Below are 144,179 nucleotides of genomic sequence, written 5' to 3'. Positions count from 1 at the left end.
GTTTGATAGGAACAAAATTAGCTTTTATGTTTTCGCTTGCTGCACTGCATTCCAGTGTTTGTGGACTTTGTCCTGGTCAGGAACATGAAACTTGCTCCAAGGAATGAATTTGCCTCTTCTAATTTCGTAGCCGGATCTCCATAGTCTCACACCTTCCTCGCCATACTGAACGTTGTTGACAAAGCTCACAACATCCCATTTCATGATCACTCATCGCCAGAAATCAAGGACATTTCGAGCCCGCTAACAATTATCAGCGATATATCGTATTACACTCCGGAACAATAGAATATCAAGAGAATTCAATATGCCGGCGATCACGGCTCGATCTGAAAAGAAGAGTGTTTCGTACTACGACTCATACAATTTGAGCACCGCAGATCTTCTATTTGATGAAAAGAAAAAGAAAAGAAGACCTGCAAGTAAATCTTTGGGACTTTTCGAGGCTAATATGAGGCGGAATTTAAGCTGTTTTAATTTCTAGAATTCCTAAAGTATAGTAATTTTTATTTGACTGTTAAAATATTTTAAATCAGCGCTCGATTAAGCGCAATTTTTAGTTCAAAAACGGCGATTTTTTGAAGGTTTGAAAAAAGACTTAGAAAAAATTCAACTTCTTGAAAACAAAGCGAATAGTCCCAAAGGTAATCTATTGTTTGCGCTATTGTTTTCTTTTAACAAAGGACTGAATGCATAATGAAGTATGGGGCTGTGCGGAAACTTTGCCAAGAACTGTATGGCGACCTAGGTCAATAATCAATGACAAAAGAACTGGCTCGGGAAGTAAGTGGTTTTTATTTATCGAGTCCCTGTGAGGTTTGATGAATAGCAGAATCAGTACTGAATATGTCTCGATCGAGAGCAGACGGGACCATGAGCTCCTGATTATTATATTTTAGAAATTTTACAAATTTCCATACAGTTTCTTATATCATTTGGACGCCATTATGGACGAAATGCGCAAGCGCGGCCGCCATCTTGTCCAATATTTCTGCCGATGCTGGCTTTTTGATGGAAAACAAAGGAGGCCTGCACAACACTGCTTTTACTCCAGGGACACCTCCTAATGATTCTATTACCTCCTGCATTTGAGATACCGATTTTATATCGTGGCCTGAATTCAAATGGATGGCCATATGGGATTTGATCGTTGTAGCTTTCCGATCGCAATATCCCTTCACTCCTCGAGGATCTGAAAATCTATTCTGCGTAGGAAGAGATTGTTTAGCTCTGCTACTTTGCTGGCTGTAACCAGGGTTAAAGCGCAGTGGTAATACCCGGCGTTGTCTTGTCCAAGATAAATGGATTGCAAATGAGGCATGACATCCTTCAGTCGACGAAAGACGTCGTTAAGTATGGCAAGAACTGCAGAACTGTCCTGGTTACACGTCTCAAATAAGTGTTCAAATGTCATCATCTCAATCTTGCCATCATTCCCTTTCTCGTCGCAACCGTGATATGCCATGGCAGATCTCTTTTACCAAACCAATCTGTTTGGCTCTCCCTAAATTTCTTTGGTAGATATTTCATTGCCTGGTCTAAGACCAGTAAGGCAGAAGTTTCATCCAGCCCATCGATGACTTCTAGTCTGGCCTCGTCCTGGTTTGTTGAACGTAGTAAATGCGATTTCCAGGAATTTATGCATTGTTTGGACTGTAAAGTCACAAAGGCCAAATCTTCTTTCGTATCGGTTGTGCCTCCCACTTCCTGTACAGCTCTCTCGATTTCGAAAGAGATCAGGGCGGACATCCCTACAATCATCTGGAATTCTGTAGGTATTCTGGCTCCTTCGCCAAGCTCAGAACGGTGGAATGGACAAATTGTTAAGGCGTTTATATCCTTTGCACTCATGTAAAAAATACCTGCTCGGGCAAGGTTAAGTTCACGCTCGTTCTTAACTCCGGCAAAACATCAAGCACTTTTATGACCCTGTACATCCTTATTGCACGACACCAAGGGTACCACCTCAAATAATTTACTCCTGTCTTGTCGGTCGTACGAGCAAGCACCTCCAACTATAAACTTCAATGAGCAAGAAGCTTCCATTTCATTTACAAGCGAGACTTCCGATTCAAAGGGGGCGGGAAATAATTCTTTTTCTTAGCTTCACGTAAGAAAAATCGAATGGAGGATTGTTTATTAAGTTTTGTTAATTTAATTAATTGTCTCGCTTTTAAGTAGAAAATTCAACAAACATCATAGTTTTACACACGCAGAAAGAAAATAACACGAGTACAAATTTAGGAAAACTCAGAGCTAAATGGATATCTAGACACGAGATTTCTATTCCTCGTATTTGTGCCTCTTCAAATGACGTCGACCGACCCCACTCGTAAGTCCAAATTATTCTGTCACACGAGCACGAAGACTCGTACCGCAATTATGCAAATAAGGTCATACAAGCCCTCACTTAACTCCTGCAAGGGCCTCTGTAAGGTAACATTTTTTGGATTTTCATTTGCCATAGGCTAGTTAAAAGGTACGGGTTAGCAAGTCAAATAAGAGGCAGAAACTTAAGATTCGTATCCGAGAGAACAGGAAAGTTTTTTAATCGTATACCGTTGCTAGCACTGGTGCATAATCGTACTAGACAGAACGATGGCAGAATATCTCTGCAGAAACAAACTTCAAATGATAAAAGACAAAATAATTTAACAAAGCTGGATATCAATTTGTTATTTGTTTCTGAAAACGTTCTCCTGTACGATTTTGAGTAATTTCAAATGCAGGAATGCTCCTTCGCTCTTTGGTCACGCAACAACATATGGCGTGATTTTATGTCTTCCGTGTGCTACTTTGAAGAGTTTCATGCGTCGCGAGAAAACATTTGCCCAAAGAAAACTTTACGTCATCTTGAAGATCATTCCTTCGGAAATTTACATAGTACGTAATTTTGTGGAATTCTGAATAATGGCACATGATGAAAAAAGAGGTTTTCTTCACCGACATTTTTTTGTAACGGAAGAGAGCACATTGTTTTTTTGCATGGCTAAAAGCTTCTAAGCAACCAATTCCTACATAACTTACATTTTACAGAAGACAAAGAGTCTGTTAAAGAGAACACGTTGATAATATTTCCCTAGAAGTAATATCTTTGAAATGCGAAGCGAGCGAAAGTGTTCAATTTTCGACCTGTTATGACCCGATCCATCGATTCTAGAGGGTGAAAGCGAAAAGTTCGTTTTTCTCGAAAATAAAAACATATTTAAAAATACACAGCCTTTCTTGTCTTACTAATGTCTACTTGTGTGCAAAAATTGAGAAAATTTGAATTTTTGACCCTTGGCATAAAAATTTAACTTCTGTTTGATTTTTGCACGGATGTCCTCTTAACTAATTTTCAGTTTCGAATGAGTCTGAAAATTTATGGTCATTCTCTGGGTTACGTAAGTCTGATTTTATTGTAATTGCAATCTAATCAATAATTAACTTCTGCTATCAATTAATCTTAAGTAACCTATACCTGTGAGGAAAAGTGACTTTGACCTCAAGTTTTACACTATGTCTTACTTATTTTGTGTTTTAAATTTTACTTTTTAGGAAAGTCCTGGGTTTCAATGATGAATTTTTTTTCCTGAGAAGCCCATTTTATACAATTTAAAATGACATATTGTAGGTGTTATTCCTGTAAAAGTTTGTTGAGATATGAATTAAAAACAATGTGGACAAATTTTTGCGTTTTTGTAACTGATGTTGTTGGGTTAATCAAACGACCTCGCAAACGAACCTTGACTCTTAGTTGAGAATTAAGCTAAGTTGAAGAATGCCCTCCAGCTACATCTGTGTGAAAGCAGCCGTCAAAATATAGATATTTCCTTTTCTGCTAAAAGTAGCTGAGAATAATGAGTCAAATGAGTTTCAGTGATTTTCCTTTGCAGTATAACAACATTTACCAGTTGTGAGCAAAAAATGCGCATTGGGATGAACTGGGTATACCTTTTGACTTTAATTTGTATATCAATCGCTCTTCGGCATAATTTATGTGTCTTTGATATTAAGTCAGAGATTAAGGATATGTCGCCCACGATACCAAACTCTCGAGGCAAAAGTTCAGATAATATCGAAAGTCCAAAGCACTATCGAAAGTTTCCACATTCATGCGCATTTATGTCCAATTTTTAGGAATTACATCATACACATTAGAGAGATCAATTAGAACTGGAAAGTAATGGGGAAATATCAATGTTGAAATTGAAGTAGAAAGTCAGTTGAAGCCTTCCTGTTGTATCTCAACGTTCGTTGTAAAAGTAAATCATTCCAAAATGAGTAGCAGTACATTGATAGAGGTTTTTGGTCACATCGTGTTTAGTTTCACGCGAGGCGTCACAGAGCATTACAATCCTGAAGCACTTGAATTTACAGCGGAATCCTTTGGCTACGATCCATTGGAAAGCACCGATCGAGAATGGTATTATCATCCTGTAGACGAGTTTATATTTCAAGAATACAGCGATAGAAGGGACACAACTCTTTCTTATCTTCCTTCGTCAAGTCTCAATGTGAGATGTACAGACGCGTGCGCACCAGAGGAAAATGAGGAGACGTTAGGTGGCCAACAGGATGAAGATCAATCAATGGCTTGGAAGCGGCTCAGACCATCTATTTTATTCACAGTGGGGAAAGCAATGTATATTGGAGCACTTATTTCACTGTTAACGTCTACTGGCATAGGCTCATTATTCATGTCGGTCATTTATCTGTCGTATAAAACTGAACTCAGCTGTCAGTTTCACTCTAAAGAGTCTATTCCAGTACAAGTTCAATGGATCATTTCAATATCTGGTATCCTCTCCTGTGCTTTTCTATACATGTGGTTCTTCGTAAGCATTGTTTTGTTATTTCGCCCATTTCAGCTGATCGGGGTGAAGAAAAAGCTTGTCCTAGCAACGTTTCTATTGTATGGCTTGGACACACTTTTTCGTGTTGTTCTTCAAGCGTTACAAATAAATCAGTCAAAGGCTTTCACAAAGCAAAAGATCCCTCTCCATCTTTTGTTTCTTATGAACATATGCGTGCAAGTTTATCTTTTAATGAAGCATTTTTTGAGTGGACACTCGAGAAGACAACGGGTAACATTTTTCTTTCAAATGATTCTTCCGACCTGTTTTAGCGACATTCTTGGTTTCGTCGCAGCTTTTTCTTTATATCCAGCGTACGTCAAACAAAACAAGGAAGGTAAACTTCTGATCGCTATTTTCGCTCCGCTTGTTGGAGTTGTTCTGAAAGTAATTTCAAGGATTTCCGTTCAGCGGTTGTGGAAATTTACACATCCGGGATATTCCTATGTGTTACTGACGCCGGTGTATTTTGGCTCAGCTGTTATGTTTCGAGTATTGCAAGCCGACCTAGACAGTTTACAATCCATGGCTACTCTTGGAATAATTCACGGCGTTGCAGAAGTATTGGAAAGAAGCATCATGGTTATCATTGATCACTTCTGCCACGTGGTTTGGAAAAGAAAATCAGCTCCTTGGGGAAGTTTTCGCACTCCTCGCCGTGAGAGACTAATGGCTGATATTGCCATTATGAGCATGTTGTACGAGTCAATTGGTATCGTGTCTGTTAATGGCGTTTTCTTCTTGTATCAACTTGTTTACGTGGAAAACGAATCCTTTGCAAATTTGTTTAAATCGTTTGCCATCCAAACATCCATTTTACTGGTGATTGAGTGGTTTTTCACCAGCGTATCTCTTGCGTTAGAAACTCATTATCAGAACATGGCTGTCATGGCTGTTTGGCGGAAAAGATGGAAAAGACATATACTTGTAGCAATTGTTAATGCAGTTCCCTTAGCATTGTGGTCCAGCGGGTATATCATAGAGATTTTACACGGACGGTTCAGTGAAACTAACCATCCTTGCAAAATGCCGTTTTCTTGATAGTGCGCAATAGTTGTGGAATGTAGACTAAATCAGAGTTCCCTTCGTCTTTAAGTAATATTTGTGTCAATTTGATAACTACGAGCTCAAATTGGGTGTAAAATGGAAAGGTTCACGCAATTTATCTCGAGACATGTCTATGTTATTCTTTCAAAGAATTATATAAGTGTTTGTTATTTCCTAGAACAAAATGACTGAGGTACCACACACATAACGTTTAATCAGAATCATAACTTCTATTGCATCGATTGATCAATAGCTATTAAATAAAAGTATGAACCGCACTCTCTAGGGGTATAGAGGCTTGATAACTTACTATAAAGGCTAATGAAACACGCAAATAGTTTTCAAATCACTTTTGTTCCGTTTACCAAACATCGAGTACCGATTAATCTGTCCAGCTGTTTTAGTAGAATCCATTCATGCCAAAATTCAGGACGCCAATTCTAAGCTTTTTAAAAATTTGCACCAAATTGAGGCCCAAAAACTCGACCAACTTATCGGCCCTCAAATTACTAGCGACTCATCGCCTGAAAACCTCAAAACTGTAGTTACCATTCCATAAAATTTACTACTTTCCGATTCAGAAAAATCAGTTCTCAGCAAGGGCTTAAATTTTGTTCCCATATCCAAAAAAACCGACAAATTTTCAGTTAAGCAAGACGTTGAAAAATTCCTTCGCTGCGTTCAATTGAAAGCCTCTTTTCATGACAAAGCGGATGATTCTAACACTTCGAACAAAGATACTTTTGAAACACTCCAGATTCGAAAGTTTAAATGGACTCCCCACGAGGGCCAGCTCTCATCTTTAGATTTTTTCATCAAAAAATGTCGCCACGACATCAACAAACTTAAATTCAATCGTGACACCAAATTTTCCATTCTTTCTTCGGAAGAGTGGTCGGGTCTAAAAAGTCTAAAAAAACGCAAAGAAATGGTCATTAAGGCGGCCGAGAAAGGCGGCGCAGTTGTTGTTTGACGGGCCGACCTCTGCCAAAAAAGAAGCGCAGCGGCAACTTTCTGACATCTCCTTTTATGCTAAGGTCGACAAAGATCTCACTTTAATTAACCAAACCATTGTCAAAAATACCATTAACGCTCTTACAGCTAAACAAGAATTGCCGGCCACTGCTAAAAATCTCATCATTACCACTCCTAGAACTTCCTGTATTTACTTTTTACCTAAAATCCACAAACCTAACGACCCGGGTCGACCCATCGTTTCTGCCTGCAGTTGTCCCACCGAACTTATTTCCAGCTATAGTTTGATGCTACACTGGTTTGCAGATTTAATGAATGTAACCGAAGAAGTTACAATTCATAGACCCAACGTTTCGACACTCCTGTCTAGTGCCTTCATCAGGGGTGATCTAAACGCTGTAACAAGAAGTCCTTTATATGATCACTAATTAGCGACCTTTTTTCTGACGAGGTGTAAATAGGCATCAGGAAGCAAACCGCCATCGTCACGAGTTAAAGGAGCGTGGGCGGAGTTAACATGCCAAGCCTCCAAACAAAGGCGCTGGTGGTAACGCCGATTAGTGGTGATAATTTTAGAATTATCCCACCCAATTGTATGGTTGGTTAGGCAAGTGTGCTCCGATAAAGCTTAATTTTCCTTTTTGCAAAGAAAAACCGCTTTTTGGTGCTCTTTTAACTGTGTACCAAACTGGCGTTTGGTCTGTCCGATGTATTCGTTGTCACAGTCATTGCAAGGAATAGAATAAACGGCGTCGGTTCGTTGTTCTTTCGTGACAGGATCCTTGGGTTTGGCGAAAATATACCCCAAAGTCTGAAAAGGTTTTTGAGCAACTTTAACGTTGTGGCTATTCAAAATTCTCTTGATGGGTTCAGTAACACCCTGTATGTAAGGAATAACAGCAAAACCAGTCGCTGGTTCCCTTTCATCAAGAGCGTTACTATTTGTAAAATAAAGTTTTTGTGTAGCCATTTGCCTTTAGGACATTGGAAACATATTTCCTCTCCTCAGCCTTCGAATCGAGTGAAGATGGTAGACAGTCAGCTCTCCTAAGTAAAGTTTTGGCTACAGACTTTTTATGGCAAATAGGGTGGTGAGAATCGAAAGCGAGGTATTTGTCGGTGTGGGTAAGTTTACGGAAGACACTTGTCTCTAAATTACCCTGAACCCCTCTGGACACATTTAAATCAAGAAAGGGAAAATGTCTATCCTTTTCACGCTCAAGGGTGAATTGGATCGACGGCTCTACTGAATTCAAATGCAACAAGAGGCGCTCCGCTTCATTTCCGGATACCGCAGAAATAACATCATCTACATATCGTTTCCAGAAAAAGGGTTTAACCGGTGAAGTGGCTAAGGCCCTTTGTTCCACGTCTTCCATTACCATGTTGGCAATGACAGCAGAGACAGGCGAACCCATCGCTGTACCAAAAACTTGTTGATAGTATGTGCCGTTATATGTAAATTGCGTGGTTTTGAGGCAAAAAGACAGCAGATGAATATTATCCTCCACAGGCAAAGAAGTTCTTTCTCCTAGGAAACCCTCTTCTCTGAGTCTTTCCTCCGCAACCTTAACGGCAAGATCAACTGGGATTTTGGTGAAGAGCGAAACAACGCCGAAAGATACTAATTCTTTACAAGCGTCAAGAGTTTTGTCTCTTATGAAATCCGCAAATTCGCAGGAATTTTTGACAGTGTAATCAGTATTCCCAACAACAGGCGACAAAATTCTCGTAAGATAGCCAGAAATTACATAAGTCGGAGAATTAACAAAAGAGACAATGGGTCTCAGAGGAATTCCCGGTTTATGAATTTTAGGTAAGCCATAAAAACGTGGACATAAGCCGTCACTACTGTATAACATTTTGTACGTAGAGTCACTAATTCTACCGGCTTTTTTCAAATCAAGCAACATTTTGTTTAACTTTCTTTGAGTTTTACTGGTAGGATCAGAGTTTAAGACAGCATACGTACTCTTGTCATTAAGCAGAGACAAAGCTTTGTCGTGATATTGGAATGTAGGTTGTGTCGCCCCATAGCCTTGTCGCCCCAGGTTATGTCGCCCCAACAACATACAGGTCCAACAACTCTCTTTGGGTTTGGTAATCCACGGGTACTTTAAGCACTCACACTGGCATAATGTTTTCCTCGGTGTAGGTTTTCAAGGACAGTCTAGTTTTGTGCAGGGGAAGCCTGATAAATTTCTGCTGGTAGAGGTCAAAATTTCTGCTGGTAGAGGTCAAACGAGATGATCAACACAGCCGAACCTGTGTCCAGTTCCATCTTGAGTGGTTTACCATCAACATCCAAATCAACCCAGATAATATCATTGCTCTGTTTCCTCACACTGTGTACCGCAAAGGCAGCTAAGATGTCTTCATAAGCATCAACATCAACTTCAACAGCATGTACCTCGGGGGTTTTGGTTGCTTTCTTAGGCTCGCATTGCTGTTTGGAACGACAAACCCGCTGAATATGGCCCTGTTTTCCATAGTGGTGGCAAATCTGGTCCTTGTAAAGGCAATTGTGTCATTTGTGTGTTCCCACCACAGCGGTAGCAATGGGTCGTGGTCGCCGGTTTCTTTAGTATCTGTTTGTTTATGTTCAGTCAACTTATCAACGCGAGGGACCGGGTTGGAGTTGCGCTCGCTTCTGAAGCATCGCGGATGGCAGTTTCCATTGCTACAATAATCTTCACAGCTTTGGAATACTTCATTTTGGCTTCTGACAGTAATCGCTTTTGGATCTGCATATTTCGGAGTCCACAGACCAGCCTATCTCGTAGCCCTTCGTTCAGATACCTGCCAAAATTAGTGTGTCGCAATCTTCCTTAGCTCGGCCACATAAGACAAAATGTTTTCTCTTTCATGTTGGTTTTTCTTGTAGAAACGAAATCTTTCCGCAATTTCCAAGGGCTTCGGGCTCAAATGCTTCAGGAGAGTGGTAACTATTGAAAGTTGAAAGGACTTTGACGCTGGCTTCTCAGGTGCAAGATTCCTCAGCAGAGGGTAAGTTTTCCTGGCCGATCAAGCTCAACAAAATTGGCACTTTATGGTCATTATCGATGTCATCCGCCAAGAAAAACTTTTCTACTCGCTCCACACAAGTTTCCTAGCCCTCTTTTGTGTCATCAAACTCTCTATCTTCCCAAACGCGGTCATAATTTCTTGAATTTTACCTCGTCACTACTTTCATCACTTATCTTCGTTCATCAAATCTTAACTGTGAGATTTATTGACGCGTGCGCATCAAAGGAAAATGAGGAGAAGCTAGGCGGCTTATCAGATGAAGATCGAGCAATGGCTTGGAAGCAGCTCAGACCATCCACTCTTTCTGCAATGTGGAAAGCTATGTGTACTGGTGCTTTGATTTCAGTGCTGACTGTTACTGTTATCGGCGTACTATATATAATGATAACCTACGTCTGCTATCAGACTATAGACAACTGCCAATTTCATGACACGGAGACAATTCCTGAGAAAGCACAATGGATCAGAACATTGTCTGATGTCACAGGCTGTGTTTTCCTGTACTTGTAGTTCTATGGAGGTGTGCTCTTACTTTTTCGACCATATCGGGTAATGGGGTTAAACGGGAAACTGTTCCTTGTAGCTTTTCTTCTGTTTTCTTTGGATGCAATTTATCGTGTGGCTCTTCAACTCCTTGGGATATCGCGTTCTAAACTTTCTCAGCGGAATATTTTGTAACACAGTGTGTTACAAAATATTCCGCTGAACGGTTTGTTCCTTCCCAGTATACGTTGGAAAAATCATCTCTCAGCAAATGCATTTCGTACTCTAACAAAAATGCGGTATTTGGTTCTAAAAATTATATCGCCGAGCTGTTTCTCTTTCATAATGGGCATCTTCGTACCATCTTACATTTACCTAAGTACGGCAAGCAAGATGCGAAAGGAAAGCTACTTATGGCAATCTTCTTGCCTCTCATTGGGGTCGTTCTTGAGGTGATCTCTCCATTGTGCGTCCAGCGGTTATGGTGCATAACTCATCCAGGATATTCGTTCGTCTTGTGAGCGCTGTTGTAATTTGGATCAGCGTTTATATTTCGAGCGTTGCAAGCAGACCTTGAGAACATCAAGTCTATTGCTATTCTTGGGATGGTCTATGGTGCTGCAGAAGTCATAAAGAGAAGCACTATGGTTTTCATCGATCACATTTTCCATGTAATTTTACGAAGAAAATCAGCCCCTTGGGGAATTTTTCTCACTCCTCGGCGGGAGAGACTAATGAATGATATCGCTATTTTAAGCATGCTTTATGAATCAACTGCTATCGTGTCTGTTAACGGCGTCCTGTACTTGTATCAAGTCACTTACTTACAAAATATTTCACTTTTAAAGCTGCTGCAGGAATTTGCAATTCATACCTCAGTCTCACTGGTTATTTAATGATTTATCACCGGCGTATCCTTAGTAATCGAGACATGATAAAAATATGGCAGTTATAGCCGTTTTGAGAAGAAAATGGAGAAAAGACACGTTTTGGTTACACGTTTTGGTGGCGATGACAAATCTGGTTCCATTGGCCTTCTCGACGACACCGCACCTCTTGGATATTGTACATGGAAGCTCCGATGAGTCTAAAGGTCACAGTGCAAAATGCGCCTCACTTAGAGACTTGCATTTGGAAATCAGGTGGCTGGCAACAATTAAGCCTTCTCAAGTCTTCCCATTGCAAAGTTGAATTAATTACAATTATCATGGGCCAGTTGAGTATGACGTGGACTGCACCTAACACCAGTATTGCGCTCATATGGGGCCGATTAGCACCTTTCAAGGTGCATATTCGCACGCATATTATTCGAAAGCAAGTTTCAGGAGTTCGATGGCGTTTCTTGGAAAGTCACTGAATAAGATTATTACGCACTCGTGTAAATGAGGGCACCGTTGCTTGGTGGCAGAGCTCTTCTATTACCTTATTTTCATAATGTCACTTTTCAAACTTACTAGAGAATAATTTCAATCATTTAAGTTGCATTCCTTTAAAAAAGACAAACAAAAACATAACATTTGGATATCATCAAGAACTTCAAGTTGTAAAAATCCTTAGCTTTAAAGGTCACGAAATTAAATAAAAAAGAACTAACACTTGACTTAAATTTGTTCTGTTAGTCTCCAACTCCATTTATCATGCGATCGTTTATCTCAAACTATAGTGATGCTGAGAAGTAAATCTGTCTTTTTAAATTTCTGTCAAATATGCCTCTCTCTGGGTATGGTTAATTATTTCAGTCACATAATTACGCGGATGTTCGAGACACTTTGGGGGCAATGAGAGTCAAATTATAGAGTCAAATACTTGTTCGGATCGAAATCGCTATGTAAATTTCAAGGTGCCTTTTTGCATATAGTCAATGAAGTAGTCCGAACAGTGTTGAAATAAAAAGCACCGTTGCTACTTCGGTGTAAATTCTGTAGTTTTCTTAAGTAGTAGTTATCGCATCTACGTTTTATCTATGGAGATTGAAAGGTACTTCTCAGTAGAGCGATCTCCGTCAACATGAAATGTTATTGACTGCTTTTTGGGAGCGCAAATTATCATTATATGGTAAATTATCAGGTTTTGTTCACGTGATTAAGCTAACAAATATTTCTGTCAGTTCAGTGAAACTAACCATCCTTGCAAAATGCCGTTTTCTTGAGAGTGCGCAATAAGTGAGGAAAGTGGAAAAAATCAGAGTTCCTTTGTCTCTGAGCAATATTTACCTGGATCTGATAGATAAGAGCTCAAACTGGGTGGGAAAGGGCCAGGTTCACGCAATTTATCTTGAGACATGACTTTGTTATTCTTTCAAAGAATTGTACAAGTGTTTGTCATTTCCTAGAATAAAATGATTGAGGTACCACTCACATAATGTTTAATAATAACTTCTATTGTATCGATTAACTGGGGGGCGAACTACGGCCACAGCCGTAGAAAATTACATCACCCTATTTTTGTTGCTATTTAAAGCAAGCCCGTGGGGAACTGAGGCTATTTATGCATTAAACCGCTGGATAACAAAATGAGGATCATTTTCAGCGAAAAGAGCTCTTCGAAACATCGAAATACGAATTTTCCGGAATTTTTTACTCCAGTTGTTGATTATATCGCGTCTGCCATTTAAATATGGCGTCGCCAAAACATTAGTAAGACATCTGTTTGCGAAAAAGATCGAAATGGCGGCTGCAGAATCGATGGGATTAACTTTTGTGGACGAAGATGACTTGCCTGTAGCATTTCTGCGAATCGCCCACGTGGATTCTGACCATGAAGCGCCTTCCGATGTCGATAGCAGCGATGAAGAGGAAAATAGCGATGAAGAGGAAGGGGAAAGTGATGGAGAAATTGAAAACAGCGATGACGAGGAGCAAAACTACTCCAATATGAGATGGACATCTACTATACAACCCCCAGAAGGCATAAATTTTCGCGAAGAGGTTGGTTTGAGGGTAGAAATGGACAATAACAGTAATTGTTTAGATTACTTCCAACTTCTGTTAACGGACGATGTTTATCAGCTGATTATTCGCGAGACCAAACGGTTTGAGCATCAAAAACGGCAGCTGGAGGACAATTCCCTGGGTGATCTCCACGATTTTACCCTTCCAGAGCTAAAGGCTTGGCTTGGGCTCACATTGGCAATGGGTCTTGTCAAAAAAAGCAATTTGAAAGCTTACTGGTCAACTGATTCGGTCACCAAAACTCCACTGTTTTCTAGCACCATGTCAAGAGACCGCTACCTTCACATTCTGAGATATCTCCACTTTGTAAATAATTGCAATGCCCCAGACCAGACAGATCCCAACAGGGATAAACTGTGGAAAATTAGACCATTTTTAGATGCTCTTGTGCCCAGATTTACAGCTGTATATGCACCTTCTCAGAATTTATCTCTTGATGAGACACTGATCAAATTCAAGGGCCGTGTTCACTTCAGACAATTTTTGCCTTTGAAGAGAAGCAGATTTGGGATCAAAGGTTTTGTTATAGCAGATTCAGCATCTGGCTATGTACTTGGTACTTCTATTTACACTGGAAAAGAGGGTCCAGCAGCAAGCAAGGATTTGGCTAAGCGAGTTGTTTTAAAGCTAACAGAGCCTTATTTCAATAAAGGTTACAAATTGTTTGTTGACAACTGGTATACCAGTGTACCTCTCTTTCTAGAACTGGAAAAAAAGGGAATTAGAGCCTGTGGAACAGTGAGGGGAAATAGAAAGTACCTACCTCAGGACATTGTTGACCAGCAATGCGAGCAGGTCAAAAGCCTTGTCAGGGGAGAATCGCTTTTCCGTCAAAGTGGCAACCTCATCTGTGTGACATGGAAGGACCGAAAGCTGGTACATTTACTCTCAACTCTCCCTGAGGGTTTGGGAATTGGACAGATAGAGAGAAGGGTGAAAACACGAGGACAATGGCAAAGGCAGAACATTGCACAGCCACAGTTGATTAACCTGTACAACTCCCATATGGGAGGAGTTGATTTGGGTGATCAACGCATAGCAACTTGCTGCAGGCTTATGAAAGGAAATATTTGGTATTACAAAATTTTCTTTCATATGCTTGAAGTTGCTGTGTTGAATGCCCACATCATGTATAGAAGAGCTGGCCATCCTAGAGTCACCCTTGTCAAATTCAAAGAGAATCTTGTGCGGGAACTGATAGGAGGAAATTCTTTTCGACGGAACAACTTTTCTGGAGGCAATGTAGCAGTACAGGATGTCCGCTTTGACCGCCAGCAGTTTCACCATCCTGTGGCAACTGATACTCACAGAAACTGTAAAATACATATTCAACGAGTGGAAACAGTCTACGAGTGCTCGGTTTGCCAAGTGCGTATGTGTCCAGCACCTTGCTTTGAGCGCTACCACACACTGCAGAGTTATCTTTTTGATTACCCCAGTAGAAATGGTCCCAAGAGACTCAAAGACAGTCATGGCAGACCAAGAAGTGGTCCAGGCAGACCACTTCAAAGGAGATCAAGATGATTTTATGTTTCCTTTGATCAAAACATTAATTTACTTATCGAGGTTTAAGGTTGATTCAAGTGAACACTAAAATGATTTTGAGACTACTGACTGACATCAAGTTTGCAACTAAATATGGTTAAAAGAAGAACAGTAGTAGTGTTTTATTTTGTGCTAGGAAAAGTGTTCTGTGTATATAGAACTTGATATTGTGTACAGTTATTGTGTTGACAAAGTTTTCACTTCAGTTCTGTTCTCTAATTTGAGGACGGTTGGGGAAAAAATCTGATTTATTACCTTTCTGGATTTTTCATATTTTTTCTGTAAGACACATGTATTAGTTCATTGCACCAAATGAAAGTGCAAAATCTCCTCTTTCTAAAAATGTTAGTTTTATTGTTTTCTGCCTTATTAAAAAAATTTGGTGGCCTAATTAGTAATGTCATGTCACTAATTGAGTCAAAAAACCCCCACCCCCTCAGTCCCCTAGGGGTTAACCAATAGTTATTAAATAAAGGTATGAACTGCACTTTATAAGGGTATAGAGGCTTGATAACTCAGTTTAAAGGCTATAATAATAAAAAAATTCGGATCAACGCGCGCTGTCATTGGTTGAAACAGCGTGCTCTATGAGAGTATAGAGCATAGAGCTGAGCTAAAGCTGTCACACCATCTGCCAAATTGTACTATGTTCGACCTTTTCCGGGACTTCTTTTTATCTAAGAAGAATCTTGGGTGGTCTGATTCAGCATCCGCCGTGAGATGAATTACCAAGCGAAGTATACAATAAATGATCTTTATTAGCTACTTTTCAGTTTCGAATGAGTCTGAAAACTTATGGTTATAACTTATGGGTTACGCAAGGCTGATTTTATCGTGATTGCAATCTTATCAAACGACCTCGCAAACGAACCTTGACTCTTAGTCGAGAATTAAGCTAAGTTGAAGAATGCCTTCCAGCTACATCTGTGTGAAAGCATCCGTCAAAATATAGATATTTCCTTTTCTGCTAAAAGTAGCTAAGAATAATGAGTCAAATGAGTTTCAGTGATTTTCCTTTGCAGTAAAACAACATTTACCAGTTGTGAGCAAAAAATGTACATTGGGATGAACTGGGTATACCTTTTGACTTTAATTTGTATATCAATCGCTCTTCGGCATAATTTATGTTCTTCGATATTAAGTCAGAGATTAAGGATATGTCGCCCACGATACCAAATATTTACTCCCGAGGCAAAAGTTCAGATAATATCGAAAGTCCAAAGCACTATCGAAACTTTCCACATTCATGCGCATTTATGTCCAATTTTTAGGAATTACATCATACACATTAGAGAGATCAATTAGAATTGGAAAGTAACGGGGAAATATCAATATTGAAATAGGAATAGAAAGTCAGTTGAAACCTTCCTTTTGTATCTCAACGTTCGTTGTAAAAGTAAATCATTCCAAAATGAGTAGCAGTACATTGATAGAGGTTTTTGGTCACATCGTGTTTAGTTTCACGCGAGGCGTCACAGAGCATTACAATCCTGAAGCACTTGAATTTACAGCGGAATCCTTTGGCTACGATCCATTGGAAAGCACCGGTCGAGAATGGTATTGTCATCCTGTAGACGAGTTTATATTTCAAGAATACAGCGATAGAAGGGACACAACTCTTTCTTATCTTCCTTCATCAAGTCTCAATGTGAGATGTACAGACGCGTGCGCACCAGAGGAAAATGAGGAGACGTTAGGCGGCCAACAGGATGAAGATCAATCAATGGCTTGGAAGCGGCTCAGACCATCTGCTTTATTCACAGTGGGGAAAGCAATGTATATTGGAGCACTTATTTCACTGTTAACGTCTACTGGCATAGGCTCATTATTCATGTTGGTCATTTATCTGTCGTATAAAACTGAACTCAACTGTCAGTTTCACTCTAAAGAGTCTATTCCAGTACAAGTTCAATGGATCACTTCAATATCTGGTATCCTCTCCTGTGCTTTTCTATACATGTGGTTCTTCGTAAGCATGGTTTTGTTATTTCGCCCATTTCAGCTGATCGGGGTGAAGAAAAAGCTTGTCCTAGCAACGTTTCTATTGTATGGCTTGGACACACTTATTCGTGTTGTTCTACAAGCGTTACAAATAAATCAATCAAAGGCTTTCACAAAGCAAAAGATCCCTCTCAATCGTTTGCTTCTTATGAACATATGCGTGCAAGTTTATCTTTTAATGAAGCATTTTTTGAGTGGGCACTCGAGAAGACAACGGGCAACATTTTACTTTCAAATGATTCTTCCGACCTGTTTTACCGACATTCTTGCTTTCGTCTCAGCTTTTTCTTTATACCCAGCGTACGTCAAGCAAAACAAGGAAGGTAAACTTCTGATCGCTATTTTCGCTCCGCTTGTTGGAGTTGTTCTGAAAGTAATTTCAAGGATTTCCGTTCAGCAGTTGTGGAAATTTACACATCCGGGATATTCCTATGTGTTACCGACGCCGGTGTATTTTGGCTCAGCTGTTATGTTTCGATTATTGCAAGCCGACCTAGACAGTTTACAATCCATGGCTACTCTTGGAATAATTCACGGCGTTGCAGAAGTATTGGAAAGAAGCATCATGGTTATCATTGATCACTTCTGCCACGTGGTTTGGAAAAGAAAATCAGCTCCTTGGGGAAGTTTTCGCACTCCTCGCCGTGAGAGACTAATGGCTGATATTGCCATTATGAGCATGTTGTACGAGTCAATTGGTATCGTGTCTGTTAATGGCGTTTTCTTCTTGTATCAACTTGTTTACGTGGGAAACGAATCCTTTGCAAATTTGTTTAAATCGTTTGCCATCCAAACATCCATTTTACTGGTGATTGAGTGGCTTTTCACCAGCGTATCTCTTGCGATAGAAACTCATTATCAGAACATGGCTGTCATGGCTGTTTGGCGGAAAAGATGGAAAAGACATATACTAGTAGCAATTGTTAATGCGGTTCCCTTAGCATTGTGGTCCAGCGGGTATATCATAGAGATTTTACACGGGCGGTTCAGTGAAACTAACCATCCTTGCAAAATGCCGTTTTCTTGAGAGTGCGCAATAGTTGCGGAATGTAGACTAAATCAGAGTTCCCTTCGTCTTTAAGTAATATTTGTGTCGATTTGATAACTACGAGCTCAAATTGGGTGTAAAATGGAAAGGTTCACGCAATTTATCTCGAGACATGTCTATGTTATTCTTTCAAAGAATTGTATAAGTGTTTGTTATTTCCTAGAACAAAATGACTGAGGTACCACACACATAACGTTTAATCAGAATCATAACTTCTATTGTATCGATTGATCAATAGCTATTAAATAAAAGTATGAACCGCACTCTCTAGGGGTATAGAGGCTTGATAACTTACTATAAAGGCTAATGAAACACGCAAATAGTTTTCAAATCACTTTTGTTCCGTTTACCAAACATCGAGTACCGATTAATCTGTCCAGCTGTTTTAGTAGAATCCATTCATGCCAAAATTCAGAACGCCAATTCTAAGCTTTTTAAAAATTTGCACCAAATTGAGGCCCAAAAACTCGACCAACTTATCGGCCCTCAAATTACTAGCGACTCATCGCCTGAAAACCTCAAAACTGTAGTTACCATTCCATAAAATTTACTACTTTCCGATTCAGAAAAATCAGTTCTCAGCAAGGGCTTAAATTTTGTTCCCATATCCAAAAAAACCGACAAATTTTCAGTTAAGCAAGACGTTGAAAAATTCCTTCCCTGCGTTCAATTGAAAGCCTCTTTTTATGACAAAGCGGATGATTCTAGCACTTCGAACGAAGATGCTTTCGAAACACTCCAGATTCGAAAGTTTAAATGGACTCCCCACGAGGGCCAGCTCTCATCTTTAGATTTTTTCATCAAAAAATGTCGCCACGATATCAACAAACTTAAATTCAATCGTGACACCAAATTTTCCATTCTTTCTTCGGAAGAGTGGTCGGGTCTAAAAAGTCTAAAAAAACGCAAAGAAATGGTCATTAAGGCGGCCGACAAAGGCGGTGCAGTTGTTGTTTGACGGGCCGACCTCTGCCAAAAAAGAAGCGCAGCGGCAACTTTCTGACATCTCCTTTTATGCTAAGGTCGACAAAGATCTCACTTTAATTAACCAAACCATTGTCAAAAATACCATTAACGCTCTTACAGCTAAACAAGAATTGCCGGCTACTGCTAAAAATCTCAGCATTACCACTCCTAGAACTTCGTGTATTTACTTTTTACCTAAAATCCACAAACCTAACGACCCGGGTCGACCCATCGTTTCTGCCTGCAGTTGTCCCACCGAACTTATTTCCAGCTATAGTTTGATGCTACACTGGTTTGCAGATTTAATGAATGTAACCGAAGAAGTTACAATTCATAGACCCAACGTTTCCACACTCCTGTCTAGTGCCTTCATCAGGGGTGATCTAAACGCTGTAACAAGAAGTCCTTTATATGATCACTAATTAGCGACCTTTTTGCTGACGAGGTGTAAATAGGCATCAGGAAGCAAACCGCCATCGTCACGAGTTAAAGGAGCGTGGGCGGAGTTAACATGCCAAGCCTCCAAACAAAGGCGCTGGTGGTAACGCCGATTAGTGGTGATAATTTTAGAATTATCCCACCCAATTGTATGGTTGGTTAGGCAAGTGTGCTCCGATAAAGCTTAATTTTCCTTTTTGCAAAGAAAAACCGCTTTTTGGTGCTCTTTTAACTGTGTACCAAACTGGCGTTTGGTCTGTCCGATGTATTCGTTGTCACAGTCATTGCAAGGAATAGAATAAACGGCGTCGGTTCGTTGTTCTTTCGTGACAGGATCCTTGGGTTTGGCGAAAATATGCCCCAAAGTCTGAAAAGGTTTTTGAGCAACTTTAACGTTGTGGCTATTCAAAATTCTCTTGATGGGTTCAGTAACACCCTGTATGTAAGGAATAACAGCAAAACCAGTCGCTGGTTCCCTTTCATCAAGAGCGTTACTATTTGTAAAATAAAGTTTTTGTGTAGCCATTTGCCTTTAGGACATTGGAAACATATTTCCTCTCCTCAGCCTTCGAATCGAGTGAAGATGGTAGACAGTCAGCCCTCCTAAGTAAAGTTTTGGCTACAGACTTTTTATGGCAAATAGGGTGGTGAGAATCGAAAGCGAGGTATTTGTCGGTGTGGGTAAGTTTACGGTAGACACTTGTCTCTAAATTACCCTGAACCCCTCTGGACACATTTAAATCAAGAAAGGGCAAATGTCTATCCTTTTCACGCTCAAGGGTGAATTGGATCGACGGCTCTACTGAATTCAAATGCAACAAGAGGCGCTCCGCTTCATTTCCGGATACCGCAGAAATAACATCATCGACATATCGTTTCCAGAAAAAGGGTTTAACCAATGAAGTGGCTAAGGCCCTTTGTTCCACGTCTTCCATTACCATGTTGGCAATGACAGCAGAGACAGGCGAACCCATCGCTGTACCAAAAACTTGTCGATAGTATGTGCCGTTATACGTAAATTGCGTGGTTTTGAGGCAAAAAGACAGCAGATGAATAATATCCTCCACAGGCAAAGAAGTTCTTTGTCCTAGGAAACCATCTTCTCTGAGTCTTTCCTCCGCAACCTTAACGGCAAGATCAACTGGGATTTTGGTGAAGAGCGAAACAACGCCGAAAGATACTAATTCTTTACAAGCGTCAAGAGTTTTGTCTCTTATGAAATCCGCAAATTCGCAGGAATTTTTGACAGTGTAATCAGTATTCCCAACAACAGGCGACAAAATTCTCGTAAGATAGCCAGAAATTACATAAGTCGGAGAATTAACAAAAGAGACAATGGGTCTCAGAGGAATTCCCGGTTTATGAATTTTAGGTAAGCCATAAAAACGTGGACATAAGCCGTCACTACTGTATAAAATTTTGTACATAGAGTCACTAATTCTACCGGCTTTTTTTAAATCAAACAACATTTTGTTTAACTTTCTTTGAGTTTTACTGGTAGGATCAGAGTTTAAGACAGCATACGTACTCTTGTCATTAAGCAGAGACAAAGCTTTGTCGTGATATTGGAATGTAGGTTGTGTCGCCCCATAGCCTTGTCGCCCCAGGTTATGTCGCCCCAACAACATACAGGTCCAACAACTCTCTTTGGGTTTGGTAATCCACGGGTACTTTAAGCACTCACACTGGCATAATGTTTTCCTCGGTGTAGGTTTTCAAGGACAGTCTAGTTTTGTGCAGGGGAAGCCTGATAAATTTCTGCTGGTAGAGGTCAAAATTTCTGCTGGTAGAGGTCAAACGAGATGATCAACACAGTCGAACCTGTGTCCAGTTCCATCTTGAGTGGTTTACCATCAACATCCAAATCAACCCAGATAATATCATTGCTCTGTTTCCTCACACTGTGTACCGCAAAGGCAGCTAAGATGTCTTCATAAGCATCAACATCAACTTCAACAGCATGTACCTCGGGGGTTTTGGTTGCTTTCTTAGGCTCGCATTGCTGTTTGGAACGACAAACCCGCTGAATATGGCCCTGTTTTCCATAGTGGTGGCAAATCTGGTCCTTGTAAAGGCAATTGTGTCATTTGTGTGTTCCCACCACAGCGGTAGCAATGGGTCGTGGTCGCCGGTTTCTTTAGTATCTGTTTGTTTATGTTCAGTCAACTTATCAACGCGAGGGACCGGGTTGGAGTTGCGCTCGCTTCTGAAGCATCGCGGATGGCAGTTTCCATTGCTACAATAATCTTCACAGCTTTGGAATACTTAATTTTGGCTTCTGACAGTTGAGGATGCGGCGAAAGATTTGAGACCTATTTCACTGACACCAACGTTGTCCAAAATTGCCGAGCACTACGTCGTCCATGAACATGTGAAACCAGCACTTCTGAAACGCCTGGAACCCGATCAATTTGGGTGTATTCCAGGATCCTCCACTGCGCATGCATTGATACATCTGATGCACAATTGGGCGCAAGCAACAGACGGAACGGGGAACACCGTGCGGATCTTTGCGTTGGACTATAGAAAAGCCTTCGATCTGATAGATCACAGCCTCTTGCTATCGAAACTCTCGACCTACAACATCAACCCTTACATCATCAATTGGATAATAGCCTTTCTTAAAGATAGGAAACAAAGGGTCAAACTTGCACATGATTGTCTCTCAGAGTGGGGATCGGTCCGAGCAGGAGTACCGCAGGGAACAAAATTGGGACCGTGGCTATTCTTGGTTATGATAAATGATTTGAAAGTACCATCAGCCAGTGATTGTATAAAATATGTAGATGACACGACAGTGTACGAAATCATAAGCAAGGGTGGTCCTAGCAATGCTCAGTCTATGATAAACGAAGTAGCTACCTGGTCAACACTTAACTCGTTTCAACTTCATCCGAAAAAATGTAATGAGCTAAGAGTTTCCTTCGGGCGCTCCCCTCCTTCCTACGATCTCATAGAAATTAATGGCTCTAAAGTCAGCGCCGTTAGTGTCGTGAAATTACTGGGTGTGTATTTTCAAGACAACCTCAAGTGGAACACTCACGTTACTGAGATGATTAAAAAGGCCGCTAAGCGCCTTTACTTTTTAACTCAGTTAAAGCGAGCTAAGGTACCATCACCAGAATTAGTGAATTTTTATGTTGCTTGCATTCAATCCGTCTTACTTTATGGATGTCAGGTCTACCATTATAGTCTCCCCGATTATTTGAGCTTAAGTTTAGAGCGTGTCCAAAAGAGAGCCTTGAAAATTATATACGGTTATGATAATCATTATAGAGAAGTGCTTCAGATGGCAGAGCTGAAAACCCTGAGGGATCGGAGGGAAGACCTCTGCTTAAAATTCTTTAACAACATCGTCTCCAATCCCTTGGATTGTTTGTACCACTTACTGCCTTTCGACAACCGAGATCAACTTAGGGAGTTACGACGACGCAGACCATTTAGAGTTTCCTTTAAAACAAATCGGTTCAGAGATACTTTCATTCCAGCAAGCGCAAGACATTTTAATTGACATCTATTACAATTGTATATGGGCCCATATGTAAATCAGTTCCCTTTTAGGTTTGATTTTATTGTATAGTTCTATTATATAATTTGTACACCTTTGTTATTCAGCTTCCAGCTGCTATTAAGGTATTATTAATAAACGTCTATCTATCTATCTATCTATCTATCTATCTATCTATCGTCACTACTGTCATGTCTTTGATTCGAACGGACACGTTTTAGAATAGTACATAACTGCGCATGTTCAAAGTGTATTGGTCGCTGGCTAAAAAACACCACACTTATCTTCGTTCATCAAATCTTAACTGTGAGATTTATTGACGCGTGCGCATCAAAGGAAAATGAGGAGAAGCTAGGCGGCTTATCAGATGAAGATCGAGCAATGGCTTGGAAGCAGCTCAGACCATCCACTCTTTCTGCAATGTGGAAAGCAATGTGTACTGGTGCTTTGATTTCAGTGCTGACTGTTACTGTTATCGGCGTACTATATATAATGATAACCTACGTCTGCTATCAGACTATAGACAACTGCCAATTTCATGACACGGAGACAATTCCTGAGAAAGCACAATGGATCAGAACATTGTCTGATGTCACAGGCTGTGTTTTCCTGCACTTGTAGTTCTATGGAGGTGTGCTCTTACTTTTTCGACCATATCGGGTAATGGGGTTAAACGGGAAACTGTTCCTTGTAGCTTTTCTTCTGTTTTCTTTGGATGCAATTTATCGTGTGGCTCTTCAACTCCTTGGGATATCGCGTTCTAAACTTTCTCAGCGGAATATTTTGTAACACAGTGTGTTACAAAATATTCCGCTGAACGGTTTGTTCCTTCCCAGTATACGTTGGAAAAATCATCTCTCAGCAAATGCATTTCGTACTCTAACAAAAATGCGGTATTTGGTTCTAAAAATTATATCGCCGAGCTGTTTCTCTTTCATAATGGGCATCTTCGTACCATCTTACATTTACCTAATGTACGGCAAGCAAGATGCGAAAGGAAAGCTACTTATGGCAATCTTCTTGCCTCTCATCGGGGTCGTTCTTGAGGTGATCTGTGATCTCTCCACTATGCGTCCAGCGGTTATGGTGCATAACTCATCCAGGATATTCGTTCGTCTTGTGAGCGCTGTTGTAATTTGGATCAGCGTTTATATTTCGAGCGTTGCAAGCAGACCTTGAGAACATCAAGTCTATTGCTATTCTTGGGATGGTCTATGGTGCTGCAGAAGTCATAAAGAGAAGCACTATGGTTTTCATCGATCACATTTTCCATGTAATTTTACGAAGAAAATCAGCCCCTTGGGGAATTTTTCTCACTCCTCGGCGGGAGAGACTAATGAATGATATCGCTATTTTAAGCATGCTTTATGAATCAACTGCTATCGTGTCTGTTAACGGCGTCCTGTACTTGTATCAGGTCACTTACTTACAAAATATTTCACTTTTAAAGCTGCTGCAGGAATTTGCAATTCATACCTCAGTCTCACTGGTTATTAAATAGTTTATCACCAGCGTATCCTTAGTAATCGAGACATTATAAGAATATGGCAGTTATAGCCGTTTTGAGAAGAAAATGGAGAAAAGACACGTTTTGGTGACACGTTTTGGTGGCGATGACAAATCTGGTTCCATTGACCTTCTCGACGACACCGCACCTCTTGGATATTGTACTTGGGCGCTCCCATGAGTCTAAAGGTCACAGTGCAAAATGCGCCTCACTTAGAGACTTGCATTTGGAAATCAGGTGGCTGGCAACAATTAAGCCTTCTCAAGTCTTCCCATTGCAAAGTTGAATTAATTACAATTATCATGGGCCAGTTGAGTATGACGTGGACTGCACCTAACACCAGTATTGCGCTCATATGGGGCCGATTAGTACCTTTCAAGGTGCATATTCGCACGCATATTATTCGAAAGCAAGTTTCAGGAGTTCGATGGCGTTTCTTGGAAAGTCACTGAATAAGATTAGTACGCACTCGTGTAAATGAGGGCACCGTTGCTTGCTGGCAGAGCTCTTCTATTACCTTATTTTCATGATGTCACTTTTCAAACTTACTAGAGAATAATTTCAATCATTTAAGTTGCATTCCTTTAAAAAAGACAAACAAAAACATAACATTTGGATATCATCAAGAACTTCAAGTTGTAAAAATCCTTAGCTTTACAGGGTATGGTTAATTATTTCAGTCACATAATTACGCGGATGTTCGAGACACTTTGGGGGCAATGAGAGTCAAATTATAGAGTCAAATACTTGTTCGGATCGAAATCGCTATGTAAATTTCAAGGTGCCTTTTTGCATATAGTCAATGAAGTAGTCCGAACAGTGTTGAAATAAAAAGCACCGTTGCTACTTCGGTGTAAATTCTGTAGTTTTCTTAAGTAGTAGTTATCGCATCTACGTTTTATCTATGGAGATTGAAAGGTACTTCTCAGTAGAGCGATCTCCGTCAACATGAAATGTTATTGACTGCTTTTTGGGAGCGCCAATTATCATTAAATGGTAAATTATCAGGTTTTGTTCACGTGATTAAGCTTACAAATATTTCTGTCAGTTCAGCGAAACTAACCATCCTTGGCGAAGGGGGGGTTCTCTCTCCCTTTCCGAGGTCGCGGTCGGACCGGGAAGGAATCGGCCGTGGATTGGCCCAGCTGTGACCCTCGGGTCAGATCGGGAGGCGACGAACGGCGAACTTAGAACTGGCAGTGACTAGGGGAATCCGACTGTTTAATTAAAACAAAGCATTGCGATGGCCGGAAACGGTGTTGACGCAATGTGATTTCTGCCCAGTGCTCTGAATGTCAAAGTGAAGAAATTCAACCAAGCGCGGGTAAACGGCGGGAGTAACTATGACTCTCTTAAGGTAGCCAAATGCCTCGTCATCTAATTAGTGACGCGCATGAATGGATGAACGAGATTCCCACTGTCCCTAAGCAGGTGTTAAAAGTGAAACTAATGCGCCGATGTACATTGATTGACAAACTATACAAAGAACGGATGGTCTGAATCGCTTCCAAGCCATGTCGTCATCTTCATTTTGCCGATCGTCTCCATCTTCATCTGGTGAGCTCGCGCCGATGACCCGATATCTAACTCGAGAATTACCAACTGACAAGAGATCATAATAGTCGTCCGATGGTGGTGAATATTCCTGACAAATGGGTTTATCAACGGGCTAACAATTCCACTCTCGACCCTCACCGCTCAAGCTATCGTTATATCCAAAGGTCTCCACTTCAGGCTCATCAGGGTCGTAATGCTCTGTCACGCGGGGGGTTAAGCTGAATAAAATACGAGCAAAAACTTCAATTGGCAGATTGTTATTCATTGTCCGCGCTACAGAGTCTTCGAGTGCACACTTGAGATCTTCGATAACGAATGAACATGTTTCGAATAAGCTCCAGGCTTTTTCATTTGATGTTTTAAAAGTGAAAGTGCTAACAAAGCAGAAACAATCTGCATGTTAGGGAAAGTGTTGACTACACTTATTCACTGAAAATTTGAGAAAAAGATGTTGACGATCAACATTATCAATTATATATGCTTCTATTGTTTGAATTTTAAAGAACTCCTCATAGGGAGGTAGTCAGAATGAATATTTCAGCTCGTTGACATGTAATGAACATGTTTCGAATAAGCTCCAGTGTTTTTTAGAGCGAAGGGTTAGTGAGAGTGCCAACAAATCAAAAGACATCAAGCCCTGTCAAGGGATCCAGTATAAAAGCCTCATTTACATTCTACGGAAACAGGCTAAGTGTTGACCTGAAGAATCCACCACTCCACTGTACTACGTGAAAATTCACGATGTGAGATGACAACGATTAGTCAGTAATAAATACTGATATTTTTGTGAGACGTAATTTCAGTAATGGACATTGTACTCGGTGTAGTATCAAGCGGGAAGTATTCTCTTGTTTTCACCACTCTCTTAATGCTGTGGATAATTCTGACAGCATTAAAAACACCTGTCTGGCTAATCGTGACAAACTTGATTTCCAATTTTTATTGACAAACTGATTTCCAACATTCATTTGAACATTCATATTTGAAAACTCATTGCAACACATTGTTGTCCTGCATTTTGTCCAAAAACTAACTCGTTACCTTGACAATATGGAGTTGCTATTGTTTTCATAGGGTCAACATATATTAGAGGACCAGGATCTTTTTCTATGTCTGTACTTAATGTATAGTTGCAATAATTTGCTATATGATCCTCACTCTTGCAAGAAAACAATGTGAAATATTGACTGGGACGATATTTATCTTTCCTATACTTTAACGAATTCTTTCACGACAGTTTAAATTGAACGTCATCTTATTTACTAGCTTTATAGCATTTACATAACAGTAAAATGTAGATGACATGGGTATACATGAAAGAATGCGTGCATAGACAAGTTCACTAACCCTTCTGAATGCCGTTTTCTTGAGAAAGCGCCATAGTTGAGGAATGTGGACTAAATCAGAGTTCCTTTCGTCTTTGAGCTATATTGAGTGGAAAATGGACAGGTGATAGGTGATAGTGAGTTGAAAATGGACAGGTTCACGCAATTTATCTCGAGAAATGATTTTGTTATTCTTTCAAACAATTGTACAAGTGTCTCCTTTGGCAGATTGTTTCAAAAAAATGTGTAATAAAACAATTACTTAACTAATTTTTCACATAATATTAAGGGCGGGAAAATGTTTGGCTCTCGGTCATGATCTCGAGTCAAATATTGTCCCGTCTGGCTCTTCCACTCAGTCATTAAGTAAATTGGAAGATGATACATTACAGTCAATATTGCATCCTCTTTTCTTAACTCTCACCCCACCCCTCAGGATGAAGTATGGTACTTTTCCGTTGCGCACCAGCAGTTGTACTTAAAGGGCAAACGTTTACTAACACTGCATCTAACTAAGTCTGGCGAATATTTTTAAAACTTTAGAATAGGTTGGGTAGATTTTTGAATTCTGAAGCAGGGGTTTGGTCCACTGCGTTGAATTCTAGCATGAGTGCATAAGAAATTATATTCAAGTGTGAAGTTCAGTATTTTAATTTTAAGAATCTCATGATATTTAAAAATACTCAGTGATACTATACACCAAAACGTCTAATAAGTTATTTATTATCCAGCTCCTTTCTGATAATTCTTTCTGCTCATGTCTTGTAAGGCTGGAAAAGCAAAGCGGATAGAGAAGCGTAACGCGCAATCGACTGGCTAAACAGGTTTATTCACAGCACAAAATAACCAACTGTCCAAATAACCCTGCAATATCGCGGGATATTTGTGCTCTATTCGCGCCTTACATGTACTCTACTTTGAGCAGTTGGGTGATAATATCCGGTAAGTGTAATCTGTCAACAATCTGTGACACCACCACAAGTCAATTAACACAAGGAAGGCTGAAAGACCGCCGGCATTCAGTTTTTAGAAGTTCTCTATGTAAAGGGCATTTTGCAAGGGTGACCTTCAGACTCATCAAAGCGCCCATGCACAATTTCCAAGAGATTTGCTGTCGTCCAAATAGCCAAGGGAACTAGGTTACTTATCGCAACCACAAAGTGTCTTTTCCATCTTTTGCGCCAAACAGCCATAACCGCGATATTCTGCAGGCGAGTCTCGATGGCCAAGGATACGCCGGTGAAAAACCATTCGATCACCAGCGGAACTGAGGTATGAATAAAAAATTTCTGAAGCAGATTCGACAATGATGTGTTTTGTAAGTAAATGAATTGGTATACGTACAACAGTCCATTAACACACACAATGGCAGTTGATTCACTCAACATGCTTAAAATGGCAATATCAGCCATTAGTCTCTCACGGCGAGGAGTGCGAAAACTTCCCCAAGGAGCTGATCTTCTTTTAAAGATTACATAACAAACATGATCAATGAAGACCATGGCACTTCGTTCTACAACTTCTACCGCTCCGTGGATTATTCCAAGAATAGCGATGAGTTTTAGGTTTTCAAGTTCTGCCTGCATTACTCGAAACATGATCGCTGATCCAAAATACAACGGCACTAACAAGATGTAGGAGTATCCCGGATGAGCAATTTTCTTCAAGCGTTGAGTGCAAAGTCGTAAGATTACTTTAAAGATAACTCCAAATAGAGGTGAGAAGAGTGCAATAAGGAGTTTTCCACGTTCAGTTTGCTTGTTGTACATTGGATAAATAAACGATACTGCAAAGATGCCAATAAAGAAAGTGAAACAATAGGATATTGTTAATTTTATAAATAAACTCGCTCTATTCGAAAGGTTCCGGAAGTGATTTGTTACAAGATAAACCTGGCAACCTATGCTAATTAAAAATGTAACGTAGAGAGGAATCTTCTGAGTCACTGAAAGCTTGGAATGAGATGTTCCCAAGACTTGAAGGACAACACGATACACTGTATCCACAGAGAACAGGACAAAAGCAACAAGAATGAGTTTTCTTTTTACGCCCTTTAACTGATACGATCGAAAAAGAAAAAGCATTCCTGCAAAGAACCACATGTAAAGAAAGGCGACACCAGTCACGTCAGACATTGTTCTGATCCACTGTATTTTGACTGGGATTGTCTCCTTCGGGTGAAATTGGCAGTTGCGCGTCGTTTCATAAGAGACGTAAGCGATCCCGACGTAAAAAAGGCCAAGGATGACAGGTGTTAAAAGTGAAATTAATGCGCCGATGAACATTGATTGACAAAATGTGCGAAGAACGGATGGTCTGAGTCGCTTCCAAGCCATTTCGTTATCTTCATCTTGCTGTTCGTCTTCATCTTCATCTGGTGAGCTCGCGTCAATGAGCCGATATCTCAGTCGAGAATTACCGAATGACAAGAGATCATAATCGTCGTCCGTTAGCGGTGAATATTCCTGATAAATAGGTTTATCAACGGGCTGACAATTCCACTCTCGACCCTCACTGCTTAAGCTATCGTTATATCCAAAGATCTCCACTTCAGGCTCATCAGGGTCGTAATGCTCTGTCACACCGCGTGTGAAGCTGAATAAAACACGGGCAAAAACTTCAATCACAAAACTGTTATTCATTGTCCGCGGCCGATAGTGGTCGAATGAATACTTCAGCTCGTTGAAATATAATGAACACGTTTGGAATATATTTCAGTTTCTAAGTGTGATGTTTTGAAAGTGAAAACCATACTCGTTCTTGACATTTCCGGCCTTGTCAAGGGATCTGGTATAAATACCTCATTTGCATTTCACGTAAACAGGCCAAGTGTCGACCAGAAGAATCCACTACTATGCTGTGCTGCGTGAAAATTCAAGAGACAAGATGAGAAAAATAAGTCAGTAATGAATACTAACGTTTTTCTAGAGATTGTCATATGTTATTTCAGCAATGGACACTGTTCTCGTTATTGTATCAGGCGGAACGTATTCTTTTGCTTTCTCTGATATTAGGCGCATTTTCTTAAATATCCATCACTGAATGTAGCTCTGAAAGTAAATTAGTACACCTCATTGAACAAATAGATTAATAATCACTTCTACGCCAATTTTAAGTTCAAAAATTTGTTCTTTAAGGCAAACATTTCACCAAAGATCCCTTCTGTAACAATCAGTCTCGAAAAATACTGATTTCTTTGGCAAAGAGATAATTGTCGTGTTCAGAGATAATTGTCGTGTTCACTTCCTCGTTGCACGGTGTTTACGTTGCAAATTGTTTTCCATTTCTTCACAATGATTGAAACGGCTCGACAGTATTTGCCAAATGAGCGCTTGATTCATTTGTGTGGGTGTTGGCGCAAACACCGTATCGAAAATAAGCTTTCGGTCAATAATCTGAAGAATACTAATGAAGAACATTGTTTGATTCGACAAAAAAATTGTCAGAGCTGAAAGGTTGAATAAAGTAAATAACAGACAGTTATGAGAATTCTTGCTGGAATCTTGGGGGCGGAGTGAAAAAGCTTCCATTGCATTTTAGGGTAACAAGAAACTGAAGTTTCTAGAATTCACTGAGTGCATTCAGTGATGTTCAGTGAACATTTACAAAGTAATTCAAAATAACAACGATCGGCCAACTTAAACTGAAGCTTCCCAATGTCCATTTATTATTTCTAGATAAGCTGCCATAAGTTTTTTTTCAATGATTGTCGCCCCCTTTCCTAATGTGTCGAATAAATTATTTATTCTTCCTGATTTCTGGCGCATTGTACATCGATATCCAATACTGATTGAGCGAGTATAGCAAACATTTTACAATGCATAGAGCCTATTAAGGCCCCCCTCCCCCATCATAATCTTTTTCAGTTTCGTTCAAAAAGTAACCACTTGATATGTAAAAATATCCTTTCGTGTGCTTTCGTAATGTACTTTTCTAATCTTCCACGGCAATTAAACAGTTCCATGTCTTTCAGTTAGCAAGCATTCAGTTCTTTTCAGTTCTTGCGCTTGGTCTGTATATAAATCCGAGCAGAAAAAAATTGATGCACAGCTTTAAGTACAAATAGGAATCTTTTTGAAGTACGTTTCGTGATGATGAAAGAACTCGAAGAAATATTTTCGAGACTGATTCTTAAGGAACGTATCCTTGAGCCATTGAAGAAGTGTCTGAGAGCAGAGCTCTCCTATTTCCGTATTTTTCACGATGTTTTTACGATGTAACTTTTTAAACTTACCTAAGAACTGGACGCATATTTCCGTTCTCTCAGGCTCTCTGTTGGAACGAAACTTTGTTTTTTGTGCCTGGGTTTGCCAAAGTTTTTTATAAAATTGTATTTCATTTGTGTCAGGGGGCGTAGATGGGAAATTATTGGTTTATCCTGTAACTCTTTTCTCTCTTGATATGCCAGAGATGCAGGTTTCTCACATATGTAAACAGAGAGCTGAAAAAAGCAATTTTTATGCGGTGTGAAGACCCTTTTCTGGCGTGGGGTGGGGGTAGGTAGTAGTGTTATTGGCTATTATTTCAATACTTATTACCAGCCACTTTTTCCACTTTTTTTAGCTTTTCTGGAGGACGAGGCAATATGGACACGTTTGATCACAATTCACCGGAACATTACATATAGCACCTTTAATTTTCCTCTGTTATTCTTTTGGCATGACAATTATGTTTTCAATGCGCTGGACTATTATTATTTGTCCTAGTTTTTGGAGATCTTCCAGCTCAGTTGGGATGTCGTCTACATATAAATTGTTAACTGACATTGAAAACTGCTTTGATTGACTTTAGAGTGACAAGTCTTACAGATAAACTCTTTCCCATCAAATGACAACAGTGTATTAAAAATATCCTGAGAAGGGTGACTAGTTTTATTGAGTTTTAAGACAGATTTCTTATAAAGCGTTTTGTTTAGAACACATGTACCTTGAGGCTTCCCTCTTCCATACAAATCTCTAGCGTGAGAAACAAATATTTTGAACCCCATGTTCAAAGATTAGTACAATAGATCGCAACAACAATACACCTTTCTGTTAATATGAAATTGGTGTAGTTTTCAGATATGAGCGACTCAAAGGCTCTTCGTAAAGAGGTTCAGCAGTTTCTTGGTGAACAGTACCAGAGTAGCTTTCACTGTATTCCAGTTGATAATCAGTATCAAACACATTTAATGCTGTGGATAATTCTGACTGCATTAAAAACACCTGTCTGGCTAATCGTGACAAACTTGATTTCCAATTTTCGTTGACAAACTGATTTCCAACATTCATTATTTGAAAACTCATTGCAACACATTGCTGTCCTGCATTTTGTCCAAAAACTAACTCGTTACCTTGACAATATGGAGCTGCTATTTTTTTGTTAGGGTCAACATATATTAGAGGACCAGGATCTTTTTCTATGTCTGTACTTAATTTATAGTTGCAATAATTTGCTATATGATCCTCACTCTTGCAAGAAAACAATGTCAATTATGGGCTGGCACGATATTTTATCTTTCTCATACTTTGACGAATGCTTTCACGACAGTTTAAATTGAACGTCATCTTATTTACTAGCTTTATAGCATTTACATAACAGTAAAATGTAGATGACATGGGTATACATGAAAGAATACGTGCATTGACAAGTTCTCTAACCTTTCTGCTCTTGTTCCTTAAAATTTTCAAACTTAGTATTGGTATTCAGCTTGGTTCACGATCACGTCTACATACATGATGAAATTTGCGTCCATGCTTCTTTCGATTGACATTAGACAGCTCAGTTGATAGAGCATGTTTCTTGATGAAAGGTTCACTCAAAAATGTTCGCTCATAAAGAGATCTCTCATAAGGTTCGCGGAGTTGTTCTGAAAGTTATTTCAAGGATTTCCGTTCAGCGGTTGTAAAAATTTACACATCCGGGATATTCATATCTGTTACTTGCACCGGTGTATTTTAGCTCAGCTGTTATGTTTCGAGTATTACAAGCCGACTTAGACAGTTCACAGTGCACTGTTTCTCTTCAATTCGTTGAAGAAGTACTAGAAAGAAGCATGATGGTTATCACTGATCACTTCTGCCACGTGGTTTGGGAGAGAAAATCAGCTCCTTGGGGAAGTTTTCGCACTCCTCACTGCGTGAGACAAATGGCTGATACTTCCATTGTAAGTATGTTGTATGAGTCAATCGTCTTCGTGTCTGCTAATGGCGTTTTCTTCTTCTATCAACTTATTTACGTGGAAAACGAATCCTTTGCAAATTTGTTTAAATCATTTGCCATCCAAACATCGATTTTACTGGTGATTGAGTGGTTTTTCACCAGTGTATCTCTTGCGATAGAAACTCACTATCAGAACATGGCCGTCATACCTGTTTGGCGGAAAAGATGGAAAAGACATGTACTTGTAGCAATTGTTAATGCAGTTCCCTTAGCATTGTAGTCCAGCGGGTCTATCATATAAATTTTACACGGGCGGTTTAGGGAAACTAACCATCCTTGCAAAATGCCGTTTTCTTGAGAGTGCGCAATAAATGAGGAATGTGGACTAAATCAGAGTTCCCTTCGTCTTTGAGCAATATTTACCTGGATCTGATAGATAAGAGCTCAAACTGAGTGGAAAATGGACAGGTTCACGCAATTTATCTCGAGGCATGACTTTGTTATTCTGTCAAAAAATGTACAAGTGTTTGTTATTTCCTAATGCGCCATAGTTGAGGGATGTGTTCCCTTCGTCTTTGAGCGATATTTACCTGGATTTGATAATTCAAAGAATTGTACAAGTGTTTCTTATTTCTTAGAATAAAATGACTAAGGTACCACACACATAATGTTTAATCATAACTTTTATTGTATCGATTGACCAACAGCTATTAAAAAAAGGTGTGAACTGCACTCTCTAGGGGGAGAGAGGCTTGATAACTCACTATTAAGGCTAATAAAACACGCAAAGAGTTTTCAAATCACTCAGCCTGTACTCGGGAGAAAAATGTTGTTCCGTTTACCAAGCATCGAGAACCGATCGAAATGTTATATCAATACTATATAAGCCTGGAGTACCGTTGAAACTTGAAATGAGAAGAATAAATCAGTTCTTAGTTGCTTTAATTTTGCTGAGTGTAAAATTCCGTAGTTACAGAACGAGTGTTTTCAAAGTAATTATTGATTTTGTGGACGTTCAAACGTTTATATCTCCAACGTAATTCTCTTTAATGTACCACAATCATTGCTTTCCTGACACTAACAAAGTAATAAGGAAGGTTATTATACATTAAAGCAACTATGAAAACTCTGATTTGTTTGAGAGAATTCAGTCAGTATACATAGGCGTGTGATCGAGGTTGACATGATAACCCAATATCTGCAGCAGATATTGGGTTATCATGTTGAGTTCAAAGTCTGCCTAGTTTCCAAGCTCCTCGCCCGTGAAGTGCTCTCAAACTTTTGCAAACTCAGTCAGAAGATTGATTGGCAGATTGTTTCAAAAAATGTGTCATAAAACAATTACTTAATTACGTTTTCACATAATATTAAGAACGGGAAAATGTTTGGCTCTCGGTCATGATCTCGAGTCAAATATTCTCCCATCTGGCTCTTCCACTCAGACATTAAGTAAATTGAAAGATGAGACATTACAGTCAATACTTCGACCTCTTTTCTTAGCCCTCTCCCCACCCCTCAAGATGAAGTATGGGACTTCTCAGTTGCGCACCAGCAGTTGTACTTAAAGGGCAAAAGTTTACCAACACTGCGTCTAATTAAGTTTGGCGAATAGTTTAAAACTTAAGAACAGATTGGTTTAAGTCTATTTTTAGAACTCTGAAGTAGGGGTTTGGTTCACTATACTTTGAGCGGTTGGATGATAATAACCGGTAAGTATAATATGTCAACAATCTCTGACACCAACACAAGTCAACTAACACAAGGAAGGCTGAAAAACTACCGGCATTTAATTTTTAGAAGTTCTCTACGTAAAGGGCATTTTGCAAGGCTGACCTTTAGACTCGTCAAAGCGTCCATGCACAACTTCCAAGAGATTTGCTGTCGTCCAAATAGCCATTGGAACCAGGTTAGCCGTGGCAACCAAAATGTGTCTTTTCCATCTTTTACGCCAAACAGCCATAACTGCTATATTCTGAAAGCGAGTCTCGATAGCCAAGGACACGCCGGTGAAAAACCATTCAATAACCAGCGGAACTGAGGTATAAATTGCAAATTCCTGAAGCAGCTTTAAAAGTGGAATGTTTTGTAAGTAAGTGAATTGGTATACGTACAACAATCCATTAACACACACAATAGCACTTGATTCATACAACATGCTTATGATGACGATATCAGCCATTAATCTCTCTCGGCGAGGAGTGCGAAAACTTCCCCAAGGAGCTGATTTTCTTTTCAAGATCACATGACAAATATGATCTATGAAGACCATGGCGCTTCGTTCTAGGACTTCTACCGCGCCGTGGATTATTCCAAGAAAAGCGATAAATTTGAGGTTGTCAAGTTCTGCCTGCATTACTCGAAACCCGACCGCTGATCCAAAATACAACGGCCCTAACAAGATGTAGGAGTATCCTGGGTGAACAATTTTATTCAAGCGTTGAGTGCAATGTCGTAAGATTACCTTAAAGATAACTCCAAAGAGAGGTGAGAAGAGTGCAATAAGGAGTTTTCCACGTTCAGTTTGTTTGTTGTAGATTGGATAAATAAATGATGCTCCAAAGATGCCAATAAAGAAAGTGAAGCAGTAGGGTGTCGTTAATTTTATAAATAAACTCGTTCTACTTGACAGGTTCCGGAAGTGATTTGTTAGAAGGTAAACTTGGCAACATGCTAATTAGGAATAAAGCATGGAGAGGAATCTTCCGAATCACAGAAAACTGGGAATTAGATATTCCAAAGACTTGAAAGACAATACGATACACTGTATCCACACAAAAAAAGACAAAAGCAACAAGAATGAGTTTTCTTTTCACGCCATTTAACTGATACGGTCGAAAAAGAAAAAGCATTCCTACAAAGAACCACATGTATAAAAAGGCCATACTTATCACGTCAGACAATGTTCTGATCTACTGTATTTTAAATGAGATTCTCTCATTCGGGTGAAATTGGCATTTGAGTGCTGTTTCATAAGAGACGTAACAGATCATGACGTAAAAAAGGCCTAAGATGGCTGGAGTTAAAAGTGAAATTAATGCGCCGATGTACATAGATTGAAAAAATGTGCTAAGAACGGACGGTCTGAATCGCTTCCAAGCCATTTCGTTATCTTCATCTTGCTGTTCGTCTCCATCTTCGTCCGGTGAGCTCGCGTCAATGACCCGATATCTAACTCGAGAATTACCGACTGACAAGAGATCATAATCGTCATCCGATGGCGGTGAATATTCCTGATAAATAGGTTTATCAACGGGCTGACAATTCCACTCTCGACCCTCACTGCTTAAGCTATCGTTATATCCAAAGATCTCCACTTCAGGCTCATCAGGGTCGTAATGCTCTGTCACGCCGCGTGTGAAGCTGAATAAAACACGGGCAAAAACTTCAATCACAAAACTGTTATTCATTATCCGCGTTAGAGTCTTCGAGTGAACACTTGAAATATTCGATACCGAATGAACATGTTTCGAATAAGCTGCAGGATTTTACTATGATTTTTTGAAAGTAAAAGTACTAACAAAGCAGAAACAATACTCCGGCCATCTGAATGTTGGCGAAAATATTGACTACTCCACTTGTTCACTGAAAATTTGAGGAAAAGATGTTGACGATCAAGTTTATTAATGATATGTATTTCTATCGTTTGAATTTTAAATATATCCTTATAAAGAGGTAGTCGGAATTAATACTTCAGCTCGTTGACATCTAATGAACAGGTTTCGAATAAGCTCCAGTTTTTTTAGTATGAAAGTTTAGTAAGAGCGCTAACAAAGCAAAAGCCATCTAGCCCTGTCAAGGGATCTGAAATAAAAGCCTCATTTGCATTCCACGGAAACAGGCCAAGTGTCGACCAGAAGAATCCACCACTATACTGTGCTGCGTGAAAATCCAAGAGATAAGATGAAAACGATTACTCAGTAATAAATGATGTTTTTCTAGAGACTGTGAGACGACAGAGTAGATCTGAAAGTAAATTACTACACCTCATTGAACAAATAGAATATTGATCACTTCTACGCCAATTTTAGCCTCAGAACTATGTTCTGTAAGGGAAACATTTCATCAAAGACCTCTTATTTAACAACCAGTCTCGAAAAATACTGATCTCTTTAGCAAAGAGATAATTTTCGTGTATGACGGAACTTCATTTCCTCGTTGCACAATGCTTACGTATGCAAATCGTTATCAAGTGAGCTCTTAATGCTTTTGTGTAGGTTGTTGGCGCAAACACCGTATCGAAAATAAGCTTTCGGTCAATTATTTGAAGAATATTAATAAAGGAACTTGTTTTATACAGCAAAAAAATTGTCAGAGCTGAAAGCTTGATGAACAAAATAGCAGACAGTCAGGAGAATTGATGTTGGAATCTCGGGGGCGGGGTGAAAAAGCTTCCATTGCATTTCAGGGTAGCAAGAAACTGAAGTTTCTAGATTTCACTGCTTCAGTGATATTCAGTGAATATTTACGAAGTAATTCAAAATAACGACGATCGGCCAACTTAAACTGAAGCTTCCCAATGTGCAATTATTATTTCTAAATAAGCTGCCATAAGTTTTTTTCCAATGATGATCGCCCTCTTTAGTAATGTGTCGAGATACAATATTTTATTTTTCCTGATTTCAGATGCATTGTGCATCAATATTCAATGCTGATTGAGCCAGTATAGCGAAAATTTTCAATACATAGAGCCTATTAAGACTTTAGTCATTTTTTGTAGTTTTGTTCAAAAAGTAACCACTTGATATGTCAAAATATCCTTTCATGTGCTTTCATGAAGACAGGACTTCGCTTCCTTAATAAATAATGTCTGCGTTTGCCTATAGTTTTCTTATTTTCCACTACAGTTAAACAGTTACATGCATTGCAACCCTGATGAGCCTGAAGCGGGCGTGTATTGCTCAAGATTATTGACACGTTGCAGTTACCGAAACCTGGCAACGAGGAGAACAAAATCGACCCGCTCAGCTTGTGAAAGGTAAGCAACCTTTTAGTCTTTTCTGAATCCAAGGTAAGAAAGAAAAAGAAAAAGAAAACTTTTAGACAACGAGCCTGCGAGGTCCTTGGCATGATGAAAAAAAGAGCTATAAGGGACGCCATTGTTTTCCGTTTACACGGACTTCGCTCATGCACGCGCCTTTCTTCTTAATAAAAAATTGCAGGTCCTAATACTTAATTCTGATATGCATATAGAGAGTGTATTTGGAGTGCGCTGCATGTAGATAAAATCGTGTACTACAGATGTGAGACATCAGAGATTAGCTCAATATGAATTTATATGTAGAATAAGTTGACAGTATTTTCGAAACTAACGCGATCATCTTTAACCACTCATTTTAACACATCCTTTCAGATGCTTTCACGATGACAGGACTTCACTTGTTCGGTAATAGTTTTCTAATTTTCTACGGCAATCAAAAAGCTCGATACCTTTACTCAATGAGCATTCAGTTCCTTTGTGTACCTGTTAAGTAGAGAAACCCTCGGGTAAAAACCCGAATCGAAAATGAGCTTTCGATCCTTTGCTTCTGTACGAGCTTCTGTTGACTCGAGAGACTGTCAGTTTTATTCATGAATACAGTTTGCTATGATCCGCAGAACCTGGAAGAGTTTAGTGGCGTGATAGTTTCTTCTTCTGCTTTTCATAAGTGCACTGTATAGAAAGGCTGGTAAGGGGGCACACTCTCTCTCGAACGAATCGTCCAGTTTAAATCTAGTTCCTGAGCATTCAGAGATGCAGAAACATCGAGATGTGAATGGATATATGTTCTTGTCACTGGTTATTTTTCCAAGAGTTACTGTCATAGTTGTTAAATCTGCCTTTATTCATTTAAAATTTAGACTTTAAATACAGACCACCATACTATTCAGTTATAGACAAAAACATTTAGTTATGTTTCATGAGTTGGTTCGTGTCGTAAGCTGCATGTGCTTTCAAGCGAAGTGGCCTTAAGGGCTTTTCAGAATTGACCACGTGTCTAACAAGGTAAGCAAAATGATTCTCTTCCAGTGTATGCAAGTGCGCACCTTCATATATTCCTAAGCGCTATTTCCCTCATAGACTATTTGTCGCTATGCAGTGTGTGGCTTTTGGTGTGTGTCGTTTGGTTATAATTTGACAGGTTGAGAGCGACTGACACCACTTTCAGCCACCCTGAGGCTGTTAGGATTAAGAAAACAAAGTGTCCATTGTCACGAAACTTTTCCCTTCTCGCTCGACTGAGCATCAAAAGGCAGCAAAGTGGATATGAACTAAGTTCGTTGAGTTCGCTGAAAACGTTGAGTATATAAAAATTTACTCAGGCTGGAGTTTGCCACGTAAGCACTTTCACTATGGATGTATTTTTACTTTCCTGGTATAAATTTACTTAAAAGATAGCAGCTGTTAGGAAAGATTGTATTTTGTACCTAAATTTTAAACTTTGCACTTAAAATCGATCATTTGAAGGGTGTATTATGAGTAGCAGAACACTAATAGAGGTGTTTGGTCATATTGTGTTCAGTTTTACTCGAGATGTGTCCAAGTTCAACGGACCAGTTCAATATCTGATATCCTCTCTTGTGCTTTTGTATGCATGTGGTTCTTCGTAACTGTGGTTTTGTTATTTCGCCCATTTCAGCTGATCTGGGTGAAGAGAAAGCTTGTCCTAGCGACTTTTCTACGGTATGGCTTGGACACACTTTATCGTGATGCTCTACAAGCGTTACAAATGAATCAGTCAAAGGCTTTCACAAAGCAAAAGATCCCTCCTCAGCTTTTGTTTCTTATGAGCATATGCGGGCAAGTTTATCTTTTAATGAAGCATTTCTTGAGTGGTCGCTCGAGTAGACAATGGGCGCAACTTTTTCTGTCTACCCAGCCTACAAAAAACAAAACAAGTAATAGGTAAACTTCTGATCGTTATTAAAGCTCCGCTCGTTGGAGTTGCTCTGAAAGTGATTTCAAGGATTTCCGCTTAACAGTTGTGGAAATTTACACATCCGGGATATTCGCATGTGTTACTGGCGCTTGTGTATTTTGGCTCAGCTGTTATGTTTCGAGTATGGCACGCCAACTTAGACAGTTTACAATCCATGGCTACTCTTGGAATAATCACGACGTTGCAGAAGTACTAGAAAGAAGCATGATGGTTATCATCTATCACTTCTGCCACGTGCTTTGGAAAAGTAAATCAGCTCCTTAGGGAAGTTTCCGCACTCCTCGCCTCGAGAGACTAATGTCTGTTATAACATAGCTAGCAGAGCTGCGCAATCAAATTCAATATACGTAAGCGTGCTCAAAATCCTGATAGTGTACGCTGATAGCGTGAGCAAATCGCTTCGCCAGAAATTTTTTCTTTTCGCGCGAGCAGCCATTGTTAGCGCGGGGAAAATAATATATTTCGCGACAGTAAAGGATACAAACAGAGACTCTGCCCACCAGTCCCAAAACGAAGACAATTTTCCGACCTTTTCCATTGGGCTAGAGTTCTTAAATGAGGCAGAAAAAGAGAAAAACAACGGAAAAGGAGAGTCCGCGAACAATCACTTCTGATATTGCTGTCCGTTTTTCGCGTCGGATTTGTTGCACAATTCCACCGGCTATGTTATAAAACAATTGGTTCATGCTTTTAGCTGTGCACTATCGAGTTATGGAGCACGTGGGAAGTTTGGAGAGCACCCAAGAAGCTAGAGTTGCCCTCGGCTATTGCTTCGGGTAACTTTTACGCTTCTTTCGTGCTCTCCAAACTTCCCACGTGCTCCATAACTCGATAATGCACAGCTAAAAGCATGAACCAATTGTTAAATATTGCCATTATAAGCATGTTGTATGAGTCAATCGGTCTCGTGTCTGCTAATGGCGTTTTCTTCTTGTATCAACTTATTTATGTTAAAAACGAATCTTTTGCAAATTTGCTGAAATCGTTTGCCATCCAAACTTCCATTTTACTATCTATTGATTGAGAGGTTTTTCACCAGTGTATCTCTTGCGATAGAAATTCACTATCAGAACATGGCCGTCATGGCCGTTTGGAAAAAAAGATGGAAAAGACATGTACTTGTAGTAATTGTTAATGCAGTTCCCTTAGCATTGTGATCCAGCGGGTCTATCATAGAAATTTTACACGGGCGGTTTAGTGGAACTAACCATCCTTGCAAATCGCCGTTTTCTTGAGAATGCGCCATAGTTGAGGGATGTGTTCCCTTCGTCTTTGAGCGATATTTACCTGGATTTGATAATTCAAAGAATTGTACAAGTGTTTCTTATTTCTTAGAATAAAATGACTAAGGTACCACACACGTAATCTTTAATAATAACTTCTATTGTATCGATTAACCAATAACTATTAAATAAAGGTATGAACTGAGTTCTCTAGGAGTATAGCTAGAGGCTTGATAACTCACTATAAAACTTAAGGCTAAAGAAACAAGCAAAACGTTTTTAAATCACTCAGTTTAGTCTCGAGAGAAAAGTTTTGTTCCGTTTACCAAACTTCGTGAACCGATCAAAATGTTATATCAATACGATAGAAGCGTAAACTTAAACTAAGAACACTGCAAAATATATGGCGTTCACCCGTTTGGAAAACAAGTTGTGAATATTTGAACACGCAGTATTATTCACCCATTATCTGACGTTTTCCGAAAAGAAAATACAGAGTTTTCTCGTTGTTGTCGAGTAGGAGAGTTGAAGTATTCGTTCCATTATCCGGCACTTTTCCTTCACAGTTAACTCTACGAAAACAACTGTTTTCCTGGTGTTAAGAGCGCGGTTAACAGACGGGAAAACGGTTTGTATTTTATTTAACAAATAGAGAAGCCTTGGCTGGGCTCTGTTCTGTTATAAAGCACGCAGGAAGCGGCTAGAGCACGAAAGAAGTGTAGGGAGAAACACGAGACGTAGACGCACCCCACTTCTTGAGTTAAAGTTCAGATATAACGCGCGCTGTCATTGGTTGAAAGAGCGTGCTCTATGAGAGTATAGAGCATAGAGCTGAGCTAAAGCTGTCACGCCATCTGCCAAATTGTGCTATGTTCGACCTTTTCCGGGACTTCTTTTTAGCTTTTTTCCGATAATTGAAAGTGAAATTTCGGAACAAGCGAGCCGGCAAGTAGCAACAGAAGAACCAAATAAAGGTTTGTAAACATACCAGGCGCCGTAATTTACGTTATTAAAACGTGAGCAGATACGAAAATCCTCAAAGGAAAAACAAAATAGACATTCCGAGTTTTAAAGATTAATTCACGCTCAGTTAGATTGCAAGCTTACGTACGGCAATAAAAATCAAACACAGCTAATACTCATATAGTATTTAAAGTTCAGTTTCAAAAACAAAACAGAACAAAACAGAAATGATGAAAAATATAACCAAACTGGCATAACTGTTAAAATTCATTCTAATCATGACGGTGTCTGAGCGAATATGATGATGCTGAAGTCCATCGCGGCTCGCTCATCATGGCGATCTCCGGTCATCACAGTAAAGCAAGTCTTAGAAACTATATCGGCCGCCCTTCGAGTGAAAAAATAAGAGCTTGCTCTGATATCCTTTCCGATGCGTTGAGTGGAAAGTCACTGCAGCCGAGTTTTGCCGTATCCCGAGCGATCTTCATGTTTCGGTGAATTCGGCTGTAGTTCATTCAAAAAACACTCGCTTTGAACAGTTTGTTTCATGTGAAAAAAACTCGCGTGTTTTTATGAGCCATAATTCGGCTGAAGTTTACTGAACATTTCACTTCAAGATTCTGTATTAGAGACTTAAAAACTTCAGGCAAAACTGTTAAATTCGACTTACCGAACTATTTTAGTTTGTAAACGATCGCATAAGGTGAACTTTGATGGTTTTTGAACTTTGATAATTTGACACTTTTGACAGCTTTAGTCTTGTACAGCCAATCAGATTATTTCAACCATTCTAACAGGGATTCTGATTGGCTTATTGTAGCGTGCTTTATGAGAGTATAGAGCATGCTGACGACACTGTTCTTCGCTTTGGAAATAAAGTTTGTTTTGAAAATTGAAAGTAATGCTCGGGGAATTTAATGGATTCTTTATTATAAAACAAATAGAGAAGCCTTGCACAAGGCAAGCCCTCGTTTTGAATCTGTCTGAACACAATCCTAGAAGATAAAGGATCCATGATCACTGCTAAGAGAACAACTGATCAGGAGCTAGTCACCCGTAACAGCTCCTCCTTCAAGAAACTGCCAAATCCACCAGAGGAAGTCATCCGTGAATCCAGTCCAGTACCTCCGGTGGAACTACAAGCCACGCTTGAATTTGATGGACCAGAAACCATTGAGCACACAGAAATACCAGCTAATCAAGAGGAGTTTAACCTAGTTACACCGAGTGAAACCATCCTAGTGAAAGACAACTACCTGCCTACAACAGTGGAACAACCATCCCATCATCACTTGCCCTCTTTTCTCGAAGTGGAAGACAAATCAGGAGACCGAAGTGGACCAAGGACTATGTTAACTTTTCAGTATTTTTAACGTGTATTTTACCGCGCTTTATGAGAAATGCGACACTACTGGACAGATGAAAGATATCGCATTACCTATAGTAAACGTGATACTCATGCCGTGAAAATGGAGTTCTGTGCACCCGTAGCACGATTATGACGAGAGTGAGTGAAAAAATTTTGAATCAAATATTGCTTGAGGTGTGGATGAGTAGCACCAAACATTTTGATTTTAGCAGTTCTTTAACGGCAGGCTGTGTTACAAGATTCATGATTTGTTGAGTGGGCCGATTATATTTTTCTGGATTGGCTTGCTCGGTGCTATTTCTAGATGAATGCCTGATTAAAGTTAATTATGGACGATTTTGTGTATGTTTTCGATGCTTGGAGAAAGTGATCTTGTGGGGTCGTTTGTGTTTGGCTAAGGACGAATTCAGATACCACCGTTAGCATGTTCATTTGATTTTGTTATCTGGAATGAATGATTAACGGAGGTAAGTTAATATGATGTGATCTACTAACGTCGAAAATATATCAAGTCGAAGGAACAGTTTTGGTCTCGGTCCGCGATTTTGTCAACAAATAAACACATACCGCTTAAAAGATGATAATACGGACCACGTGGAAAGCTGTCAATTGTTTCTCAAATGTTGCGCATGTTATATATTCAACAGTGACATCTCGTTTATTACGTGACGCTCGGTGAGTTGGAAGATGACATGTTATCACACACCATACGAAAAAACTCTTTAGATTCTCAGTCTGCATTTTGTACCCAATCTGCAGTCTGAAGTGGGTTAATTCGACATTTTCGTTCTTTTCCGCGTTAATACTCTTCTTCCCTTTCATAAGAATGTAGACATCACTTACAATGTTTGAAGTAAACCACCCACCCCCCAAAAAAATAACTCTTGCATGCATAGCATGCCTATGTTTATAATAAGATCACATGCAAGAACCACGTCTCGTCTTTACGGAAATTGAAGCTGTTTTGTGGAATAGATCAAGCCTGTTTTCTGAAACAATCTGCATGTTAGTGAAAGTATTGACTACGCGTCTTGTTCACTGAAAATTTGAGAAAAAGAGATGTTTACGATCAACATTATTAATTATTTATATTTCTATTTGAAATTTAAACAAATCCCTACAAAGAGGTAGTCAGAATGAATACTTCAGCTCGTTGACATCTAATAAACATGTTATGAGTTAGCTCCAGTTCTTTCTAGTGTGATGTTTTGAGAGTGAAAGTGCTAACGAAGCAAAAACCATCCAGTTCTGTCAAGGATCTGGTATAAATGCCTCATTTGCATCACAGGGAAACAGGCCAAGTGTCCGCCAGAAGAATCCACTACTATACTGTACAGCGTGAAAAGTCAAGAGACAAGATGACAACGATTGGTCAGTAATAAAATCTGATGTTTTTTTTAGAGAGTGTCAGATATAATTTCACCGATGGACACTGCACTCGATACAGGCAAGAGGTATTCTTTTGTTTTGTGTGACATTAGGCGCATTATTCTTTAATATCCATGATTGAGTGTAGCTCTGAAAGTAAATTACTACACCCCATTGAACACTGAGAATATCAATCATTTCTTCGCCAATTTCGAGCTAAGAACTTGTTCTTTAAGGCAAACATTTCACCCAGGGAACTCTTCTGTAACAACCAGTCTCGAAAAATACTGATTTCTGTGGCACTTTGTCGTTACACGGTGCTTATGTATGCAAATTGTTTTCCATTTGTCCACGATGATTGAAACGGCTTGACAGAATTTGTCAGATGAGCTCTTAATTCTTTTGTGTGGGTTGTAACGCAAACACCGTATCGAAAATAAGCTCTCAGTAAATAATTTGAACCCATATGGGGTATGTTTGGAAAGGTTTTTGAGATCAAAAGCAGCAAGATCATTGAATTATGTGAGCATTTAAGTAAATTTGATCGATACAATTATTGTCCTGACATACGTATTATACCTAAGAAGAATCTTGGATGGTCTGATTCAGCTCCCGCCGTGAGATGAATTAGCTAGCGAAGTATACAATAAATGATCTTTATTAACTAATTTTTTTAGTTTCGAATGTGTCTGAAAATTGATGGTTATTCTCTGGGTTACGCAAGGCTGATTTTACTGTAATTGCAATCTAATCAAACGACCTCGCAAACGAACCTTGACTCTTAGTCGAGAATTAAGCTAAGTTGAAGAATGCCCTCCAGCTACATCTGTGTGAAAACATCCGTCAAAATAAAGATATTTCCTTTTCTGCTAGAAAATAGCTGAGAATAATGAGTCAAATGAGTTTCAGTGATTTTCCTTTGCAGCATAACAACATTTACCAGTTGTGAGCAAAAAATGCGCATTGGGATGAACTGGGTATACCTCTTGACTTAAATTTGTATATCAATCGCTCTTCTGCACAATTTATGTTCTTTGATATTAAGTCAGAGATTAAGGATATGTCGCCCACGATACCAAATATTTACTCCCGAGGCAAAAGTTCAGATAATATCGAAAGTCCAAAGCACTATCGAAACTTTCCACATTCATGCGCATTTATGTCCAATTTTTAGGAATGACATCATACACATTTGAGAGGTCAATTAGAATTGAAAAGTAACGGGAAAATATCAATATTGAAATTGGAATAGAAAGTCAGTTGAAACCTTCCTTTTGTATCTCAACGTTCGTTGTAAAAGTAAATCATTCCAAAATGAGTAGCAGTACATTGATAGAGGTTTTTGGTCACATCGTGTTTAGTTTCACGCGAGGCGTCACAGAGCATTACAATCCTGAAGCACTTGAATTTACAGCGGAATCCTTTGGCTACGCTCCATTGGAAAGCACCGGTCGAGAATGGTATTATCATCCTGTAGACGAGTTTATATTTCAAGAATACAGCGATAGAAGGGACACAACTCGTTCTTATCTTCCTTCATCAAGTCTCAATGTGAGATGTACAGACGCGTGCGCACCAGAGGAAAATGAGGAGACGTTAGGCGGCCAACAAGATGAAGATCAATCAATGGCTTGGAAGCGGCTCAGACCATCTGCTTTATTCACAGTGGGGAAAGCAATGTATATTGGAGCACTTATTTCACTGTTAACGTCTACTGCCATAGGCTCATTATTCATGTTGGTCATTTATCTGTCGTATAAAACTGTACACAACTGTCAGTTTCACTCTAAAGAATCAATTCCAGTACAAGTTCAATGGATCAGTTCAATATCTGGTATCCTCTCCTGCGCCTTTCTATATATGTGGTTCTTTGTAAACGTGGTTTTGTTATTTCGCCCCTTTCAGCTGATCGGGGTGAAGAGAAAGCTTGTCCAAGCAACTTTTCTATTGTATGGCTTGGACACGCTTTGTCGTGTTGTTCTTCAAGTGTTACAAATAAATCAGTCAAAGGCTTTCACAAAGCAAAAGATCCCTCTCCATATTTTGTTTCTTATGAACATATGCGTGCAAGTTTATATTTTAATGAAGCATTTTTTGAGTGGACACTCGAGAAGACAACGGGCAACATTTATCTTTCAAATGATTCTACCGACCTGTTTTAGCGACATTCTGGGTTCCGTCGCAGCTTTTTCTTTATACCCAGCTTACGTCAAACAAAACAAGGAAGGTAAACTTCTGATCGCTATTTTCTCTCCGCTTGTTGGAGTTATTCTGAAAGTAATTTCAAGGATTTCCGTTCAGGGGTTGTGGAAATTTATACATCCGGGATATTCCTATGTGTTACTGGCGCCGGTGTATTTAGGCTCAGCTGTTATGTTTCGAGTATTGCAAGCCGACTTAGACAGTTTACAATCCATGGCTACTCTTGGAATAATTCACGGCGTTGCAGAAGTACTCGAAAGAAGCGTGATGGTTATCATTGATCACTTCTGCCACGTGGTTTGGAAAAGAAAATCAGCTCCTTGGGGAAGTTTTCGCACTCCTCGACGCGAGAGACTAATGGCTGATATTGCCATTATGAGCATGTTGTATGAGTCAATCGGCCTCGTGTCTGTTAATGGTGTTTTCTTCTTGTATCAACTTATTTACGTGGAAAACGAATCCTTTGCAAATTTGTTTAAATCGTTTGCCATCCAAACATCAATTTTACTGGTGATTGAGTGGTTTTTCACCAGCATATCTCTTGCGATAGAAACTTATTATCAGAACATGGCCGTCATGGCTGTTTGGCGGAAAAGATGGAAAAGACATATACTTGTAGCAATTGTTAATGCAGTTCCCTTAGCAGCGTGGTCCAGCGGGTGTATCATAGAGAATTTACACGGGCGGTTCAGTGAAACTAACCATCCTTGCAAAATGCCGTTTTCTTGAGAGTGCGCAATAGTTGAGGAATGTGGAAAAAAACAGAGTTCCCTTCGTCTTTAAGCAATATTTGTGTCGATTTGATAACTACGAGCTCAAATTGGACAGGTTAACTCAGTTTATCTCGAGACATGTCCATGTTATTCTTTCAAAGAATTATATAAGTGTTTGTTATTTCCTAGAACAAAATGACTGAGGTACCACACACGTAACGTTTAATCAGAATCATAACTTCTATTGTATCGATTGATCAATAGCTATTAAATAAAGGTATGAACCGCACTCTCTAGGGATATAGAGGCTTGAAACACGCAGAGTTTTCAAATCACTTTTGTTCCGTTTACCAAACATCGAGTACCGATTAATCTGTCCAGCTGTTTTAATAGAATCCATTCATGCGAAGATTCAGGATGCCAATTCTAAACTTTTTAAAAGTTTGCACCAAATTAAGGCCCAAAAACTCGAACAACTCATCGGCCCTCAAATTACTCGCGACTCATCGCCTGAAAAACTCAAAACTGTAGTTAGCATTCCATAAAATTTACTACTTTCCGATTCAGAAAAATCAGTTCTCAGCAAGGGCTTAAATTTTTTTTCCCATATCCGAAAAAACCGACGAATTTTCAGTTAAGCAAGACGTTGAAAAATCCTTCGACGCGTTCAATTGAAAGCCTTTTTTCATGACAAAGAGAATGATTCTAACACCTCGAACAAAGATACTTTCGAAACACTCCAGATTCGAAAGTCTAAATGGACTCCCCCAGAGGGCCAGTTCTCATCTTTAGATTTTTTCATCAAAAAATGTCGCCACGATATCAACAAACTTAAATTCAATCGTGACACCAAATTTTCCAATCTTTCTTCGGAAGAGTGGTCGGCACTAAAAAGTCTAAAAAAACGTCAATTACTTTCTTCCGGCTCTTAAATATACCTGGGAAATTTCCGACACTTCTTTGGCTTTTCGAGACATCAAAATATCAATTGAAGGCAACGGCTTATGCACTAGTGTTTACTACAAACTTACAGATTCACGTAGTTACTTGTTGTATTCATCTTCACATCCATCACACGTCAAGAACTCCATACCTTTTTCACAGTTTCTCAGACTTCAACGTTTATGTAGTGACGACTCTGATTTCCCGAAAAATCAGAGGCAATGTGCCAGTTTTGCGAGTCTGTCATTCGAGCGGGCCACCTCCGTGCCCAACAAATTGATCGACAGTCAGCACTATAAACGGCTGAGAAGGAAAACACTGACCGCATTCCATTTACTCTTACATTTCACCCTCACAACCACGCAGTTAAATCTATCTTTCTTAAAAATTTTAAATTACTCCAAAACGATTCAGAGACTGGCACTATCTTTTCGCAACCCCTGCTTATTTCATTCAAACGTGACAAAAACATAGGCAACTTTTTAGTCAGGAGTTCATTTCAAACCAATGACCAATCTGAAACTTTTAAGTGCGCTCGCTCACGATGCAAAACTTGTCCTTTCATTCATAACGTAGAGAAAATATCGGGACACAAGAGATCCATTAAGATCACTGATCACTTTACGTGTACTGCCAATGTTATTTACTGCATAACTTGCACTTATTGCAATAAGTTATACATCGGAAGACGACTAGGTGACCGATTACGAGAACACCTTCGCGACGTGGAAAGAAATGACAAGGACGCATCCAAACCAGTCGCTAGACACTTTAATCTTCCTAATCATTCTAAACAGCATATGGCAGTTTGCGGCCTTTCCTTACATCTAGGGAGTTCGGAAAGCCGTAAAACACTAGAACAAAAATTTATCTTCCAAATCGGCACCCTTAATCCCCACGGAATCAACGAGCGCTTTTCATTCAACTAATTTATTCCTGATGAAATTAGAAGATCCTCGCAGCTAAGAACACTACTGAAACTAGTAGTTGTAAATAGGACCTGAAAAAAATTCAGGCCCGTACGGGATTTGAACCCATGACCTCTACGATACCGGTGCAGAGCTCTACCAATTGAGCTAACAAGCCAACTGGGAGCTGGTCAATGAATTGGGTGCAAATAAACATCCAAGTGAATGAAGAATTTAGATATATGAAAATTCACATATTTGCACTGCGGTGGAGAGATGAAATTAGAAGATCCTCGCAGCTAAGAACACTACTGAAACTAGTAGTTGTAAATAGGACCTGAAAAAAATTCAGGCCCGTACGGGATTTGAACCCATGACCTCTACGATACCGGTGCAGAGCTCTACCAATTGAGCTAACAAGCCAACTGGGAGCTGGTCACGTACGGGCCTGAATTTTTTTCAGGTCCTATTTACAACTACTAGTTTCAGCAGTGTTCTTAGCTGCGAGGATCTTCTAATTTCATCTCTCCACCGCAGTGCAAATATGTGAATTTTCATATATCTAAATTCTTAATTTATTCCTATTTTCTCGTCACCATATTCCCACCGATGGCGTAGCTCCACTTTCTGCTTATAAACCCACACACAACCCACAATTCTTCCAATCGCTCTGACGAAGGGCTAACGCTCGAAACGTCAGCTTTTTCACCCTTTACGGTGGCTAATTTACGTTTTCAACTCAGTTGTTTACACTAAATTACCTGCTATACTCTCCCACCGACTGCAGCACCACAGTTTCTTTAGAAACTTCCCCCTTTACCGATACAAATGTTTCATCAACACCATATAGGCCTGAGTATTGTGAATACTAAAACCGAGGGGAGTAAATCAGTTCTTAAGAGAGTGTCTCTGTAAGAGCGGTCCGGTCGATTTTGCTTGAGACATGGATTTCGCTCGTTTCTCGTGTGTTGTAAGACATTCATGTACCTATACTAAAACCACAATCAGTTTGATCGGATCTCTTTATTTTTCAGAGTTTTACGGAAATTAAATTTCACTCGAGCGAAGGCTTGTCGTGACACTTTTCAAGACTTTAATTTCATACAACTTTGGAGGACAATTTACAAAAACTACGGAACTCAGCAAAAAACAAATACCACAGCCATGTATATTAACTCTATCTTATCTATCGAGGCGACTTTCGTAACCATCACGTGTCAATAAAGGAAACAGGAAGACTTGAATGACGCCTTATCGGTTCGCTTAAATCACACACGCCAAAACCGATCAAATTCAAGGTAAATTTTTGAAAAAGTGAGGCGTTCTTAACTGATCCAACTAACATAGCTAGGAAGTAGGTGCCATAGAAAAGGTAACTACAGAAAAAAACTTTGCGGCCCGACCTTTACGAGAACTTTATAACTCCGTGAACCTACCTAATTTTCGGCAATCTCCAAGTTTGGCCGCCATTTTGAGGGACTTGTCAACATGAAGCGTAACCGATATAAATCAAGCAGGTAGATTTAAAACCGTCAGAAATACATACGAAAGCAATTCAAATGAACTTTACTTTCAATTTAAGCGGCAAAATTTGAAATTGTTCGTTAAACTTACCATCCCCATGCGACCATTTATTCCAACAATTCAAACACTACAACTAGTGTTCGAATTCCCCTCGTTCATTAGGACTCCTTTTTGAATATAATAGCAAAGATGGAAAAAACTTTGGTTCATCGTGTGGCTTAAGTGGTTTGGTACGACTGTCTGAATGCAATGACGAAGTAAAACATCATTTGATAAGCTGCCACCTGTCTAAAGAGGTTTTTAAGTGAAAATGAGCAAATCTTGGCAAAGATTGGCCTATTTCACTTCGCTCAGGAGGATAAACAAAAAAATGTGGATTTGCTATAGGCATCGCCACACTCTGGGGAAGTTTTGGAGAAGTGCAAAGGTAACATGTCAGTATCCTGACCATGATGGTGTCAGGAAGCGTATCCAAGGCAGAGATATAATTACCTTGCGTATGTCTCAGGACATTCAAAAGCTGTTTGGAGTTATTATTCCAGTTGAATCAGGTAGTCTTCAGTAACATTTTCTGTTATCTATTTTTGTCACGTGACATATCTGCTCGAAAAGAGAAGAAATTCTTTATTAGATGAAAGGTACTTAAGTGCACATGACGTTGAAAAAAAAAATAGATCTATCTGTAAGTGCTTTTAATTACAGATGGAAATATGTACAATATTGCTCGGTTGATAATCAATAATGTTTTTGTAGAAGATCAAATCACCTGACAACGCAATATACTTACTCATGCGTACGGTTCACAATTATTTGCGGTCAGTTTTCCTCAGTTTGTATGATTCTCATTTACCAGTATGATTAAATTTGCAGACTAAAACACCCCTTATTTGATTAAGAATAATAAAAGTAAACAGTGCATGTCGGTTTTTAATTCCTGATGGATGCTACTGGGCTTTACTTTAACTGAGAAATTTGCAATCGCTTACCTCAGCTCTCTGTGTCCCATGCCGTAAGAAGCACAAGAAAAAAGTTGATGATAGTGAGTCTTGGCTGAGACAAGAAGAATCAGAAAAGAATCTACGGTCCCCAGAAACTCCACTGTTAATCACGAGACAACTAAGGTAAATTGAATTAAGTGTTATTTGTTTTATTTAAAACTATCGTTCAGATTATAAGATACGCGAAAAAATTTTCCCCACCGAATTTTCTTACATTATGTTAATCTTAAGTTTCAATAATCATAAAGGCTTTCTTGTTGATCGTCTTAATAGTAACAGTTTCCAGGATCCAAGGGGAGCAAAAGAGAGAACAATTTTCTGTGTAGCTAGGTAAGGCGACATGCCGGCTTTATACTTCTTCCGGCGTGATAACGATAAGGATGACAACAATGGGCAAAAAGCACCGTCCGCTAATGATGACGATTAACATAGTTATTAACAAATCTCAGTTATAGTCCTGAAAAAAAATCTCAGGGGGTCCTTTGAAAAATCCACTTAATCTCACCAAAAGTCAAAGTTGCCTACACTCATTCTAAGGTTTGTGCGATTTTACGACGAATTTTCAATTCCGGTGTGTTGCATGCGCGACTTTTGATAGAAAAAACCTGCACGCGCCATAACTTAAAAGAACGTGTCAGCGGAATGAATCAAATCTCTATCACTTTGCATACATTCTTGGGAGCAGAAAAAGTTATTTAGAGCAAACATTCTAAGTATAGTGTTCATTCCGTGCAATGGGGCATAAATAAAAGGTTCTGGTGGAAAAGACACCTTATTTTATACCACTGATGACAAGCAAAAAGGTTATATGGGTACCCCGGTTAAAAATATATTGATAACTCTATTTAATTAATACCAGTTCTAATTTAAAGGAGGAAGTTATGAGAATAAAATAAAAGTTGTCTTTACCACTAAGCATTCCTTCACTGTTTAGACTGATAGTCCTAGAGTTTTTTGAGCATGTATTCGAATATCTTATGACGATAAGCCCGCCACCAACCCCACCCCGCGCTATGCTTTTTTCACTTCGCGGCTTGTCAGTGGTCACGTTTATAAGGTAAACAAACCGATCGATTCCTGATCACCATTCTTGTCGATCGGAAAATCAAAATACCAGCGTGATATTGCCGCGAAGATGAAGCAGTTATGTTGCTTGATTCGTACTTCACATTCGAGTCGAAGCTTGGGTGGCACAGGTTATTTCTTGCGGTGGAATCGACGAGGGGAATTCGAACACTAGTTGTAGTGTTTGAATTGTTGAATTGAAAGTAAAGTTCATTTGAATTGCTTTCGTATGTATTTCTGACGGTTTTAAATCTACCTGCTTGATTTATATCGGTTACGCTTCATGTTGACAAGTCCCTCAAAATGGCGGCCAAACTTGGAGATTGCTGAAAATTAGGTAAGTTCACAGAGTTATAAAGTTCTCGTAAAGGTCGGGCCGCAAAGTTTTTTTCTGTAGTTACCTTTTCTATGGCACCTACTTCCTAGCTATGTTAGTTGGATCAGTTAAGAACGCCTCACTTTTTCAAAAATTTACCTTGAATTTGATCGGTTTTGGCGTGTGTGATTTAAGCGAACCGATAAGGTGTCATTCAAGTCTTCCTGTTTCCTTTATTGACACGTGAGGGTTACGAAAGTCGCCTCGATAGATAAGATAGAGTTAATATACATGGCTGTGGTATTTGTTTTTTGCTGAGTTCCGTAGTTTTTTGTAAATTGTCCTCCAAAGTTGTATGAAATTAAAGTCTTGAAAAGTGTCACGACAAGCCTTCGCTCGAGGGAAATTTAATTTTCGTAAAACTCTAAAAAATAAAGAGATCCGATCAAATTGATTGTGGTTTTAGTATAGGTACATGAATGTCTTACAACACACGAGAAACGAGCGAAATCCGTGTCTCAAGCAAAATCGACCGGACCGCTCTTACAGAGACACTCTCTTAATTGCTTGAATTTTGTTGAGTGTAAAATTCCATAGTTACAGAACGAGTTTTTGCAAAGTAATTATTGATTTTGTGGACGTTCAAACGTTTATATCACCAATATAAATCTCTGTTAATATACAACAGCCATTGCTTCTCTGAATTTAACAAAATGGTAAGGAATATTATACATTAGAGTAACTATGATTGGTTGAGAGACAGTATACATAAGCGTGTGAAGTTGACATGATAACCCAATATCCGCAGCAGATATTGGGTTATTATGTTGAGTATGCCTAGTTTCCGAGCCCCTCGTCCGTGAAGTGTTCTCAAACTTTTGCAAACTCATAGAGAAGTGTCTTCCTTGGCAGATTGTTTCAAAAAATGTATAATAAAACAATTACCTTATTAAGTTTTCACATAATGTTAAGGACGGGAAATGTTTGGCTCTCAGTCAGGATCTCGAGTCAAATATTCTCCTGTCTGGTTCCTCCAAGATGAGACATTATAGTCAATTGTGCGTCCTCTTTTCTCACCTAATGTTAAGGACGGGAAAATGTTTGGCTCTCAGTCAGGATCTCGAGTCAAATATTCTCCTGTCTGGTTCCTCCAAGATGAGACATTATAGTCAATTATGCGTCCTCTTTTCTCAATCCTCACCCACCCCTTAGGATGAAGTAGGGGACTTTTCAGTTGCGCACCGGCAGTTGTATTTAAAGAGAAAAAGTTTACTAACACTGCATCTAACATTGTCTGGCGAATATTTTTAAAAACTTTAGAATAGATTGGTTTAAGTCTATTTTTGCCGGAATATTGAAGGTCGCTATTAAAAATTCTTTTCGAGCCTAAAACTCTAAAGCAGAGGTTTGGTTCACTGCGTGGAATTCTTGCATGAGTGCATCAGAAATTATATTCAGGTGTGAAGTTCAGTAGATTACTTTTAAGATTCTCATGAGATTCTTAAATTCTGTTTTTCCTATATCTACAAATCATCTTGTTAAGTACGTGACTGCTGAACAGTAAATTATATTATTAAATTATATTAAATTATATTATACAATACATTCCAAATACACTGTCTTGAACGGTTTAGAATTACAGATGTATTTCAATTTCTGTATGTACACGGCATGTCCGTATCAATTAAGGTATGAGATATCTTTTTAACCAACAAGAAAGGTGATGTTCGTAAAAGCTTCACACTAAGACCCTCGCTTGTGCGTCAATGATAGCTTGCTCGCTATTTCAGTAGCTAGGTCTCATTCTCTATTTAAAGGGCATTTTGCAAGGGTAACTTTTAGGTTTTCAAGTTCTGCCTGCATTACTCGAAACATGATCGCCGATGCAAAATACAACGGCACTAACAAGATGTACGAGTATCCTGGATGAGCAATTTTCTTCAAGCGTTGAGTGCAAAGTCGTAAGATTACTTTAAAGATAACTCCAAAGAGAGGTGAAAAGAGTGTAATCAGGTTGTGTTTTCCAGCACTTGTGGTTCTATGGAGGTGTGCTCTTACTTTTTCGACCATATCAGGTGATGGGGTTAAACAGGAAACTGTTCCTTGTAGCTTTTCTTCTGTTTTCTTTGGATGCAATTTATCGTGTGGCTCTTCAACTCCTTGGGATATCGCGTTCTAAACTTTCTGTGTTACTAAAGTTTCCGTTGAACGGTTTGTTCCTCCCCAGTATATGTTGGAAAAATTATCTCTCGACAAATGCATTTCGTACTCTAACAAAAAGGCGGTATTTGGTTCTAAAAATTATATCGCCGAGCCGTTTCTCTTTCATAATAGGCATCTTCATACCATCTTACATTTACCTGAAGTACGGCAAGCAAGATGCGAAAGGAAAGCTACTTATGGCAATCTTCTCGCCTCTCATCGGGGTTGTTCTTGAGGTGATCTCTCGACCATGCGTCTAGCGGTTATGGTACATGACTAATCCAGGGTATTCGTTCGTCTAGTGAACGCTGTTGTAATTTGAATCAGCGTTTATATTTCGAGCGTTGCAAGCAGACATTGAGAACATCAAGCCTTTTGCTATTCTTGGGATAGTCCATGGTGCTGCAGAAGTCATAGAGAGAAGCACTATGGTTTTCATCGATCACATTTTCCATGTAATTTTACGAAGAAAATCAGCCCCTTGGGGAATTTTTGTCACTCCTCGGCGGGAGAGACTAATGAATGATATCGCTATTTTAAGCATGCTTTATGAATCAACTGCTATTGTGTCTGTTAACGGCGCCCTGCACTTGTATCAGGTCACTTACTTACAAAACATTTCACTTTTAAAGCTGCTGCAGGAATTTGCAATTCATACCTCAGTTGCACTGGTTTTTGAATGGTTTATCACCGGCGTATCCTTAGTCATCGAGACTCATTATCAGAATATGGCAGTTATAGCCGTTTTGAGAAGAAAATGGAAAAGACACGTTTTGGTTGCGATGGCAAATCTGGTTCCATTGGCTTTCTCGACGACACCACACCTCTTGGATATTGTACATGGGCGCTCCGACGAGTCTAAAGGTCACAGTGCAAAATGCGCTTCACTTAGAGACTTGCATTTGGAAATCAGGTGGCTGGCAACAATTAAGTCTTCTGAAGTCTTCCCATTGCAAATTTGAATTAATTACAATTATCATGGGCCAGTTGAGTATGACGTGGGCCGCACCTAACACCAGTATAGCGCTCATATGGGGCCGATTAGCACCTTTCAAGGTGCATTTATGCACGCATATTATTCGAAAGCAAGTTTCAGGAGTTCGATGGCGTTTCTTGGAAAGTCACTGAATAAGATTATTATGCTCTCGTGTAATTGAGGGCACCGTTGCTTGCTGGCAGAGCTCTTCTATTTCCTTATTTTCATGATGTCACTTTTCAAACTTACTAGAGAATAATTTCAATCATTTAAGTTGCATTGCTTTAAAAAAGACAAACAAAAACATAACATTTGGATATCATCAAGAACTTCAAGTTGTAACAATCCTTAGCTTTAAAGGTCACGAAATTAAATAAAAAAGAACTCACACTTGACTTAAATTTGTTCTGTTAGTCTCCAACTCCATTTATAATGCGATCGTTTATCTCAAACTATAGTGATGCTGAGAAGTACACCTGTCCTTTGTAATTTCTGTCAGATATCCCTCTCTCTTGGTATGGTTAATTACTTCAGTCACATAATTACGCGGATGTTCGAGACACTTTGGGGACAACGAGAGTCAAATTATACAGTCAAATACTTGTTCGAATCGAAATCGCTATGTAAATGTCAAGGTGCTTTTTTGCATATAGTCAATGAAGTAGTCCGAACAGTGTTGAAATAAAAAGCACCGTTGTTACTTCGGTGTAAATTCTATAGTTTTCTTAAGTAGTAGTTATCGCATCTACGTTTTATCTATGGAGATTGAAAGGTACTTCTCAGTAGAGCGATCTCCGTCAACATGAAATGTTATTGACTGCTTTTTGGGAGCGCAAATTATCATTATATGGTAAATTATCAGGTTTTGTTCACGTGATTAAGCTAACAAATATTTCTGTCAGTTCAGTGAAACTAACCATCCTTGCAAAATGCCGTTTTCTTGAGAGTGCGCAATAAGTGAGGAATGTGGAAAAAATCAGAGTTCCTTTGTCTCTGAGCAATATTTACCTGGATCTGATAGATAAGAGCTCAAACTAGGTGGAAAATGGCCGGGTTCACGCAATTTATCTTGAGACATGACTTTGTTATTCTTTCAAAGAATTGTACAAGTGTTTGTCATTTCCTAGAATAAAATGATTGAGGTACCACTCACACAATGTTTAATAATAATTTCTATTGTATCGATTAACCAATAGTTATTAAATAAAGGTATGAACTGCACTTTATAAGGGCATAGAGGCTTGATAACTCAGTTTAAAGGCTATTATAATAAAATTCGGATCAACGTGCGCTGTCATTGGTTGAAAGAGCGTGCTCTATGAGAGTATAGAGCATAGAGCTGAGCTAAAGCTGTCACGCCATCTGCCAAATTGTACTATGTTCGACCTTTTCCGGGACTTCTTTTTAGCATTTTTCCGATAATTGAAAGTGAAATTTCGGAACAAGCGAGCCGACAAGTAGCAACAGAAGAACGAAGCAAAGGGATATTGACTTGAAGGATATATTGACAAAGGACTTGAAGGAAAATATGTAATGTAAAGAAATGCAACACCTATCACGTCAGACAGTGTTCTGATCCACTGTATTTTGACTAGGATTGTCTCCGCCGGGTGAAATTGGCAGTTGCGTGTCGTTTCGTAGGAGACGTAAGCCATCGTGACGTAAAAAAGGCTAATGCTAGCAGGTGTTAAAAGTGAAATTAATGCGCCGATGTACATTGATAGACAAACTCTGAAAAGAACGGATGGTCTGAATCGCTTCCAAGCCATGTCGTCATCTTCATTTTGCCGATCGTCTCCATCTTCATCTGGTGAGCTCGCGCCGATGACCGGATATCTAACTCGAGGATTACCAACTGACAAGAGATCATAATAGTCGTCCGATGGTGGTGAATATTCCTGACAAATGGGTTTATCAACGGGATAACAATTCCACTCTCGACCCTCACCGCTCAAGCTATCGTTATATCCAAAGGTCTCCGCTTCAGGCTCATCAGGGTCGTAATGCTCTGTCACGCCGTGGGTGAAGCTGAATAAAATACGAGCAAAAACTTCAATCAGCAGACTGTTATTCATTGTCCGCGCTACAGAGTCTTCGAGTGCACACTTGAGATCTTCGATAACGAATGAACATGTTTCGAATAAGCTCCAGGCTTTTTCATTTGATGTTTTGAAAGTGAAAGTGCCAACAAAGCAGAAACAATCTGCATGTTAGGGAAAGTGTTGACTACACTTATTCACTGAAAATTTGAGGAAAAGATGTTGACGATCAACATTATTAATTATATATGCTTCTATTGTTTGAATTTTAAAGAACTCCTCATAGGGAGGTAGTCAGTATGAATATTTCAGCTCGTTGACATGTAATGAACATGTTTCGAATAAGCTCCACTAAGAAGTGAAATATTGACTGGGACGATATTTATCTTTCCTATACTTTAACGAATTCTTTCACGACAGTTTAAATTGAACGTCATCTTATTTACTAGCTTTATAGCATTTACAAAACAGTAAAATGTAGATGACATGGGTAAACATGAAAGAATGCGTGCATAGACAAGTTCACTAACCCTTCTGAATGCCGTTTTCCTGAGAAAGCGCCATAGTTGAGGAATGTGGACTAAATTAGAGTTCCTTTCGTCTTTGAGCTATATTGAGTGGAAAATGGACAGGTGATAGGTGATAGTGAATGGAAAATGGACAGGTGATAGGTGATAGTGAATGGAAAATGGACAGGTTCACGCAATTTATCTCGAGAAATGATTTTGTTATTCTTTCAAACAATTGTACAAGTGTCTCCTTTGGCAGATTGTTTCAAAAAATGTGTAATCGAACAATTACTTAACTAATTTTCACATAATATTAAGGAAGGGAAAATGTTTGGCTCTCGGTCATGATCTCGAGTCAAATATTGTCCCGTCTGGCTCTTCCACTCAGTCATTAAGTAAATTGGAAGATGAGACATTACAGTCAATATTGCATCCTCTTTTCTTAACTCTCACCCCACCCCTCAGGATGAAGTATGGGACTTTTCAGTTTCGCACCAGCAGTTGTACTTAAAGGGCAAACGTTTACTAACACTGCATCTAACTAAGTTTGGAGAATATTTTTAAAACTTTAGAACAGATTGGGTAGATTTTTTGAATTCTGAAGCAGGGGTCTGGTTAACTTCGTTGAATTCTAGCATGAGTGCATAAGAAATTATATTCAAGTGTGAAGTTCAGTATTTTAATTTTAAGAATCTCATGAGATTTAAAAATACTCAGTGATACTATACACCAAAACGTCTAATAAGTTATTTATTATCCAGCTCCTTTCTGATAATTCTTTCTGCTCATGTCTTGTAAGGCTGGAAAAGCAAAGCGGATAGAGAAGCGTAACGCGCAATCGACTGGCTAAACAGGTTTATTTACAGTACAAAATAACCAACTGTCCAAATAACCCTGCAATGTCGCGGGATATTTGTGCTCTATTCGCGCCTTACATGTACTCTACTTTGAGCAGTTGGGTGATAATATCTGGTAAGGGTAATCTGTCAACAATCTCTGACACCACCACAAGTCAATTAACACAAGGAAGGCTGAAAGACCGCCGGCATTCAGTTTTTAGAAGTTCTTTATGTAAAGGGCATTTTGCAAGGGTGACCTTTAGACTCATCAAAGCGCCCATGCACAATTTCCAAGAGATTTGCTGTCGTCCAAATAGCCAAGGGAACCAGGTTACTTATCGCAACCACAAAGTGTCTTTTCCATCTTTTGCGCCAAACAGCCATAACCGCGATATTCTGCAGGCGAGTCTCGATGGCCAGGGATACGCCGGTGAAAAACCATTCGATCATCAGCGGAACTGAGGTATGAATAAAAAATTTCTGAAGTAGATTCGACAATGATGTGTTTTGTAAGTAAACGAATTGGTATACGTACAACAGTCCGTTAACACACACAATGGCAGTTGATTCACTCAACATGCTTAAAATGGCAATATCAGCCATTAGTCTCTCACGGCGAGGAGTGCGAAAACTTCCCCAAGGAGCTGATCTTCTTTTAAAGATTACATGACAAACATGGTCAATGAAGACCATGGCACTTCGTTCTACAACTTCTACCGCGCCGTGGATTATTCCAAGAATAGCGATGAGTTTTAGGTTTTCAAGTTCTGCCTGCATTACTCGAAACATGATCGCTGATCCAAAATACAACGGCACTAACAAGATGTACGAATATCCTGGATGAGCAATTTTCTTCAAGCGTTGAGTGCAAAGTCGTAGGATTACTTTAAAGATAACTCCAAAGAGAGGTGAGAAGAGTGCAATAAGGAGTTTTCCATGTTCAGTTTGCTTGTTGTACATTGGATAAATAAACGATACTGCAAAGATGCCAATAAAGAAAGTGAAGCAATAGGATATTGTTAATTTTATAAATAAAGTCGCTCTATTCGAAAGGTTCCGGAAGTGATTTGTTAGAAGATAAACCTGGCAACCTATGCTAATTAAAAATGTGACGTAGAGAGGAATCTTCTGAGTCACTGAAAGCTTGGAATGAGATGTTCCAAAGACTTGAAGGACAACACGATATACTGTATCCACAGAGAACAGGACAAAAGCAACAAGAATGAGTTTTCTTTTTACGCCCTTTAACTGATACGGTCGAAAAAGAAAAAGCATTCCTGCAAAGAACCACATGTAAAGAAAGGCGACACCAGTCACGTCAGACATTGTTCTGATCCACTGTATTTTGACTGGGATTGTCTCCTTCGGGTGAAATTGGCAGTTGCGTGTCGTTTCATAAGAGACGTAAGCGATCACGACGTAAAAAAGGCCAATGATGACAGGTGTTAAAAGTGAAATTAATGCGCCGATGTACATAGATTGACAAAATGTGCGAAGAACGGATGGTCTGAGTCGCTTCCAAGCCATTTCGTTATCTTCATCTTGCTGTTCGTCTTCATCTTCATCTGGTGAGCTCGCGTCAATGACCCGATATCTAAGTCGAGAATTACCGACTGACAAGGGATCATAACCGTCTTCCGATGGCGGTGAATATTCCTGATAAATAGGTTTATCAACGGGCTGACAATTCCACTCTCGACCCTCACTGCTTAAGCTATCGTTATATCCAAAGATCTCCACTTCAGGCTCATCAGGGTCGTAATGTTCTGCCACACCGCGTGTGAAGCTGAATAAAACACGGGCAAAAACTTCAATCAGCAGACTGTTATTCATTGTCTGCGTCCGATAGTGGTCGAATGAATACTTCAGCTCGTTGAAATATAATGAACACGTTTGGAATATATTTCAGTTTCTAAGTGTGATGTTTTGAAAGTGGAAACCATACTCGTTCTTGACATTTCCAGCCTTGTCAGGGGATCTGGTATAAATACCTTATTTGCATTTCACGTAAACAGGCCAAGTGTCGACTAGAAGAATCCACTACTATACTGTACTGCGTGGAAATTCAAGAGACAAGATAAGAAAAATAAGTCAGTATTAAATACTAACGTTTTTCAAGAGATTGTCAGATGTTATTTCAGCAATGGACACTGTTCTCGTTATTGTAGCAGGCGGAACGTATTCTTTTGCTTTCTCTGATATTAAGCGCATTTTCTTAAATATCCATCACTGAGTGTAGCTCTGAAAGTAAATTAGTACACCTCATTGAACAAATAGAATAATAATCACTTCTACGCCAATTTTAAGTTAAAAACTTTGTTCTTTAAGGCAAACATTTCACCAAAGATCCCTTCTGTAACAATCAGTCTCGAAAAATACTGATTTCTTTGGCAAAGAGATAATTGTCGTGTTCAGAGATAATTGTCGTGTTCACTTCCTCGTTGCACGGTGTTTACGTTGCAAATTGTTTTCCATTTCTTCACAATGATTGAAACGGCTCGACAGTATTTGCCAAATGAGCGCTTGATTCATTTGTGTGGGTGTTGGCGCAAACACCGTATCGAAAATAAGCTTTCGGTCAATAATCTGAAGAATATTAATGAAGAACATTGTTTGATTCGACAAAAAATTGTCAGAGCTGAAAGGTTGAATAAAGTAAATAACAGACAGTTATGAGAATTCTTGCTGGAATCTTGGGGGCGGAGTGAAAAAGCTTCCATTGCATTTTAGGGTAACAAGAAACTGAAGTTTCTAGAATTCACTGAGTGCATTCAGTGATGTTCAGTGAACATTTACAAAGTAATTCAAAATAACGACGATCGGCCAACTTAAACTGAAGCTTCCCAATGTCCATTTATTATTTCTAGATAAGCTGCCATAAGTTTTTTTTCAATGATTGTCGCTCCCTTTCCTGATGTGTCGAATAAATTATTTATTCTCCCTGATTTCTGGTGCATTGTGCATCGATATCCAATACTGATTGAGCGAGTATAGCAAACATTTTACAATGCATAGAGCCTATTAAGGCCCCCCTCCCCCATCATAATCTTTTTCAGTTTCGTTCAAAAAGTAACCACTTGATATGTCAAAATATCCTTTCGTGTGCTTTCGTAATGTACTTTTCTAATCTTCCACGGTAATTAAATAGTTCCATGTCTTTCAGTTAGCAAGCATTCAGTTCTTTTCAGTTCTTGCGCTTGCACAGCTTTAAGTACAAATAGGAATCTTTTTGAAGTACGTTTCGTGATGATGAAAGAACTCGAAGAAATATATTCGAGACTGATTCTTAAGGAACGTATCCTTGAGCCATTGAAGAAGTGTTTGCGAGCAGAGCTCTCCTATTTCCGTATTTCTCACGATGTTTTTACGATGTCACTTTTTAAACTTACCTAAGAACTGGACGCATATTTCCGTTCTCTCAGGCTTTCTGTTGGAACGAAACTTTGTTTTTTGTGCCTGGATTTGCCAAAGTTTTTTATAAAATTGTATTTCATTTGTGTCAGGGGGCGTAGATGGGAAATTATTGGTTTATCCTGTAACTCTTTTCTCTCTTGATATGCCAGAGATGCAGGTTTCTCACATATGTAAACAGAGAGCTGAAAAAAGCAATTTTTATGCGGTGTGAAGACCCTTTTCTGGGGTGGGGTGGGGGTAGGTAGTGCCAAATATTATTGGCTATTATTTCAATACTTATTACCAGCCACTTTTTCCACTTTTTTTAGCTTTTCTGGAGGACGAGGCAATATGGCCACGTTTGATCACAATTCACTGGAACATTACATATAGCACCTTTAATTTTCCTCTGTTATTCTTTTGGCATGACAATTATGTTTTCAATGCGCTGGACTATTATTATTTGTCCTAGTTTTTGGAGATCTTCCAGCTCAGTTGGGATGTCGTCTACATATAAGTTGTTAACTGACATGGAAAACTGCCTTGATTGACTTTAGAGTGACAAGTCTTACAGATAAACTCTTTTCCATCAAATGACAATAGTGTATTAAAAATATCCTGAGAAGGGTGACTAGTTTTATTGAGTTTTAAGACAGATTTCTCATAAAGCGTTCTGTTTAGAACACATGTACCTTGAGGCTGCCCTCTTCCATACAAATCTCTAGCGTGAGAAACAAATATTTTGAACCCCATATTCAAAGATTAGTACAATAGATTGCAACAACAATACACCTTTCTGTTAATATGAAATTGGTGTAGTTTTCAGATATGAGCGACTCAAAGGCTCTTCGTAAAGAGGTTCAGCAGTTTCTTAGTGAACAGTACCGGAGTAGCTTTCACTGTATTCCAGTTGATAATCAGTATCAAACACATTTAATGCTGTGGATAATTCTGACTGCATTAAAAACACCTGTCTGGCTAATCGTGACAAACTTGATTTCCAATTTTCGTTGACAAACTGATTTCCAACATTCATTATTTGAAAACTCATTGCAACACATTGTTGTCCTGCATTTTGTCCAAAAACTAACTCGTTACCTTGACAATATGGAGCTGCTATTGTTTTGTTAGGGTCAACATATACTAGAGGACCAGGATCTTTTTCTATGTCTGTACTTAATTTATAGTTGCAATAATTTGCTATATGATCCTCACTCTTGCAAGAAAACAATGTCAAATATCGGCTGGCACGATATTTTATCTTTCTTTTACTTTGACGAATTCTTTCACGACAGTTTAAATTGAACGTCATCTTATTTACTAACTTTATAGCATTTACACAACAGTAAAATGTAGATGACATGGGTATACATGAAAGAATACGTGCATAGACAAGTTCTCTAACCTTTCTGCTCTTGTTCCTTAAAATTTTCAAACTTAGTATTGGTATTCAGCTTGGTTCACGATCACGTCTACATACACGATGAAATTTGCGTCCGTGCTTCTTTCGATTGACATTAGACAGCTCAGTTGATAGAGCATGTTTCTTGATGAAAGGTTCACTCAAAAATGTTCGCTCGTAAAGAGATCTCTCATAAGGTTCGCAAAGTTGTTCGGAAAGTTATTTCAAGGATTTCCGTTCAGCGGTTGTAAAAATTTACACATCCAGGATATTCATATCTGTTACTTGCGCCGGTGTATTTTGGCTCAGCTGTTATGTTTCGAGTATTACAAGCCGACTTAGACAGTTCACAATCCATGGCTACTCTTGGAATAATTCACAGCGTTGCAGAAGTACTAGAAAGAAGCATGATGTTTATCATTGATCACTTCTGCCACGTGCTTTGGAAAAGAAAATCTGCTCCTTGGGGAAGTTTTCGCACTCCTCGCCGCGAGAGACTAATGTCTGATACTTCCATTGTAGGTATGTTGTATGAGTCAATCGGCCTCATGTCTGCTGTTGATTGAGTGGTTTTTCACCAGTGTATCTCTTGCGATAGAAACTCATTATCAGAACGTGGCTGTCATAGCGGTTTGGCGGAAAAGATGGAAAAGACATGTACTTGTAGCAATTGTTAACGCAGTTCCCTTAGCATTGTGGTCCAGCGGGTGTATCATAGAAATTTTACACGGGCGGTTCAGTGAAACTAACCATCCTTGCAAAATGCCGTATTCTTGAGAGTGCGCCATAGTTGAGGAATATGGACTAAATCAGAGTCCCTTCCGTCTTTGACCTATATTTATCTGGATCTGATAGATAAGAACTCAAACTGAGTGGAAAATGAACAGGTTCACGCAATTTATCTCGAGACATGACTTTGTTATTCTTTCAAAGAATTGTACAAGTGTTTGTTAGAATAAAATGACTGAGGTACCACACACATAATGGTTAATCATAACTTCTATTGTATCGATTGACCCATTGCGACTTCAACACGGACAAAGTGTGTAATTCATTAAGAATTCCGGTTTTAATCGACACATGTGCAATGAGGCGCTAGAATTACCTAGGGACACTGGACACAACTAAGTATCCTAGCGACCGATTGTAGATTCATCAAAACAAGTTGACCGGCCTTATCGATCGCAAACCTGTTTTGATCGCATGAGCTAAACGCGCGGTTGAATAAAAACGTGATGGCGCTTCCACAAACTGTGGGTTTCAAAGCTGAAGCAGTCGATGAAGAAAGAGTTTGGTGTGCGTGCACTGTTGAAGAAGTAGACGATGATTACGTGATCGTTTCCTTTGACGGCTGGAATGCGGAGTGGAATCGCCGCGTCTGTGATCCACGCGAGATCAGGGATCGAACATTGCCTGATCAGAAAAGAAAGCGAAGAAACCTTTCCCTTCAGTGAACAATGTCTTCGCTTTTGAAACCGACTTTTGCTTTTAAATATCACCCAAACTTATGTAAAAAAAGCTCAAATTACGGTTCGCTTCAATTTCAGGCGTGAATTTGCACAATCTTTCATGGACGAAATCTTTATGACTTTCAAAGATCAAAACCTTTTTCTAAACTACGTCTGCTTTATCTTTATCTTTATCCACTTAGCAAACAAAGCTTTCCAAATTACAGTCAAAACAACAGACGTAGTTCACTTCAAATTTCTCGATCTATCCAAGTTTCTCAGACTGCAGAAGTCGTCATGCAACAGCCATTCAAAAAGGTATGAACTGCACTCTCCAGGGGTATAGAGGCTTGATAACTCTCTATAAAGGCTAATAAAACACGCAAAGAGTTTTCAAATAACTCAGCCTATACCCGGGAGAAAAATGTTGTTCCGTTTACTAAGCATCGATCGAGAACCAATCGAAATGTCATATCAATACTATATAAGTTTCAAGTTTTATTTGTTCACATCAGATGGTTATTACCAGGCTGGCTTGCAAATAGCGAAGAGCTAATCGCGCAAGCCAGACAGTTGACAAATAATTTTACACAGTTTTATACAATAAATATTCACATACAATTATAACATGTGCAGACATTCATCTTCGTGCTTACAAACATCTAGGTATTGGGATAATATGTAAAGAGGAAAACTACAGACTAAACGTAATTACAGTTAGTAATTAATCTTTCATCTTATTAATTAGAGTATCTATGTCAACATAGGAGTTTTCAGTTTCTAGAATTTCGATTAATTTTGTTCTAATGGATTTTTTAAAAGATCTAGAGTTCTTGGATGAGTTTTTGGATGAGTATAATGAGATATAAGCCTGGAGTATCGTCAATACATGAAATGAGAAGAGTAAATCAGTTCTTAGTTGCTTTAATTTTGCTGAGTGTAAAATTCCGTAGTTACAGAACGAGTGATTTCAAAGTAATTATTGATTTTGTGGACATGCAAACGTTTATATCGCCAACGTAATTCTCTGTTAATGTACAACAATCATTGCTTTCCCTACATTAACAAAGTAATAAGGAATATTATTATATATTAGAGTAACTATGAAAACTCTGATTTGTTGAGAGAATTCAGTCAGTATACATAGGCGTGTGAAGTTGACAGGATAACCCAATATCTGCAGCAGATATTGGGTTATCATGTGGAGTTCAAAGTCTGCCTAGTTTCCAAGCTCCTCGTCCGTGAAGTGCTCTCAAACTTTTGCAAACTCAGTGAGAAGTGTCTCCTTTGGCAGATTGTTTCAAAAAACGTGTAATAAAACAATTACTTGATTACGTTCTCACATAATATTAAGGACGGGAAAATGTTTGGCTCTCGGTCATGATCTCTAGTCAAATATTCTCACATCTGGCTCTTCCACTCAGACATTAAGTAAATTGAAAGATGAGACATTACAGTCAACAGTACAACCTCGTTTATTAACCATCACCCCACCCTTCAGGATGAAGTATGGGACTTTTCAGTTGCGCATCAGCAGTTGTACTTAAAGGGCAAAAGTTTACCAACACTGCATCTAATTAAGTTTGACGAATAGTTTAAAACTTCAGAACAGATTGGTTTAAGTCTATTTTTAGAACTCTAAAGCAGGGGTTTGGTTCACTGCGTTAAATTTTAGCATGAGTGCATAAGAAATTATATTCAAATCTGAAGTTCAGTATATTTATTTTAAGAATCTCATGAGATTTAAAAATACTCAGGGATACCACACACCAAAACGTCTAAGTTATTTATTATCCAACTACGCCCTGTTACGTATTTCTGCTCATTTCTTATTAGGCGGGAAAAGCAAAGCGGCTAAAGAAGCGTAGTGCGCAATCGACTGGTTAAACAGGTTTTTTTTTAGAGCACAAAACAACCAACTTTCCAAATAACCGTACAATATCGCAGGATAATTGTGCTCTATTCGTGCCTTATTTGTGCTCTACTTTGAGAAGTTAGATAGTAATAACCGGTAAGTGTAATATGTCAACAATCTCTGACACCAACACAAGTCAATTAACACAAGGCAGCCGGCATTTAGTTTTTAGAAGTTCTCTATGTAAAGGGCATTTTGCAAGGGTGACCTTTAGACTCATCAAAGCGCTTATGCACAACTTCTAAGAGATTTGCTGTTGTCCAAATAACCAAGGGAACCAGGTTAGTCATCGCAACCAAAATGTGTCTTTTCCATCTTTTGCGCCAAACAGCCATAACTGCTATATTCTGAAAGCGAGTCTCGATGGCCAAGGATACGCCGGTGAAAAACCATTCAACAGCCAGTGGAACTGAGGTATAAATTGCAAATTCCTGAAGCAGCTTTAAAAGTGGAATGTTTAGTAAGTAAGTGAATTGGTATACGTACAACAATCCGTTAACACACACAATACCAGTTGATTCATACAACGTGCTTATGATAACGATATCAGCCATTAGTCTCTCTCGGCGAGGAGTGCGAAAACTTCCCCAAGGAGCTGATTTTCTTTTCAAGATCACATGACAAACATGATCAATTAAGACCATGGCGCTTCGTTCTAGCACTTCTACCGCCCCGTGGATTATTCCAAGAACAGCGATAAATTTGAGGTTTTCAAGTCCAGCCTGCATTACTCGAAACATGATTGCTGATCCAAAATACAATGGCACTAACAAGATGTACGAATATCCTGGATGAGTAATTTTCTTCAACCGTTGAGTGCAAAGTCGCAAAATTACCTTAAAGATAATTCCAAAGAGAGGTGAGAAGAGTGCAATAAGGAGTTTTCCATATTCAGTTTGTTTGTTGTATATTGGGTAAATAAACGATGCTGCAAAGATGCCAAGAAAGAAAGTGAAGCAGTAGGGTGTCGTTAATTTTATAAATAGACTCGTTGTACTTGACAGGATCCGGAAGTGATCTGTTAGAAGATAAACTTGCAATTGGCAACATATACTCATTAGGAATATAACGTTGAGAGGGATCTTCTGAAATACAGAAAGCTGGGAATGAGATATTCCAAAGACTTGAAGGACAACACGATACATTGCATCTACACAGAAAAGGACAAAAGCAACAAGAATGAGTTTTCTTTTCACGCCATTTAACTGATACGGTCGAAAAAGAAAAATCATTCCTACAAAGAACCACATGTAAAGAAAGGCAACACCTATCACGGCAGACAATGTTCTGATCCACTCTATTTTAACTGGGATTGTCTCATTCCGGTGAAATTGGCAGTTGAGTACTATTTCATAAGAGACGTAACAGATCATGACGTAAAAAAGGCCAAAGATGGCTGGAGTTAAAAGTGAAATTAATGCACCGATGTACATTGATTGACAAACTGTGCGAAGAATGGATGGTCTAAATCGCTTCCAAGCCATTTCGTTATCTTCATCTTGCTGTTCGTCTCCATCTTCGTCAGGTGAGCTCGCGTCAATGACCCGATACCTAACTCGAGAATTACCGACTGAGAAGAGATAATAATCGTCGTCCGACGGCGGTGAATATTCCTGATAAATAGGTTTATCAACGGGCTGACAATTCCACTCTCGACCCTCACTGCTTAAGCTATCGTTATATCCAAAGGTCTCCACTTCAGGCTCATCAGGGTCGTAATGCTCTGTCACGCCTTGTGTGAAGCTGAATAAAACACGGGCAAAAACTTCAATCACAAAACTGTTAGTCATTATCCACGTTAGAGAGTCTTCGAGTGAACACTTGAGATCTTCGATACCGAATGAACATGTTTCGAATAAGCCGCAGGTTTTTTAGTATGATGTTTTGGAAGTGAAAGTGCTAACAAAGCAGAAACAATACATCGGCCATCTGAATGTTGGCGAAAGTATTGACTACTCCACTTGTTCACTGAAAATTTGGGAAAAAGAGATGTTGACTGTCAATATTATTAATGATATGTATTTCTATCGTTTGAATTTTAAAAAAATATCCTTATAAAGAGGTAGTCAGAATGAATACTTCAGCTCGTTGACATCTAATGAACAGGTTTCGAATAAGCTCTAGTTTTTTTAGTATGAAAGTTTAGTGAGAGCGCTAACAAAGCAAAAGCCGTCTAGCCCTGTGAAGGGATCTGGTATAAAAACCTCATTTGCATTACACAGAAACAGGCCAAGTGTCGATAAGAAGAATCCACCACTGTACTGTACTAAGTGAAAATCCAAGAGATAAGATGACAACGATTAGTCAGTAATAAATACTGATTTTTTTCTAGAGATTGTGAGACGACAGAGTAGATCTGAAAGTAAATTATCGCACCTCATTGAACAAATAGAATATCAATCACTTCTACGCCAATTTTAGCCCACGAACTTTGTTCTGTAAAGCAAACATTGCATCAAAGACCTCTTATTTAACAACCAGTCTCGAAAAATACTGATCTCTTTAGCAAAGAGATAATTTTCGTGTATGACGGAACCTCACTTCCTCGTTGCACAATGCTTACGTATGCAAATCGTTATCCATTTGTCCACGATGATTGAAACGGTTCGAAAGTATTTGCCAAATGAGCTCTTTACCCTTTTGTGTGAGTTGTTGGCGCAAACACCGTATCGAAAATAAGCTTTCGGTCAATAATTTGAAGAATGTTAATAAAGAAACTTGTTTTATTTAACAAAAAATTCTCAGATAAACAAAATAGCAGACAGTTAGGAGAATTGTTGCTGGAATCTTGAGGACAGAGTGAAAAAGCTTCCATTGCATTTCCGGTGTAACAAGAAACTGAAAAATTTTCAATGCAAAGGGCCTATGAAGACCCTAGTCATTTTTTTTTAGTTTTGCTCAAAAAGTAACCACTTGATATGTCAAAATATCCTTTCATGTGCTTTCATAATGAAAGGAATTCGCTATCCTAATAAATAATTTCTGCGTTTGCTTATAGTTTTCTAATTTTCCACCGTAATTAAACAGTTCCATGCATTACGACCCTGATGAGCCTGAAGTGGGCGTGTATTGCTCAAGATTATTGACACGTTGCAGTCACCGAAACCTGGAAACGAGGAGAACAAAATCGACCCGCTCAGCTTGTGAAAGGCAAGCAGTCTTTTAGTCTTTTCTGAATCCAAGGTATATTTGCGACAGGCGACGACAGAAAACTTTTAGACAACAAGCATGCGAGGTCCTGGGCATGATAAAAAAAAGAGCTTGTAAGGACGCCATTGTTTTCCGTTTACACGGCGTTCGCTCATGCACGCGCCTTTCTTCTTAATAAAAAAATGGCAAGTCTTAATACTTAATTCTGATATGCATATAGAGAGTATATTCTTATATGAATATAGATACAGGAATTGTAGAAAATTTATCATTCGAAACCTTTCAAGAAAGTGTATTTGGAGTGCGCTGTATGTAGATAAAATCGTGTACTACGGATGTGAGACATCAGAGATTAGCTGGATATGAATTTATACGTAGAGTAAGTTGACAGTATTTTCGAAACTTACGCGATCATCTTTAACCACTTATTTCAACACATCCTTTCAGATGCTTCCACTGTGAGAGATTATTCAGCGTTAATTGATTTCCGGTTGATTTTTTGCGATAAGTGACAGATGATTGAACAATAGGGTCATATTATATATTTAAATTAAGAGAGACCAGAGCGAGGGACAGAGAACGGTGAGAGAGAGCGGGAGATTAAGTTGATTTTATAAAATAAAAACGTGAAGTTTCGGAACATAGCAGATTCTTTAGTCTCATTTCCGACACAGTGGCACCTCCGACGGGACGCGCGAAGCATGGAGGAACTAACCAAAGAAGCAGAGGCTAAATTGCAGATGTTGCTGTACACTAATGGAAAAACACGTGGCATTGTGGAAAAGGGAAACCTTGGAGCGGTCGCGCGACATCGCGATAACCTACAAGCATTAGTAAAAGAAGTAGACGCGCTTAAACTAAAGGTCGAGCAGACCATGTTCAAGGCCGGGAAAAGTGCAGAAGACGTTGGAAGTTGGAGCAGTAGCATTGAAGAACCGATCGCCGAAGCTGACGAAGAAGTTTCGCGACTAGAAAAATGGCTCGTGGAGACGAATGGAGAGATCGAACATCGAAAGCACAAGGACGAAGAAGAAAGGAAAGCCCGTGCTCGTGAAGAGGAGCTTAAATTCGAAAGAGAGCAAATGGAGATGAAGCTAGAATTCGAACGCCAACTGGAAGAGACCAAGGCAAAACAGCAACCTGTTGAGAAGGTTAATCAGACTGAACAAAGGACAACAAAGCTACCGAAACTACAGATCACAAAGTTTAATGGGACGTATGAAGCATGGCTGCCGTTCTGGAACAAATTTCAAGCTGAAATTGATAAAGCAAACCTTGCATCTGTGACCAAGTTTGCATACCTAAAAGAGCTGGTAGATCCAAAGGTTCGAGCGGAGATAGACGGACTGCCTTTCACAACAGAGGGCTACGAAAGGGCAAAGAATATCCTCATCGGCGAATATGGGAAAACGAGCGAGATCGTGAATGCGTACGTCCAGAACATCGCGAATTTGCCTGTCATTACAGGAACACAACCTGCACCTATCCACGAATTTTACAAGAAGCTCGTGTACAATGTGCAATCTTTGGAGACACTGGGCAAATTGAAAGACGTCACTGGAAATGTAAGAAGTGTGCTCGACAAACTAAAGGGTGTAAAAGCAGATCTAGTGAGAGGACAAATGGACTGGCAGGACTGGGACTTCCCACAGTTGATAAAAGCTTTGAAAAGTTGGAAGGAAATCAACCCCATTGATAATGCGGGGAAGCAAGGTGCTAAATTCCGCGATCGCGAGAAAACATTTCACGCAAACGAAACTACGCCAACACAAAGAGGGTGCGTCTATTGTGACGCAACTGACCACAGAGCTGTGAATTGCGACAAGTTTGTGACAGTTGGAGACCGCAGGAAACAATTAGGACTGAAACAGCTTTGTTTTAACTGCACCGGAAGTCGACACCGTGCTTCTGAGTGCAAAAGCCGTTCTGGCTGCCAGATCTGCAGTCGAAGACATCATACGTCGATCTGTGACAAACATACATCCCGAGACCAGCTGATGACCACAACAAGCGCAGAAAGGAAAGGAGTGGTGTATCCTATGGTAACAGTTGACGTGAACGGTGTTAAATGCCGAGCATTGTTGGATACAGGAGCCGGAAGTTCCTACGCTTCATCAACGCTTCTGAACTGTTTACATTTGCGCCCTATCCGTCAACAATTCAAGCGCATTGAAATGATGTTTGGTACTTCAAACAAAGCGATAGACATCTATGGCCTACAAATTCGAAGCGTTGACGGTAAATTCACCCTGGAAGCCGAAGTAAACAAAGTCGACCGTAAAGAGTTGTTGACATTGGAAAACCCAAAATGCGCAGAAATCGTGGCTCAGTTTTCTCATTTGAAGGGCGTAACCACAAATGATAACGACGAGAAAGCGATGTTGCCTGTTCATCTGATCCTTGGAACAAACGAGTACGCTAAGATCAAAACAGGGGCAAGACCAAGAGTTGGGCGCTCGGGAGAACCAGTAGCAGAATATACGAAGTTCGGCTGGACGATCTTGTCACCTGGAACAGAGTTGGATCTCAGCAACATGTTGTTAACGCAGACCTCCGCAATTGATTACGAAGAATTGTGCAAGTTAGACGTCTTGGGGTTGAAGGACAATCCAAGTGGAGACCAGGAAATCGTTTACGAAGAATTCAAAGAGCAACTAACTAGGAGTTCAGAAGGCTGGTACGAGACGAACTTGCCCTGGAAAGGAGATCACCCCCCCCCTACCGAACAATCACACTGGAAGTTTAAAACGTCTCAAAAATCTCGTGCGGAAGTTAGAGACACAAGGCGAGCTGGAGAGGTACAACGACATTATCCAGACTCAACTGAGCCAAGGGATCGTAGAACACGCTGACGAGGTGGTCAAGGACGGAAAAGAGTTCTACATTCCTCATAAAGCGGTCGTGCGCGAGAATGCAGAATCTACAAAGATACGCATTGTTTATGATGCTTCTGCAAGAGCTAATGCAAGTGTCCCCTCACTCAACGAGTGCCTCGAAATCGGCCCTCCACTACAGAACCAGCTTTGGAACGTGCTGGTACGAAATAGGTTCTATCCCGTGGCAATAGCTGGCGACTTAAAACAAGCATTTTTGCAAATTCGCTTCCGAAGAGAAGACCGAGATGCCTTACGCTTTCATTGGATAAAGGATCTGGCAAGCAAACAAGTAGAAACCTTGCGATTCACTCGAGTACTCTTTGGTTTGGCACCGTCTCCATTCCTCTTGGCCGCAGTTATCAAAGAACATCTACAGCGATACAAAATGGTGAACCCGGAATTAGTAGAGGAGATAGAGCGCAGTATGTACGTGGATGATTTAATCAGTGGTGGGGAGACAACAGAACGAGCGTTAGAAATCAAGATGACAGCCACGACCATCTTTGGTGAGGCGACTTTCAAGCTGCACAAGTGGCATTCCAACGATCGGGAACTAGAAGTTGAAACTGCGACTGTAGATGAAGAAAGCCAGAGTTACGCCAAACAACAACTGGTAACCAGAAAGGGCGAATCAAAACTGCTAGGAGTCCCCTGGGACAAAGGAAAGGACGAAATTCAAGTCAGCTTCCCGATTTCAACCGCTGAGCCGACAAAAAGAGGTATTCTTGGAAAAGTCGCAAAAATCTACGATCCACTCGGTCTGGCTTCACCCGTGACCCTCTCTGGAAAAATGCTCTACAGAGATGCCTACGACACGAAGATCGCATGGGATAGGCCCTTACCAAGTGACTTACAAGCCAAAACAGAAGGAAAGGCCTATCTTGCATTGTACGCGTGCAGTCTTACCCGAGGATTATTCCTGGAAGTACTACCAAACCTGGCAACCAGTGAATTCCTAAGAAGTCTAAAACGGCTCATCGCGCGCCGTGGGCGTCCGAAGAAGATGTATTCCGACAATGGCAAAACCTTTGTTGGCGCCGAGAAGTGGCTCAAACAAGTTATGCGTGACGAGAAGACACAAGATTACTTAGCAAATGAGAACATCAAGTGGCAATTCAACCTCAGCCGCGCCGCTTGGTGGGGAGGACAGTTCGAGCGCCTCATCGCACTGGTAAAAACAGCTTTAAACAAGACTATCGGATGCGGAATGTTGACCTGGACAGAGCTGTGTGAAGTGGTACTGGATGTGGAGATTGCTTTGAATAATCGCCCTTTATGTTACGTCGAAGACGACATACAGTTACCCGTGCCTACCCCTAACTCACTGCTATTTCTTCGATCAAACCAGCTGCCAGAACTGGAACCACACCATCTAAGAGAATTTGATCTGCGTAGAAGAGCTAAATATTTGCGAAGGTGCAAGCAGGCTTTGTGGACCAGGTGGACTACCGAATATTTACGAGGGTTGAGAGAACGACACCGGATGAAACACAAGGGTCAAACCACGCCACTGGCCAAAGGAGAGGTAGTCATCATCAAGGACGAGGAACGAAATCGCAATAAATGGAAAATTGGAATCGTGGAAGATCTGATTTCGGGACGAGACGGAATCGTTCGAGCTGCCAAGCTTCGAGCGGGGAAAGGAACACTTGAACGGGCGGTACAACACCTTTACCCACTGGAGCTGTCCTGCGATCGGGAGAATGTACAGGCTCCTCTGCAGCTCAACCCCTTAGCCCCGACATTCAGGCCCAGGAGGGATGCAGCGGTAGCCGCTCGTTATCGCATTCAAGATGCGAACATTGATGCCGATTAGAGATATTTAGGAACACTGAACTGATATACTGGACTAACTTTCTGTTTCGTTCATTGAATTTCAAATTTTATCGAGTGCGCCATTCTAGTGTTTTTTCTCCGTTGAGAAAAACAGGGGAGTGTGTGAGAGATTATTCAGCGTTAATTGATTTCCGGTTGATTTTTTGCGATAAGTGACAGATGATTGAACAATAGGGTCATATTATATATTTAAATTAAGAGAGACCAGAGCGAGGGACAGAGAACGGTGAGAGAGAGCGGGAGATTAAGTTGATTTTATAAAATAAAAACGTGAAGTTTCGGAACATAGCAGATTCTTTAGTCTCATTTCCGACACCACGATGACAGGACTTCATTTGTTTGGTAATTGTTTTCTAATTTTCTACGGCAATTAAACAGTTCGATACCTTTATTCAACGAGCATTCAGTTCTTTTGTGTACGTGTTAAGTAGAAAAACCCTCAGGCAAAAACTCGAATCGAAAATGAGCTTTCGGTCATTTTCTTCTCTACGAGCTTCTGTTGACTCGAGAGACTGTCAGTTTTATTCATGAATACAGTTTGCTATGATCCGCAGAACTCGGAAGAGTTTAGTGGCGTGATAGTTTCTTCTTCAGCGGCGTTAGTTTTTTCTTCTTCAGCGGCGCCGAACATGGCGGCCACGAGTTTCAGAGCTCTGATTTTAGTGTTTTATTTCTTACTTATTTGTTCTGAAATTCTTTCTACTTGGGATCCAATCGATTACCACCATCATGGGCCTTGCCAAGAAGCTCTCAAGGTTTTTCCTGGCGTATATTTTAGTCATTACGGCCGATTTGCTGTCACTGGACGACCTTCAATTGTTTTTGTTACGAAGCGCTTTGGATTTCATCGCGCCAAGATTCCCTCGGTATCTTGGACAAAGCACAAATGTACATCTCTGCTAATTCCTGGTCACGACCCGCCTCTAAACATCACAATTTTTGGAGACATTGCGATTAATCCTGCTCTGGAGACTTTAATTCAAAACAATTTGAAGAGGCGAAATGAAAATCTACCGAATATCTTGGTTTTGCATATAAATACTCGAGTTATAACATACACCCGTGCTGAACTACTTGGCATTCGTCGCGCGTCTCGCAGTTTTGTTTGTGGATCAGTTCTCCATGTTTTAAAGCTAAATGGACTTCTGAGGTTTAGAGGATGTCGAGCTGGCCGACGGAAGATATCTGTACGTATTTCTGATCGAATAAGTCATACTACTTGCCGTGATAGAACCACTTCTCGCACTTCTGTTTTGGTTCCTATAGTTCCTGAACAACGTTTTCGTAGTGGAAGCTATTTAAAATTCTGTAGTTTGAATGCCAGGTCTGTGAGAAACAAATCGGCGGACTTGGTTTCCTATGTTGAATCATCTGGAGCTGATATTTTCGCAGTAACTGAGACATGGCTCTCAGAAATTGATGATGCGTGCAGAGCCGAAATTACCCCACCCGGGTACAAGCTGTTTGATCACACACGATCTGATCGATGTGGTGGTGGAACTGCTCTATTGATAAGAGAAAATCTACATGCAAGTCGTATATATGCTGGTGAGCGTACTTCTTTTGAGTTTTCTCATTGGATGGTCGAGTTCCAGTCGCGAAAACTTCAGATTGTTATTATTTACCGTCCACCCTACTCTAGTAACCATCCTGTCACGACGAATGCATTTTTTGCTGATTTTTCGAGTTTTTTGGAGAATATCATAATGTCATCTGTACCGTTACTGATAGCAGGTGATTTTAATATCCATGTAGACGTTCCGGGGAATGCAGACAGTGTTTGTTTAAAGGAGCTGCTTGAGTCAATGGGCCTTCAACAACATGTGTTAACGTGCCAACACACGAGTCAGGACACACCCTGGATTTGATCATTACTCGACAATGCGACTCCTTATTAGCTAACATCCCTGTGACTGACTGTCTGTTTTCTGATCACTCTACTTTGATTTGTGATCTAACCCTGGACAGGCCACCGCTCCCGAAGAAAAAAATCTCTTTCAGGAATACAAAGGTGGTCGACGTTAACCTGTTATGCGATGAACTCTCTACAACTTCGCTTTGTACAGACAGCCCTGATGCTCTGAATGATCTTGTTAAATGTTATAATTCTACATTATCTGCGGCTCTTGATCGTCATGCTCCACTTGTCACTAAGTTTATCACAGTGAGGCCTTTGGTACCTTGGTTTAGTGAAGATATTAGGGATTCAAGGAGGGAAAGACGGAGAGCTGAAAGAAAATGGCGTTGATCTCGAAGTGTCAATGATTTGCTTGAATTTAAAAAAAAGAGGAACTTTACAACCTACCTGATGAATGAAGCCCGTCGTAAGTTTTACTCAGACTTTATTGTTGAATATAACTCCAATCAAAGGAACCTATTCTCGGCAACAAAGAGGTTGCTAAATCAAGGTCATGAAGTACCTTTTCCACCAACTAGTGACAAGCTGGTTTTAGCCAATGAAATGGGTAGCTTCTTTGTTGAAAAGATTGACGCCATCCATGTCAAACTGGACAGACTAGCCGATTGTTTGCATGATTCTCATTTTGACTATGTGAAAACGCTACCAACTAAAACGCTGGACAGCTTTATCCCTTTAACTGAAAGTGCTGTTAGTAAGTTGATTGGCTGCTCTCCGAAGAAAAGCTGTATGTTTGATCCGATGTCAACATCTATGGTAATCAGCTGAGCTGATGTGCTATTACCAGTCAGTACTAAAATGATCAACCTGTCTCTTAATTCTGGAGAATTTGCGGATGATTGGAAATGTGGGCTTATTAATCCTATCTTGAAGAAACCTGGATTGGATTTGCTGTACAAAAATTACAGACCAGTTAGTAACTTACAATACGTATCCAAGTTGACTGAAAAAGTCGTCTTTAATCAAGTTTACGATCACATGGTTTCAAATGCTATTTTTCCTACGCTTCAATCTTCTTACAGGCAATTCCATAGCACTGAAACTGCACTTATCAAGGTGATGAACGATATTTTGTTAAAGATGAACTCTCAACATGTCACTATGTTAATTTTATAGGATCTCAGTGCTGCCTTTGACACTGTTGATCATCGAATACTTTTAGAGAGGCTATCTGACGAGGTTGGCATACGTGGGACTGCTCTGAATTGGTTTAGATCGTACTTGTCTGATAGAAGTCAGCGCGTTTCTGTACATGGAGTTCTTTCTCGTCCTTTTGACTTGAACTGCGGGGTACCCCAAGGCTCATGTTTAGGGCCTTTGCTATTCATAATATATGCGTCCAAGCTGTTTAAGATCGTGGAACATTATCTTCCTGATGCTCACTGTTTCGCTGATGATACGCAGCTGTATCTGAGTTTTAAACCACTCGGCAACACTGCTCAAGCTGATGCTATACAAGCTATGGAAAAGTGCATTGACGCGGTGAGGAAATGGATGATTCAAGATCGGTTGATGATCAATGATGATAAAACGGAGTTTTTGTTAGTCGGCACACGACAACAGCTTGATAAATTAGATTCGTGTTCCATAACTGTGGGCAATAATCGTATCAGTCCAAGCCCATGTGTTAGAAATCTTGGATCCTGGTTTGACAGCAACTTAAGCATGACTGATCATATAAACAAGGCTTGTAATACGGCATTTTATCATTTACATAACTTGAGACGTATTAAGAAATACCTTTCGAGAGATTCTTTAATTACTTTGGCTCATGCTTTTATAACCAGCCGTCTTGACTATTGTAATGGTTTATTGTTTGGCTTACCAAATGTGCAGATCGCTAAATTACAGCGTGTACAAAATGCAGCAGCAAGACTTATTCTTGGCTTTGGAAAGTTTTCTCACATTACACCGGCGCTCTATGAGCTGCACTGGCTGCCAGTTTCTTTGCGTATTGACTATAAGATTTTACTTTTGACTTTCAAATGTATTTATGGCCTAGCGTCAACTTATCTTAGCGATCTTATTAGTATAAAATCGAATTCATTATATAATCTCAGGTCTACTGGTAAGCTCTTATTGGACCATCCCAAGGGAAAGATGCTTACAACATTGGGAGCAAGATCATTCTCAGCAGCAGCTCCGAAACTCCGAAATGAGCTACCTGTGGAGCTTCGTCAAGCAACATCACTTAACAGTTTTAAATCTCGACTTAAAACCTATCTTTTTAAGAAGTATTTTTTATAGTTTGTAACTTAGTTTATTTAATTCTCACGGTAATGTATTTTCGTTTTCTTTTAAACATATGATTGTAAAGCGCTATTGATCAGCTCATGTAAATACGCGCCATATAAATTGGTAAATTATTATTATTATTATTATTATTATTATTATTATTATTATTCTGCTTTTCATACATGCACTGTATAGAAAGGCTGGTAAGGGGGCACACTTTACCTAAAACGAATCGTCCACTTTAAATCTAGTTCCTGAGAATTGAGAGATGCAGAAACATCGAGATATGAACGGATATATGTTTTTGGTCACTAGTTATTTTTCCAAGAGTTACTGCCATAGTTGTTAAACCTGCCTGTGTTCATTAAAATTCAGACTTTAAATATAGACCGCCATACTAGTCAATTATAGACAAAAACATTTAGTTATGTTTCATGAGTTGGTTCGTGTCATAAGCTGTGCTTTCAAGCGAAGTGGCCTTAAGGGCTTTTGAGAATTGAGAGAACAAAGTAAGCAATATGATTCTCTTCCAGTGTATGCAAGTGTGCACCTTCACGTGGTCTAGAAAAGAAAATCAGCTCCCAGGGGAAGTTTTCACACTCCTCGCCGCGAGATACTAATGGCTGATACTTCCATCATAAGCATATTGTACGAGTCAATCGGCCTCGGCGTTTTCTTCTTTGCGTTTTCTAGCTTCTATTGTATCGATTAACCAATAGGTAACGTGAACCTATTAAAATGTTATATCAATACGATGTAAGCCTGGAGTATTGTTAATACCTAAACTGAGAACACTGCAAAAAATATTGTGTTCACCCGTTCGGAAAACAAGTTGCGACTATTTGAAAACGCGGCATTATTTCCGCATTTTCTGACATTTTCCGAAAAAGAAAATCCAGAGTTTCCCGTTGTTGTCGAGTCAGCGAATCGGGTATTCGTTCCATTATCGTGCAGTTTTCCCTCGAAGTTAACTCTACGAAAAACAACTGTTTTCCTGGTGTTAAAAGCGCGGTTAAAAGATGGGAAAACGGTTTGTATTTTGTTGTTTACTGTTGTTTTCCAGTATCAAAACATTGTTTTCAGAGAAGTTTTACGTCGAATGCAATGCATTTTCTTCCATTTTCTAGGACAGTAAATGCGTAGAAAACGCGTGAAAACCACGTGTCGTCCAACGTTCACGGGCCGGTCAACATGATGAAATACGATGTTTTTTAGCGTTTGTGGCTATTTGCGTTGAGAAAACGCGTTGTTATTGGCGATTCACCACTCGGTTATTCCCACGCATTTTTTCGTATTTGCCGTTCGATTATCGTGCGGAAAATGTTATGTATTCCTATATTCATCGGTGTTTAACCCTGTAAACCATTAAGACGTCTATAAGCACATTTATTTTTCTAGCTCCTCATAATTTCCTTGGCTCTAGGCTCCCTTGCCTTTGAACGATTTCGAAGAGGTTCCATCAATCACTTATTCCCCCCCACCCCCCCAAAAAAGTGGATAAATTTAATTTCAAACCGGCTTAGCACTGCATCAATAAAATATTTGAACTGACTAAGTTCTGTATTTGGGCAATTTCAAAATGGATGTAATAAAGTGGTAATTGAACCTCATATCGTGCAATTTTGGTCTGAAATCATACTTGTGATTTCAAATCGAACTGGCGCTACGTGCTCGTTCGATTTTGAAATCACGCGTATGATTTCAACCCAAATTGCACTCCACTCAGTTCAATTACCATTATTTACATGACGCAAGTAATAAAAGCTTTTACATTACAATTTTTTTTTCAAGCCATTTTATCACCAATTAACCAAAGTAGTATTCGCCTAGTTACATCAGTTCTTAATTAAACAATTTTTACAAAATATTCACAACACAGAAAACCTAGAAATCTAATATTTAACAAAAAGATGTATATGTTATTTGCCGGCTGGGAGGTTTCGTGTGGTGGAAAACTGTGACCGAGGTCTCGAAAATGCAGCATTTTCAAGATCGAGGTCACAGTTTTTCACCATAAGGAACGACCCTTAGGCGGTAAATAATATATTTATGTATTTTTCTAACTAAACGAAATTCTTTCCGAAAGAACCCGAATGATTTAGGGTTGTAAATACGACAAGATCTTCCATAAACAGAACAGTTTTTGAGCGAGTAAATGGTGGTTAAAATAGAGGTGATCCAAATTAAAGAGAGATACTTCACTGACACATTTTCATTTGCGTAATGATAAAGGTGATTTAAAAGGCTTCCAAACAAACTTTCAAACATTATCTTTACAAGTAACTGTCAACATCTGACACCTGTCAATTAAAGAGTGCGTAAGAAAAAAAAAAGCGCATGCGCACTTTTGAAAAACAGCGAAACTTGTTTTTCAAGGACTGTCACAACAAAAGCGAAGCGGCTAGAGAAGCGTAACGCGCGCAATCGACTGGTTAAACAGGTTTTTTTTACAGCACAAAATAATTAACTGTCCAAATAACCGTGCAATGTCGCAGGATATTTGTGCTCTATTCGCGCGTTATTTGTACTCTACTTTTAGGGACCGGTCACATCGCCTGGGGGGGGTCGGAGTATTTTTGTTGTCACATCGGAGCATTTACCTGATCCCCCCGTAGAGTATCTAGTTTTTTAGAGATCCCCCCTTATCGGTAGTGGAAAGTTTCATGATCCCCCCCCCCTTTTCTCCCAGCCACCGCCAAATAACTTTTTGAATATGCAAGTGATATTTTAATAGTGGTACTTACGTCTCATGGACCTTGAACCACAACGGTAAATATTTGCTCGTCAGATACGAACTGAATTGTCGAGGAAGTGCCAATCTCAGGCTGTTCATCCAAATCCACGAAAACATAGTCATCGTCGCTCTCTGCCTCTCCACTTTCGGATTCTTCATCCTCGGATTCCACGTCATCTTCATCACTCGACAGTTCTTCTGTTATCACAGTCTCTTTATTCTGTCGGTAATAGTGACATCGAATGGCCTTCACTTTGTCAAGTTTCCGACCCACAGTCATCAAACCATGCTTGTTGAGATACAGGTCTAGTTCTCTTACCCGCAACTTTTCAACTTTGCCACCCTCGATGAGGTTATCCCATTGAAAGTCCTTGTACGTTCGTTCGGCCTCTTGCCTTCTTCGCTCCTGAGCTGCTCTTGTTCTGATGTCCTTTCGGATCTCAATATCCTTCAAATGATTAACATATGCAATGACGTGCTTCTCTTCCACATTATATTTTGAGCAGAAGCTCTTCATGGTATCCTGATCGTTTCTGATACTGTCAGAATGTTCCTCGTACAGATCTTTAATACATTTTCTTGGAAGGTAATCATCTGGTGTCCTGCCCGTCGATTCCGTCTGATAGATATCCATGAAATGTCCAGGATTGTTTGAATCTGGTACAGGTTGCGGAATTCTTTCCGTTTCTGGACCGACCCATCTATTGTTAGAACACCAGGAACAGAGATTGGAACTTTCTTCTCTTGACTCTTTACAGGCATCACGACAGAATTCCATAAAAAGTTCTCCACGAATATAGTGGTCTTCCATAAACGATTCGATCTTTCGGAAGTATGCTGCACCGGGCGCTTGCTCTTTGTTTCGTTCTGATGCACCCCGATAGTTGTCGAGGTAAACAGACCTAAAATTCCTTTTTTTTTGGTCTGATCCCCCCTATTATGCTTGTCAATTACGGCTGATCCCCCCTAAAGGTCTTCAAAAAACCATGTGATCCCCCCCTAAATACTCCGACCCCCCCTAGGCGATAAATAATGACCGGTCCCTTAGCAGTTGGATAATAACAACTGGTAAGTGTAATATGTCAACAATCTCTCACACCACCACAGGTCAATTAGCACAAGGAAGGCTGAAAGACTGCCGGCATTTAGTTTTTAGAAGTTCTCTATTTAAAGGGCATGTTGCAATGGTGACTTTTAGACTCATCAAAGAGCCCATGCACAACTTCCAAGAGATTTGTTGCTGTCTAAATAGCCAATGGAACCAGATTAGTTATCGCAACCAAAAGGCGTCTCAATGGCCAAGGATACGCCGGTGAAAAACCATTCAATAACCAGCGGAACTGAGGTATTAATAACAAATTTCTGAACTAGCTTCAACAATGAAATGTTTTGTAAGTAAATGAATTGGTATGCGTACAACAATCCGTTAACACACACAATACCAATTGATTCAGGGGTTTAAAGATATCGGGGCGAGGAGTGCGAAAACTTCCCAAAGAAGCTGATTTTCTTTTCAAGATTACATGAAATATATGATACTAGGTCTTCTAACGCGCCATGGATTATTCCAAGAACAGCGATAAATTTGAGGTTTTCAAGCTCTGCCTGCATTACTCAAAACATGACCGCTGATCCAAAGTACAACGGCACTAACAAGATATAGGAGTATCCCGGATGCAAAGTCGTAAGACTACCTCAAAGATAACTACAAAGAGAGGTGAGAAGAGTGCAATAAGGAGTTTTCCATGTTCAGTTTGTTTGCTGTACATTGGATAAAATAAACGACGCTATAAAGATGCCAACAAAGAAAGTGAAGCTGTATGGTGTCGTTAATTTCATAAAGTCGCTCTCTTCGACAGGTTCTGGATGTAATTTTTTAGAAGATAAACTTTCCAACATATACTGCTTAGAGATATAATGTTGAGAGAAATCTTCTGAGTCACAGAAAGCTTGGAATGAGATATTCCAAAGACTTGAAGGACAACACGATACACTGCACTCACACAGAACAGGACAAAAGCAACAAGAATGAGTTTTCTTTTCACACTCTTTAACTGATACGGTCGAAAAAGAAAAAGCATTCCTACAAAGAACCACACGTAAAGAAAGGCATCACCTATCACCTCAGACAATGTTCTGATCCACTGTATTTTAACTGGGATTGTCTCCTTCGGGTGAAATTGGCAGTTGCGTGTCGTTTCGTACGAGACGTAAGCGATCATGATGTATAAAAGGCCGAGGATGACAGCGGATAGAAGTGAAATTAATGCGCCGATGTACATTGATTGACAAACCGTGCGAAGAACGGATGGTCTGAATCGCCTCCAAGCCATTTCGTCATTTTCATCTTGCTGTTCGTCTTCGTCTTCATCTGGTGAGCTCGCGTTAATGACCCGATATCTAACTCGAGAATTACCAACTGAAATGAGATCATAATCTTCGTCTGAAGGCGGTGAATATTCCTGGTTCATGGGTTTATCAACGGGCTGACAATTCCACTCTCGAACCCCCACTGCTTAAGCTATCGTTACATCCAAAGGTCTCCACTTCAGGCTCATCAGGGTCGTAATGCTCTGTCACGCCGCGCGTGAAGCTGAATAAAACACGGGCAAAAAATTCAATCACCAAACTGTTGGTCATTGTCCACGTTACAGAGTCTTCGAGTGCACACTTGAGGTCTTCGATACCGACTGAACATGTTTCGAGTAAGCTCCAGGATTTTTTAGTATGATGTTTTGAAAGTAAAAATGCTCACAAAGCAGAAACAATACTCCGGACATCTGCATGTTAGCGAAAGTATTGGCTACTCCACTTGTCCAATGGAAGTTGAAGAGACAAGATAACGATTTGTCAGTGATAAATACTGATGTTTCTCTGGAGATTATCAGATTTAATTTCACCAATGGATACTGCACTCGGTATTGTATCAGGCGGGACGTATTCTTTTGTTTTGTCTGATATTAGGGGCATTGTTCTCTAAAATCTATGATTGAGTGTAGCTCTGAAAGTAAATACTACTCCTCATTGATCACTGAGAATATCAGTCACTTCTACGCCAATTTTAGCTTAAGAACTTTGTTCTTTAAGGCAAACATTTCCCTAAAGACCTCTTATTTAGTCTCGAAAAATAGTGATTTCTTTGGCAAAGAGACAGAACATGGCTGCCACGACTGTTTAGAAAGTAAAACTGAAAGAGACACACACTTGTGGCTACTGTCAATGCGGTGCCATTGGCACTGTGGTTGAATGCATACTTCATACTTCATAAACGTTTTTCATGTTCGCTTCGGTGATCAGTAATACTGAACCTTACAAGATGCCTTTTGGACCACAGCCTTTCAACTCAATCAACTGGTATTCAGTGGTAAACACGTTTGTAGCCGAAATGTAAAGGAGTAACCCTTCTTGATACAGACACCACCATTAGAACACAAATTAATGCACCAGGTTCACCAATACATTCGAATTCAGTGTGGCATCATAATATCGTAATGAAACGAAATTACTCTCCTTTAACTGCAACATAATGTATGTAGCTGACTTAATAATCTTTTCCTATTAAAGGAATAACTATAGCTGACTTTACATGTAAACATTTTTTACAAAACTGTCCTTGTTTGGATATTTACATCAAATGATAATTTCCTTATCAAGATGTAACAATATAATTTCCTCTAGAAGTTTCAAAGACCCCAAATAAGTTGTTTTGTTGATGAGAGAATTTAGCCCGACATTGGCACGATTGACGTTATGGTAATGCTGATAGAATAGAGTGTGCCGAACTGACTAATATCATCATGGTACAACTTCATTATCTGGTATCCTCTCCTGTGCTTTTCTATATATGCGTTTATTTGTATGTGTGGCCCATTTCAGTTGATTTGGGTGAAGAGAAAGCTTTTCCTAGCAACTTCTCTGTTGTATGGCTTGAACACACTTTATCGTGTTGTTGTACAAGCGTTAGAAATAAATCAGTCAAGGGCTTTCACAAAGCAAAATATCCCTCTCTATCTTTTGTTTCTCATGAACATATGCGGGCAAGTTTATCTTATAATAAAATATTTCTTGAGTTGTCGCTCGTCTAACCCTAAACAATATAAACAACAAATGATTCTACCGTCCTATTTCAGCGACATTCTAGCTCTTGGCGCAACTTTTTCTGTATACCCAACGTACGAAAAACCAAAACAAGGAAGGTAAACTTCTGATCGCTATTCCGCTCCGCTTGTTGGAGTTGTTCTGAAAGTAATTTCAAGGACTTTCGTTCAGCGGGTTGTGGAAATTTACACATCCGAGATATTCGTTTGTGTCACTAGCGCCGGTATATTTTGACTCGGCTGTTATGTTTCGGTATTTCAAGCCGACTTAGACAGTTTACAATCCATGACTACTCTTGGAATAATTCACGGCGTTGCAGAAGTACTAGAAAGAAGCATCATGGTTGTCATTAATCACTTCTGCCACGTGCCTTGGAAAAGAAAATCAGCTCCTTGGGAAAATTTTCGCACTCCCCGACGCGAGAGACTAATGGCTGATATTGTCATTATAAGTACATTGTATGAGTCAATCGGCCTCGTGTCTGTTAATGGAGTCTTCTTCGTGTATCAACTTATTTACATGGAAAGCGAATCCTTTGCAAACTTGCTTAAATCGTTTGTCATCCAAAAATCAATTTCACTGGTCATTGTCTGGTTTTTCACCAGTGTATCTATTGCGATAGAAACTCACTATCAGAACATGGCTGTCATGGCCGTTTGGTGGAAAAGATGAAAAATACATATACTTGTAGCAATTATTAATGCAGTTCCCTTATCATTGTGGTCCAGCGTGTGTATCATAGAAACTTAACACGGGCGGTTTAGTGAAACTAAACAATCCTTGCAAAATGCCGTTTTCTTGAGAGTGCGCAATAACTGAGGAATGTGGACTAAATCAGAGTTCCTTTGTCTCTGAGCAATACTTATTTACAAGTTCGCGCAATTTATCTCGAGACATGACTTTGTTATTCTTTCAAAGAATTGTACAAGTGTTTGTTATTTTCTGGAATGAAATGACTGAGGTATCACGCGCATAATGTTCAATCAGAATCATAACTTCTATTGTATCAATTAACCAATAGCTATTAAATAAAGGTATGAACTGCACCTTATCAGGGTATAGAGGTTGGATAACTCACTATAAAGGCTAGTAAAACACGCAAAGAGTTTTCAAATCACTTAGCCTATACTTGGGAGAAAACTTTTGCTCCGTTTACCTTTAGCATCGAGCCTGATCAAAATGTTATATCAATACGATATAAGCCTGGAGTATTGTTAATACTTAAAATTAGAAGAGCAAATAAGTTCTTAGTCGCTATAATTTTGCTGAGTATAAAATTCCATAGTTACAGAACGAGTTTTTTCAAAGTAATTATTGATTTTGTGGAAGTTCAAACGTTTATATCGCCAATGTAAATCTCTTTCAGTACACAACAACCATTGCTTTCCTGACATTGATAAAAAAATAAGGAATATTATTATACAATAGAGTAACTATGAAAACTCTGATTTGTTTGAGAGAATTCAGTCAGTATACATAGGCGTGTGAAGTTGATATGATAACCCAATATCTGCAGTAGATACTGGTCATCATGTTGAGTTCTAAGTCTGCCTAGTTTCCCCCTCGTCCGTGAAGTGCTCTCAAACTTTTGCAAACTTAGAGAGAAGTGTCTCCTTTGGCAGATTGTTTTCAAAAATGTATAATAAAACAATTACTTGATGATGTTTTTACAAAATTTTAAGGACAGGAAAATGTTTAGCTCTCGGTCATGATCTCGAGTCAAATATTCTCCCACCTGGCTCTTCCACTCAGACATTAAGTAAATTGGAAGATGAGACATCGTAGTCAATAGTAAATCCTCGTTTCTTAACCTTCACCCCATTCCTCAGGATGAAGTAGAAGACGTTACGGTTGCGCACCAGCAAAAGTTTACCAACACTGCATCTAACGAAGTCTGGCGAATAGTTTAAAAACTTTAGAACAGATTAGTTTAAGTCTATTTTTAGAACTGTGAAGCAGGTGTTTGGTTCGCTGCGTTGAATTCTAGCATGAGTGCCTAAGAAATTATATTCAAGTGTGAAGTTCAATATATTAATTTTAAGAATCTCATGAGATTTAAAAATACTCAGCAATACTACACACCAAAACGTCTAATAAGTTATTGATTATCCATTCTGCTAAGTCTTTCTGCTCATTTCTTATAGAGGTGGGAAAAGCAAAGCGGATAGAGAAGCGTAGCGCGTGCAATCGACTGGTTAAACAGGTTTTTTTACAGCACAAAATAACCAACAGTGCAAGTAACCGTACAATATTTGTGCTCGATTCGCGTGTTATTTGTACTCTACTTTTAGCAGTTGGATAATAATAACCGGTAAGTGTAATATGTCAACAATCTCTGACACCACCACAAGTCACTTAACACAAGAAAGGCTGAAAGACAGCCGGCATTTAGTTTTTAGAAGTTCTCTATGAAAAGGGCATTTTGCAATGGTGACCTTTAGACTCATCAAAGCGCCCATGCACAACTTCCAAGAGATTTGGTGTCGTCCAAACAGCTAGTGGAACCAGGTAAGTTATCGCAACCAAAATTTGTCTTTTCCATCTTTTACGCCAAACAGCCATAACCGCGATATTCTGAAAGCGAGTCTCGATGGCCAGGGATACGCCGGTGAAAAACCATTCAATAACCAGCGGAACTGAGGTACGTATAACAAATTCCTGAAGCAGCTTCAACAATGAGATGTTTTGTAAGTAAATGAATTGGTATAAGTACAACAATCCGTTAACACACACAATACCAGTTGATTCAGACAACATGCTTATGATAACGATATCAGCCATTAGTCTCTCACGGCGAGGAGTGCGATAACTTCCCCAGGGAGCTGATTTTCTTTTCAAGATTACATGACAAATATGATCAATGAAGACCATGGCACTTCGTTCTACAACTTCTACCGCGCCGTGAATTATTCCAAGAACAGCGATGAGTTTGAGGTTATCAAGTTCTGCCTGCATCACTCGAAACATGATCGCTGATCCAAAATACAACGTTACTAACACGATGTAGGAGTATCCCGGATGAGCAATTTTCTTCAAGCGTTGAGTGCAAAGTCGTGAGGCTACCTTAAAGATAACTGCACAGAGAGGTGAGAAGAGTGCAATAAGGAGTTTTCCATCTTCAGTTTGTTTGTTGTACATTGGATAAATAAACGTTTCTACAAAGATCGCAAGAAAGAAAGTGGAGCAGTAGGGTGTCGTCAATTTTATGAATAAAGTCGCTCTACTCGACAGGTTCCGGAAGTGATTTGTTAGAAGATAAACTTGCCAACATATGCTAATTAGAAATATAACGTAGAGAGGAATCTTCTGAGTCACAGAAAGCTTGGAATGAGATATTCCACAGACTTGAAGGACAACGTGATACACTGTATCCACACAGAACAAGACAAAAGCAACAAGAACGAGTTTTCTTTTCACTCCCTTTAACTGATACGGTCGAAAAAGAAAAACCATTCCTACAAAGAACCACATGTAAAGAAAGGCATCACCTATCACCTCAGACATTGTTCTGATCCACTGTATTTTAACTGGGATTGTCTCCTTTGGTTGAAAATGACACTTGCGTGCCGTTTCGTACGAGAGGTAAGCGATCGTGATGTAAAAAAGGCCGAGGATAACAGCGGATAGAAGTGAAATTAATGCGCCGATGTACATTGATTGACAAATTGTGCGAAGAACGGATGGTCGGAATCGCTTCCAAGCCATTTCATCATCTTCATTTTGCTGATCGTCTTCATCTTCATCCGGTGAGCTCGCGTCAATGACCCGATATCTAACTCGAGAATTACCAACTGACATGAGCTCATAATCGTCGTCTGAAGGCGGCGAATATTCCTGATAAATGGGTTTATCAACGGGCTGACAATTCCACTCTCGACCCTCACTGCTTAAGCTATCGTTACATCCAAAGGTCTCCATTTCAGGCTCATCAGGGTCGTAATGCTCTGTCACGCCGCGTGTGAAGCTGAATAAAACACGGGCAAAAAATTCAATCACCAAACTGTTGGTCATTGTCCACGTTACAGAGTCTTCGAGTGCACACTTGAGGTCTTCGATACCGACTGAACATGTTTCGAGTAAGCTCCAGGTTTTTTTTAGTATGAATTTTTAAAGCAAAAGTGCTCACAAAGCAGAAACAATACTCCGGACATCTGCATGTTAGCAAAAGTATTGGCTACTCCACTTGTCCAATGAAAGCTGAAAAGACAAGATGACAACGATTATTCAGTGCTAAATACTGATGTTTCTCTGGAGATTATCAGATGTAATTTCACCAATGGACATTGCACTCGGTATTGTATCAGGCGGGACGTATTCCTTTGTTTTGTCTGATATTAGGCGCACTGTTCTCTAAGATTGAGTGTAGCTCTGAAAGTAAATACTACTCCTCATCGATCACTGAGAATATCAATCACTTCTACGCCAATTTTAGCCTAAGACCTTTGTTCTTTAAGCCAAACATTTCACCAAAAACCTCTTATCTAACAATCACTCTCTAAAAATACTGATTTTTTTTGGCAAAGAGTTATCAGGACATGCATGGCTGCCATGGCTGTTTGGAAAGAAAATGGAAGAGACACACACTTGTGGCTACTGTCAATGCGGTGCCACTGGCACTGTGGTTGAATGCATATTTCATACTTCATAAACGTTTTTCATGTTCGCTTTGGTGATAATACCCAACCTTTCAAGATGCCTTTTGGACCACAGCCTTTCCACTCAATCAACTGGTATTCAGCGGTAAACATGTTTGTAGCCAAAATGTAAAGGAGTAACCCTTCTTGATACAGACACCACCATCAGAGCACAAATTAATGCACCAACTTCACCAATACATTTGAATTCAGTGTGGCATCATAATATCGTAATGGAACGAAATTACTCTCCTTTAACTGCAACATAATGTATGTAGCTCACTTAATAATCTTTTCCTATTAAAGGAATAACTATAGCTAATTTTACATGTGAATCTTTTTGTACAAAATTATCCTTGTTTGGATAATTACATCAAATAATAATTTCCTTACCAAGAAGTAACAATATAGTTTCCTATAGAAGTTTCAAAGACCCAAAATAAGTTGTTTTGTTGGTTAGAGAATTAAGCCCGACATTGGCACGATTGACGTTATGGCAATGCTGATTGAATAGAATGTGCCGAACTGGCTAATATCATCATAGTACAACTTGCTTCCGTATGAGGTATATTTAAAAAGGCTTTGAGATCAAAAGCGGCAAGATCACGGAACTATGTGAGCATTAGAGTAAATTTGATCGATATAATTATTTGTCTTGACATACGTATTATATCTAAGAAGAATCTTGGATGGTCTGATTCAGCTCCCGCCGTGAGATAAATTAGCTTGCGAAGGATACAATAAATGCTCTATATTAACTTTCAGTTGTTGATGTATCATACAGTTTTGAATGAATCTCAAAATTGTGAGATTTTAGTAATTATGATCGATATAATCATTTGGTCTGACGTACGTATAATATCTGAGAAGAATCTTGGATGGCCTGATTCAGCCCCCACCGTGAGATGAATAAGCTCGCGAAGAATACAATAAATTCTCTTTTAGTATTAACTAATTTTTAGTTTCGAATGAAATCTGAAAATTTACGGATATTGTCTAGGTTACGCAGGTCTGATTTTATTTTAATTTCAATCTACTGTATTTCTCTACCTACAAGCCGATTTTGGCTATAAGCCGAAACCCTAAAAGCTAGAGACCTTCCAACAGACTCGTGTTCTCCAAAAGAAAAAGCAAAACCATCAGCTATAAGCCGAGAGCGACATTCTCGATTGTACCGGCCATTTAAGTGAGCGAACCTCACGGAAAATGGCTTAATGAACACAAAAGCTAATGAATGAGAATAAACACAAAAGAAAACAAAGCGAATCAGTGAAGATGTAAATACTACTAAGCGACTGCATTTTTCTTTCAAATGATTCTCCCGACCTGTTTTAGCGACATTCTGGCTTTCGTCTTAGCTTTTTCTATATACCCAGCTTACATCAAACAAAACAACGAAGGTAAACTTCTGATCGCTATTTCCGCTCCGCTTGGTGGAGTTGTTCTGAAAGTAATTTCAAGGATCTCCGTTCAGCGGTTGTGGAAATTTATACATCCGGGATATTCGTATGTGTTATTGGTGCCGGTGTATTTTGGTTCAGCTGTTATGTTTCGATTATTGCAAGCCGACTAAGACAGTTTACAATCCATGGCTACTCTTGGAATAATTCACGGCGTTGCAGAAGTACTAGAAAGAAGCATGATGGTTGTCATTAATCACTTCTGCCACGTGCTTTGGAAAAGAAAATCAGCTCCTTGGGGAAGTTTTCGCACCCCTCGACGCGAGAGACTAATGGCTAATATTTCTATTATATGCATGTTGTATGAGTCAATCGGCCTCGTGTCTGTTAATGGCGTCTTCTTCGTGTATCAACTTATTTACGTGGAAAACGAATCCTTTGCAAATTTGCTTAAATCATTTGCCATCCAAACATCCATTTTATTGGTGATTGAGTGGTTTTTCACCAGCGTATCCCTTGCGATAGAAACTAACAGAACATGGCTGTCGGGGCTGTTTGGCGGAAAAGATGAGAAAGACGTATACTTGCAGCAATTCTTAATGTAGTTTCCTTAGCATTGTGGTCCAGCGGGTGTATCATAGAAATTTTACATGGGCGGTTCAGTGAAATTAACCATCCTTGCAAAATGCCGTTTTCTTGAGAGTGCGCAACAAGTGAGGAATGTGGACTAAATCAGAGTTCCTTTGTCTGTACGCAATGTTATCTGGATCTGATAAATAAGAGCTCAAACTGGGTGGGAAATGGACAGGTTCACGCAATTTATCTCGAGACATGACTTTGTTATTCTTTCAAAGAATTGTACAAGTGTCTGTTATTTCCTAGAATAAAATGTACCACACATATAATGATTAATAATAACTTTATATGTATCGAGTAACCAATAGTTATTAAATAAAGGTATGAACTGCACTCTCTAGTGGTATAGAGGCTTAATAACTCACTATGAAAGGCTAATATAACACGCAAGAGTTTTCAAATCACTCAGCCTATACTCGGGAGAAAACTGTTGTACCGTTTACCAAGCATCGAGAATCGATCAAAATGTTATATATAATATATAAGCCTGGAGTATTGTTAATGCTTGAAGTGAGAAGTGTAAATAAGATCTTAGCTACTTTAAGTTTGTTGAGTGTAAAATTCCATCGTTACAGAACGAGTGATTTCAAAGTAATTATTGATTTTGTGGAGATTCAAATCTTTTTATCGCCGATGTTAAAGTATGTCAATATACAACGATCCTTGATTTTCTGGCATTAACAAAGTAATAAGGAATATTATTGTTATACATTAAAGTAACTATGAAAACTCTAATTTTTTAAAGAGAATTCAGTCAGTATACAAAGGCGTGTGAAGTCGCCATAATAACCCAATATCTGCAGCAGATATTGGGTTATCATGTTGAGTTCAAAGTTTGCCTTGTTTCCAAGCCCCTCGTCCGTGAAGTGTTCTCAAACTTTTGCAAACTCAGAGAGAAGTGACTCCATTGGCAGATTGTTCCAAAAAATGTATAATAAAACAATTACTTAATTAAATTTTCACATAATATTAGAGAAGGGAAAATGTTTGGTTCTCGGACATGATCTCGAGTCAAATGTTCCCCCGTCCGGCACTTCCACTCAGTCATTAAGTTAATAAAAGTGGAAGATGAGACATTGCAGTCAATAGCGCATCCTCGTTTCTTAACCCTCACCCCACCCCTCAGGATGAGGTATGGGACTTCTTAGTTGCACACCAGCAGTTTTCCTTAAAGGGCAAAAGTTTATCAACACTGCATCTAACAAAGTCTGGCGAATATTTAAAAATTTTAGAACAGATTGGTTTAAGTCTATTTTTAGAACTCAGAAGCAGGGGTTTGGTTCACTGCGTTGAATTCTAACATGAGTGCATGAGAATTATATTCAAGTGTAAAAATCAGTATATTAATTTTAAGAATCTAAAAATAAAACACTCAGCGATACTACACACTTAGACGTCTAATGAGTTATTTATTATCCAACTACTTTCTGCTAAGTCTTTCTGCTCATTTCTTATAAGGCGGGAAAAGCAAAGCGGATAGAGAAGCGTAGCGCGCGCAATCGACTGGTTAAACAGGTTTTTTTACAGCAAAAAATAATTAACTGTCTAAGTAACTGTACAATATCGCGGGATATTTGTGCTCTATTCACGCGTTATTTGTACTGCGCTTTGAGCAGTTGGATGATAATAACCGGTAAGTGTAATATGTCATCAAACTCTAGCACCAACACCAGCCAATTAACACAATGAAGGCTGAACGACTGCCGGCATCTAGTTTTCAGAAATTCTTTACGCAAAGGGCATTTTGCAAGGGTGACTTTTAGACTCATCAACGAGCCCATGCACAACTTCCACGAGATTTGTTGTTGTCCAAATAGCCAAGGGAACCAGGTTAGTTATCGCAACCAAAATGTGTCTTTTCCATCTTTTGCGCCAAACAGCCATAACCGCGGTATTCTGAAAGCGAGTCTCGATGGCCAGGGACACGCCGGTGAAAAACCATTCAATAACCAGCGGAACTGAGGTATGAATAACAAATTCTTGAAGCAGTTTCAACAATGATGTGTTTTGTAAGTAAATGAATTGGTATACGTACAACAATCCGTTAACACACATAATAGCAGTTGATTCAGACAACATGCTTATGATAACGATATCAGCCATTAGTCTCTCGCGGCGAGGAGTGCGATAACTTCCCCACGGAGCTGATCTTCTTTTCAAGATTACATGACAAATATGATCAATGAAGACCATGGCACTTCGTTCTAAAACTTCTATCGCGCCGTGGATTATTCCAAGAGCAGCGGTGAAATTGAGATTGTCAAGTTCTGCCTGCATCACTCGAAACATGATCGCTGATCCGAGATACAACGTCACTAACAAGACGTAGGAGTATCCTGGATGAACAATTTTCTTCAAGCGTTGAGTGTAAAGTCGTGAGACTACCTTAAAGATAACTCCAAAGAGAGGTGAGAAGAGTGCAATGAGGAGTTTTCCACGTTCAGTTTGTTTGTTGTACTTTGGATAAATAAGCGTTGCTACAAAGATGGCAAGAAAGAGAGTGGAGCAGTAGGGTGTCGTCAATTTTATGAATAAAGTCGCTCCCCTCGACAGGTTCCGGAAGTGATTTGTTAGAAGGTAAACTTGCCAACATATGCTTATTAGAAATATAACGTAGAGAGGAATCTTCTGAGTCACAGAAAGTTTGGAATGAGATATTCCACAGACTTGAAGGACAACGTGATACACTGTATCCACACAGAACAAGACAAAGGCTACAAGAATGAGTTTTCTTTTCACTCCCTTTAACTGATACGGTCGAAAAAGAAAAACCATTCCTACAAAGAACCACACGTAAAGAAAGGCAACACCTATCACGTCAGACAATGTTCTGATCCACTGTATTTTAACTGGGATTGTCTCCTTCGGTTGAAATTGGCACTTACGTGTCGTTTCGTACGAGAGGTAACAGATCATGATGTAAAAAACGCTAATGATGGCAGGTGTTACAATTGAAATTAATGCGCCAATGTACATTGATTGACAAGTTGTGCGAAGAACGGATGGCCTGAATCGCTTCCAAGCCATTTCATCATCTTCATTTTGTTGATCGTCTCCGTCTTCATCCGGTGAGCTCGCGTCAATGACCCGATATCTAACTCGAGGATTACCAACTGACATGAGATCATTATCTTCGTCTGAAGGCGGTGAATATTCCTGATAAATGGGTTTATCAACGGGCTGACAATTCCACTCTCGACTCTCACTGCTTAAGCTATCGATATATCCAAAGATCTCCACTTCAGTCTCATCAGGGTCGTAATGCTCTGTCACGCCGCGTGTGAAGCTAAATAAAACACGGGCAAAAAATTCAATCACCAAACTGTTGGTCATTGTCCGCGTCACAGAGTCTTCGAGTGCACACTCGAGATCTTCGATACCGACTGAACATGTTTCGAGTAAGCTCCAGGTTTTTTACTATGATGTTTTGAAAGTAAAAGTGCTCATAAAGCAGAAACAATACACTGGACATGTGCATGTTATTGAAAGTATTGACTACTCCACTTGTACAATGAAAGTTGAAGAGACAAGATGACAACGGATATTCAGTGATAAATACTAATGTTTCTCTGGAGATTATCAGATGTAATTTCGCCAATGGATACTGCACTCGGTATTGTATCAGGCGGGAAGTATTCTTTTCTTTTGTCTGATATTAGGTGCATTGTTCTCTAAAATCCATGATTGAGTGTAGCTCTGAAAGTAAATACTACACCTCATTGATCACTGAGAATATCAATCACTTCTAGGCCAATTTTGGCCTAAGAACTTTGTTCTTTAAGCAAACATTTCACTAAAGAACTCTTATTTTACAATCAGTCTCGAAAAATGGTTATTTCTTTGGCAAAGAGTTATCAGAACATGCATGGCTGCCATGGCTGTTTGGAAAGAAAAATGGAAGAGACACACACTCGTAGCAATTGTCAATGCGGTGCCATATGTATGCATATATGCATACTTCATAAACGTTTTTCATGTTCCCTTTGGTGATAATACTCAACCTTACAAGATGCCTTTTGGGCCACAGCCTTTTAACTCAATCAACTGGTTTTTAGCGGTAAACACGTTTGTAGCCGAAATGTAAAGGAGTAACCCTTCTTGATACAGACACCACCAACAGAGCACAAATTAATGCACCAACTTCACCAATACATTTGAATTCAGTGTGGCATCATAATATCGTAATGAAACGAAATTACTCTCCTTTGACTGCAACATAATGTATGTAGCTCACTTATTAATCTTTTCCTATTAAAGGAATAACTATAGCTGATTTTACATTTGAATATTTTTTAAAAAAATTATCCTTGTTTGGATATTTACATCAAATAATAATTTCCTTACCAAGAAATAACAATATAGTTTCCTATAGAAGTTTCAAAGACCCAAAATAAGTTGTTTTGTTGGTTAGAGAATTAAGCCCGACATTGGCACGATTGACGTTATGGCAATGCTGATTGAATAGAATGTGCCGAACTGGCTAATATCATCATAGTACAACTTGCTTCCGTATGAGGTATATTTAAAAAGGCTTTGAGATCAAAAGCGGCAAGATCACGGAACTATGTGAGCATTAGAGTAAATTTGATCGATATAATTATTTGTCTTGACATACGTATTATATCTAAGAAGAATCTTGGATGGTCTGATTCAGCTCCCGCCGTGAGATAAATTAGCTTGCAATAAATGCTCTATATTAACTTTCAGTTGTTGATGTATCATACAGTTTTGAATGAATCTCAAAATTGTGAGATTTTAGTAATTATGATCGATATAATCATTTGTTTTGACATACGTATTATATCTGAGAAGAATCTTGGATGGTCTGCTTCAGCCCCCACCGTGAGATGAATAAGCTCGCGAAGAATACAATAAATGCTCTTTCAGTATTAACTAATTTTTAGTTTCGAATGAAATCTGAAAATTTACGGATATTGTCTAGGTTACGCAGGTCTGATTTTATTTTAATTGCAATCTACCGGTAATCATTAAGAATATGATTGTTCCCAAACTTGATCTCTTAGTCAGTCCAGCTACATCTGTGTGAAAGCATCCATTCAGATCTAGATATTTCCTTTCCTGCTAAAAATAGCTGAGAATAATGAGTCAAATGAGTTTCAGTGATTTTCTTCTGTAATGTAACAACATCTACCAGTTGTCTGCAAAAAACTGCGCATTGGGATCAAAACTGGGTAAGCCTTTTCACTTTAATTCGTATATCAACCGCTCCTCGGCCTTTTTTATTTTGCATGTCTGTGATTAGGGATTGTCGCCCACGACACCAAATATTAACACCCGAGGAAAAAGTTTAGAAAATATCGAATGTCCAAAGCACCATTGAAAGTTTCCATATTCATGCGCATCCATGTCCAACTTCTAGAAATGACATAACACACATTAAAAAGAACAATAAAAATTGGAAAATAATCGGGAAAATGTGAATGTTAAAATTGAAATCGAAAGTCAGTTGAAATCTTCCTGTTGTATCTCAACGTTCGTTGTAAAAGTAAATCATTCCAAAATGAGTAGCAGTACATTGATAGAAGTTTTTGGTCACATCGTGTATAGTTTCACACGAGGTGTAACAGAGCATTACAATCCTGAAGAACCTGAATTTACAGCGGAATCCTCTGGCTTAGATCCATTGGAAAGCACCGGTCAAGAATGGTATTATCATCCTGTAGACGAGTTTATATTCCAAGAATTCAGATAGAAGGGACACAGCTTTTACTTATCGTCCTTCATCAAGTCTTAATGTGAGATGTATAGATGCGTGCGCACCAGGAGAAAATGAAAAGACACTCAGCAGCAAACAAGATGAAGAGCAATCAATGGCTTGGAAGCGGCTCAGACCATCTGCTTTCTTCACAGTGGGTAAAGTAATGTATATTGGAGCATTGATTTCAATGATAACGTCCAATGTCATAGGCTCATTATTTATGTCGGTCATTTATCTCCCGTATAAGACTGAACTCAACTGTTAGTTTCACTCCTACCAGTCAATTCCAGTTTAAGTTCAATGGATCAGTTCAATATCTGGTATCCTCTCCTATGCTTTTATATACATGTGGTTCTTTGTAACTGTGGTTTTGTTATTTCGCCCATTTCAGGTGATCGGGGTGAAGAGAAAGCTTGTCCTAGCAACTTTTCTATTGTATGGCTTGGACACACTTTATCGCGTTGTTCTACAAGCGTTACGAATAAATCAGTCAAAGTCTTTCACAAAGCAAAAGATCCCTTTCCATCTTGTTTCTTATGAGCACATCCGTGCAAGTTTATTTTTTAATGAAGCATTTTTTAAGTGGACGCTCGAGAAAACAACGGGCAAATTTTTCTTTTAAATGATTCTTCCGACCTGTTTTAGCGACATTCTGGCTTTCGTCCCAGCTTTTTCTTTATACCCAGCTTACATCGAACTAAACAAGGAAGGTAAACTTCTGATCGCTATTTCCGCTCCGCTTGTTGGAGTTGTTCTGAAAGTAATTTCAAGGATTTCCGTTCAGCGGTTGTGGAAATTTATACATCCGGGATATTCGTATGTGTTATTGGTGCCGGGGTATTTTGGCTCAGCTGTTTTGTTTCGAGTATTGCAAGCCGACTAAGACAGTTTACAATCCATGGCTGCTCTTGGAATAATTCACAGTGTTGCATAAAGTTTTAGAAAGAAGCATGATGGTTATCATTAATCACTTCTGCCACGTGCTTTGGAAAAGAAAATCAGCTCCTTGAGGAAGTTTTCGCACTCCTCGCCGCGAGAGACTAATGGCTGATACTTCTATTGTAAGTAAGTTGTATGAGTCAATCGGCCTCGTGTCTGCCAATGGCGTTTTCTTCTTCTATCAACTTATTTACGTGGAAAACGAAACCTTTGCAAACTTGTTGATCATCCAAACATCAATCTTACTGCTGATTGAGGGGTTTTTCACCAACGTATCTCTTGTGATAGAAACTCACTATCAGAACATGGCCGTCATGGCCGTTTGGCGGAAAAGATGGAAAGACATGTACTTGTAGCAATTGTTAATGCAGTTCCCTTAGCATTGTGGTCCAGCAGGTCTAACATAGAAATTTTACTGATTTATACTTTATACTGATTTTACTGAGTTATATTTACCTGGATCTGATAGATAAGAGCTCAAACTGAGTGGAAAATAGACAGGTTCACTCAATTTATCTCGAGACATGACTTTGTTATTCTTTCAAAGAATTGTACAAGTGTTTGTCATTTCCTAGAATAAAATGACTGAGGTACCACACACATAATCGGTTAATCATAACTTTTATTGTATCGATTGACCAACAGCTATTGAATAAAGGTATAAACTGCACTCTCTAGGGGTATAGAGGCTTGATAACTCACTATAAAGGCTAATAAAACACGCAAAGAGTTTTCAAATCACTCAGCCTATACTCGGGAGAAAAATGTTGTTCCGTTCACCAAGCACCGAGAACCGATCGAATTGTTATATCAGTACTATATAAGCCTGGAGTATCGTTAATACTTGAAATGAGAAGAGTAAATCAGTTCTTAATTGCTTTAATTTTGCTGAGTGTAAAATTCTGTAGTTACAGAACGAGTGATTTCAAACTTATTATTGATTTTGTGGACGTTCAAACGTTTATGTCGCCAATGTAATTCTCTGTTAATATACAACTATCCTTGCTTTTCTGACATTAACAAAGTAAAAAGGAATATTTTTATACAATAGAGTAACTACGAAAACTCTGATTTGTTGGAGAGAATTCAGTCAATATACATAGGCGTATGAAGTTGACATGATAACCCGGCATCGGCAACAGATATTAGGTTATCATGTTGAGTCCAAAGTCTGCTCTTAAACTTTTGCAAACTAAGTGAGAAGTGTCTCCTTTGGCAAATTGTTTCAAAAAACGTGTAATAAAACAATTACTTAATTAAGTTTTCACATAATATTAAGGACAGGAAAATGTTTGGCTCTCGGTCATGATCTCGAGTCAAATATTCTCCCATCTGGCTCTTCCACTCAGACATTTAGTAAATTGAAAGATGAGACATTACAGTCAATAGTGCAACCTCTTTTCTTAATTCTCACCCCACCCCTCAGGATGAAGTATGGGACTTTTCAGTTGCGCACCAGCAGTTGTACTTAAAGAGCAAAAGTTTACCAACACTGCATCTAATTAAGTTTGGCGAATAGTTTGAAACTTTAGAACAGATTGGTTTAAGTCTATTTTCAGAACTCTGAAGCAGGGGTTTGGTTCACTGCATTGAATTCTAGCATGATTACATGAGAAATTATATTCAAGTGTGAAGTTCAGACCATTAATTTTAAAATCTCACGAGATTTAAAAATACTCAACGATACTACACACTAAAACGTCTAATAAGTTATTTATTATCCAACTACTTTCTGCTAAGTCTTTCTGCTCATTTCCTTTGAGGCAGGAAAAGCAAAACGGATAGAGAAGCGTAGCGCGCGCAGTCGACTGGTTAAACAGGTTTTTTTATAGCACAAAACAACAAATTGTCCAAATAACCGTACAATATCGCGGGATATTTGTGCTCTAATCGCCCGTTATTTGTACTCTACTTTGAGCAGTTGGATGATAATAACCAGTAAGTGTAATATGTCAACAGTCTCTGACACCAACACAATTCAATTAACACAAGGAAGGCTGAAAGACCGCCGGCACTTAGTTTTGAGAAGCTCTCTATGAAAAGGGCATTTTGCAAGGGTGATTTTTAGACTCATCAAAGCGCCCATGCACAACTTCCACGAGATGTGTTGTTGTCCAAATAACCAAGGGAACCAGGTTAGTTATCGCAACCAAAATGTGTCTTTGCCATCTTTTGCGCCAAACAGCCATAACCGCGATATTCTGAAAGCGAGTCTCGATGGCCAGGGACACGCCGGTGAAAAACCATTCAATGACCAGCGGAACTGATGTATGAATAACAAATTTCTGAAGCAGTTTCAACAATGATGTGTTTTGTAAGTAAATGAATTGGTATACGTACAACAATCCGTTAACACACACAATAGCAGTTGATTCAGACAACATGCTTATGATGACGATATCAGCCATTAGTCTCTCGCGGCGAGGAGTGCGATAACTTCCCCACGGAGCTGATCTTCTTTTCAAGATTACATGACAAATATGATCAATGAAAACCATAGCACTTCGTTCTAAAACTTCTATCGCGCCGTGGATTATTCCAAGAACAGCGATGAAATTGAGGTTGTCAAGTTCTGCCTGCATTACTCGAAACATGATCGCTGATCCAAGATACAACGTCACTAACAAGACGTAGGAGTATCCTGGATGAACAATTTTCTTCAAGCGTTGAGTGCAAAGTCGTGAGACTACCTTAAAGATTACTCCAAAGAGAGGCGAGAAGAGTGCAATGAGGAGTTTTCCACTTTCAGTTTGTTTGTTGTACATTGGATAAATAAGCGTTGCTACTAAGACGGCAAGAAAGAGAACGGAGCAGTAAGGTGTCGTCAATTTTATAAATAAAGTCGCTCTCCTCGACAGGTTCCGGAAGTGATTTACTAGAAGATAAACTTGCCAACATATGCTAATTAGAAATATAACGAAGAGAGGAATCTTCTGAGTCACAGAAAGCTTGGAATGAGATATTCCAAAGACTTGAAGGACAACACGATACACTGTATCCACACAGAACAAGACAAAATCAACAAGAATAAGTTTTCTTTTCACGCCCTTTAACTGATACGGTCGAAAAAGAAATAGCATTCCTACAAAGAACCACATGTAAAGAAAGGCAACACTTATCACGTCAGACAATGTTCTGATCCACTGTATTTTAACTGGGATTGTCTCATTCGGGTGAAATTGGCAGTTAAGTACTATTTCATAAGAGACGTAACAGATCATGACGTGAAAAAGGCCAAAGATGGCTGGAGTTAAAAGTGAAATTAATGCGCCGATGTACATTGATTGACAAACTATGCGAAGAACGGATGGTCTGAATTGCTTCCAAGCCATTTCATTATCTTCATCTTGCTGTTCGTCTCCATCTTCGTCAGGTGAGCTCGCGTCAATGACCCGATATCTAACTCGAGAATTACCAACTGACAAGAGATAATTATCGTCGTCCGATGGCGGTGAATATTCCTGATAAATAGGTTTATCAACGGGCTGACAATTCCACTCTCGACCCTCACTGCTTAAGCTATCGTTATATCCAAAGATCTCCACTTCAGGCTCATCAGGGTCGTAATGCTCTGTCACGCCGCGTGTGAAGCTGAATAAAACACGGGCAAAAAATTCAATCACCAAACTGTTGGTCATTGTCCGCGTCACAGAGTCTTCGAGTGCACACTTGAGGTCTTCGATACCGAATGAACATGTTTCGAATAAGCTGCATGTTTTTACCATGATGTTTCGAAAGTAAAAGTGCTAACAAAGCAGAAACAACACTCCGGCCATCTGAATGTTAGCGAAAATATTGACTACTGAAAATTTGGGGAAAAGAGATATTGACGGTCAATATTATTAATGATATGTATTTCTAACGTTTGAATTTTAAATGCATCCTTATAAAGAGGTAGTCAGAATAAATACTTCAGCTTGTTGACATCTAATGAACGTGTTTCGAATAAGCTCTAGTTTTTTTAGTATGAAAGTTTAGTGAGAGCGCTAACAAAGCAAAAGCCATCTAGCCCTGTGAAGGGATCTGGTATAAAGCCTCATTTTCATTACACAGAAACAGGCCAAGTGTCGACCAGTGGAATCCACCACTATACTGTACTGCGTTAAAATCCAAGAGACAAGATGTCAACGATTAGTCGGTAATAAATATACTGAGATTGTGAGACGACAGAATAGATCTGAAAGTAAATTACTACACCTCATTGAACAAATAGAATATCAATCACTTCTACGCCAATTTTAGCCTATGAGCTTTGTTCTGTAAGGTCATCAAAGACCTCTTATTTAACGACCAGTCTCGAAAAATACTGATTTCTTTGGCAAAGAGATAATTTTCGTGTATGACGGAACTTCACTTCCTCGTTGCACAATGCTTACGTATGCAAATCGTTTTCCATTCATACACGATGATTGAAACGGCTCGAAAGTATTTGTCAAATGAGTACTTTACCCTTTTGTGTGAGTTGTTGGCGCAAACACCATATCGAAAATAAGCTTCCGGTCAATAATTTGAAAAATAATCATAGTAAATATTAATAACTAATATTAAAAAATTATTAATAAATGATAATTAATAAAGGAACTTGTTTCATTCAACAAAAAATTCTCAGAGCTGAAAGCTTGATAAACGAAATAGCAGACAGTAAGGAGAATTGTTGCTGGAATCTTGAGGGCGGATTGAAAAAGCTTCCACTGCATTTCAGGGTAACAAGAAACCGAAGTTTCTAGATTTCACTGCTTCAGTGCTGTTCAGTGAACATTTATGAAGTGTTTCAAAATAACGATGATCGGCCAACTTAAACTGAAGCTTCCCAATATCCATTTATTATTTCTAGGTAAGCTGCCATAAGTTTTTTCAATGATGATCGCTCTCTTTAGTAATGTGTCGAATAAAATATTTTATTCTTCCTAATTTCAGATGCATTTTGCATCAATATCCAATACTGATTGAGCCAGTATAGCGAAAATTTTCAATACAAAGAGCCTTTGAAGACCCTAGTCATTTTTTTTTTAGTTTTGTTCAAAAAGTAACCACTTGATATGTCAAAATATCCTTTCATGTGCTTTCATAAAGACAGGACTTCGCTTCCCTAATAAATAATTTCTGCGTTTGCTTATAGTTTTCTAATTTTTCACCGTAATTAAACAGTTTCATGCATTACGACCCTGATGAGCCTGAAGTGGGCGTGTACTGCTCAAGATTATTGACACGTTGCAGTCACCAAAACCTGGCAACGAGGAGAACAAAATCGACCCGCTCAGCTTGTGGAAGGCAAGCAGTCTTTTAGTCTTTTCTGAATCCAAGGTATATTTGCGACAGGCGACGACAGAAAACTTTTAGACAACAAGCATGCGAGGTCCTGGGCATGATAAAAAAAAAGAGCTTGTAAGGACGCCATTGTTTTCCGTTTACACGGCGTTCACTCATGCACGCGCCTTTCTTCTTAATAAAAAAATGGCAAGTCCTAACACTTAATTCTGATATGCATATAGAAAGTGTATTCAGATATGCATATTGATGCAGGAATTGTAGAAAATTTATCATTCGAAACCTTTCAAGAAAGTGTATTTGGAGTGCGCTGTATGTAGATAAAATCGTGTACTACGGATGTGAGACATCAGAGATTACCTCGATATGAATTTATACGTAGAGTAAGTTGACAGTATTTTCGAAACTTACGCGATCATCTTTAACCACTTATTTCAACACATCCTATCAGATGCTTTCACGATGACAAGACTTCATTTGTTCTACGGCAATTAAACAGCTCGATACCTTTACTCAATGAGCATTCAGTTCTTTTGTGGACCTGTTAAGTAGAAAAACCCTCGGGTTAAAACCCGAATCGAAAATGAGCTTTCGATCATTTTCTTCTCTACGAGCTTCTGTTGACTCGAGAGAATGTCAGTTTTATTCATGAATACAGTTTGCTATGATCCGCAGAACTCGGAAGAGTTTAGTGGCTTGATAGTTTCTTCTTCTGCTTTTCATAAGTACACTGTATAGAGAGGCTGCTAAGAGGGCACACTCTCTCTAGAACGAATCGTCCACTTTAAATCTAGTTCCTGAGAATTCAGAGATGCAGAAACATCGAGACATGAATGAATATATGTTTTTGTCACTAGTTATTTTTCTATGAGTTATTGTCATAGTTGTTAAACCTGCCTGTGTTCATTTAAAATTTAGACTTTAAATACAGACAGCCATACTATTCAATTATGGACAAAAAACATTTAATTATTTGTTTCCAGCGTTGGTTCGTGTCATAAGCTGTGCTTTCAAGCGAAGTGGCCTTAAGGGCTTTTGAGAATTGACCACGTGTTTAACAAAGTAAGCAAAATGATTCTCTTCCAGTGTATGCAAGTGTGCACCTTCATATAGTCCTAAGCACTATTTCCCTCACGGACTATTGGTCCTTATGCAGTGTGTGGCTTTTGATGTGTGTCGTTGGGTTATAATTTGACAGGTTTAGAGCGATGGACACCACTTTCAGCCACCCTGAGGCTGTTAGGATTAAGAAAACAAAGTGGCCATTGTCTCTAAACTTTTCCCTTTTCACTCGACTGAGCATCAAAAGCAGGAAAAGTGGATATGAAAAGCACCAGTCGAGAATGGTATTATCATCCTGTAGACGAGTTTATATTTCAAGAATACAGTGATAGAAGGGACACTGAGCTCATTTTCGATTCGGGTTTTAACGCGAGGGTTTTTCTACTAAACAGGTACACAAAAGAACTGAATGCTCATTGAGTAAAGGCAAATCGGTGTGAGAATAATGACAAATGACAGAAATTTGGTAGCCAATTCGTCGCAGTCAACCTCGCAGCAACGTGGTATAGGAAAGGAATTTTGTTGCTTATTTGGATAACTAACGCAGGACGTAGCTTATTGTTTTTAGTTTTTTTTTTTTCACAGAGCTTTCTTGGTCGAATTTATCTGTGTCTATTGCTCCAATTGATCAACGAATCCACAATTCGGGAGTATTCTCTACTGTTCGCCACTATTCGCACCATTCGAGACTATTCGCGCTATTCGAGACAATTCGCTCGACCAACACCCCTTTGTTGGCAGCCTGGTAGAGAACTGTTTGTCAAGCTTTAAGTGCAATACCGGTTTCGGAAACAGAAATTGGATCCTTCGTATAGCGTGCTTGTACCAGCGTAAGGTTTCTGGTTCTGTGTTGAATAAAGAAGCTGATTGGAGGATACTAATTTTCCAATGGCGTAAAGGATATTTCGATCTTGTTGGGGTGTGAAGGTGTGAAGATATCACATGGCATCGTGCGAATGTTAATTTGAGGTGAGACAGCAACTCTAACAAGTGAATCAAATCGCGATCTACGTTACGATGTCTTCGATCTTCCTTAAGGCCTCTATTGTGATGGCTGCCTCCGTTTGCAGTAATCACAGTTCGAATACCGAGACGCAGTTTAAACTGGTACGTCTATCGACTGGCGTTGCCGGTTTAACATGCGACATCCCTGAGGCTGAAAGTACTGCCTTAAGTGAAACCTCCGTATCGGTCGATCGTGACGTTGACTTCAACTCGAGCAAAATAGCGATAAGGTATTTTTTTCGCCAAATTTTACTTATTTAAGTGAAATAATTGAACAATTGAATTTCTTTACTTTGATAGTTGATTGTGATAGTTGATAATCTGGTTATAAATCGTCATAACAAAAACCATACAGAAACTGATGTTAATTATTGTTATCCTGTCAACAGATATCCTTGAGCCCGAAGAGTCCAACCCTGAAGGAGACTCGTTTGATCAGCTTGCGGAGCCTTCGACCACTTCGACCATTGAAGAAGCCAATGCAGAATCCGCCATCAGATCAACAGTGTACGAACCTGCAATCCAGCCGACCACTGACGAATCCACCATCGAGGGACCAACACCCCATTCAGTTGAGCAAGCAGACCAGACACTGGCATTTCAGATCATGGAGGATGCCAGCGAGAGGGGAAAGCGAAAGTTTAGTGACAGCTGCGGATTCAGCTATAACGTAAGAGGCGGCGCCTGGATGCAACCCACTGGCAATGCACTATTCGTCCTACGGTAAGATTTTTTTGTGTAATAACTTACAATAATGTAAGTTATATAAGTTATGGTTATCTAAACTTCAAATTGAAATTGCATAAAATTCTGTGAGTAAGTAAGTAGGTAAGTTAGAGCTTTCGATAGTCATGACCATGAATCAGAGTTACTAGCACATCTACACTCTTTTATAGGAATATATTTTTTACGGCCCATATTCTTATAAAATATATTCTCATAGGAAAAAAGAGTGTATGTGCATAGATACGTAATTTTAATTTCTTTCCCGCTAAATTTTAATAGGGAAACCGCTGCAAAGCCACCGTTGGGCAAAGACCAGGTAAAGTGTTCGAGTTTGGCAGAAACTACCACAACCATGCTGCACCAGTCGTTGGTATGGTAGCCGCGAAAATCAAGTACCTAGTTAAGCAGGAAGCTAAACAAAACTTCTTCAGACCTGCGTCGGAGGTGGTCAACGATGTGCTCCCCAATGAACTAACAGATGCTCTTCGTCCCTGCCTTCCCCGCGTTGACAGCCTGCAGAGAACCGCTAACCGCACCCGCCAGCAGTAACGACAGCAAGACCCGAAGGACTTAGACTTCGACCTACAAATAGAACATATCCTAGATGGCTTCTTCTGTGAAAATGTTAAGGTAAGCATATGATCATTAGTTTAAGTAACTTCAGGTATCTTTGAAACAACTTAAATCAGCCATCCTCCCTCGCCCACCGAGAGTCACTAAGGTAATGCTGGATTTAAAAAATGCTGTTTGGAGCGCTCTCCGCCAGAACCTTCCAGATGTGCCGCATAAAGGGTGTTCATTCCACTGGACACAAGCCCTATGGAGAAAGGTAAGATCATATGTGAAGCTGTTAAATAATTATAAGTTTACAGTTTCAAAATTCTCGATTGGCTAAATAAATCGGCAATAATTCACTTTATTATTGTTAGAAGTGTTTAGACTGGCGGTACAGTTTGAAATTCCGTCTATGTACCACAATAAGGCAAATTCAAATTCGCGCAGTCAGGTTCGGAATGAAACTAGCTTATCATTTAACCAACAGAATATTACATTTTGCCTTTCTATTTTAGGTACAAGGGCTTGGACTCCACTGAAGATGCCTACAGAAATGACCGCGGTACCCACCAACTCATAAAACAATTTATGGCTTTACCATACCTCCCTACTAAAAAGATTGAAAGAAGATTCCATCTACTCTAGCGAAATATGGAAACAATATGAGGACGGCCAAAGGAATTCGAAAGAGCCTCTGGAAGCCTGTTTTCACCTTGTTCAACCGATGTAAATTTTTAATAAAGATTAACAACCACACACAAAAACGGCTCCTTTAGGAGCCACCAACTCTATAAAAGTCAATTACCAACAGCTGTACTTCTCTTCACATTTACTAAGACTGGGGGCTAATCGTCTGGAGACTGGAGGTTAATCGTCTGGGGCTAATTGTCTTTGGGGCGAGTCGTCTGACATTCGCTGTAATACGTGTGCACATTACAAATAACGCACGTACGCTTTAAAACTTCCGTGTGTTTTGACTTTCTGTGATGTTTTTTCATGTACATTATTAACAAGTAATAACACGATTTCTCTTGCAGTTTGGTGTAATAAGTAAATTGTAATCCTCCACGGGATTTCAGGGAATAAGGTGAACGCACGCACGCGACACGCTCGCACGCAGTCATTGTCTTGCTTCGCACGGTACGTGTTAAGATCTTGCTTGCAACTTTGCACGATATAACACGGTGACCGTGCCAATTTTATGACACGCATCTTAAAGTTGCTTTCGATTTGAAAGAGAAGTACGTTCTAGGCTGTGAGGCTTTTTAGCTCACCGATACACCCGCCCGATACGATACTCAATATCTACAGTGCAACTTAACATGGAGGCGAGATCTGTTGCTGAAGGATCTACAAAGATTCGGGACTGAGCTTATTAACTGCGTGGAACGATATGGATTTTATATTTTACAAGGCAAGAATTAATTTTTAAAAAAGTAATTCGTGTGTTTAAACTGAGCTCCTCTTGACCTGAAACACTTCGAGTCCACTGAATTCCTCGTGAAAATCCTGAGGGAAAAAGCCATGATTTTCCGTGAATGTTTCGTTTTTCATTACAACTTTCGAATAGGACAGAAGATCTTCTTCATTTTCGCTTATATTCTGTAAGCAATATACTTTACAAACACCATCCTACAATTAAAGAGCTGACAAACACAAGTAACAAAGTAAGCTGGATTGTACAAGATAAGCATGCGTGTTAAGGAAACAAAGGAACTTAAAGTGTTAAAAGAAAATCTAGTGTGTTATAGAAACAAACCTCTACCGTGTTAGCCAGATACGAACAATGGCTACGAACACGCTCTCTAAAATCAATTTTTTTTATGCGCATATCTGCACGGTAAGCGTGTCAAGTCATTAACGTGCGAGGGTGTTACAACGTGCCCTGTGCGCGTGTTCACCTAATTCCCTGAGACCTCGTGGAGGATAACAACTGTAAATTTTGTGTTCTTTGAAAAATTTTTTCGTGCTTATTAACTCCGAATTGCACTCAGTATCATGACAGTACTAATACATATATCTTATTAGACGTTTTAACGTGTAGTATCGCTGACTATTTTTACAAGTTGTACCGTATTTTGACGAGCCCCTAGGGCAAGTCAAAACACAAACAACGAGTTAAAATACTCAGCGATACTACAAACCAAAACGTCTAATAAGTTATTTATTGTCCAACTGCTTTTTGCTAAGTCTTTCTGCTCATTTCTCATTAACAATCTCTAGCACCACCACAAGTCAGTTAACACAAGGAAGGCTGAAAGACAGCCGGCATTTAGTTTTTAGAAGCCCTCTATGAAAAGGGCATTTTGCAAGGGTGATCTTCAGACTCATCAAAGCGCCCATGCACAACTTCCAAGAGATTTCCTGTCGTCCAAATAGCTAGCGGAACCAGATTAGTTATAGCAACCAAAATGTGTCTTTTCCATCTTTTGCGCCAAACAGCCATAACCGCGATATTCTGAAAGCGAGTCTCGATGGCCAGGGATACGCCGGTGAAAAACCATTCAATAACCAGCGGAACTGAGGTAGGAATGACAAATTCCTGAAACAGCTTCAACAATGAAATGTTTTGTAAGTAAATGAATTAGTATACGTACAACAATCCGTTAACACACACAATAGCAGTTGATTCGGACAACATGCTTATGATAACGATATCAGCCATTAGTCTCTCACGGCGAGGAGTGCGAAAACTTCCCCAAGGAGCTGATTTTCTTTTCAAGATTTCATGACAAACATGATCAATGAAGACCATGCCACTTCGTTCTAAAACTTCTACCGCGCCGTGAATTATTCCAAGAACAGCGATGAGTTTGAGGTTATCAAGTTCTGCCTGCATTACTCGAAACATGACCGCTGATACAAAATACAACGGCACTAACAGGATGTAGGAGTATCCCGGATGAACAATTTTCTTCAAGCGTTGAGTGCAAAGTCGTAAGATTACCTTAAAGATAACTGCACAGAGAGGTGAGAAGAGTGCAATGAGGAGTTTTCCATCTTCAGTTTGTTTGTTGTACATTGGATAAATAAACCTTGCTATAAAGATGCCAAAAAGAAAAGTTGAGCAGTAGGGTGTCGTCAATTTTATAAATAAACTCGTTCTCCTCGACAGGTTCCGGAAGTGATTTGTCAGAAGATAACCTTGCCAACATATGCTAATTAGAAATATAACGTAGAGAGGAATCTTCTGAGTCGCAGAAAGCTTGGAATGAGAAGGACAACATGATACACTATATCAACACAGAACAGGAAAAAAGCAACAAGAATAAGTTTTCTTTTCACACCCTTTAACTGATACGGTCGAAAAAGAAAAAGCATTCCTGCAAAGAACCACATGTAAAGAAAGGCATCACCTATCACCTCAGACAATGTTCTGATCCACTGTATTTTAACTGGGATTGTCTCCTTCGGTTGAAATTGGCAGTTACGTATCGTTTCGTACGAGAAGTAAGAGATCATGATGTAAAAAAGGCCAATGATGGCAGGTGTTAAAAGTGAAATCAATGCACCGATGTACATTGATTGACAAACTGTGTGAAGAACGGATGGTCTGAATCGCTTCCATGCCATTTCGTCATCTTCATTTTGCTGATCGTCTCCATCTTCATCTGGTGAGCTCGCGTCAATGACCCGATATCTAACTCGAGAGTTCCCTACTGACAAGAGATCATGATCGTCGTCCGATGGCGGTGAATATTCCTGATAAATAAGTTTATCAACGGGCTGACAATTCCACTCTCGACCCTCACTGCTTAAGCTATCGTTACATCCAAGGGTCTCCACTTCAGGCTCATCAGGGTCGTAATGCTCTGTTACGCCGCGTGTGAAGCTAAATAAAACACGAGCAAAAACTTCAATCAGTAAACTGTTAGTCATTGTCCGCGAGTTCACACTTGAGATCTTCGATACCGAATGAACATGTTTCGAACAAGCTCCAGTTTTTTATTATAATGTTTTGAAAGTGAAGGTGCTCACAAAGAAGAAACAATACTCCCGCCATCTGCATGCAGCGGAAGTTTTGACTTGTCTAATGAAAGTTGAAGAAAAAGGATTTTGACGATCAACATTATGAATTATATATATTTCTATCGTTTGAATTTTAAACAAATCCTCATAAAGAGGCAGTCAGAATGAATACTTCAGCTCGTAGACATATAGTGAACATGTTATGAATAAGCTCCAGTAATTTTAGTATGACGTTTTGAAAGTGCAAGTGCCAATAAAGCAAAAATCATCTAGCCCTGTCAAGTAATCTAATCATGCAAATCGATTTCCATCTGTTCACGATGATTGAAGCGGCTCGACAATATTCGCGAGATGAGACTTAATTCTTTTGTGTTGGTTGTTAGCGCAAACACCGTATCGAATTAAGCTTTTGGTCAATCATTTGAAGAACATCAATGAAGGACCTTTTTGGATTCGACAAACAGACTGAAAGGTTGAATAAGTTAAATAGAAGAAAGTTAGGAGAGTTGTTGCTGGAATCTTGGGGGCGGAATGAAAACACCTCCATTGCATTTCAAGGAAACAGCCTCTGAAGTTTCTCGATTTCACTGTTTCAGTAATGTTCAGTGCACATTTATCAAGTAATTAAAAATAACGACGATCGGCCAACTTAAACTGAAGCTTCCCAGTGTCCATTTATCATATCTAGATAAGCTGCCATAAGTTTTTTTCAATGATGGTCGCTCTCTTCGGTAATGTGTCGAGATAAAATATTTATTAGCGTATCGGAACAACTCTATGAAAAGTCCCAAACGTCAATTCTAGTAGTGATTGAGTGGTTTTCACAAGCGTGTCTCTTGCGATCGAGACTTATCGGTTATCAGAACATGGCTGTCATGGCTGTTTAGAGAGAAAGATGGAAGAGACACACTCTTGTGGCATTTGTCAGTGCGGTGGCATTGGCACTATGGTTGAGTGCATAAGTTAAGAAAGTTTTTCATGTTCCCTTCGTCAATAATACTCAACCTTACAAGATGCCTTTTGGGCCACAGCCTTTTAACTCAATCAAATGGTATTCAGCGGTAAACACGTTTGTAGCCGAAACGTAAAGGAGTAACCCTTCTTGATACAGACACCACCATCAGAGCACAAATTAATGCACCAGCTTCACCAATACATTTGAGTTCAGCGTGGCATCATAATATCGTAATGAAACGAAATTACTCTCCCTTAACCGCAACATAATGTATGTAGCTGAATTTATAATCTTTTCCTATTAAAGGAATAATTATAGCTGACTTTATATTTGAATCTTTTTTTACAAAATTATCCTTGTTTGGATATTTACATCAAATAATAATTTCCTTACCAAGATGTAACAATGTAATTTCCTCTAGAAGTTTCAAAGACCCGAAATAAGTTGTCTTTGTTGGTTGGAGAATTTAGACTGAAACTGGCACGATTGACGTTATGGCAATGCTGATAGAATAGAATGTGCCGAACTGGCTAATGTCATCATCGTACAACTTGCTTCCGTATGAGGTATATTTAAAAAGGCTTTGAGATCAAAAGCGGCAAGATCACGGAACTATGTGAGCATGAAAGTAAATTTAATCGATATAATTATTTGTTCTGACATACGTATTATACCTGAAAAGAATCTCGGATGGTCTGATTCAGCCCCCACCGTGAGATGAATAAGCTCACGAAGAATACAAAAATGCTCTTTCAGTATCAACTAATTTTTAGTTTCGAATGAAACCTGAAAATTTACGGTTATTGTCTGGATTACGGTCTGATTTTAATTTAATTGCAATCTACCGGTAATTATTAAGAATACGATTGTTCCCAAACGAACCTTGATCTCTTAGTCAGGAAGCTAATGTTGAAGAATACCCTCCAGCTACATCTGTGTGAAAGCATCCGTTAAAATCCAGATATTTCGTTTTCTTCCAAAAATAGCTGAGAGTAATGAGTCAAATGAGGTTTAGTGATTTTTTTCTGTAATGTAAAAACATTTACCAGTTGTCTGCAAAAAAACTACGCATTGGGATAAACTGCGTAAGCCTTTTCACTTTAATTCGTATATCAATCGCTCTTTGGCATAATTTATGTTCTTTGATATTAAGTCAGTGATCAAGGATATGTCGCCCACGATACCAAATATTAACTCCCGAGAAAAAAGTTAAGAAAATATCGAAAGTCCAAAGCACCATCGAAAGTTTCCATATTCATGCGCATCTATGTCCAATTTTTAGGGAATGACACAATGCACATTAGAAAGATCATTTAAAATTGGAAAATTAACAGAAAACATCAATGTTGAAATTGATATCGAAAGTCGAAAATTGAAATCTTCCTGCTGTATCTCAACTTTCGTTATAAAAGTAAATCATTCCAAAATGAGTAGCAGAACATTGATAAAAGTTTTTGGTCACATCGTGTTCAGTTTCACACGAGACGTAACAGAGCATTACAATCCTGAAGAACCTGAATTTACAGCGGAATCATTTGGCTGCGATCCATCGGAAAGCATTGGTCGAGAATGGTATTGTAGATGAGTTTATATTTCAAGAATACAGCGATCGAAGGGATACAGCTTTTTCCTATCTCCCTTCATCAAGTCTTAATGTGAGATGTATAGACGCGTGCACACCAGAGGAAAATGAAGAGACGTTAGGCGGCCAACAAGATGAAGATCGAGCAATGGCTAGGAAGCGGCTCAGACCATCCACTCTTCCCACAGTGTGGAAAGCACTGTGCACCAGTGCTTTGATTTCATTGTTGACTGCTGCTATTATCGGTGTCCTCTATATAATGATAACCTACGTCTATTATCAAGCCATATACAACTGCCACTTGCATGACACAGAGACAATTCCTGAGAAAGTGCAATGGATCAGAAAATTGTCTGACATCATAAGTTGCGTTTTCCTGTACTTGTGGTTCTTTGGAGGTGTGCTTTTACTTTTTCGACCATACCAGGTAATGGGGTTGAAGGGGAAACTCTTCTTAGTAGCTTTCCTCCTGTTTTCTTTGGATGCACTTTATCGCGTGGCTCTTCAACTCCTTAGAACATCTCTTTCTAAACTTTTTTGTTAAAAAAGATTCCATTGAACGTTTTTTTCTATCCAGCGTATGTTGGCACCAGTCGTTGGTATGGTAGCCGCGAAAATCAAGTACCTAGTTAAGCAGGAAGCTAAACAAAACTCCTTAGAACATCTCTTCTAAACTTTTTTGTTAAAAAAGATTCCATTGAACGTTTTTTTCTATCCAGTGTATGTTGGCAAATTTATCTCTAAACAATTGCGTTTCGCTCGCTATCAAAAAGGCTGAATTTATTTTTCAAAATGCTAACGCCGAGCTGTTTCCCTTTTCGCAATCGGCATCTTCGTAGCGTCTTATATTTACCCGATGTACAGCAAGCAAGATGGGAAAGGAAAGCTACTTACAGCAATCTTGTCGCCTCTCATCGGTGTCGTTCAGCGGTTTCGAGTGTTGCAAGCAGAGCTCGTCAGCCTTAAATCCATCGCTATCCCTGGAATAGTCCACGGCGCTGCAGAAGTCATAGAGAGGAGCACCATGGTTATCACTGATCACGTTTGTCATTTCATTTTAAAAAGAAAATCAGCTCCTTGGGGAAGTTTCCGCACTCCTCGGCGTGAGCGACTAATGGCTGATGTCGCTATTTTAAGCATGCTTTATGAATCAACTGCTATTGTTTCTGTTAACAGTGATTTGTACTTGTATCAATTTATTTACCTACAAAATGTTCCACTTTTAAAGCTGCTGCAGAAATTTGCAGTCCATACCTCAGTTGCACTGGTTACTGAATGGTTTTTCACGGGCGCATCATTGGCCATCGATACTCATCAGAACATCGCAGTTATGGCCGTTTGGAAAAAGGAAAAAGGAAAAAATGGAAAAAAATAGGAAAAATGGAAAAGACACATTTTGGTTGCTATAGGAAATCTCGTTCCATTGGCAATTTGGCCGGCTTTGAGGCAATTCAGCCTGCAAATTAAATTCATCGAAGCTCTTATAAGCTGGGAACATTATCGTAATGAAACAGTCAATGACAATCTTTTATTTGAGCATTACGCAAACCACACGCAACACCAGTATCGCGCTCGTATGAGTCTGCTTCGCACCTCTTTGGGTTCAATAATATACGCATGCACATTATTTGAAAAATAGTGCAAGGGTTTGATTTGGTATCTTAGAGACATATAAGATAAGACTGCTACGCATTTATAGCTTGAAACTTCCCTTCGAATTCTTTGAATCATGTAGTTAGAAATTCTTTAGAAAAACTCATAAAAATACAGAGCATGTGGATACTTTTACAAGCCACCCAACACACAGTTAACTCTGTAATTTATATACTGGTTTAAATTTGTTTCTTAGTACAATGGTCGCGCAGACACTTGTGTTAGAAGTTTGTTGTACAGTATTTTTACGTTGTTGCTTTACTGAATTCTCAGTGCTCAGTCTGGTTTCTATCCAATAAATAGATTCAATGTTGCCACAGGAGATTCAAAATTTGGTGAGAACATCACTGACACGCTCGGCTACCCTTAGTATTGTGCTACTTTTTGTTCGTACCACATTTTGACGCCATATGTGATCTATTACTGACCAAACCCACGATAACATGGAACATGTTTGCTTTATATGATAAAGAAGCAAAACTGTTTTGATGGCTCAGCCGCGCCACATTTTGACGTAATCTGTGACCTGTTATTGAAGATACCCACAGCAACATGGTATGTGTTTGTTCTAAACAATAGAGAAGCAAAGTTGTTTGACGGTGACGTCACCCATGCGTCTGTCTTCCGATAGATCATAAGTTAGAAGTAATTAAAACGCGCGCGTTTTACAACTTACTTAGCATATACACAGGAAAAGGATTCTATGTACAACAATTACCTCCGTTGTAGGTACTTCCTGGGAAATTATTTAATGTTTAAGTACGAATAGATGTTTAACTTCGAAAAAAAAAACTAATTATACTATCACAGGAACAAAAACTCGTTTTGGCAGTCATAACCTGATTCATCACGCAACAAGTCTAGAGAATTGTGTAACAACCTCCATCTATAGGAGGGGTAGATAGGGGTAAGTGCGCAGTTTCTCAGATACTGATATTAATCTCAATCTAAATATCCCACGCACTGTGCCTGCAATATCTTTTTAAGGAGGGAGGCTGTTTAGTCTCTCTAGGTCAAAATAAGATAATTTCACAATTGGAAAAAAAAGTGGAAACCTCATTACCAGTCCTTCGTTGTGTATTCCTTCCTCCCTGATTTCTTCATCTTGCTCCTCATTTGCGAGTCTCTCTACCAGTACACACTCAACCAAGGAACATAAAGATAATCAAAGTGCTCTGTGAGCAAACTCGTGAATTGACACTTGATTTTTTAGATTATGTTTAATGTTATCTGGTTTAGGGAATTTTGTGGTTGATTGTCATATCTATATAGAGTACGAGCAGTAGTTCAGTGTTCGCTAATGTAGCAAAGAAACAAAGTAACGTTGGGATAAGAAGGTATTACAATTGAAATGATCATGCTATTACATTTGACAAGGTGGATGATGCCATGTGTTTTAAACGTCTATCATTTTTTTTTCTGGTTTAAAAGAAAAGGTTGGAAGTAAATGTGGGTGAAAAGTGAAATTTACTGTCTTTCGTTAGAAATATTAGAAAATCAAGGCAATACTGTCTTAATGAAAACATTAACGATTCCCTCTTTATCAAATAAGATAAACGGAAAACGAGTTTTGAGTGATATAACTAAGCCAAGCCTGCCACCGTCATTTTGGATCTCCACCTGGGTAGATTAAAGTCACGTGCTAGGCAACGTATAATCAATAACAAGATAGAATTTCATTTCAGGCCTATTTATCAATTTTTTGGTATGTAACTTTCGCATTTTAGTACGTTGTATGTATTTTGAATCTTCAAATTGTCTTGAAACTTAAAAAAAAATTGTTCTTTAAAAATTCACTGAAAATCGGTAGCTAAAATTGTTTGTTTAGGTGTTATTTGATTTTCGTGTTAACTTGTTACTGGGATACCTGTGGTAGCCCAGTCATAAAATGCCTTTGTTTTTTTGTCGTCTTTATTTTTTACTGGGATACCTGTGGTAGCCCAGTCATAAAATGCCTTTGTTTTTTACTGGGATACCTGTGGTAGCCCAGTCATAAAATGCCTTTGTTTTTTTGTCTTTTTACTGGGATACCTGTGGTAGCCCAGTCATAAAATGCCTTTGTTTTTTTGTCGTCTTTTTTTTTTTGTTTGTTTTTTTCCTCCGCCACAAAATGGAAAAATTGCGCAATAGTACCCAGAGGTCATTGGGCCCTCAACACCATGACAACTAACTGTGATCCAATGAGGTGTTCACATACTGATCACGCGTGTTATCCCTCGACACCATGACAACTAACTGTGATCCAATGAGGTGTTCACATGCTGATCACGCGTGTTATCCTGATGATGATTGACGTTGTCATGCACAGACAGGGCCGGGTCACATGACGAACACGAGATTTTGCTCATGAAACTCTTTGGTCAGTTGTATTGCATTTCAACGTATTTAAATTGCGATCTCCTGGAGCATTGTAGCGCAAACGCGCAAAATACTTACAGACGCATATACAAGTCGTATTAATCGCGGCTAATCCACACTGAAAGATGTTATTGAGCGGTAATTTTGGAACGGATTGAGTCGCGAACGCTTGAAAGCCATGAAAGCCTTGAATGCCTTGAATGTCTTGTATGCTAAGTATGCCAATGTCTTAGTTGAAAAACGTTCACTTGTTGTAAAAAGCAAAATCTGAAATCTGAAACCAAACTGCATATACTCTATGCAATCTATTGAACAACGCTACTACCGTGAGACTGAAGAACATAACTATAATGGATGCAAACTGCTTGTGAAGAAAGACGACATGTTGGATTCACTTGATGGCAAGGAACGTAGCTACGATAACAGTACGAATGATATTAATTTCACGATCAGAAAGGTGAATCTTATGTTTGTTTTCATTGTAGTTGTATGGATATTCTTTTTTAATAAATACGTGATCCAAAACCCTGTGTTTTTTTGTGTATAATGTTGTTATGTTAAATATTGTTTACGCAATTGTCTTGTCACAAGCGGCCCAAGCTCACGTCTCGAGAAAAAGCCAACGATTAATTCAACACGCGTTGTGTGACTCGGTGTTAAGTTACGAGAGGAACTGCACGTTATAAGGAATAGTACAGGGAACGAAGTATGGTCGATTTACAACGATACATATTTCGAAATATGAACATTTTTCTCGTAAAATCAATAAAACTTACTCATACCCTGTGTATCCGTTGTATTTTCTGGCGATTTCTACCGTTTTAAGCTTGCTTTACCATCGCTGTTGTTCACATCATCTACTTTTATTACGTTGATAAAATCTGTACAGACATCACACCAACCAACTCGCGCGCAAAGTAAGAAGACTATATTGAAGGCTTGAAATAATATTGCGATCGATTTTCATCATGAAATGGGCCAGGAATATTCCACAATAGTGCAAATAATCGTGAAGGCGGATTGCAGAAAAGCGATTGCGTGACGCTCGATAAGCTGTAAGATGACATGTTATTATATACCAGACGTAAAAACTCTTCAGATTCTTAGTCTGCATTTTGTACCCACTCTGCAGTCTGCAGTCTATATTTTGTATCCGGTCTGCAGTCTGCTGTCTGCATTTTTTACTAACAGGTATCCGTGGCGCCAATACAGTTAAATTTTGGTTACATTTATTCGCAAAACACACATAATCTACCACAAAATACCTGTGAGATAGGTAATTCGACATTTTCGTTCTTTCCCACAATAATATTCTTCTCTCCTTTTGTAAGAATGTAGACATCACCCACAATGTTTCAAGTAATCCACCCACCCTACAAAAAAGGAACTCTTGCACGCATAGCATGCCTATGTTTTGAAATAGGTGTATGCCCTTGGCCAGACTTAAGCTTGAGTGCACTATTTCAGTATACTAGTCCGACACCCGTAGTATCACTACACTTGATTCCAAGGATCCAGTACCATCCAGGTATCCCAGTTACCCTGCTCACAGGGTCTAGTTTTTTTTTTTTTTTCCTCCGCCACAAAATGGAAAAATTGCGCAATAGTACCCAGAGGTCATTGGGCCCTCAATACCATGACAACTAACTGTGATCCAATGAGGTGTTCACATACTGATCACGCGTGTTATCCCTCAACTCCATGACAACTAACTGTGATCCAATGAGGTGTTCACATGCTGATCACGCGTGTTATCTTGATGATGATTGACGTTGTCATGCACAGACAGGGCCGGGTCACATGACAAACACGAGATTTTGCTTATAAAACTCTTAGGTCAGTTGTTTTGTATTTCAACGTATTTGGATTGCGATCTCCTGGAGCATTATAGCGCAAACGCGCAAAATACTTACAGACGCATATACAAGTCGTATTAATCGCGGCTAATCCACACTGAAAGATGTTATTGAGCGGTAATTTTGGAACGGATTGAGTCGCCAACTCTTGAAAGCCATGAAAGCCTTGAATGCCTTGTATGCTAAGTATGCCAATGTCTTAGTTGAAAAATGTTCACTTGTTGTAAAAAGCAAAATCTGAAATCTGAAACCAAACTGCATATACTCTATGCAATCTATTGAACAACGCTACTACCGTGAGACTGAAGAACATAGCTATAAGGGATGCAAACTGCTTGTGAAGAAAGACGACATGTTGGATTCACTTGATGGCAAGGAACGTAGCTACGATAACAGTACGAATGGTATTAATTTCACGATCAGAAAGGTGAATCTTACGTTTGTTTTCATCGTAGTTGTATGGAGATTCTTTTTTAATAAATACGTGATCCAAAACCCTGTGTTTTTTTGTGTATAATGTTGTTATGTTAAATATTGTTTACGCAATTGTCTTGTCACAAGCGGCCCAAGCTCACGTCTCGAGAAAAAGCCAACGATCAATTTATGAACGCGTCACGCGTTGTGTGACTTGGTGTTAAGTTACGAGAGGAACTGCACGTTATAAGGAATGGTACAGGGAACAAAGTATGGTCGATTTACAACGATACATATTTCGAAATATGAACATTTTTCTCGTAAAATCAATAAAACTTACTCATACCCTGTGTATCCGTTGTATTTTCTGGCGATTTCTGCCATTTTAAGCTTGATTTACTATCACTGTTGTTCACATCATCTACTTTTATTACGTTGATAAAATCTGTACAGACATCACACCAACCAACTCGCGCGCAAAGTAAGAAGACTATATTGAAGGCTTGAAATAATATTGCGATCGATTTTCATCAAGAAATGGGCCAGGAATATTCCTCAATACTGCAAATAATCGTGAAGGCGGATCGCAGAAAAGCGATTGCGTGACGCTCGATAAGCTGTAAGATGACATGTTATTATATACCTGACGTAAAAACTCTTCAGATTCTTAGTCTGCATTTTGTACCCACTCTGCAGTCTGCAGTCTATATTTTGTATCCGGTCTGCAGTCTGCTGTCTGCATTTTGTACTAACAGGTATCTGTGACACCAATACAGTTTATTTTTGGTTACATTTATTCGCAGAACACACGTAATCTACCACAAAATACCTGTGAGTGAGGTAATTTGACATTTTCGTTCTTTCCCACATTAATATTCTTCTCTCCTTTTGTAAGAATGTAGACATCACTCACAATGTTTCAAGTAATCCACCCACCCTACAAAAAAGTAACTCTTGCATGCATACCATGCCTTTGTTTTGAAATACGTCTATGCCCTTGGCCAGACTTGAGCGCACTATTTCAGTATACTAGTCCGACACCCGTAGTATCACTACAGTTGATTCCAAGGATCCAGTACCATCCAGGTATCCCAGTTACCCTGCTCACAGGGTCTAGTTACTGGGATACCTGTGGTAGCCCAGTCATAAAATGCCTTTGTTTTTTTGTCGTCTTTTTTTTTTTTTTTTTTTTTTTTTCCTCCGCCACAAAATGGAAAAATTGCGCAATAGTACCCAGAGGTCATTGGGCCCTCAACACCATGACAACTAACTGTGATCCAATGAGGGTGAAGATGTTCACATGCTGATCACGTGTTATCTTGATGATGATTGACGTTGTCATGCACGGACAGGTCCGGGTCACATGACGAGCACGAGATTTTCTTTTGTCGGTCGTTTTGTATTTCAACGTGTTTGGATTACGATCACCTGAAGCGTTATAGCGCAAACGCTCGAAATACTTACAGACGCATACACAAGTCGTATTGTTCGCGGCCAGTCCACACTAAAAGATGTTATTGAGCAGTAATTTTGGACCGGATTGAGTCGCGAACTGTGTATCCGTTGTAGTTTCTGGTGATTTCTGCCGTTTTAAGCTTGCTTTACCATCACTGTTATTCACATCATCTACTTTTATTGCGTTGGTAAAATCACACAAACCAACTCGCGCACAAAATAAGAAGAGTATATTGAAGGCTTGAAATTATATTACGATCGATTTTCATCAAGAAATGGGCCAGGAATTTTCCACAATAGTGCAAATAATCGTGAAGGCTGATCGAGGAAAAGCGATTGCGTGACGCTCGGTAAGCTGTAAGATGACATGTTATTATTTACCAGACGTAAAAACTCTTCAGATTCTCAGTCTGCATTTTGTACCCACTCTGCAGTCTCCAGTCTATATTTTGTATCCGTTCTGCTGTCTGCATTTTGCACTAACAGGTATCTGTGGCACCAATACAGTTTATTTTTGGTTACATTTATTCGCACAACACACATAATCTACCACAAAATACCTGTATAGCGACGCTTGATCGCCGCTAGCTGGACCGTACGAATCTCACTGATCGACACAACAAATATCGCCCCAATTTCTTTCATGGAACGCCTCCTTTATTAAATGTCGTATTTGACCGTGAAGCTAAAAATAATTGATTCACAAAATTAGGGACAAGAAATTAGCTATAGAAACACTCGAGGTAAATTAAACTTACATTGTTGCCGGATCTGGCGAGAGTTGACACAAAAAGGACCTTTCCTTCCTTCGATAAAAACGACAGACAATTTCTTTCTATTAAACCACGAGTGCTTGCGAAATCGATCAAATTATTGAATTGCACAATAGATCCGTTCTGTTTGGAAATGCGATACCACTTACGGAACGCGTGACGAGGCACCTAGTGTGACTTTTACAGATTATTAATTAAACGATTACTAAATCAAAACAAGGGATAAACCCGTGCCTTAGGGGCACTTACAACCTGTGTGTGAGGTAATTCGACATTTTCGTTCTTTTCCACGTTAATACTCTTCTTTCCTTTTGTAAGAATGTAGACCACAAGTAATCCACCTACCCTACAAAAAATAACTCTTGCATGCATAGCATGCCTATGTTTTGAAATAGGTGTATGCCCTTAGCCAGACTTGAGCTCACTATTTCAGTATACTAACCGACACCCGCAGTATCACTACACTTGATTCCAAGGATCCAGTACCATCCAGGTATCCCAGTTACCCTGCTCACAGGGTCTAGTTTTTTTTTTTTTTCCTCCGCCACAAAATGGAAAAATTGCGCAATAGAACCCAGAGGTCATTGGGCCCTCAATACCATGACAACTAACTGTGATCCAATGAGGTGTTCACATACTGATCACGCGTGTTATCCCTCAACTCCATGACAACTAACTGTGATCCAATGAGGTGTTCACATGCTGATCACGCGTGTTATCTTGATGATGATTGACGTTGTCATGCACAGACAGGGCCGGGTCACATGACAAACACGAGATTTTGCTTATAAAACTCTTAGGTCAGTTGTTTTGCATTTCAACGTATTTGGATTGCGATCTCCTGGAGCATTATAGCGCAAACGCGCAAAATACTTACAGACGCATATACAAGTCGTATTAATCGCGGCTAATCCACACTGAAAGATGTTATTGAGCGGTAATTTTGGAACGGATTGAGTCGCGAACGCTTGAAAGCCATGAAAGCCTTGAATGCCTTGTATGCTTAGTATGCCAATTTCTTAGTTGAAAAACGTTCACTTGTTGTAAAAAGCAAAATCTGAAATCTGAAACCAAACTGCATATACTCTATGCAATCTATTGAACAACGCTACTACCGTGAGACTGAAGAACATAGCTATAAGGGATGCAAACTGCTTGTGAAGAAAGACGACATGTTGGATTCACTTGATGGCAAGGAACGTAGCTACGATAACAGTACGAATGGTATTAATTTCACGATCAGAAAGGTGAATCTTACGTTTGTTTTCATCGTAGTTGTATGGATATTCTTTTTTAATAAATACGTGATCCAAAACCCTGTGTTTTTTTGTGTATAATGTTATTATGTTAAATATTGTTTACGCAATTGTCTTGTCACAAGCGGCCCAAGCTCACGTCTCGAGAAAAAGCCAACGATTAATTTATGAACGCGTCACGCGTTGTGTGACTCGGTGTTAAGTTACGAGAGGAACTGCACGTTATAAGGAATAGTACAGGGAACGAAGTATGGTCGATTTACAACAATACATATTTCGAAATATGAACATTTTTCTCGTAAAGTCAATAAAAATTACTCATACCCTGTGTATCCGTTGTATTTTCTGGCGATTTCTGCCGTTTTAAGCTTGCTTTACCATCACTGTTGTTCACGTCATCTACTTTTATTACGTTGATAAAATCTGTACAGACATCACACCAACCAACTCGCGTGCAAAGTAAGAAGACTATATTGAAGGCTTGAAATAATATTGCGATCGATTTTCATCAAGAAATGGGCCAGGAATATTCCTCAATACTGCAAATAATCGTGAAGGCGGATCGCAGAAAAGCGATTGCGTGACGCTCGATAAGCTGTAAGATGACATGTTATTATATACCTGACGTAAAAACTCTTCAGATTCTTAGTCTGCATTTTGTACCCACTCTGCAGTCTGCAGTCTATATTTTGTATCCGGTCTGCAGTCTGCTGTCTGCATTTTGTACTAACAGGTATCTGTGACACCAATACAGTTTATTTTTGGTTACATTTATTCGCAAAACACACGTAATCTACCACAAAATACCTGTGAGTGAGGTAATTTGACATTTTCGTTCTTTCCCACATTAATATTCTTCTCTCCTCTTGTAAGAATGTAGACATCACTCACAATGTTTCAAGTAATCCACCCACCCTACAAAAAAGTAACTCTTACATGCATACCATGCCTATGTTTTGAAATACGTCTATGCCCTTGGCCAGACTTGAGCGCACTATTTCAGTATACTAGTCCGACACCCGTAGTATCACTACACTTGATTCCAAGGATCCAGTACCATCCAGGTATCCCAGTTACCCTGCTCACAGGGTCTAGTTTTTTACTGGGATACCTGTGGTAGCCCAGTCATAAAATGCCTTTGTTTTTTTGTCTTTTTTTTTTTTTTTTCCTCCGCCACAAAATGGAAAAATTGCGCAATAGTACCCAGAGGTCATTGGGCCCTCAATACCATGACAACTAACTGTGATCCAATGAGGTGTTCACATACTGATCACGCGTGTTATCCCTCAACTCCATGACAACTAACTGTGATCCAATGAGGTGTTCACATGCTGATCACGCGTGTTATCTTGATGATGATTGACGTTGTCATGCACAGACAGGGCCGGGTCACATGACAAACACGAGATTTTGCTTATAAAACTCTTAGGTCAATTGTTTTGTATTTCAACGTATTTGGATTGCGATCTCCTGGAGCATTATAGCGCAAACGCGCAAAATACTTACAGACGCATATACAAGTCGTATTAATCGCGGCTAATCCACACTGAAAGATGTTATTGAGCGGTAATTTTGGAACGGATTGAGTCGCGAACGCTTGAAAGCCATGAAAGCCTTGTATGCTAAGTATGCCAATGTCTTAGTTGAAAAACGTTCACTTGTTGTAAAAAGCAAAATCTGAAATCTGAAACCAAACTGCATATACTCTATGCAATCTATTGAACAACGCTACTACCGTGAGACTGAAGAACATAGCTATAAGGGATGCAAACTGCTTGTGAAGAAAGACGACATGTTGGATTCACTTGATGACAAGGAACGTAGCTACGATAACAGTACGAATGGTATTAATTTCACGATCAGAAAGGTGAATCTTACGTTTGTTTTCAAACGCAGAAAAGCGATTGCGTGACGCTCGGTAAGCTGCAAGATGACATGTTATTATATATTAGACGTAAAAACTCTTCAGAGTCTTAGTCTGCATTTTGTATGCAGTCTGCAGTCTATATTTTGTATCCGGTCTGCATTTTGTACTAACAGGTATCTGTGGCACAAATACAGTTTATTTTTGGTTACATTTATTCGCAAAACACACATTATCTACCACAAAATACCTGTGAGTGAGGTAATTCGACATTTTCGTTCTTTCCCACATTAATAATCTTCTTTCCTTTTGTAAGAATGTAGACATCACTCACAATGTTTCAAGTAATCCAGCCACCCTACAAAAAAGTAACTCTTGCATGCATACCATGCCTATGTTTTGAAATAGGTGTATGCCCTTGGCCAGACTCGAGCGCACTATTTCAGTATACTAGTCCGATACCCGTAGTATCACTACACTTGATTCCAAGGATCCAGTACCATCCAGGTATCCCAGTTACCCTGCTCACAGGGTCTAGTTACTGGGATACCTGTGGTAGCCCAGTCATAAAATGCCTTTGTTTTTTTGTCGTTTTTTTTTTTTTTTTCCTCCGCCACAAAATGGAAAAATTGCGCAATAGTACCCAGAGGTCATTGGGCCCTCAACACCATGACAACTAACTGTGATCCAATGAGGTGTTCACATACTGATCACGCGTGTTATCCCTCGACACCATGACAACTAACTGTGATCGAATGAGGTGTTCACATGCTGATCACGCGTGTTATCTTGATGATGATTGACGTTGTCATGCACAGACAGGGCCGGGTCACATGACGAACACGAGATTTTGCTCATGAAACTCTTTAGTCAGTTGTTTTGCATTTCAACGTATTTGGATTGCGATCTCCTGAAGCATTATAGCGCAAACGCGCAAAATACTTACAGACGCATATACAAGTCGTATTAATCGCGGCTAATCCACACTGAAAGATGTTATTGAGCGGTAATTTTGGAACGGATTGAGTCGCGAACGCTTGAAAGCCATGATGGCCTTGAATGCCTTGTATGCTAAGTATGCCAATGTCTTAGTTGAAAAATGTTCACTTGTTGTAAAAAGCAAAATCTGAAATCTGAAACCAAACTGCATATACTCTATGCAATCTATTGAACAACGCTACTACCGTGAGACTGAAGAACATAACTATAATGGTGCAAACTGCTTGTGAAGAAAGACGACATATTGAATTCACTTGATGGCAAGGAACGTAGCTACGATAACAGTACGAATGGTATTAATTTCACGATCAGAAAGGTGAATCTTATGTTTGTTTTCATTGTAGTTGCATGGATATTCTTCTTTAATAAATACGTGATCCAAAACCCTGTGTTTTTTGTGTATAATGTCATTATGTTAAATATTGTTTACGCAATTGTCTTGTCACAGGCGGCCCAAGCTCACGTCTCGAGAAAAAGCCAACGATTAATTCATGAACGCGTCACGCGCTGTGTGACTCGGTGTTAAGTTACGAGAGGAACTGCACGTTATAAGGAATAGTATAGGGAACGAAGTATGGTCGATTTACAACGATACATATTTCGAAATATGAACATTTTTCTCGTAAAATCAATAAAACTTACTCATACCCTGTGTATCCGTTGTATTTTCTGGTGATTTCTGCTGTTTTAAGCTTGCTTTACCATCACTGATATTCACGTCATCTACTTTTATTACGTTGGTAAAATCTGTACAGACGTCACACCAACCAACTCGCGTGCAAAGTAAGAAGACTATATTGAGGGCTTGAAATAATATTGCGATCGATTTTCATCAAGAAATGGGCAGGAATATACCACAATAGTGCAAATAATCGTGAAGGCGGATCGCAGAAATGCGATTGCGTGACGCTCGGTAAGCTGTAAGATGACATGTTATTATATACCTGACGTAAAAACTCTTCAGATTCTTAGTCTGCATTTTGTACCTAGTCTGCAGTCTATATTTTGTATCCGGTCTGCAGTCTGCTTTCTGCATTTTGTACTAACAGGTATCCGTGGCTCCAATACAGTTTATTTTTGGTTACATTTATTCGCAAAACACACATTATCTACCACAAAATACCTGTGAGTGAGGTAATTCGACATTTTCGTTCTTTCCCAAATTAATATTCTTCTCTCCTTTTGTAAGAATGTGGACATCACTCACAATGTTTCAAGTAATCCACCCACCCTACAAAAAAGTAACTCTTGCATGCATAGCATGTCTATGTTTTGAAATAGGTGTATGCCCTTGGCCAGACTTGAGCGCACTATTTCAGTATGCTAGTCCGACACCCGTAGTATCACTACACTTAATTCCAAGGATTCAGTACCATCCAGGTATCCCAGTTACCCTGCTCACAGGGTCTAGTTACTGGGATACCTGTGGTAGCCCAGTCATAAAATGCCTTTGTTTTTTTGTCGTTTTTTTTTTTTTTCCTCCGCCACAAAATGGAAAAATTGCGCAATAGTACCCAGAGGTCATTGGGCCCTCAACACCATGACAACTAACTGTGATCCAATGAGGTGTTCACATACTGATCACGCGTGTTATCCCTCGACACCATGACAACTAACTGTGATCGAATGAGGTGTTCACATGCTGATCACGCGTGTTATCTTGATGATGATTGACGTTGTCATGCACAGACAGGGCCGGGTCACATGACGAACACGAGATTTTGCTCATGAAACTCTTTAGTCAGTTGTTTTGCATTTCAACGTATTTGGATTGCGATCTCATGGAGCATTATAGCGCAAACGCGCAAAATACTTACAGACGCATATACAAGTCGTATTAATCGCGGCTAATCCACACTGAAAGATGTTATTGAGCGGTAATTTTGGAACGGATTGAGTCGCGAACGCTTGAAAGCCATGATGGCCTTGAATGCCTTGTATGCTAAGTATGCCAATGTCTTAGTTGAAAAACGTTCACTTGTTGTAAAAAGCAAAATCTGAAATCTGAAATCTGAAACCAAACTGCATAATCTCTATGCAATCTATTGAACAACGCTACTACCGCGAGACTGAAGAACATAACTATATGGGATGCAAACTGCTTGTGAAGAAAGACGACATGTTGGATTCATTTGATGGCAAGGAACGTAGCTACGATAACAGTACGAATGGTATTAATTTCACGATCAGAAAGGTGAATCTTACGTTTGTTTTCATTGTAGTTGTATGGATATTCTTTTTTAATAAATACGTGATCCAAAACCCTGTGTTTTTTGTGTGTATAATGTTGTTATGTTAAATATTGTTTACGCAATTGTCTTGTCACAAGCGGCCCAAGCTCACGTCTCGAGAAAAAGCCAACGATTAATTCATGAACGCGTCACGCGTTGTGTGACTTGGTGTTAAGTTACGAGAGGAACTGCACGTTATAAGGAATAGTACAGGGAACGAAGTATGGTCGATTTACAACGATACATATTTCGAAATATGAACATTTTTCTCGTAAAATCAATAAAACTTACTCATACCCTGTGTATCCGTTGTAATTTCTGGAGATTTCTGCCGTTTTAAGCTTGCTTTACCATCACTGTTGTTCACATCATCTACTTTTATTACGTTGATAAAATCTGTACAGACATCACACCAACCAACTCGCGCGCAGAGTAAGAAGACTATATTGAAGGCTTGAAATAATATTGCGATCGATTTTCATCAGGAAATGGGCAAGGAATATTCCACAATAGTGCAAATAATCGTGAAGGCGGATTGCAGAAAAGCGATTGCGTGACGCTCGGTAAGCTGTAAGATGACATGTTATTATATACCAGACGTAAAAACTCTTCAGATTCTTAGTCTGCATTTTGTACCCACTTTGCAGTCTGCAGTCTATATTTAATTTGTATCCGGTCTGCAGTCTGCTGTCTGCATTTTTTACTAACAGGTATCCGTGGCACCAATACAGTTTATTTTTGGTTACATTTATTCGCAAAACACACATAATCTCCCACAAAATACCTGTGAGTGAGGTAATTCGACATTTTCGTTCTTTCCCACATTAATATTCTTCTCTCCTTTTGTAAGAATGTAGACATCACTCACAATGTTTCAAGTAATCCACCCACCCTACAAAAAAGGAACTCTTGCACGCATAGCATGCCCATGTTTTGAAATAGGTGTATGCCCTTGGCCAGACTTGAGCGCACTATTTTAGTATACTAGTCCGACACCCGTAGTATCACTACACTTGATTCCAAGGATCCAGTACCATCCAGGTATCCCAGTTACCCTGCTCACAGGGTCTAGTTCTTTTTTTTTTGTTTTTGTTTTTTTCCTCCGCCACAAAATGGAAAAATTGCGCAATAGTACCCATAGGTCATTGGGCCCTCAGCACCATGACAACTAACTGTGATCCAATGAGGTGTTCACATGCTGATCACGCGTGCTATCTTGATGATGATTGACGTTGTCATGCACGGACAGGGCCGGGTCACATGACGAACACGAGATTTTTGCCCATTAAACTATTTTGTCAGTCGCTTTGTATTTCAACGTAATTGGATTACGATCATCTGGAGCATTATGGGGCAAACGCTCAAAATACTTATAGACGCATACACAAGTCGTATTGTTCGCGGCCAATCCACACAAAAAGATGTTATTGAGCGGTAATTTTGGATCGGACAGAATCGCGAACGCTTGAAAGCCATGAAAGCATTGAATGCCTTGTATGTCTTGTATGCCAAGTATGCCAATGTCTTAGTTGAAAACGTAAACTCGTTGTAAAAAGCAAAATCTGAAACTAAACTGCATATACTCTATGCAATCTATTGAACAACACTACCACCGTGAGACTGAAGAACAAAACTCAAATGGATGCAAACTGCTAGTGAAGAAAGACGCCATGTTGGATTCACTTGATGCCAGGGAACGTAGCTACGATAACAGTGCGAATGGTATTAATTTCACGATCAGAAAGGTGAATCTTATGTTTGTTTTCATTGTAGTTGTATGGATATTCTTTTTTAATAAATACATGATCCAAAATCCCGTGTTTTTTGTGTATAATGTTATTATGTCAAGTATTGTTTACGCAATTATCTTGTCACAGGCGACCCAAGGTCACGTTTCGAGAAAGAGCCAACGATTAATTCACGAATGCGTCACGCGTTGTGTGACTCAGAGTAAGTTATTCTAGGCACCGTTGAAAATTTGAACACGTTATAAGGAATAGTTTAGGGAACGAAATATGCTCGATTTACAACGATAAATATTTCGAAATATGAAGATTTTCTCGAAAAATCAATAAAACTTACTCATAACCTGTGTATCCGTTGTATTTTCTGGCGATTGTTGCCGTTTTAAGCTTGCTTTACCATCACTATTATTCACGTCATCTACTTTTATTACATTGGTAAAATCGGTACAGACATCACACCAACCAACTCGCGCGCAAAGTAAGGAGACTATGTTGAAGGCTTGAAATTATATTACGGTCGATTTTCATCAAGAAATGGGCCAGGAATTTTCCACAATAGTGCAAATAATCGTGAAGGCTGATCGTGGAAAAGCGATTGCGTGACGCTTGGTTAGCTGTAAGATGACATGTTATTATATACCAGCCGTAAAAACTCTTCAGATTCTCAGTCTGCATTTTGTACCCATTCTGCAGTCTATATTTTGTATCCGGTCTGCAGTCTGCTGTCTACATTTTGTACTAACAGGTATCCGTGGCACAAATACAGTTTATTTTTGGTTACATTTATTCGCACAACACACATAATCTACCACAAAATACCTGTGTGTGAGGTAATTCGACATTTTCATTCTTTCCCGCGTTAATAATCTTCTTTCCTTTTGTAAGAATGTAGACCACCTACAATGTTTCAAGTAATCCACCCACCCTAGAAAAAATAACTCTTGCATGCATCGCATGCCTATGTTTTGAGACAGGTGTATGCCCTTGGCCAGACTTGAGCTCACTATTTCAGTATACTAGTCCGACACACGTAGTATCACTACACTTGATTCCACGGATCCAGTACCATCCAGGTATCCCAGTTACCCTGCTCACAGGGTCTAGTTATTTCGTCAGTCGCCGGCATCTTTTGTTGCTTCACACAGGAAAAACACACGCGACGAAATGTAATGATCAATTTTCACTGGGTAAAATGCCAAATTTTAGTGTCATTTAAGTAAAATTAAACAACTATTAAACCCAAAGACAAATTTAAGCCATGTTTACTAAACTTAAACATGACTTTAAAATGTACCTTTGTTTAGGCGAGGTTTAAGCATTCTTAAATGCAAATTAAATCGACATTGAGATTTAAGCTATGTTTAAGTCATTTTAACCGTACTTAAATCCTTTGAAGGATTTAGGGTTACTTTAAACCACCTTAAATCTAACGTTAAACCTATTGGGGAGATTTAAGGTCTAGTTAAAGGAGCCTTAAATACAACATTAAATTTATCATAATATTTATGCCGTGTTTAAGGACCTTAAAAACAAATCAAATCTTTTGGTGTACACCAAGTCTACTTTATTGACATAATCTCTCACCAGAACCAGAAACCATACGAGAGCAGCCTCCAGCAACCTTCAATGAATTAATCATAGATTAATATTAATATTATGTATTTAGTAAAGCCACAATATTTCACGCTACTGATTTTATTGCTTTTTCAATTCTTTGGGTAATGAAACTGTGTTTGTTGATTGTGAACAAGAGACTTGATTTCTTGTGTTGGAAACTGTTTCACTAAAGGAAGGTGGTTGCACAGGGAATTTGACTAACCTGAGCAAATAAGGTACATTTCTTCAAAACCATATAATTTTAGTATATACCAAACCAGTGGACAGTGTTTTTTGCATGCTCTGATTGGCTACTCAAACTCAGGATAGTACATGCATGTGCTATCCACTTCCCAGCTTAAGCTGAAGTGTGAAAAACTTTTTTTTGCAGTGTTCTGAGATATAAATTTATAATTCTTTTATCTCACTGGTTTGGTATATACTTCACAGCTCATTAAATATCCACCACCACTAAGGGGAATAATATTTATTGTTAGATATATTAAAAACAACAACGACATGTGAATGTAGATTGATGTTAATAACTGGCTGGTAAAATAATGGCACGGCGTGGAATAGGGCAAACTGCCATGAGTTTTACATTGTCAAGAGTTAAATAAGCTCCAGCAAAAAGACTGTGTATCCTATAAACAGGCAAAAAGTAGCTTGATGCTCTAGGTTCAAAGTTATTTGCGTCCCACACACAAAGGGTATTAAAACTTTCCAAGCATTGGTTTTGCTGAACAAGGAAACCGTGGTTTCTGAGCATGAAGTGAACAGCTCTGAACTGCAAACGTCACCAGACATCTCTAACTGAACGTTGAAAAGCGCGCGTTTGTATCGAGGACGCGGTATGTCTCGTCCCCAGAGTGAGGCCGAGATCCTTATGCGCATGACAAATACCGTATGAACGCCAATCAAATGTCCAAAACTATAATCGCGGGATATTTGATCTTTCACTGTCGTTCGTTCACTCGGTCGAGTTTCGTTTCGTTGCGGGCACGTGTTTGGATTCTTCCTCGATAGGATGATGGCTGCAAACGATCCAGTTCAAGAGAGACAGCTTGTTCTTATGGAAAGAATGAGTAGAAGGATTGATTCGATTCTCGAAGGGCAAAAGAAACTAGAAGATACGAATGCAGTCCTTCAGCAAGAAAATGCAAAGCTGAAGAACCAACTTGCGAGTCTGGAAGGGCAGGCAAAGAAGAAAGGCAACAAACGTTCTAAAAGCTCTCGCAGAGAATCAAATGTTGTGATTCCAAATGACTTAAGGGTAAATATTCTTTAATTACTTTAAGGATATAAATTTTTTTAACTTTAGTACCGTTAAGTTGTGTTTGGGAGTTTCAGTTGCGGTGTATCAGAAGCATAAAACGTGTCTTCAGAGACACCGCCATTCCGCCATCACGCGTGTTCTGTGTTAACTTAAAGCACAATATGTGTAGATGTTGGTTCTAGTGCTCATCACATCATCATTGATTAGGAGTATGATGTTTTTTTACCATACATAAGATGATGTGTTTAAATAGCAAGGCACTAAGAGAGATGGCATGCAAGATATTAGAATTAAAACTTTACCACTAAGAACTAAATCTCTCTCTGACCAGCTTCTTCTAAGGGACTGTTAGTTATCTGTTTTGAGGCCAGTGTTTAGAGTCTGGGGCCAGTGTAAAATATTCAAATTGGGAGTAGGAGGTGGTAAACTTTTAGAATCTGTTATTTCAACTATTATGTTGCTGATAGATTAATACATGCAAATTTTTGTTTTGAGAAATCTTTTCCCTCCAAGAACCAGAAATCCTAATGTCAGTTTGAAGGTGTAAAAAGCATGTAGCTTCTGCACTGTACCAGCAGTGATTAGAAAATTGTCCCTCTTGTATAACTGCTTTACTTGAATTATTATTTCCTTTTTTGGCTGAATAATAATAATAATATTATTATAACTGCCTCTGGCTATTGTTTAAAACAAAAATAACATTCTCATTTTTATTACAGTCCACAGTCAGAGAAAAACCAGAGTATTTTTACAAAAGTGAAAGAAGTACTGAAAAAAGAGCATGGAGGAGAAAGCTGCCTATGGACTGACTTACAAATGGAAGGTATTACATTACAGGAATCAAGTTTTAATGTTGTGTGCAAGTTAGAACAAGAAGCATTTACCTTGTGCAAAATCAAACAAATTTTCTGAAATATGTTGGACAGAAAACTTAAAAACTGAGAGGGAAAACACAATATTACCAGCATTAATTCTTTTAATTAATATATATCCATAAGCTGATGTTACATATACACATAGACTTGTCATTGTATTGTAATTTTAGGATATCATGCAGCAATAATAATTATTGTTTTTAACTCAACAGCTCAGTTTTATCGGTACTTCAAAACAACTAAAGAAAGAGAGCAGAGGATAAGAAAAGGGAAAAATGAAGAGCATAAAGAAAAGTGCAAAAGGAGCAGGCGTTTGCTAAATGTAAGGACTAGCTAAGTTGTCTTGCTTTTGCCATGCTAAACCTATATTCAAGAATAAATTTTCAAGATAGTGTGGCTGAAGCATGGCTTCTGAATCAAACGTTTCAATTCAGTTTGACAACAAGTGTTGTTTAATACTGTGGCAAATTTGTGCATGGCATTGTACCAACATAATAATAGTTTGAAAACACAATACAATGTGGGATAATATACAGCAACAAAAAATGAAACAATGCCATGCACAAATTTGTCATACACTGTAAGTAGGACTGGTATGTTTACAACTGGTGTACAAATACACATTAATTAGGAAAGTCAACCTTGCTGGTAGTTAACCAAATAATATGGGTTTGCTTTAATTTAGTACTGTTTTGTAGCATGAATTTTTTCTGGGAGTTCTATTTATTGCTGATTGTTATTTTCATATTTTATATCTTTTGTGGGATATCATTTTGAGTTAGAAAAGTATTTCTATTTGACAATAAATTATATGTTTCATAGATATAATTTGGTCTGGTTATTAACTAAATAATGACTAAATTGTTGCTTTTTGTTCCATTAGAAACTGGAAAGGCGTCAGTCATCCTATGAGATGCTACAAGCTTCTATGACACCAAAAGAAAAACAGTATTATAGTGAAATCCTTTACATTGATTATATGAGTAGCGAAGAATCAGATTATGAGGAGCAAGAAGATTTCATTACTGGTGAAAAAGAAAAGAAACTGGCAAGATATGTAACCAAGAAGCTATCATGGGAAAGAACAAGCTTGACAAATGCAAAAGCCAGGCTAGACAGAACCTACAAAAATAATTTGACCCCACATGCCAGGGCAATGGCTAAGCCAAGGAGTGTTGGTGGCGTGTCGGAGAGGCCTGCACCTGCTGGCCCACTTTGGGCTGTCAGGCAGATAAACAAAGAGTCGTGATTGAAAAAATACTTAACACTTTTTCTACTTTTTATTCATTTATTTATCATGTATTTAATGGCAAACTGAAGTAATTGTTTTGTTAGAACAAGTTATTGTCATCTAGATCACAGGGATAGTTTCTTCCAAGTATTGTTAAATTTATTGACTTATGATGGGGAAAATTTGTTCCTGTCAAGCATAAATAAGCTAGGTATGTGTGACATTTTAACCCTTTAACTCCCAAGATCTGATTGGTAACTATCCTCTCTAGCTGCTACATATTTCCCTGTAACTTAGTTATGAGAATCTGGTGTGATATCAAGACAAAGACCTATACCTGATAAGTTTGAGAATTCTCATTATCTCTTTGCTGGATAAGTTCAAGATATTTTAGGGAGAAGTTACTTGTTAATCACTCCTGGGAGTTAAAGGGTTAATTACAAATAGGCAGTAGCTTTAAGAATGTGTACCAGTGAATTTAAAATAAAAGAAACTTGAAACATATATTGTTTAGTGTGATATGTGACTTGGTGGGTGGCAGTTTAGTAATGAAACAACAAAACAATAATATTTCACTGATTTCACAAATTTGATTCAAAACTAAAATAAGCAACAAATTTTGAGCAGATTAATTTGCATTAAATGGTACTTTGACAACATTAAATGTTTGAGCTCTGTTTACTTCAATTAAACAGTACTTAAACATACAGGAATGTTTTGGACACATTTAATGTGCACTTAAACCTGCATTAAGTTTTAGCCTTAAGATAGTATAAGCCAGGTTTAAGTCCAACTTAAATCTAGGTATAAGTGACTTAAACATCAACTTAAACTTATTAAACCTGAGTTTAAGACAGGATTAATCCATGTTTAAGGACACCTAAATATATCTTTTCTCCATGTGTTTGTCCTCAATCTCACCTCACAACAGAAAAAGTTTTTGAACATCTGTAAACTCCGAGCGCTTCGCAGTAACTGATATTTTCAATGAATCTTCGGATTGTTTTCAAGTTCAAGGATTGTAAATTACAATTTTATGAAAAAAGAAGGTTGTTCTGTTATTTCAGTGTGAATCCTTGCATGCCTGCCAGTCGCTGGCGCCGCTTGTTGAAACTAAAACGAAAAAAAAACTATTTTAAGATTATCATTGGCTTCTTTTTCACCCCACCACTATTCTTAGCAACAAAGGTCGCCATTTCGTCTGTTTATTGCTCGCCAAAAACTATCAAATGCACTCAAAAGCCTAAAATCTAAAAAAAGTTTACAGGAATCGACCAATCGAGCGAGCGAGCGAGCCAGCGAATGCCATTCCCCACATCGTATCTATAACTCGCTCTTGCACATGCGCGCAATTCACGAGTTAAAAAGGAATGACGGCATTAGAAACCAGTCCACTCCTTTCACATAGCTCACCTGCAATTAAGTTACATGTATCGGGTATCAAATGATGCTCTGAAAGTTATGAAATGTAAATATCTCTATATAACTTTATAGAATTGTATCCATTTTTCTTGTTTGTTTTTTTTTATTTTGTTTAGCGTGAGTTACGTAAACGTGACACTGAGCCAGAGATACACTTTGATTACATATTGTTGAGAAGTATTATTCACAGATAGAAGTATCTTTGGGTGTGAGAGGCAAGGCCGTTCCATTTTTGGTAACGCTACGATATAGAGTTCCTTACTGGTAAATAGCAGAAGGGTTTGCAACGAGCCTTGGTTGTCAACAAGGGCAAAAATGCATTTATTCTTCTCCAAATTAATTTTAGATATGTAGAGCCAATTTTTATACAGCGTACTTCTAATTTTAGCGGAGAGCGAATTTTTTAAACTATATTTTAAAAAAAGAAAAGTGTCCTTCTTGTGATGGTTTTCTTGAATGTTGATAGCCTAAATTATGACGAATTTTCACGAATCCCTGCATACCGCCGCCTGTTGAATGCATGTCATGTTCTAGCTACGCGAGTTCTCTAATCTTAGGCAGCATGCCGTTGATGTAACCCAATAACAAAACAATTGTGAGAATGCAAGTGATGCCGGCAGTGAGCCTGTCACCTCAATTATCAGGACTCATCCAGAACACGATCCAGCCCAGCATAATAAGGAAGATGCATGGAAGGTACAGCTGGATCATGTCTGTCATTCTTAATTAAACAATTTTTACAAATATTCACAACACAGAAAACCTCGAAATCTAATATTTAACAAAAAAATAAAAAACCATCACCAAAAAAAAAATGCATTCTTACAACAATATCTACAGAATTGCACGTCTAACCCTTGGCAAACAAATAGAATCTGCTTCATTACGGTTAATAAAATGAAACTAAAAAATGACAAGAAAAAATCTTGAACAAAAATGAGTGAAACATAATATCTGTTTACCACCTGAGGTGGATCATATGTAAAAGTCAGTTCTTAGTTGCCTTAATTTTGTTGAGTGTAAAATTCCATAGTTATAGAACGAGTTTTTGCAAAGTAATTGTTGATTTTTGTGGACGTTCATACCGTTATACTGTAAATATACAACTATCATTGCTTTTCTGACATTAACAAAATGATAGGGAATAATATTATATATTAGAGTAACTATGAAAACTCTGATTGGTTGAGAGAATTCAGTCATTATACATAGGCGTGTGAAGTTGACATGATAACCCAATATCTGTAGCAGATATTGGTTTATCATTGTTGAGTTCAGTCTGCTTAGTTTCCAAGCTCCTTGTCCGTGAAGTGCCCTCAAACTTCTGCAAACTCACGGAGGAGTGTCTTCCTTGCCAGATTGTTTCAAAAAATGTATAATAAAACAATTACTTAATCAATTTTTTTACATAATATTAAGGACGGGAAATTGTTCGGCTCTCTGATAGAATGGAGTGTGCCAAACTGGCTAATGTTATCATCGTACAACTTGCTTCCGTATGAGGTATATTTAAAAAGGCTTTGAGATCAAAAGCGGCAAGATCACGGTCTGATTCAGCCCCCACCGTGAGATGAATAAGCTCGCGAAGAATACAATAAATGCTCTTTTAGTATTGACTAATTTTTAGTTTCGAATGAAATCTGAAAATTTACGGTTATTGTCTGGATTACGGTCTGATCTTATTTTAATTGCAATCTACCGGTAATCATTAAGAATAGGATTGTTCCCAAACGAACCTTGATCTCTTAGTCAGAAAAATAATGCTGAAGAATTCCCTCCAGCTACATCTGTGTGAAAACATCCGTTAAAGTCTAGATATTTCGTTTTCTTCCAAAAATAGCTGAGAGTAATGAGTCAAATGAGTTTCAGTGATTTTCTTCTGTAATGCAAAAACATTTACCAGTTGTTTGCAAAAACTACCCACTGGGATAAACTGCGTAAGCCTTTTCACTTCAATTCGTATATCAATCGCTCTTTGGCATAATTTATGTGCATGTCTTTGATATTAAGTCAGTGATTAAGGATATGTCGCCCACGACACCAAATATTAACTCCCGAGGAAAAAGTTAAGAAAATATCGAAAGTCCAAAGCACCATCGAAAGTTTCCATATTCATGCGCATCTATGTCCAATTTTTAGAAATGACACCATGCACATTAGAAAGAGCAATCAAAATTGGAAAATTAACGGAAAATATCGATGTTCAAGTTGATATTGAAAGTCCAAAGTTGAAATCTTCCTGTTGTATCTCAACGTTCATTGTAAAAGTAAATCGTTCCAAAATGAGTAGCAGTACATTGATAGAAGTTTTTGGTCACATCGTGTTCAGTTTCACACAAGGTGTCACAGAGCATTACAATCCTGAAGAACCTGAATTTACAGCGGAATCATTTGGCTACGATCCATTGGAAAGCACTGGTCGAGAATGGTATTATCATCCCGTAGATGAGTTTATATTTCAAGAATACAGCGATAGAAGGGATACAGCTTTTTCCTATCTCTCTTCATCAAGTCTTAATGTGAGATGTATAGACGCGTGCACACCAGAGGAAAATGAAGAGACGTTAGGCGGCCAACAAGATGAAGATCGAGCAATGGCTTGGAAGCGGCTCAGACCATCCACTCTTTCCACAGTGTGGAAAGCACTGTGTACCAGTGCTTTGATTTCATTGTTGACTGCTGCTATTATCGGTGTCCTATATATAATTATAACCTACGTCTACTATCAAACCATATTCAACTGCCAATTTCATGACACGGAGACCATTCCTGAGAAAGTGCAATGGATCAGAACATTGTGTGACATCATAGGTTGTATTTTCCTGTACTTGTGGTTCTTTGGAGATGTGCTTTTACTTTTTCGACCATATCAGATAATGGGGTTGAAGGGGAAACTGTTCTTAGTAACTTTCCTCCTGTTTTCTTTGGATACACTTTATCGCGTGGCTCTTCAACTCCTTGGAATATCCTATTCTAAACTTTCTGTGTTAAAAAAGATTCCATTGAACGTTTTTTTTCTCTCAAGTGTATGTTGGCAAATTTATCTCTTAACAAATGCGTTTCGCTCGCTATCAAAAAGGTTGAATTTATTTTTCAAAATGCTAATGCCAAGTTGTTTCCCTTTCGCAATCGCCATCTTCGTAGCGTCTTATATTTACCCGATGTACAGCAGGCAAGATGGGAAAGGAAAGCTACTTATAGCAATCTTCTCGCCTCTCATCGGAGTCGTTCTTAAGGTGATCTCTCGAATATGCGTTCAGCGGTTATGGCGCATAACTCATCCAGGACGTTCGTTCGTCTTGTTAGCGCCGTTGTATTTTGGAGCAGCGGTTATGTTTCGAGTGTTGCAAGCAGAGCTTGACAGCCTTAAATCCATCGCTATCCTTGGAATAGTCCACGGTGCTGCAGAAGTCATAGAGAGAAGCACCATGGTTATCATTGATCACGTTTGTCATGTAATTTTAAAAAGAAAATCAGCTCCTTGGGGAAGTTTCCGCACTCCTCGGCGTGAGCGACTAATGGCTGATGTCGCTATTTTAAGTATGCTTTATGAATCAACTGCTATTATTTCTGTTAACAGTGTTTTGTACTTGTATCAATTTATTTACATACAAAATACTCCACTTTTAAAACTGCTGCAGAAATTTGCCATTCATACCTCAGTTGCACTGGTTATTGAATGGTTTTTCACGAGCGCATCATTGGCCATCGTGACTCGTTATCAGAACATCGCAGTTATGGCCGTTTGGCGAAAAAGATGGAAAAGACACATTTTGGTTGCTATAGCAAATCTCTTTCCATTGGCAATTTGGACGACACCCCACCTCTTGGAAATTGTACATGGGCGCTTTCATGGGTTTCAAAGCCACCCGTGCAAAATGCCCTTCGCTTAGAGACTTGGAAATCATTTCGCTGGCGTCAATGTAGCCTTTCTACGAGTGACCGTCTTGTAAGCTTCTCTTCGATACCGCCTTACATTATTCGGTTCATAGTGGAAACGAACTTCATGAAGAAAGAATTCGTGTTCCATCTGCTTGTACAGAGAAAGGAAACTCTGACCACAATGATTTGATTTCTAAAAGACCTCCGAGGATGAAGAGTTCATTGGAAAGAATAGCAGAGATTGTGTGTCACTAAAATAAACTGCATTCGATTGAGCGCTTTGAGGCAATTAAATATGGAGAGCTTCAGCCTGCAAATTGAATTCATCACAGCTCTTATGGGCTGGGAACATTATCGTAATGAAACAGTCAATGACAATCTTTTGTTTGAGCATTGCGCAAACCGCACACAACACCAATATCGCGCTCGTATGGGTCTGCTTAGCACATCTCTAGGTTCAACGATATACGCATGCACATTATTTGAAAAAAAGTGCAAGGGTTCGATTTCGTATCTTAGAGGGACATAAGATAAGATTGCTACGCATTTATAGCTTGAAACTTGCCTTCGAATTCTTTGGATCATGTAGATTGAAATTCTTTAGAAAAACTCATAAAAATACAGAGCATATGGATACTTTTACAAACTGAAAGTTGCAATACCTTAGAGATTTAATGGTCACGAGGTGAAAACCAAAATAACTTAGACTTAAACACTTCATATAAATTCGTTAGCTAAATTAAATTGACAATACTTGTCGGTTACTATACTTGACCAGTTAGTAAGTCACCCAACACACAGTTAACTCTAATTTATATACTGGTTTAAATTTGTTTCTCAGTACAATGGTCGCGCAGACATTTGCGTTAGAAATTTTTTTTTCAGCATTTTTACGTTGTTGCATTACTGAATTCTTAATGCTCAGTCTGATTCATGTCCAATGTATAGATTCAATGTTGTCGCAGGAGATTCAAAATTTGGTGAGAACATCACTGACACGCTTGGCTACCCTTGGTATTGTGACACTTTTTGTTCTTATACAGTTTGACGCCATATATGATCTATTCCTGAACAGACGCACGACAACATGGGACATGTTTGCTTTATATGATAAAGAAGCAATACCGTTTTGATGGCTCAGCTGCGCCACATTTTGACGTAATCTGTGATCTGTTACTGGACAGATCCACAGCAAAATGGTATATGTTTGTTCTAAACAATAGAAAAGCAAAACTGTTTGATGGTGACGTTTCCTATGCGTCTGTCCTCCGATAGATCATAAGTAAGAGGCAATTAAAACGCGCGCGTAATATAGCTTTTTACAACTTACTTAGCATATACACAGGAAAAGGATTTTATGTACACCATTTAACTCCCTCTCAGGTACTTCCTGGGAAAGTATTTAATG

General features: G+C 39.1%; 12 protein-coding genes, 2 long non-coding RNA genes and 6 pseudogenes across 15 annotated transcripts in view; 10 read left to right on the top strand and 10 right to left on the bottom strand.

The window, feature by feature from the left end:
• Positions 1 to 4,220: 4,220 nt before the first annotated feature.
• LOC149038409 (uncharacterized) lies at positions 4,221 to 6,233 on the top strand. Its single transcript, XM_089185083.1, has one exon. It carries the CDS (start codon positions 4,263 to 4,265, stop codon positions 5,877 to 5,879), a length of 1,617 nt encoding a protein of 538 aa, XP_089041209.1. The 5' UTR covers positions 4,221 to 4,262; the 3' UTR covers positions 5,880 to 6,233.
• Positions 6,234 to 16,045: 9,812 nt separating this feature from the next.
• LOC149038408 (uncharacterized) lies at positions 16,046 to 18,275 on the top strand. The gene has a single exon (XM_089183675.1). The coding sequence runs from the start codon at positions 16,278 to 16,280 to the stop codon at positions 17,892 to 17,894; it is 1,617 nt and encodes a 538-aa protein (XP_089039801.1). The 5' UTR covers positions 16,046 to 16,277; the 3' UTR covers positions 17,895 to 18,275.
• Positions 18,276 to 27,851: 9,576 nt separating this feature from the next.
• On the bottom strand, positions 27,852 to 29,971 carry LOC149038407 (uncharacterized). Its single transcript, XM_089185082.1, has one exon. The coding sequence runs from the start codon at positions 29,856 to 29,858 to the stop codon at positions 28,254 to 28,256; it is 1,605 nt and encodes a 534-aa protein (XP_089041208.1). The 5' UTR covers positions 29,859 to 29,971; the 3' UTR covers positions 27,852 to 28,253.
• A 4,958-nt stretch (positions 29,972 to 34,929) lies between these two features.
• LOC113670734 (uncharacterized) lies at positions 34,930 to 36,793 on the bottom strand (annotated as a pseudogene).
• Positions 36,794 to 46,446: 9,653 nt separating this feature from the next.
• LOC149038406 (uncharacterized) lies at positions 46,447 to 48,140 on the top strand. Its single transcript, XM_089185081.1, has one exon. It carries the CDS (start codon positions 46,512 to 46,514, stop codon positions 48,126 to 48,128), a length of 1,617 nt encoding a protein of 538 aa, XP_089041207.1. The 5' UTR covers positions 46,447 to 46,511; the 3' UTR covers positions 48,129 to 48,140.
• Positions 48,141 to 60,276: 12,136 nt separating this feature from the next.
• On the bottom strand, positions 60,277 to 62,283 carry LOC149038405 (uncharacterized). The gene has a single exon (XM_089185080.1). The coding sequence runs from the start codon at positions 62,261 to 62,263 to the stop codon at positions 60,659 to 60,661; it is 1,605 nt and encodes a 534-aa protein (XP_089041206.1). The 5' UTR covers positions 62,264 to 62,283; the 3' UTR covers positions 60,277 to 60,658.
• A 6,484-nt stretch (positions 62,284 to 68,767) lies between these two features.
• On the bottom strand, positions 68,768 to 70,399 carry LOC149038404 (uncharacterized). Its single transcript, XM_089185079.1, has one exon. It carries the CDS (start codon positions 70,376 to 70,378, stop codon positions 68,768 to 68,770), a length of 1,611 nt encoding a protein of 536 aa, XP_089041205.1. The 5' UTR covers positions 70,379 to 70,399.
• A 1,798-nt stretch (positions 70,400 to 72,197) lies between these two features.
• On the top strand, positions 72,198 to 76,762 carry LOC149038403 (uncharacterized; annotated as a pseudogene). The gene has a single exon (XR_016180091.1). The product of XR_016180091.1 is annotated as an uncharacterized LOC149038403 (transcript).
• Positions 76,763 to 84,387: 7,625 nt separating this feature from the next.
• On the bottom strand, positions 84,388 to 86,123 carry LOC149038402 (uncharacterized; annotated as a pseudogene).
• A 2,630-nt stretch (positions 86,124 to 88,753) lies between these two features.
• Positions 88,754 to 91,661, bottom strand: LOC149038401 (uncharacterized). Its single transcript, XM_089185076.1, has one exon. The coding sequence runs from the start codon at positions 91,444 to 91,446 to the stop codon at positions 89,842 to 89,844; it is 1,605 nt and encodes a 534-aa protein (XP_089041202.1). The 5' UTR covers positions 91,447 to 91,661; the 3' UTR covers positions 88,754 to 89,841.
• Positions 91,662 to 93,381: 1,720 nt separating this feature from the next.
• LOC149038400 (uncharacterized) lies at positions 93,382 to 94,772 on the top strand (annotated as a pseudogene).
• Positions 94,773 to 95,496: 724 nt separating this feature from the next.
• Positions 95,497 to 97,510, bottom strand: LOC149038399 (uncharacterized). Its single transcript, XM_089183622.1, has one exon. The coding sequence runs from the start codon at positions 97,436 to 97,438 to the stop codon at positions 95,834 to 95,836; it is 1,605 nt and encodes a 534-aa protein (XP_089039748.1). The 5' UTR covers positions 97,439 to 97,510; the 3' UTR covers positions 95,497 to 95,833.
• Positions 97,511 to 99,169: 1,659 nt separating this feature from the next.
• On the top strand, positions 99,170 to 101,199 carry LOC149038398 (uncharacterized; annotated as a pseudogene).
• A 1,430-nt stretch (positions 101,200 to 102,629) lies between these two features.
• Positions 102,630 to 104,438, bottom strand: LOC113670453 (uncharacterized). The gene has a single exon (XM_089183619.1). It carries the CDS (start codon positions 104,399 to 104,401, stop codon positions 102,797 to 102,799), a length of 1,605 nt encoding a protein of 534 aa, XP_089039745.1. The 5' UTR covers positions 104,402 to 104,438; the 3' UTR covers positions 102,630 to 102,796.
• A 2,312-nt stretch (positions 104,439 to 106,750) lies between these two features.
• Positions 106,751 to 110,287, top strand: LOC149038397 (uncharacterized). Its single transcript, XM_089183677.1, has 3 exons — positions 106,751 to 108,821; positions 109,104 to 109,653; positions 109,895 to 110,287. The coding sequence occupies exons 1-2, from the start codon at positions 108,460 to 108,462 to the stop codon at positions 109,201 to 109,203; spliced, it is 462 nt and encodes a 153-aa protein (XP_089039803.1). The 5' UTR covers positions 106,751 to 108,459; the 3' UTR covers positions 109,204 to 109,653; positions 109,895 to 110,287.
• Positions 110,288 to 111,492: 1,205 nt separating this feature from the next.
• LOC149038396 (uncharacterized) lies at positions 111,493 to 113,517 on the bottom strand (annotated as a pseudogene).
• Positions 113,518 to 119,499: 5,982 nt separating this feature from the next.
• LOC149038395 (uncharacterized) lies at positions 119,500 to 124,391 on the top strand. The gene is made up of 2 exons (XR_016180482.1): positions 119,500 to 119,623; positions 123,284 to 124,391. It is a non-coding gene; the product is annotated as an uncharacterized LOC149038395 (long non-coding RNA).
• Positions 124,257 to 124,883, bottom strand: LOC149038394 (uncharacterized). The gene is made up of 2 exons (XR_016180481.1): positions 124,380 to 124,883; positions 124,257 to 124,306 (listed from the first exon to the last, which is right to left on the bottom strand). It is a non-coding gene; the product is annotated as an uncharacterized LOC149038394 (long non-coding RNA).
• Positions 124,884 to 135,679: 10,796 nt separating this feature from the next.
• Positions 135,680 to 137,971, top strand: LOC149038393 (uncharacterized). Its single transcript, XM_089185075.1, has 3 exons — positions 135,680 to 136,184; positions 136,449 to 136,558; positions 137,120 to 137,971. The coding sequence occupies exons 1-3, from the start codon at positions 136,178 to 136,180 to the stop codon at positions 137,483 to 137,485; spliced, it is 483 nt and encodes a 160-aa protein (XP_089041201.1). The 5' UTR covers positions 135,680 to 136,177; the 3' UTR covers positions 137,486 to 137,971.
• Positions 137,972 to 141,162: 3,191 nt separating this feature from the next.
• The window catches only part of LOC149038392 (uncharacterized), a 3,033-nt gene continuing 16 nt past the window's right edge, over positions 141,163 to 144,179 (top strand). Inside the window, exon 1 of the mRNA XM_089185074.1 lies at positions 141,163 to 144,179. This exon is cut by the window's right edge and continues 16 nt beyond it. Coding sequence (XP_089041200.1) covers positions 141,172 to 142,782 — 1,611 coding nt within the window. The 5' untranslated portion in view covers positions 141,163 to 141,171 and the 3' untranslated portion in view covers positions 142,783 to 144,179.

Source organism: Pocillopora damicornis, chromosome 10 (genome assembly GCF_964200805.1).
Source record: "Pocillopora damicornis chromosome 10, jaPocDami1.2, whole genome shotgun sequence".
Classification (NCBI taxonomy): Eukaryota; Metazoa; Cnidaria; class Anthozoa; order Scleractinia; family Pocilloporidae; genus Pocillopora; species Pocillopora damicornis.
This window is presented reverse-complemented; position numbering and strand designations above follow the sequence as displayed.

Coding starts and splice junctions, on each gene's coding strand:
- LOC149038409 (XM_089185083.1), top strand. CDS start 4,263: ATGAGTAGCAGTACATTGATAGAGGTTTTTGGTCACATCGTGTTTAGT.
- LOC149038408 (XM_089183675.1), top strand. CDS start 16,278: ATGAGTAGCAGTACATTGATAGAGGTTTTTGGTCACATCGTGTTTAGT.
- LOC149038407 (XM_089185082.1), bottom strand. CDS start 29,858: ATGAATAACAGTTTTGTGATTGAAGTTTTTGCCCGTGTTTTATTCAGC.
- LOC149038406 (XM_089185081.1), top strand. CDS start 46,512: ATGAGTAGCAGTACATTGATAGAGGTTTTTGGTCACATCGTGTTTAGT.
- LOC149038405 (XM_089185080.1), bottom strand. CDS start 62,263: ATGAATAACAGTCTGCTGATTGAAGTTTTTGCCCGTGTTTTATTCAGC.
- LOC149038404 (XM_089185079.1), bottom strand. CDS start 70,378: ATGACTAACAGTTTTGTGATTGAAGTTTTTGCCCGTGTTTTATTCAGC.
- LOC149038401 (XM_089185076.1), bottom strand. CDS start 91,446: ATGACCAACAGTTTGGTGATTGAATTTTTTGCCCGTGTTTTATTCAGC.
- LOC149038399 (XM_089183622.1), bottom strand. CDS start 97,438: ATGACCAACAGTTTGGTGATTGAATTTTTTGCCCGTGTTTTATTTAGC.
- LOC113670453 (XM_089183619.1), bottom strand. CDS start 104,401: ATGACCAACAGTTTGGTGATTGAATTTTTTGCCCGTGTTTTATTCAGC.
- LOC149038397 (XM_089183677.1), top strand. CDS start 108,460: ATGTTAATTATTGTTATCCTGTCAACAGATATCCTTGAGCCCGAAGAG. Junction 108,822..109,103: donor AATGCACTATTCGTCCTACG/GTAAGATTTTTT, acceptor AAATTTTAATAG/GGAAACCGCTGCAAAGCCAC.
- LOC149038393 (XM_089185075.1), top strand. Junction 136,559..137,119: donor GGAGCAGGCGTTTGCTAAAT/GTAAGGACTAGC, acceptor TTGTTCCATTAG/AAACTGGAAAGGCGTCAGTC.